The 132,352-nt window shown below is 41.4% G+C and overlaps 1 protein-coding gene and 1 pseudogene across 4 annotated transcripts; both read left to right on the top strand.

Annotated features, from left to right (window-relative positions):
* The first annotated feature begins 77,766 nt into the window (after nucleotides 1-77,766).
* On the top strand, nucleotides 77,767-129,097 carry CA5B (carbonic anhydrase 5B). Of its 4 annotated transcripts, XM_019417968.2 has the most exons (9): nucleotides 77,824-77,873; nucleotides 79,302-79,341; nucleotides 87,489-87,683; nucleotides 109,726-109,923; nucleotides 119,157-119,275; nucleotides 120,319-120,414; nucleotides 121,713-121,775; nucleotides 122,707-122,862; nucleotides 127,596-129,097. In XM_019417968.2, the coding sequence occupies exons 3-9, from the start codon at nucleotides 87,542-87,544 to the stop codon at nucleotides 127,773-127,775; spliced, it is 954 nt and encodes a 317-aa protein (XP_019273513.1). In that variant the 5' UTR covers nucleotides 77,824-77,873; nucleotides 79,302-79,341; nucleotides 87,489-87,541; the 3' UTR covers nucleotides 127,776-129,097. The 4 variants fall into 4 exon arrangements, with proteins under 4 accessions (XP_019273512.1, XP_019273513.1, XP_019273511.2 ...); XM_019417967.2 differs by lacking the exon at nucleotides 79,302-79,341 and having other exon boundaries at nucleotides 77,767-77,873; XM_019417966.2 differs by lacking the exons at nucleotides 77,824-77,873; nucleotides 79,302-79,341; nucleotides 87,489-87,683 and adding an exon at nucleotides 87,979-88,162.
* LOC128773856 (serine/arginine-rich splicing factor 11-like) lies at nucleotides 114,757-116,776 on the top strand (annotated as a pseudogene).
* Nucleotides 129,098-132,352: the final 3,255 nt, after the last annotated feature.

The raw sequence follows: 132,352 nt of genomic DNA, 5'->3' as shown, positions 1-132,352 counted from the left end.
AAATGCAGAGTTGGAGAAGTTGGGCCATACATATTTTGGGGGAAGAGTTCTTTCAAGATTTTCATTTCTTATATTGTCACACACTGCAGGTTTCATAATTCTAGTTCATTCTGGCTGTTTACAAATTCCAAGAAAACCTTTATTTCATCAAGATTTTCCAGTATTCTCACGGACTTTATACAGTATTTCCCATAAGGTATCTACATTCATTGCCCTATTTCCCTGTATTTTCCAGCATGCATATTAATGTTTTCTCATTTTCCATTCTTCTCGCCAGAGGTGTGTCTACTTTTGTTGTTGTTTAATCAAAGAACAAGATCTTGGATTTAATTTTCAAGTCTTTTCTTCCTGCTTTCTGAGTCATCCATCTTATGTATTTTCATTACGTCCTTACTCCTGTTGTCATTATACTGCTTTTCTTCATTATACTGCTTGTTCTTCTTATAAGTCTTGAGTTGATAAGTAGGCTGAGGTATTTTTAATCTTTCTCATTTAATAATGAAAATATTTGTGGCCATGAATTTTCCCTGGAGTACTGTTCTGGACAGATGACAAGAAATATATAGATATACAGTGATCTCATACTTATTTTCTGAAAAGTCTATAATTATAGTTCCAATTTTTCTATATCCCAATGTTTGCTTAGAAAAGTATTTGTAGCAAAATTAACAGCAGCCAAAAATAAAATGATGAAAAATATCAATTTTTTTATAGTCCTGTCAGGTGAACAGAAAAAGTATAATGATAAAATAAGACATTGTCAATAATTCAACTTAAAATACGAAAACTCTTACAAGGTCACTTAGAACATGCTAAAAATGACTTACTAAAGAGCTTGATAGCTTAATAAAATAGGTGGAATGTAGAACTAGATACTATTGTTCTTGCCTCTTAACATACTGGGTTTTTTTCTTCCACTTGTAAAAATCTTGCACAAACTTGCTCTTTATTTTCACACAGAATTTTAAGTATTAAAGCTCCAGAGAATTCATACCAAACTTGCTTCATACAATGCACATTTCTGCAATTTCACATATAGGAGCTTAATAATTTATCAGTAACAGTGGTAACGATGACAAATAAAGCAGTTTCAATCGTTCTGAATACGTTACTATTTACTTCTAATGTTCAGAGTTTAGAGAATGAAGATAAAATGTTGAGATTACTGTTGCCATGAGCAATACAGAAGGCACCAAGTCTCCTGAGACAGGATAAAGAAATTGATTTCTCCATGTTTTTTCATACTCCACAACACTATTGGAAAGCAGTTTCTCAGCACATAAATATTGATCTACTGTTCTGGAGGGTAAATTAAATATGACATCACACAAAAAGGAAACACGTGTGTCATTCTTTTGATTCACACAAGTTACCTTTTAAAGTTCATCAGGGGTGTAAACACATGGGCATATATACATCCATTTATCTGCAATTAAACAACATGTAGGTAGAACGAATGTCCCTTTGAAATGTTGACCCTGATTATTCCATTTCATGGTCACAAACATGCATTTTGTAAACCTGTAACACCTAAAACTAGTAAACTGTGAAATTATTTCAAATGTGATGTTACTCTGCATGTTTTTATTGGATTTTGGGAAATGTATTTAGCTGTGACATATTAAAAATATAAAAAACCTTTAACAGCTGAACACAGAAATTTTTTATAAGACAAAAGCTTGAACTTTTTAAATTAGTGGCTCCACTCAATTTTCCACAATAGAAGTTGTAGAAGTTTAAAAAATTTTTTTTAATGTTTATTTATTTTTGAGACAGAGAGAGACAGAGGGCAAGCATGGGAGGGGCAGAGAGAGAGGGAGAAACAGAATCCGAAACAGGCTCCAGGCTCTGAGCTGTCAGCACAGAGCCCGATGCGGGGCTCGAACCCACGAACCATGAGATCATGACCTGAGACGGTGTTGGTCACTTAACTGACTGAGCCACCCAGGTGGCCCTGTAGAATTCTGAATAAATGTGATCTTTTACCATTTAAATTGAAATAAAATTGATATACCATATGATAAACAATATCAAGATGTTTGTAGTAATTAGTCCAATATTTTCAGTATAATTAGGAGGTAAGAAAATGAGTTTATTCATTTTAAATTGTCAGTATTAAGATGCATGGGGAAATAAAGTATTTTTGTCTATAGTGAAAAATATTATATTTTAACTCTGGGGTTCTCAGCAGGGAGTGGTGGTGGATTTTTTTTTTCCTCCAGAAGACATTTTGGCAATGTCTGGACACATTTTTGGTTGTCACAAATTGGGGAGGAATGCTACTGACACTTAGTGAGTAGAGGCCAGAGATGCTATTAAACATCCTACAAACTTTAGAAATATCACTTAGGCCTTCATTTGGTAACTTTCTTTTCCTTGTATTTGGGTTAATGGAAGTTACTCACAAAAGGAAGAACAAGAAATATAAAGGAATCAAGTATGCACCTGTACGCTGTGTGTGTGTGTGTGTGTGTGTGTGTGTAAAATCAAGCATACTTCATACTTTTAAGATATTAACGTCATACCATATTCTGAAGTTACTATTAAAATAAACTCATTTATCTTGTTATTAAGATGGCTAATGAGAAAGAATAACTGCCTGGCTGCTGGAGCACTGGGCTCATTTTGGCTGTCAGTACAACAGCCCAAGGTTAGTAAGTGTAGGCACATTTAAAACTCATTGTCATTGAAATCTTGCCATTTGCAACAACATGGATGGAACTGGAGGGTATTATGCTAAGCAAAAAGTCAATCAGAGAAAGACATGATTTTACTCATATGTGGAGTCTGAGAAACTTAACAGATAAACATAGAGGAAGGGAAAGAAAAATATAAAAAACAGAGAGGGAGGCAAACCAGAAGAGACTCTTTTTTAAAAACTTGTTTATGTTTCTTTATTTTTGAGAAAGAGAGTAACAGAGCACAAGTGGGGGAGGGGTAGAGAGCGAGGGAGACACAGGATCCGAAGCAGGTTCCAGGCTCTGAGCTGTCAGCACAGATCCGGATGTGGGGCTCGAACCCACAAACCATGAGATCATGACCTGAGCCAAAGTAGGTCGCCCAAACGACTGAGCCACCCAGGTGCCCCAATAAGAGACTTAAATACAGAGAACAAACTCAGGGTTGCTGGAGGGGAGGTGGGTGGGAGATGGACTAAATGGGTGATTGGCAATAAGGAAGGTACTTTTCAGGATGAGTGCTGGGTGTCATGCATAAGAGATGAATCACTGGGTTCTACTCCTGAAGCCAAGACCACACTGTATGTTAACTAACTTGAGAATATAAAAACAAAACAAAACAAAACAAAACACAAACCCAAAAACAAAAACTAAAAAAATTCATTGTCAATGAATACTGTTTCTACCTTCCATTGTCTTTCTTCTCCTTGTCATTTCAATTGAAGCCACTCCCACTTGAAATCTTCACTAGCACCCCAGGGCCTAAGTCTGGGAATTGAAACTTCTTGGCCTCTAAGATCTGAATCTGACTTGGCTTTTCAGATGCATCTACACAGATGTCCCTTCTCCATCCTCCACTGAGCCATCCTACCTGCCAATCCCTGCACTGGGTCTCATCCCACCTCTGTCCTTTGTGCTTCTTTGCACACTGTTTTCTTTAGTTCAATACTTTGAGCTTTCACTTTTTACCTTTAAATTTTTTTAATGTTTATTTATTTTGAGAGAGTGAGAGACAGAGCATGAGCAGGGGAGGGCAGAGAGAGAGGCAGACAAAGAATCCGAAGCAGGCTCCAGGCTCTGAGCTGTCAGCACAGAGCCCGACGCAGGGCTCGAACCCACAAACTGTGAGATCATGACCTGAGCTGAAGTCAGACGCCTAACTGACTGAGCCACCCAGGCGCCCCTCATTTTTTACCTTTAAACATCTTAGTCATTGTTCCAGGTCTATCTCGATGAGCACTTCCTTGGAGAAAACTTTGTTTTGTTTTTGTTACAGGTTTTTTTTTTTTATTCGTTCTTATTTGTTTTACACTTGTCCAATCCATTTTTTATTCTCTTCTTCTCCTAGGTTCCCATGGCATTTTGTTCACATTCGTACATGTATGTATTGACAATATGATTTACTTTTGTGCCCTACAAATTTTAAAGTTCTGGAGAACAAGGACTATATTTGGTTCAGTTTTGCATTTCTCATGGCCCATGACTATTTGATAACTTAATAGAACTGAATTTACTTATTTGAATCATAAACTGACGTTTGAAGAAGCTCAACAATGCAAACATGAAGATTCATGAGGTACATTGCATTTTTTTTTCATTCCTAGTCAGAGAAAAATAACTTCTAGTATCAGATAAACAAGGAACACTGGGCTTTGGAATATTTTTGTCTCCACTTCCATACCTATGCCCCTTTTAAGATGAAAAGAAATTTGAAGCTACGGTATTTGGAAGGCTCATCAAATTTTGTAGGTTAATCAATAGCCATAACCATTTATGAACTTAATCTTTGTATTCACAGGGTAACATTTTTCTAGTTCACAAAAAGTTAATCACTACTGTTTAGAAATAAAGATTAATTTAGACAAGCTGAGGAAGTGTAATTCTGCCAACTTTATAATCTTAAGAATTTAAAGGACAGTTTCTGAAATGGAATGCACGTGTGCCTGTGTGCCTCCTCTTGTGCATGAAGACCAACGCATTAAAAAGAGTCTCGGGTAGTAAAAGCAAGACCTTACTGATATTTCTTCCCAGATCTAGACTAGATCTAACTAGATCTAACTCTTTCCTAGATCTAACTCTTTCCAATGTTGCTTGGTGTTAAGAGTTTTTTCATGGTTGGGGCGTCTGACTTCGGCTCAGGTCATGATCTCACAGCTTGTGAGTTCGAGCCCCACATTGGGCTCTGTGCTGACAGCTTGGAGCTCAGAGCCTGGAGCGTGCTTTGGATTCTGTGTCTCCCGCTCTCTCTCTGCCCCTCCCCCACTCACACTCTGTCTCTCTCTCTCTCTCTCTCTCTCTCTCAAAAAATAAATAAACATTAACAAAATTTTTTTTTGAAAAGAGTTTTTTCATGGTTTAGGCAAATTATAATTTTCTCCAACATTATTGCAGCCATGCTCTATGGAACAGTATTTTCCACCCTTAATCTTCTATTTGGCTGCCAGTTAGTGTCACCCAGTCATATTCAGCTCTGCCTCTAGGTACTCCCCTTGCCAACCTATATAAAAAGGTGGAGCGGCCACTGGGCCATGTACCTTTCAGGTTAGATATTCTCTTTTTCATAGAGAATCTTAAACTATCCTCATTTTAATTGATATATAAAGCATATGAATTCATCAACACATCAAAGTTTCTCCCCTTAAGTTTTGACCAGCAACAATGATCTTGACCCTTCTGTCTGAAAACTGTCAGTAGCCTACAGTAAGTAATGTTTATGAGGGCTGCCTAAAAGATGTGCATGCAATAATACCTCCATCACTACAAATCAGAGATGCCAGATAGATTGTCGTAGCCACTCATCCATCCTACACCCACAACAGAAACTGTTAATCTACTTCAGAACTTTTTCCTTCTGAGTGTGGACTCAGCCACAACACTTCCCAACAGTTATTCAGTCAGTTGACAAGTTGAAACTTACTGGCCACCATGGGCAATAATGATCTACGCACTGCCCTGAATAAAGCCATACCACTGGGGGCCTGTGATCTCAAATGAACAGAAAAGTTTGGGCGATTCATAGAATGGATTCAATACTTTGTGATTGTGGCAACAGTTTACATTGAGGGGATCTGGATGAAACTCCTTTTGGCACTTGTTTCCTACTTAGTTCCCAGTACCATCATTATGAGGTGCTCCATCGGGGCGTGAGAACATTCTGGAAGCAGACACCGGTGGGGGTTACAGCACCGTGAGTGAGCTTCCACTGGGACTAAAAATCAAGAAAACCTGCTTTCCAAAAACAACCAACCAATCAAACAAACAGATGAATCTGGAGGGCATTTTGCTAAGTGAAGTAAGTCAGACAGACAAAGACAAATACCATAAGATCTCACTTACATGTGAAATCTAAAAAACAAATAAGTGAAAAACTAAACTCATACAGATAATAGATTGTTGGATGCCCAAGACAGGGAGTAGGGGGAGGGCAAAATGGGTGAAGATGGTCAAAAGGTACAAACTTCCAGTTACAAAATAAGTTATGGGATGTAGTGCACAAAATGGTAACTGTATATTTGAAATTTCCTAAGAGTAAATCTTAAAAAGTTCTTATAAGAAAAATTGTAACTATGTATGACAAAGGATGTTTACTAGAGGTATTGTGGTGATCATTTCACAATATACACAAATACTGAATCAAGTTTTATACTTGAAACTAATATAATGTTATACGTCAATCAAAAAAAAAAAAAAAAAAAGAGGCCAGCACTTACCAAGTCCTTTTCCACCTATTCTGACCCCCTGGCCACACCTTAACTCTCTCTCATCAATTCTTGTCTCATCCAAACCCAAGTAGGAAAACTTCAGTCTGTAAGTTCCTTGAGGTTTGTCTTGTCACTGGAATTTACTACTCCGAAATACAATTTAAATGAATAGCTGAATGCCTAATGGTTAAGTGCCTTTCTCACATAAGTGCCCCATTCAGATTTGTGGACAGAAAAAAAAGGTAATAACCTCTTCACTTTTTTCTTGTGGAACCACAATTATAAACGGAGGGAGTAAAGAGGATTAATCTCAGAGCAGGGGGTCTGCAAACAGAGGCCTAAGTGTTGTGTTGTCTGGACAGGCCCTAGACAGCAGGAGGGCACTAGGAGCCTAGAAAAAGTCATCTGAAGGAGACGTCAGAAGTAGAGAAGTGTGTTTAATACTCTGTCCATCTGCCTAGCATTTAAGGTCGGCTGAAGGGCTGGTAAGAACACAGATCCACTCAGTGCCCAGTTATGTTTCCTATCCAGTGTCTGCTCGTGGAGCTGTGCCGTTTGGAGCTGGCAGAAATTCTACTTTCAGATGAGAATCAGCGATCCAAAGACTCGTTTCATTCTATAATTGCCAGTGACGTCTAGCTCTGAGGCGTGGGCGGTTTTCTCCGGAAACAAGGGGGCTCCTCCCGCTCTGAGCGCCTTCCCAAGATCCAGTCCCGCCACCAGAGGGAGAGCAGGAGGGCGTGGACTGGTCAGAGCGGACCCAAAAGAGGAGGCCTGAGAACTCAGGGAGTGGCCATGACGGAACGCCAGAATATGCGCGTGCGCGGCATCAGCCTGGCCAATATGGATCGTGGGGTGGTGCCATGTGGCGTGGGCGGAGAGCTGGGATTGGCCATGCGTGAGGGTGTGTAAAGCAGGGAAAAAGGATGTGACCCGGAGTGAGAGGCGGGCCTGGACACCGTGGGAAGGAGTGTCTGCGACGGCCCAGCCGGGAAGGGCGTGGCCTAGGCGTTGACCAGGGGCATAACCTGAAAAAGTAGGATTTAGCGCGTGAAGGGCTTGGCGTGGCCGCTCGTAAGGGGACGACAAAGTCTGTCCAGACTGCGGCAGGGCTGAGCTCAGGCAGAGAGCAGAGGAATTACCAGAGTGGAAAGCAGGGACGTAGGCATAAGAGAAGGACCTGGGGCTCAGAGAAATGAGCGTGACCGTGGGGACAAGCATGTGAAAAGACCTGTGGACGGGGGGGCACGGAGAAGCGTAAGGGACGCAAATTACGTAACAGGAAGAAGGGCCGTGATATAGGCGGAGCGCAAGGGCGTACCTTGAACGTGGGGCGTGACACGTTTGTGAGGGCGTGACAAAGACGGTCCCGCTCAAAGGAGGAGTGGGCCCAGACGTAGGACGGAGGCGGGGCCACGTTGGCGGGCAGGCACCTGACCGCGGCTGCAGACCCAGAGCGATGGCAGCGTAGGTGTAGCCAGGGCAGAGAACAGGTGCGGACCAAGGCTCTGGGTGGAGGGAGAGGTGGTTCAAGCCCTGAGGCAGTGAGCGACTCCAAGGCAGGACTTAAAGGGCTTTGTCGGAGACTTAGGCGGGGCGACGGGGACGTGACGTGTTACGCGCCATGACGTGTACGGCGTGAGGGGCGTGACGAGTCGCGACGGGACGTGGCTAAGATGGCCGCGCGCATGAGTCTCTCCCCGGCGCTGAGGGGAGGGGGTCCGCTCTCGGAAATATTCGGGTAAGGTCGGGCTGCGAATGGAGCCTGGTGGGTAGGAGGTACATGCTAGAGAGGACAGGGACCCTTTCTCTCAGGACCACGCTCTGCGATGGGCCGTGGAGCTGCGACAAGCTGTCGGTTCCGCGAGGATGGCCGCAGGGCCGGCGGGGCTTTTCTGTAGAATGTAGAGGAGGAGGCGGGAATCGCTGTTTTCCTTCTCTCTGTTCCTCCACTGTGAGGGTCACCATCTACATCCTGTTAGAGTTCTGTCCGTTTAACGGTAGAACTGTTGTCTCAGAGACTTTCAGAAATGGGGGGTTGCAGTTCCACAAATCGAGGCGCAGTAAGTTGGGACTCTCTCACACCTGTATCGTTGCTCTTTTCCCCGACATGCCAGACACTATGGACAGATTCACAACCACCCCCAGGGCAGGGGATCAGCAAGATAACTATGTCACGTGGGCATATCTGAGTCTTCTCTACTCCGTTGTCCCCTTTTTCTTTTGTGCCCTGCCCCCAAAATACAAACGTTAGTTGGTGTCTCTGATTCTTTGTGATATGAGTTGAAAGCTACTGTTTGAGGCTGCTGGAGACTTGTTGTTAGTGTAATTTCTTCTCAAGCTTGGGAAATGTGCGATATTGAAGATGTGTACATTTTAATTTGGATACAATTAATTCATTCTCAGCCACCGAAAGTCTTTTTACATTCTGCTACCACCTTCGTCCTTTACTGTGAATCTGGTCATCCCTACTCTGCTATTTAAAAGTCTTGCTGGAGTACAAGCAGAGTCCGGGATCTCTGGTGAGAGAAGCTACCCAACCCTACCGGTAACCTGCCCCTGCACGTCCTTGAGAACTGTCACTGTTCTCAGCCTGCCTTGGAGTCTACAATGAACTTAAAGTTTATTACACTCACCCTCCCTTCTGGGCCTTGGTAAAGAGCTGCATAGTTCTTGAATATTTTGGAAACGAAAACCTTTTAGGGTTCTAGGGCCTTCTCCTTTACTCACAAGTTGTGACCTCGATGTCAGAACTGAAAATCACTTACAGGTGAAAAGTAACACAGGCAGCATTCCTGTGCCTGTACACACCTGCCCTGTTCAGCCAAGCAAAAGATTGCCACCACTCATAGTTGGAACGCAATAAAAATTGGATGAATTTTGACAGAATATGAGTGTTTGGGAAATCTGATGGAAAAAGGGAAATACATTTTATCTCGTTGGCTACACTGGGGCAGTTAGTTGCATCATACAAACCAGATTAAGAAATGTATTTTGAAACCTTCAGCAGCCCCAGACTGGAATTATGCTTTCAGAGAAGTGGGTAAGAGGAGGAAATCACTTTGTCAAGCAAGACATGGAAACACAACCTCTAATTCACATTTCAGGGAATTGCAACAGTCTGGCTTGCTTTATAAATTAGGAGGTGAGAAAACGAAGGATAAATTTGATCAGAATCAAGGAATGTTTTTTATCAGTCTGACCTCTAGTGGGTAATTATATTTTGCTGTCTTTTGCATACATACAAATGGCTTAACGAGGTATTTAATAAATACGTGATTTATAAATGATTTTAAAGGCTTTTAGAATCTTTTCTAATTTTTTTTAAAGATTGTGTTATTTTTAAGTCATCTCTACACCTGATGCGGGACTTGAATTCACAACCCTAAGATCAAGAGTCGCATGCTCTGCTGACTGAACCAGCCAGGCCGCCCAGAATCTTTTCTAATTTTTAAAACATTTTTAAGTCTCCAAAAGAACAGATCAGAAACGTGTAAGTAAAATCCAAAGACATACATGAATAATCAGTGATAGCAAAGGACATGTTAGCACACAAAGCTTACCTTCCTTGGGACTCATCTGGCCAATGGTCCCATTTTTATGGACAGACATAAGGACAGACACATTGTCCATGAAGTCCAGTAATACATCTTAGTAGTTAATTGTTACATGCTGTGTGTGGGGATTAATTATTATCTGTGGCATCACGAGGTGGGATTTTATGAGATCTGTAAGTAAGTTTAAATAACCACCTCTCCAGAAATAATTATTTTTAATTAAGAACCGTGATTGGCTTAGTGCTGAGCATACATAGTACATACCTATTCTCTCAAGTGTCTTTATTTTCACATTTTGGTGTATAATTTTGTTCTTAAAGCTTTGAAGCCATGGCTGACTCATGATAACTGAATGTTTGGGTGAGCATTATATTGTTATTTGCAATCCCTATATTTTGAATATGTGTTTTTGAGAAAGAGAAGTATATTTGTTCTAGAACTGTATCTAGCGAACTATTTTTAACTCACTTTATAAAACAGTTGCAGTTTCTTTACATATTACCCATTTTTCTCCTGCTTGTACTACAAAATAAAACATGTTGCAAAAATACACTCTACATTTCTGTATTCCAGGATTCACCTGGAGCCTATTTAATAATGACTAATAGTGTATTTTCAATGCTGATGTTTACAATTTGTAGTGTAGGTACAAATTCATAAACATTCTGATAAGTATCTTTCCTCCTGAAGCAGATACCTGGACATAAATAACCTCACGTATTGCTACAGGTATTGTAGCCCAGCATTAGCTAAGTTGAGTTTCTGTTTATTTGGATTTTCCTGGAACCCTCCTCACCCCTGACCTTCCATGCTCTGTTCCTTCCTTGATCGCCTTTGACTCTTCCTTCTGTCTCTTGGCTTCCTCACTGCACTTTGTCAGTCTCCCTCTATACACCTGTTACTCCTGGGGGAGGGAAGGGAATTTTCTTCTCTCTCTGACCTCAGGACCTCTCCTGAGCACCAGAGCTGCACTGACTCTCTCCTAGACTTTTCCTCCCGCTGTCCCCTTGGACCTCAACTCCGTAAGATTCACGGGAAGAATGACCTCTTTCCCTTCCCACCTGCTCCTTGAGCCGGCTTATTTCTCTCTCCAGGGACTCATCCTCCTTCTACCGTCAGCGTCATCCCTCCATAAAATCATGGGGCCTTCTTCAACTTCTTCCCTCTTCTCTCTTCCGGTTGAGTGCCGGATCCTAGGTTTTTTTACCCAAATGGCAATCTCTTGCATACAGAGTACCTTGGTTCATCGCTACTGTCACTGTCCCGTCAGTGCTTCATATTCTGTCACTTGGATTCCTGGAATTTCATTTCAAACTCAAGTGCCCAAATCTGAGCTGCTCCTGTCCCACCCGAAACCTGTTCTGCACACTGTGGTGCTCATCTCGGTTCCTGGCAACTCCGTCCTTCTAGCTGATTAGGTGGAGAATCTTACGGGCTGTCTCTCCAGGATACAGCCAACACCCAACTGCTTCTCACCACCTCCACTACGACATCCTTCGTTCCAGCCCCTGGATTATTCTGAGTGATCTCCCTGCTTCTTTCCTGCCTCCCATCCCAGTTGATTTCCAGTAGGCACCCTGAATGATCTTTTAAAGATACAGATCAGGTTGTGTCCTTTCTCTGCTCCCAAAACTCCATTGTGTCCCCCATTTCACTTAGAGCGGGGGTTTCCACTCAGGGGTGATTCCCCTTCTCCAAGGAACATCAGCGGTGTCAGGACACATTTTTGGTGGTCGTAATGGAGGGAGTGTGTCATCGGCATCTAACGGGTAGAGGCCAGGGATGCTGCTAACCATCGTACAATGTATGGGACAGCCCCAAAACAGAGTTATCTGGTCAAATGTCAACAATGTCAAGGGTGAGAAATGCTGAATTAGAGACAGAACCTTTACAGTGGCCTAGAAATCTACTTGATCTGGCATTCATGGTCTCTCCACCTTATCTCCTACTACCGTCCTGCTAGTACACTCTGCTCCTGCCGTGTTGGGCTCCTTACTATCCCTTGTATGTGCCAGCCATGCTCCCGCCTCAGGATCTCTGCATAGGCAATTCCGTCTTCCTGGAATACCCTTCCCCCGATAGCCCCAGAACTAATTCCTTCATTTCCTTCAACTTTTTGCTCAAACTTCACCTCAGTAAGGCCTCCTTCAAGCGATTTATTTCAAAAGCAACACTCCTTTCCCAGTGGCACTCCAGAGTCACCTCATCCTGCTCTACTTTTCACTGAATTTATTTTAATTGTCCGTGCAACTGACTTACGTGTTATGTTGCTGTTTATCATCTGTCTCCCCGACCAGAATGTAATTTCCACCAGGATAGGGACTTTGTTTTATTTCCTTGGTGATCCGAGACCAGTGTCTGGCATTTGGTAGCTGCTTGATTGACGTCCTGATGAATGCAAGGATGAAAGAGTGGTGGATTGAAGGAAGGATGGTTGGAGGAATCTCCTTGTCACGGACCTTCCCGCGTCCGTTCTGCCCACTCCCATCCATCCTGCGCTGTGCGCACGGAGTCCTCAGAAACCATCCTGTATGTGTGGAATAATACCTGAGAGTCTTCCAGCCTCCTGGAAATTCATATTCTTCAAGTTAATCTCCAGTCCCATCCAGCTTCACCTTCAGCTGCATCACCTGGGTATCTGTTGGCCAGATTGACACATAGAGTTAATCATCCCAAGTAGAGAGGCCTGGAAGAGATTCTCCCTCACAGCAGTCACAGGGAACCAACCCTACCAACAACTTGATCTCAGATTTGTAGCCTCTAGAACTGTGAGAAAATGATTTCTGTTGTTTAAGCCGCCCAGGCTGTGGTTCTTTGTTACAAACTAATGCACTGGCCCTAAGACCCCATATAGGGAGTTAGACCTGGAGATGAGGCACCTATATGGAATTCATAAACTTACTATCTCTCCCCTTTAACATGATGGCTCCGTGTTACGGACTGAATGTTTCTGCCCCCCCCCCCCCCATTCCAAATGTTGAAGCCCTAACACCCAATGGAGTGGTATTAGGAGATGGAGCCTTTGTGAAGTGATTAGGGTTGGATTAGGCTATGTGGGTTGGTCCTCCATGATAGCATTAGAGTTCTTATCAGAAAAGAGAGTCCAGAGCTTGTTCTCTGTTCTGCTGTAAGGACATAGAAGATAGCTGTCTACAAGCTAGAAGCAGGTTCTCACCAGGAACTGATGAGCCAGAACCATGATCTTGGATTTCCAGCGCCTAGAACTATGGGAAATAAGTGTCTGTTGTGTAAACAACTCGGTCTCTGGTATTTTGGTATAGCAGTCCAAGCTGAGACACTATGCATTTTCGCTTCCTGACTTCAGTGTGTTCATTGGCAAAGTGATGCATGTAACACAATGCGTGGCACCAGGTTGCAAGGCTAGCTATTTTTCACACTTCACTTTACAATACTTGTCCTGGCACATGGCTTGTTTATGGTTATAAAGGGTACTGCCTGGAGTCCTCATTTGTTCCTTTCAGGGAAGTAACAGGAAGGAACTCTGCCTCCTGCTTTCAGTGGACACAGCTCAGGTGTGATTGTTTTCCTCTCCTTTCCTTTGGGTGTAGCCTTCTTTCCTCTAGCCCTGAGTGGCAGGTGAGTTTCAGGAAGAGGAGTGGATTAACTCTTGACTCATTCCCCCTCCACCCCTCCCCACCCCCGCCCCACCATGTGTGCTCAGAGTCCTAATGTTGTTGCCCTACTCAGAGCTTCCGCTCGATGGTCACCCTCGGTTGTTTACAGCTTCGCCTTCTCTGTCCTCCTCCCTCTAGGTTATTAGGTTCCTGCACGTTATTTCGGGCCTGATCAACATTTCAAGCTAAACATGGTGGTGATGAGTATGCTCAGGGCCATTCTGCAAGCCTCTCCATGCAGGTCACCGTGGAGAAGATTCCAGATCCCCAGCTCCGTGCCGGCGAGGCCCTGCAGCCTCTACACCTGCACGTACAAAACCCGGAACCGAGCCTGTGAGTACCCCCGCTGCCTTCGAGAGAGCGAAAGGCTGGTTTCGTAGCAATCACGTGTGTCCTGTTTATCCACGTGCTGTCAGTGGCATTCCAGAGTGGGATTCTGTGCCCTAAGAACCGTGGGAACAGCTACTTGTTTCTCTACTTGTCTTCTCAGATAAATGTGGAAAATTCTTCTCCCCCGGGTTCATTGAGATGTAGTTGCCACATAACATTGTGTAAGTCGAAGTTGTGCAGCGTGATGATTTGATACACGTGTATTGCAAAACCGTCATAAGGTTCAGAAAGTCCTTTCCTTGACCGATTCTAACATGTTCAAAGGATGTCGTGCCGAAATAGGACAAGGGAGATGTCCCAGTTTCCGGTACTCTGGAACCCGTTCTGTGCTGTTGTGGTTAGCAGTGGTCTTCTTACTAACATGGATCCACAGACGGCGAATTCTCCCCGTGAATCTTAACGTTCTGCAAGTTGCGTATTCACGTTTGCCAGCAGGTCAGTGGCTTCGCGCTCTGGAATGTTCTTTCCCGAGTCACAAACTGCAGAGTTAATTCCAGCCGAGCAGCTTGCCAGCGTGTGCTCTGCTGTCAGTGCGGCATCAAGGGAGGCGGCAGATGGTCTCTCCTGCCACCTCCCGCATCCCGTTCTTCTCCTGAGACACCAGCTACCTGGCACATCCCTGTGGTGCAGGGATTTTCCACCGAGGCACTACTGACTGGGGTATGGGCCACTCTGTGATGTTGCATGTGAAGCGTGCACAGTAGGTGTTGAGTGACCTTCTAGATATCCCCTAAGGGACAAAGTGACCCTGGAAAGAACCACTGAGATAATAGGAAGAGGCTAATGTATGTGTTGGTGGAGAAATGAGTTTAATGAAGTATTTTTTTATATATTTCCCACTGTTCTCCATGAATTAACACAGAGTTTCAAATGTTGGCTTGCTTCAAAATTTCAGGTGTCTTAACTTTTCCTCCACAGGCTTCCTCTCTTTGATCGTATATTGCACACAAGAAAAGGAATTCATTAGTAACGCTGATCTAGCTAAATGCATTGCCTTGAAACTGCTTCTTGGGTATATTTTTATTTTCAGTTTATTTTGTTTCCTCCAGCCTTGACTGTTCTCATTAGAATAAACTGTCTGGAATCATAAATTTCTGGTTGCTGGGTGTGGCCTCCCACCAGTAGACCTACATCCTACTCACATGGGTTGTTCTCAACATGTACATTTTGTGGTCTGAAGATTAAATTGGAAAAAAATACATAGTCATAATTTATCTAGTTAGTAAAGTTTTGTGTGAGTGTGGGGGTTTTCCTTGATTTTTGTTTCTGTTTACAGATAAAATTTAAAGGTATAAGATTTAATATACTAATGTTTTTAAGATAGTTCATTTCTTTTAGTATTGACAAACCCCAAAGGTAGTGGCTTGGTGATGTGAGGTGTTCCCGAGGTGTTCCCTTGATTAATTTCTCACATCACCTAAAGTGTTCTTGTTTTTCAGTTACTAAGAGAAACAGGCGACAGTCATGATTTGGTTTTACTTTTGGCATATTGCTCTGCCCCTCCTGTTTTCACTGGGGAGAATATTGTAATTTCTGCTGCTCTGAGCCACTGGCAGCTTAATACGACGGCAGAAGGCCCCGTTGTGTACTTGTGTGACCAAGAATGACCCAAGATCGTTGAGGGCTAGAAAAGATAACCTGCAAAGCCCGTAGCTAGTGGCCGCTGTACAGTGAAGACTGTGTTGGCAAGTACTCCTACTCCTGGTACTACGATTATCGTCATCACCGTCCTTATCGTCATAGGCTCAGTGCCCCCGTCAGATGTTTTTGTGACCATTTTTAAGATTGGGTTAAGCGGGCGGCGCCTGGGTGGCTCAGTTGGTTGAGCATCCGTCCGATTTCAGCTCAGGTCATGATCTCACAGTCTGAGTTCGAGCCCCGCGTCGGGCTCTGTGCTGATGGCTCAGAGCCTGGAACCTGCTTCTGATTCTGTGTCTCCCTCTCTCTCTGCCCCTTCCCTGCTCATGCTCTGTCTCTCTCTGTCTCAAAAATAAAATAAAAACATTAAGAAAAAAAAATTAAAAAGAAAAAAGATTGGGGTAAGCGGAAGGAGGAGTAAATGAAGTAGGAGGATATGGCAAATTCAGGAAGCAGTATTTCACTAGGGCCTTGTGCTCTGGGATTCACCTTCAGTCCCCGCTTCTCACCTCCCAGGGAATCATTGGCTGTCGACTCAGATCACTGTTCGCTGTTATCTCAAATAGCAGACAGTAAATGTTGACAATTCTAACTTTTGCCACTGGTATTCTGATAAAGATAAAAGCCTGCTCTGTTTCCCAAGATGTAAATAAAGTCAGTTTTGCTCAGGGTATCATGTAGTGAAATTTAGCCTAACTGTCACATAAAAAAATAGTAGGCATGAGATCTTTGACCATAGGAAAATAAATCTAATAATGTTAATTTTAAATTTAATGAAATATAAAGACTGTCCTCTAGCATGGAAATGGTACAGATTTGTTATTATTCCAATGATTCTTAATTTCCCTACTTTTAGAAGGAAAACATTTTTTTAGGACAGCATGGAATAGAATGGCACTGTATAAAATCTAGCCACTGTACCCATTTGTGTGTTTTTCTGTAAATATAAATTTATTGTAGCTTTATGGCCAGTGCTAGCACTTACCATATTGAAAATTTCCATCATCAGAGAAAGTTCTGTTTGATAGGACTGGTCTATATTATAACTGAACTGTGTTGGTAAATTGTTATTTCTCCTGTTAACTCTGATGAACACAAAGCCTGGACAACAATAGTATTAAAAAGCCTTTTTTGCAATGTCTTCACCAAGAATTCTATTCATCCCTAGATAATACAAGCTGGGATACCTAGACTATGTGGTCTTCCATTAACTTTTGAATAATCTTGAGTAACAGTGGACTGGTGAGGTGCCCCTTGAAATTATTTCAGTGGCCTCAGAGGTATCGGCAGCTGTAAGAAGCTAACAAATAGCCTTGAACTGACCCCCAGGAACTGTGGGCTTTAGTCTCCTGTGGTGATAATTGCATGTGTCTGCTGTGGTTACCTGGGCTCAGCATCAAAGTGCCTTTTACAGCCCTTGTGCTTGAGTAGACAATTTGTGATTCTGTGATCATCCATAACAATATCATATGGGAGGGGGCTGTCCCTGTGTATCCTGTCACTGTGTTATGCCCTCGGCCTACTAGGATGCTCTTCAGTCACATGAGAAAATCGCACAGCTCAAGAAAAAGGCCGGTAACAGGGCAAGGCACATGAGAAAAAACCAACGAGGGTGTAGAATAACGACGTCCAGTAGATAAATAACAAGAGCCACAAACATGAGCCATGTAATTCCAAGGAATTCTATGCTTTATAATAACCACATTTAAAGGAGAACAAATAGCATGTCAATTACATCTTAGTAAAACTGAAAGAAAAATAAATTTGTTCATTTGTGAAATTCTATACAGGAAATAGATGAAATATAGTATACAGATGAAATGGATTTTACTAAAATATTTAACCCACTATATCCAAAATATTATCATTCTAACCTGTAATCGATATAAAAATCATTGGGATAGTTTGCATTCTCTATTTTGTACTAAATCATCAAAGCTGAGTGGGTGTTTTACATTTATAGTGTATCTCCCTTTGAATGACCAAGGGGAGTAGCCTGGCAAGGTTCTGGAATAGCATGGCAAGACCAGAGTTTGGGAAGAATGAAGAGAAAGGAAATTAGGTGGCTGAGGTGGGTTCCTAATACGAAAACCTTGGCACTGGACACAGAAATGAGGACTTGACATACAGTCTTTAACACAGGAATGACATGTTGAAGGTGGAAATTTAGGGAAACTAGTAGATGGCAAAACATGGTAGAGGGTATTGAGACCAAGAGACATGTATGAAGTGCAGGGTGTAGAGGCCTGAATTCAGCTGTTGGTCACGGGCAAGGCAAGGAAAAGATACACCTGAAAGATCCTTAAAGGAAAAAAAATGTGATCAGTAGAGTAATAGGGATAAAGGTAAAAGAAGACTGGAACCTTCCCAACAGTACTCTTTATCTTGTGTGTTCAGTGAACAAGCAGTGATTAAATGCGACTTTAGTTCTTCTTGGAGTTTGTACAACACTGAAAGAGGCAGATAATTAAGCACATATGCATATAATGACCATTACATGTGTGTAATAAGTGTTTTGAAGGGAAAGATAAGAATGCTATGATTTAAAAAAAGGGGGGTCATATAATAGGATAGAGAGGTGAGGCGGTGACGGTTTTTTTTGGAGAGGTGACAAGCCAATAACAGGAGCTAGCCCTGAGCTGAATGAGGGGAAAGTGTTTTCTGAGGAGAGGGAGGAGCAGGAACTGAGGGGCCAAGGCAGGAACGTGCTTCCTGTGTTTCAGGAGTTGAAAGAGGGACATTCCTGAGGCTGGACACATAGGGTGGTACAGGCACAAAAGAAATCAAAGCCGGGACTAGTCCTATTAATAAGAACTAAAACCGAGCACATTTTCTCCATGGAATCTAAAGGGACTTTGTTGCTCGTCAGCGATATATTCGTGACACCTTCATGATGGCAATACAGTTGTCACCCAAAGAAATGACCAAAGTGGGCAGCATTTATACTATTTAGACAAAGAATAAGTCTGTGGAGAATTGGCAGGACCAAGAAAATGTTTTATTCAGGAACTTCAGTTAGGAATTCTACAGAGAATTTGGGCTGAAGTAGTAAATCAGTAAAAGTAACCAGGGTTGCTTACACAGCCTTCATGACTGAGTTTCTGTCTCTGGTGATAAGGGTGTCTCTTTATCTCCTGGTGCAGGAAGCGTACCTTTCCAATGGGAGATTTATTTCCAGTTTTCTGGAGGCAGTGGGGGTTCCAAGTGTTCTTGCCCTGGCTATTTCTTAGGTAACTTTAATTTGAAATAATATGCTAAAGTGGCACATTTTGGGTGACCTGCCCTTGGCCCCCACAGGAAGAAGTAATGTGAATTTACCTTTCACAACCATTTATCTTGCAAAACAAACCCTTGGGAAAAGCTGGCTTCACTAAAGCAACAGTAACCAAGGGCCCCTATTGGGGGGATGGTCTGGATTCCCAAAGGAGGAGGTTGTGGAGGACAGAACCTTCCAGAAGCTGAACTTGTGACCTGAAGGGCATCAATTGATAGGAACATCAAGGTCATAAAAGAGCAATGAAGGAATAGGCCTGGGATTGGGGGCTGGCTTTTGCATGGGTGAGAATAGATTCTGGTCATTTCCTGAATGGGGTGGGGGACGAGTCAGGGTGAAAGGAGGGATCGTCTTGGGGATCTGCTTGTTAGTCCCCTTCTTGCCTGGTCTTTACAGGAGACCCTCACGAATTGGTTTTGAAGAGTGAATTCTCAACTCCTTGGCCACAGTCTGAGTATCTCAGAGGGGAAGGTGCTGCAAAGTCTCTTGGTGCCAGGCATCCTATAACTGAATCAGGGCTGTTTAGTGGTGTTACCAGGTGGGGGAGGGATAGTAAAGTTTCCCCCAAACTGAGAAGGCACTTTGAGACCAGAAAATGAAGCAGGCCATTCTGTACAGTTTACAGAGTTCTGTTCAGAGTAACTTACTGCAGGGTATCAGGTGGATGACATTCCAGACAAGGCACAGCTATTCTCTGCAAAGTCTGGACCTTGGTCCACAGATTTTATAGAGTGAGGGAACTCTTGGGGGCCACTGTAGTGGTCAGAGGTCGGAGGGTTCACATGCATTTCAAAGCGTTTGCGTGCACCTAATTGGCAGCTGACATCTAACAGACCTGGTGGCACCATCTGTGAGTCAGGAAGAGAGGAGAGACTATGTTATCTCTAACAGTCTGGCATGTCTAAAGTATGAACATTAATCTCTAAGGGGCCCATAACACGTATCCCCAGGAGTGGTCAGCGAGCAAGATGGAGGGCCAAAGATGGAGTCAGTATTGTCAGCACTCCTACAAGTTGCTTTCTAATTCGCATTCTAATTAGATTATTATATGAAATATTTTACCAGGCAAATGCATTTTTCATTTTAGGTTTTTGAAACAAAATTCTTGTTCCTAATGGAACGATTTCTTTTATACTCAGAAAGTAAATGAGAACATTGGGTTTGGATCTCTCCAGAGATAAGATGGTGCTGTTTTATAGGAAGAAATAGTAAAAACAAGAATACCCTGAGTTTGCAGAGACCACGGTTTCTCAACTTGATTGACATTGGGGGTCATATAATTCTGTGCATTGTAAGCTGTTTCGCTGCATACCTGGCCTTTATCCACTAGATGTCAGTAGCACTCTTCCAATTGTGACAACCGAAACTGTCTCCAGACATTGCCAAGTGTCTTCTAGAGACAGCATCGTTCCCTCTGTGGACAACCACTGGTCTACTTTCAGGAGAGCTCTCTATATCTTTTTTGTGCCCCCTACCACCGCCAAAAAAACCTCGAAACCCCATAAGGCTAGGATTTTGAATTTATAGATTTTAACAGCTATCCACACAAAACAAATGTCTTCTTTGTAAACTAGGAGCAAGTTTCTGGTTTGTGTTTTGTTTTGTTTTGTTTTTTTAAATGAAGAAAGATATGTCTGTGAACCTGCTATACACACAGTGGGTTGACTGAGTAGCAGCTACCTGACCACTTTCTGAGATCCTTAGGCTCGTCCTTAGTGGTGGGGTGAGGCTCAGAGGTTCCTTGGTAATGATTTATCTTGATTGATATTTCTTCTGATTTTCCTATTAGTCTTGGTTCCACCCATCCATAGTGCTTCTAAAGGGCAGAGAACTGGAGCACCCCAAATTAGGCTTAGTTCTATCCATCATGCATGGATGTCTCAGCAGCTCTGTGTGACAGGAAGTCCACTGAGATTTATCAGAGACTTTACCAGAAAGACCTGGTACTTGACTCTTTGTAGAAAAATAATCGTCAGCGACGTGTTGTGTCTGTGTGGGACAAATTGTGCATGGACACCTTTATATAGAATGGGGTCAGGAGACTGGCAAGAGGAGCTCTCCTTACCAGTTGCAGACCCAACTGGAAGAGGTAAACCTTGTACATGGATACTACTTTAACTACTATTTTGCTATCCCAGCCTGAGGAAGGACGATTTCTCTTCTGCCCTAGCAACAGCCCAGCCATTGAGAAACACTCACAACTCAGCCAATGAGAAGCCACTATACTTCTAGCTCCCATTCTACTCCAGTGGACTTGTTTATAACAACCTTCCCAACTTACTTTCCACTATAAAAGAGGATCCCCCTCCTTTGTTGCTGGACTTGTTTATGGTTTTAGTCATAGCTTGCCCCAGATTGTAAGTCTCTGCTCTTCTCAAAAAAACAAACAAACAAACAAAAAAAAACACCATTTTTTTCGCTGGTAAAATGACCAGCAGTGTTATTCCTAAAGTTAGCATATCTCAAAGTAAGAAGAAATTATTCCTTTTCCACCCCAGTTTCATCAATGCCTTCTGTAGTCATCAGACTCATCAGTACCAAAACCCTAGACTCTTGCCCCCATCTCCGTTGGAAGCCTGTGATATTGCATTGTGTAAATCAATCATCCAGGGATCTTCAAAACTGCAAGCTAAGTTACAGGTGCATGCCACACAAGTCTATTTCTACCAGCCAAGTGGTTAAAAACTTAGAATGCTTGGTTCAACATTTGCTTTGCAAAAATTCTTCTTCTTCTTCCCACATTTCCTTTGTTGGAAATAATTCATTATTGGAAATTTCATTGATTTGTATTTGTATGTAAACTTGGTTTGGTAAGTGGGGCTCAGAAAATTATCAATAAAGAAAAACAGCTCATTTGAAGGTACCCTCCTTCCACACGGTGCTAATTTGCGCGCGTCTTACTGTTACCACAAGAGCGGGTGGCACTTGGTTCGGGTGAAATCAGAGGGTGGACTGAGCCGCTTGTGTCTGACAAAGCAGCAGACGTCTGTGCCCGTGCAAGGTGCTCTCTGAGCTGCCTTTGTCCTCTGCCTTAATCAGTCCGTTTAGCCCCCAGGTGGCTAATTCCTAAGAGGTAGACTCCATGGGCCTGGACATACTCCCCACAACTCGAATTGCCTCGTGTGTGATCCCACATAGCAGACGTCTTGATGATGGCCCCGCTGTGCTTTTTCTCCTAGTGCACCCGCTCTGGGAGAGCGTGGACCTGGTCCCGGCGGGCGAGCGCCAGTCGCCCATCAACATCCGGTGGAGGGACAGTGTCTATGATCCTGGCTTAAAACCGCTCACCATCTCTTACGACCCGACCACCTGCCTCCACGTCTGGAATAATGGGTACTCCTTCCTCGTGGAATTTGAAGATTCTACAGATAAATCCGGTGAGGGTCAGACTGGTGGTCTTGTCTGGAGTTAAAGGGACAGTTTGATGCGAGCACAGGCCACACCACACTGCCTCCTTGGGACCATGGACCTCTATGAGCGGTGGACTGGGACTCCTTGCACTTTTCTTTTTTTTTTTAATGTGGTAAAAAACATGTAATGTGAAATTTGTCATCTTAACCATTTTTAAGTGTACAGCTCACTAGTGTTAAGTGTACTCATAGTGTTGTGTCGCCAGTGCTACCATTCATCTCTAACTTTTCATTTTGCAAAACTGAAACTACACCACTTAAACAGTAGCTCCCCATTTTCCCCTTCAGCTCCTGGCTAGGACCATTTTACTTTGTCTCTATGCATTTGACTACTGGGTACCTCATATAAGTGGAATCATGCAGTTATTTGTCTTTTTTATGACTGGCTGATTTCAATTAGCATAGTGGTGTCAAGGTTTACTCATATTGCAGCATGTGTCAGAATTTCCTTCTTTTTAAGACTGAATAGTATTCCATCGTTTGTATAGACCACACTTTGTTTATCCATTCACCTGTCTGTGGACACTTGACTTGCAGCCACCTTTTGCCTGTTGTGAATAGTGCTGCCATGAACATGGGTGTGCAGATACCTTTTCAGATGTCCTTTTCAGTTCTTTTGGGTATAAACCCAAAAGTGGAATTGCTCGATCATCATTAGAGGTTTTTGAGTGTATGAACAGTGTCTATTTTCATTCTTATGCATGTTTCCTTCTACTGGTATGATAGGTAGATAGATAGATTTTATATTTGAAATTTTATTTAAAATGATATATTTGGGGGGCACCTGGGTGGCTCACTCAGTTAAGCGTCTGACTTTGGCTCAGGTCATGATCTCACAGTTCATGGGTTCAAGCCCCGTGTTGGGTTCTGTGCTGACAGCTCAGAGCCTACAGCCTGCTTCAGAATCTGTGACTCCCTCTCTGCCTTTACCATGCTCACACTCTGACTCACTCTCTCTCTCTCTTTCTCTCTCTCTCTCTCTCTCTCTCTCAAAAATAAACATAAAAAAATTAAAATTATATATTTGAATTTGTTTTTATTTGAAATTACATATGTTGTACATTTTTTATTTGAAATTTGCAATTTGTGTGTGTCGAATATATGCCAACCTACCTCCGCTTGCTGACTTTACAGATAGCTTCTGTATTAAATAGTAATAGTATTTAGCCAGGTTTCAAATAAGATTGTAGTGCAGAGCAAAAGGATAGGCAGGGAAAAGACATTTTATATTTTTAGTCTCCTAATAACGTGTGTATTTTGTCACCCACTGATTTATTTATTTGTGCCTTATTTACTGAGTGCCAATCGTGTGCCAGCCATGGCACCAAGTGCTGGGAATACTAACTAGATTCTTGACCTGGCAGCGTTCAAAGTCTAGTGAGAAAAGCACACATGAAATTAGAATTACAAAGCAAGTGTGATTTGAGAAAGGGTTTTTTAAAAGTGCTTTGGGACCACAGAAGAGGGTGTGATGGAGACTGCTCAGAGGAGGCTACAATGCTTTCACCAAGGAGGGGTGTCAGTGCAAAATGAACAAACCTTTTAGAATTTCTTTAAAAAAAAAGAAGAATTTTATTCGAGTCCAAGTGAGGAAAGCTGCCTGGGATACACAGTCTTCAAAAGAAGGGAGCGTTTCCAGTAAGGGATCATTTGGTGTAGACTTCTGTACATTTTATATTCATAAAAAGTTATAAATTTTTTTAAAAAGTTAGAGATTATTAGACAAAGAACTTTTCAGGAAGTTTCAGGCCTTATCTTAACTTCTAGTATACGCAGGGCTATATGACGTTAATCTCCTGGGACCCAGGGAGGTTTCTTACTTTTTCTTATCTTTTGTGTTCAGAATGTACCTCTTTGGTTATTTTCTTTAACAAAAGACGTTGTACAGTGTGTACTCAGGGCAGAAATAGAGCCCAGGCTTTGAGGTTTTGCTGAGTCATTTTGACCTTGGTAAATGTTACAGTATAGCTTTCCTGGGAGCCCAGGAGCAGGGCCCACAAATACTAAAAGTTGAAAATTTCCTTTATTGGGGGACATTTATCTTGGGTATTGAAGGATGAATTGGAGTTTGTCAAGAGTATTAGAAGGGCATTGGAGACTGAGGGAAAATCATGTGCAAAAGCGGATGTTCAGAAAATGGCCAAAAACAAAGTGGGCAGAATGCCGAATGTGCATTTTGAGGGGAGGCAAGAGAATGATGATCATTGAAGCTTAGGAGGGTAGATGGAAGACAGGTTCATCAGATACGAGTTATTTTTTTATTATTATTTTATTTTTAAAGCTTATTTATTTTGAGAGAGAGAGCAGGGGAGGGACAGAGAAAGAGGGAGAGAGAGCATGCCAAGCAGGCCCCACGCCGTCAGCATGGAGCCCAATGCGGGGCTCAAACCCACAAGCCATGAGATGATGATCTGAGCCAAAATCATGAGTCTGATGCTTAACCGACTGAGCCACCCAGGCGCCCCCAGATACTGGTTATTTTTACACAACAGAATGGCACAGCATCGTTTCATTTAATTAATTAGTCAATTGCTTTATTTTTTGAGACTAACCCAGTTAGTAGTGCAGGTCCACAAAGTCAGATTAATCCAAGTATGAGATGGTGGGAACTTAAATGAAGGCTGTAGCAGTTGAAGTAGAGAGAAAGAGCAAGTTTTGAAAAAGCACTTCTAAAAATTGTCACAAGGAGACTATGAAGGCACACACACGAGTTGGGTCTTTATGCAGCGCCAGCTGTGCTCAGTCCTAAAGCAAGGTGAACGTAATGAGAAAGCGGGTTCGGGATTCCAAACCCAGTGACATTGGAGCTGTGATTAACTTGGCCTCTTCCCCGCACACGGCGCAGGACCTAAGAGGAGGCACACGACGATCGAGATAACACAGGCGGTAGGAAGTGAACGAGGCCGCCGCCAAGTCCGTGTGCGGGCGCGCAGCTGAGAGGAGGCCCCGGGCCCGGTCCGCGCTCGGCCCTCCCGCTCCTTCTGTTCAAGCGGTGAAGGCTCTCCGTTCTCTTCGGCCCGGAGCCTTCGGCGGCAGCTGCCTTTTCAGGCGCTCAGACGCAGAGGGTCACGTCTGCAGGGCCCGACCGCTGCAAAAGCCCTCCCCCTTTTAAAGGGATTTGGTCAGTCCCGGGCACCTGCACCCCTCCCCTGCTTCTGCTGCTGATCGGTTCTGGGGTGTCGTCGGCCGGTGCCGGTCTCGGGGAGAGCTCATCGTTGTTAGTACCCTCAGCCGCTTATATCATTGCTCGACGCAGGCCCCTGCTGGACAGGAGTGATTCCATCTTGCTCTCTACAAAAGGCAATAGGACTTGGAGATGGACTCCTCTTCAAGTGAGGAAAAAGCAGAGTTAACCACATCGTTCAGTTGTCCCGCTTGGGAGGCTGGGGGATGGTGATGGCAGAAAGGTTATGAATGATGGATGAGGAATAATGTGTAGGGAAGTATAGGGAGCACATAAGGAAATAAACAACTTTCCCCCTAATTTGATTTTAAACGTTACGTTAAAAATAGAAGGAAACACATTTTGAGTGGTTATCCATCAAAGAAAAAAATGTCTTCAACTCCTGTTTAATTTCCATGGGGAGGATCTGTTTCTCTCAAGATAAGCATCTTTGCTGCCTTTGATGCAAATGGATTGTGGATTTTCGGGTTTCCTGCGGATCAAGATGGGAATGAACAAATGTTGATCCCTCACTGAAAGATTATCCACTTTGCTGTATAAATTTTTTTTCTCCTCAAATAAACCCTTTTATTTCAAAGTAACGTTAATTGCTGATCCTGCGTAAATTTCTTCCTCCTCTTTATTTCTGTCTCGTCTTGCATCAGATTGTCATATGCTTTTCCCAGTAGCTTTATTTTGGGTGAGGAAACATGTTTCAGTATTGTAGGTTGAATAAGACTGTTGATTTATTTTGGAGCAATCCTGGATGGTCCGGCATTAATCCTCCTTTTAATGGTGTTTCAGCTGCACTCGGAGCATCAGAATGCAGTCACATTTCAAAGCGTTGAGGAGGCAGCAACTGGAGGAAGGTGGTTTCATTACGATAGGAATATTTTTAAAGGTAAAAAAAATTCTTACCAACTTTAAATGATGTGTTGTATTCTAGAATGGAAAGATCAAATGTTACAGTATTGTTATTTAAGAGTATTGGCATCAGTTCATCGGTAAGATAAGCAATGCTTAAAATAAAAGACTGTTACAAATATATTCCAGATGGTATAAAATTGTGCTGTCCAATAAGGTATCCATAAGCCCATGTGTGGCTATTGAACACTTGAAATGAGGCTCGTGTAATTGAGGAAATGGATTTTTTATTTTATTTTAATAAGTTTGATTTAAATATAAGAAGTGATACTCAATTCAGTTATTGGAAAACTTTTAAGAATGTTTGGAGCAACGTGGGTATGTGTATCTACATTTTCAAGTAAAATCGGAATCAAGTATTTCTGATGAAAATTTTGCATCTAATTTGATATGTACTCTACGTGTAAAATACACAACAGATTTTTAAAGCTTAGTATGGAAAAAATGGAAACTCAATTGTTCATATTGATTACATGTTGAAATGACAGTCTTTTCAGTGTATTTGGCAAAAATATGTTATCAAAAGCAATTTCACCTTTAACTTTTTAAATGTGGCTCCTAGAAACTTTAAAATTACCTTTGTGGTTTGTATTACATTTCTACTTTTAGGCATTGGTGTAAAAGGATGAAGGTAAATAATGCTAAATAAATACTGGTTAAAATGTGAAATGAGTTAATATATTCTAAATGGCATAAAAAGATAAAGGCGAACAGCTATGGGAAATGATCTGGAAAGGAACTGATATTTATGAGTGCTCTGTGACTGTATGTTAGCTAAGTGCATCATTTATCTTCCCCAGAGGTCTCTGATGGCAACGCTGTCCTCTCCATTTTTCAGATGAAGTGAAGCTCGATGAAGTTAAGTGCTCTCCTGCCACGTCATGCAGTTATCCGCTGGAGAAGTCAACGGCAAAGCTGTGGACCACACTCTGTGTGGCGCCTGTCAGCTCCTGTAGCTTCAGCAGGTGCAGACCTTCCCTGGAGGCTGAGTGTTTTCAGGGTACCAGGATTTGTTTGAATCAGGTGTGGTTAAATGACTGTTGTGAAAGAAGAATTTTTTTAAAAGTTATGTATCTATTTTGAGAGAGAGAGAGAGAGAGCGAGCGAGCCAGGGAGGACCAGAAAGGTTGTGGGGGAGAGAGAATCCCAAGCAGGTTCTGCACTGTCAGTGCAGGACCCGACGCTGGCCTCGATCTTACCAACCATGAAATCATGACCTGAGCCAAAATCAAGAATCAGACAGATGTTTACCCAGGTGCCCCCCCCTCCCTTTTTTTTTAAGTTGATGTATTTATTTTGAGAGCTGGGGAGATGAAAAACTAATTTTATCCTACAGTTCTTGAAACAGGAAGGCAGGGCCACACAGGGAAGCACACAGGAATGGCCAGGAGGCAGAGGGAAGGAGGAGAAATCCTGGGCGATAGCCTATTGTGGTTTCTGGGGGAAGGAAGGCATAAGGTAGTATAAACAGAAAGATTGGCCTCTTCGAATAGTTTCAGTAGGCTCTACTGTATAGAGGCTGTCCCTAGTTGTCTGGTGCCTCGTCCTGGGGTGGTGAGGGCACAGGAATAGTGGCCAAGCATGTAAGAGCCCTATAAAGGAGGTGGTTGTTTCCTCATGAAAGGCACTGTCCCAGGGTGTTTGTTCTCTCTAGGAATTAGCTAACCCTGAGAGGGGCCGCCCCCTTAGCGTCAGCAAGTCCTCACATATCAAAGCATCAAATACAGAAACTGGAACACATAGTTATTACACTGAGGCTTGAGGACGTGGGCATGAGCTGAAAGCTGGGCCTTACTACACTCTCCCTGGCTGGAGAGCTTCAGCCACTGGCGCCCCTGTAGGCCAAGTATGAGTGAGGCTCCCGGGGGCTGAGGCTAATGGAGCAGGGGCACCTTTCCCTGCAGACTGTGGTTTTGAGCCTATCCGTGTGTTCCGTGTATGCTTTCATTCACTGGTATTTATAACATCCTAAATTGTCAGTTTCATTTCAATACTATAGATTCTTTTTCGATAATCACCAAGAGTCCTATTTAAATTCACATTCTATAACAATTCCAGAGTGAGATGTCAGTTTTTAAAAATATTTTCTCATTTATTGTTCTTCAGCTACACATCACAAAGAGCTGCAGAAATTGGTGGATACTTTGCCATCAATCAAGCATAAGGTAATTTCCCCCCCTAAATCACTTGAAATACATTTTATGTTTAATCTCCGAGTGGAGACGCTGACAAGGCGCCCTGGAACACAACTCGCCACTGCCTTGGTTCTGCCGCCATGCCACTGAGCGCTCGGCACTCGGGAACACGGTGCCGTCCCCTCCTCTGCTCCGACACCTGCACACCTGCGTCTTCGAAGTCCCCGTGGGAACACTCAGACCAGCCCTCTTGGCTAGACCTCCCATCCCGCAGGCGGGGAGCAGGGAAGAGTGGGACGGACACTTGGCTTGGCTAGCTGTGAAGAACAGTTACCCGTTTCTGTCCGGCCCGTCCGCATGGACGCCTCTGTCCAGGCCCCAGGATTAACTGTTGCCTCTTGAGGATCCCAAAGGGGCTGTTCCCTGGAAGTCCTCCTCTTCCCTGTCTCCCCCTCTTCTCCCCACCTCAGTCCCTCCCCACTGCCTCTTTCCCTCTCCCTCCCTCTCACTCTCCCTCTTTTTCCTTGCCTGTCTCTTTCTCCCCTTTTGATGCAGGAGCCTGGCTGCCTCTACTTTGCGTTGTGTTTTAGAAAGGAGAATTCTGTTCGTTTCTCTTGAGAAAGATAAGCTTCCTTGTTCATGCACCAGCTACCACCTGACGCCTCCCGCCTCCCGCCTCCCGCCTCCTGCCTCCCGAAGAGTTCAGAGGAGACTGGCACCTGCAGTAAACTCACGACAATGGAGGGGGAAAGTGCTTTTGGCTGTGTTCCCATGGAGGATGATCAGAAATACATAGTTAATTACAGGAGCAGTGTGCGGGTGTGATTCTGTCCAAAGGTGCCCAGAGATACTCTAGACCACTGCTGGTCCCCAGATTCCCCTCGAATCATTGCCTCATCATCCGATTTCTGAGTGGTTTTCATCACAAAATGATGACTCGGTGTCCCCTTCTCTTTGCCAGGACACCCTTGTGGAATTTGGGTCATTTGATCCTTCCTGCCTGATGCCCGCCTGCCCAGATTACTGGACCTACTCGGGGTCCCTGACTACCCCGCCCCTCTCCGAGTCTGTCACCTGGATCATTAAGAAGCAGCCCGTAGAGATTGATCACGATCAGGTATGTTCTTTCCACCTTTCTGTATGAGGACATGCTAGTCTGCCCCTTTAACACAAGGCTGGGCTCAAACTTTGGCATCGGTTTTGAACATCTTATAATGCTTCTACATTTTTATTAAAATTTGCTAACATCTTGTCTCAGTTTGGACATGAATTTGGAGATACTTCAAATTAACTGGAGAGAGGAGTTAAAACATAGAAGAGCATAAGCTTTTTGCTTTCATTTTGGACAATATCCTGTCTTTTACCATACATACATTGTGTAGAATCTCTGTAAAACTTAAGACTTTTAAATGGAAGGCAAATACCATATGATTTCACTCCTATGTGGAATTTACAAAACACAACAGATGAACATAGGGGAAGGGAAGGAAAAAATAAGATAAAAAGAGAGAGGGAGCAAACCATAAGAGACTTCTAAAGACAGAGAACAAACTGAGGATTGCTGGAGGGATGGTGGGTGGAGGGATGGGCCGAATGGGTGATGGGCATTAAGGAGGGCACTCGTTGGGATGAGCACTGGGTGTCATACGTAAGTGCTGGGTCACTTGGTTCTACTCCTGAAACCAATACTATACTGTATGTTAACTAACTTGAATTTAAAGAAATAAATTTTAAAAACTAAATGAATGGAAAAATGAAGGCTGGAAATGACTTGTGTTCAAAACCCTTTGATTTTCTTTTCTTTATTATCGTAGTGGACACGCAATGTTACATTAGTTTCAGGCGTACAGCATGGTGATTTGACAACTCCATATGTTATGCTGTGCTCACCACAAGTGTAGTCACCATCTGTCATCATACAACTCTATTACACTACCATTGACTGTTTTCCCTGTGTTTTTTTTTTTTTTTACCTTTCAATCCCCATGGCTTAACTAATTTCCTTAATTACTAATTTTCCCCATGACATTACTAGAATCCTATACCTCCCTCTCCCTTTGACCCATTTTTCCCATTCCCCCCAATACTCCCCTCCCCTCTGGCAACCTTCATACATAGTTTGTTCTCTGTATTTATGCAAAAACCCTTAATTTTCTTAAGAGAAGCTTGCTGTGGAATTTCAAGGTAAAGATAGAACCCGACAATGTCTATACAGAAATTTTACTCAGTCAAAAATTTTGACTTGGAAAAAAAAAAAAAAAAAAAAAAAAAAAAAAAAATTTGACTTGGTATTTGTTTTCGTTTAGAATCTAAGTTTAAGTGGTGGGTACTACATGAACACGCAAAATGTTGTTTAATTTATAAGTGAATTAAACAGTAATAATAATTGCTTTTATTTGTTTGTTTTGGAATTTAATTAATTAAAAACTTTTTACAAGGACAAAAGCTTCCAAGTTCTTTTTTGTGAAGCCAAGATAACAGTGAAACCAAAACCCACCAAAGATTGGATACCTCCCAAAAAGTAAATACTAGGCCAGTATCTCTCAAGAATATTTAGAAAAAAAGAAAGCTTAATTATTAGAAACAGAATCTACCAGTACATCAGAAGAAATATACACTTTGTCCACATAAGATTTTTTTCTGAAATGTCAGTATTAGGAATGATATATTATGATTAATAGACTTCATCCTGTCAGCAAAGCTAAAGGGAAGACTCATATTTCATTTTCATAAATTCCTAAAGCTCATTTGACAAAATTGATCATGTATTTTTTGTAAAAATTTTTATTGAAATGAGAATTCCCTAAGTTGATAAAGTAGATTAATGTCAGCTCAGAAGTAAATAGTATGCCTAGTATGGAAAGGATATCTACTAACTCCACTATAATTAGCATATGAAATTTTAAATTGGTTAAATTCTGGTAGCAGCCAATGTAGTTAGACCAAAAAAAGATAAAGGAAATGAGAAAAGCAATTAGCAGAGTATCATATTAATTTATAGACATCAATTCCTTGGATATATGTAAGTCACAGAAGATATAATGGAAGAAAGATCTGTACTTAAATGGAAACTCAAAAACTAAAATACCTTGGAATGAACTTAAAATGTTACCAAGAAAACTCAAGCGTTCCTAAAGTACACAAAAAACTCTTTCAAATAAAATTCATACCATGTTATTGAATAGAAAGATTTCATAAAGACACCCTTGATGTCAATTCTTAAGTTGCAATTTTCCATGAATATTCTCCATGCATTTGATGTCCCAAGAAAGATATCAATATTTACATTGTGGGGTGCTGTCCTGTGTATTTTAAGATGTTTAGCAGTATCCCTGGCCTCTACCCACAGGATGCCAGTAGTTCCCCAAGGAGTGACAACCAAAAATGTCTCCATACATTCTGTGTGTCTGTTGCAAACTCACCCCTGGTTGAGCACCACTCGTATGTGCTAACCTCTAATAACAACTAATAAGTGAAATCCTTTATTGCTTAGTGTGTAAAAAAAGGCTTAATTAATCAGTGCATTGGTTTACCAGTAAAGGCGTAGGAGTGATTCATTTATTACTGCCTGTAGCTCACCCAGAGAACTGGTTTGTTGGAGGATTCTTTAGCTACAAAACAGTCTTCGGGAACCTCCAGAAACTGAATTTCCCCCTCAGAGGCCCCGACCCCGCTGCACTGCGATCATGGGCAGCTACCTGGGCACACCCATGGCCACGCTGCCACGCCTGGCCCAGAAGCAAGGTTCCCTCTGGCCCAGGCCCACCCGCTGCCGCCCGGGCCCGGATGGGAGCCATAGCCTCTCCTGGGTCCGCAGCCAGCCCACCCCCACCATGCCACCCTGCTGGGACCATGCCAGAGTCTGGAGGGTGATGGTCCCCAAGGCCTGGAGAGCTTTCACTGCAAGCCACCCCTCCAAATCTTCATGGGGTTGGATTTTTCCAGTGATCACAAGAATTTGATGAAGTGGCTGTGAAGTGCTCAATACCCTGCACACACCTGGAGCCTGGTGACAATCGAACTCACTCCTGCAGAGCGCAGAGGGAAATGCTACAGGTGCCTGCCTATCCACGAGCCCCCGGGGCCCTATGCCAAGGAGGCCTCGCTGAGGGCCCCTAGCAGATGCAAGAAAGGAAAACAGAGAATCCTCAGACCTGTCTGCTTCAAACCTCCCAGGCCAAGAGAAAGAGGCAGAGCCCGGGCCAGGCCATCCTCCTTCAGGCCTGTATGGAGAGACAGAGTGGTCCCTTCCTTTGTGCCCGGGCCTGGGCCTCCGAGGTGAGGCCTCTGCTCCTGGTGACCTGGGCCTACCTGCCTCAAGGACACAGCGCCGTGGCCTAGGCTGCTGAGCAGATCAATACTCCCCAGGGCCTGGGCCTCCTGCGGCCTGATGTCTCCCCCGTATCCTGAGTCAGAGCCCTGCCACCTCCACCTCCTGAGACTCAAACCCACAGTTGTTTCACTCTGCCCTACCCCCACATGGGTCCCTGACACCCCCAGTCAGCCCTCTCCCCCGCAGCTGGCGGCTCCACCAAGCCCCCAGACCCACTCCCTTGACCCTGCAGAGCCCACACTGAAGAAGCTCTCCAGCTACCCAAACCTCTGCCTTCCTTGTGCCCACCCAGTCCTCCCACCTGTTCCCACACTCATCGGGAAGGCATGCTTCTCCCCTACTTCCCCACTTTGTGAAGTGAAAATGGCGTTCTTGTTTTAGATAAAAATAATAGACAACTTTATGATCACAGAGAATGTCATTGTCTTTCTTTCAGATGTACATATGTTAGGATTACGTCTACACTGTGAATTCACCCTGGCCTTGTAACATCTGGGACCAAATAATTCTTTGTTCTTTGTTTCATACACACATTGTGAAAATAAAAAACTGTCTCCAATCCTTGCCAAATACTCCAGGGCGGGGCAGGGGATGGGGGAATCACTCAGAAGCAAAAAAACAAAACCACTGGTGGAGAACATCTGAGGGACAGTGGCCACTCTGGCAGAAACAGCCAAGTTTGGTCTCCTAGTATGTGATATTTTAAAACACAGCAAAGAGCAAGATGGCAGAGGAGCATGGAAGGTTTTTTTTGCGTCTCATCGCTTAAAACAGCAAAGACAGAGACAACAGACTGAAGTGGTACATGCTTGGAACAGACGTCCCCCAGTTTCGTAGCATGCTGTGGTGTGAATGATTCAAAGACTGGGCCCGTGAATCATCAAAAATGCAAATTAAAAAAAATAAGCTACTCATTTAAGTACCTCAGGTTGGCAAAAATGAAAATGCTAAATAATACGAAATGCCGGTAAAGACGCAGAGAATCGGCATCCGAGGCAGTGCTGTGGGTGTGAACGCGTCCAGCCAGGCTGCGGTGGCACTTGAGAGTGTGTCCTGGAGCATAGTGTGCCTCCCAGAAACTCTCTTGCACACACAAACCACACACACACACACACACACACACACACACACACACACACACACAGATTGGCGAGGATGTTCTCCCCAGCACTCTTTGTCAGAGCAGACAACTGGATAACCTAAATGCCCACCAGTAGGGGATGATAAAGTAAATGCACTACATTCTGCCAAGGGAAGACTGTTCCACGAACTCAGGGAAAGAAACAACCCAAGGATTCTCCACTCCTGGGCTACCAGGCCACATAATTCTGTGCAGGGCAGGGTGTTTAGCAGCACACCCAGCCCCGATCGCCCACAGATCAACAGGCCCGCCTCCGCCTCCGGTGGTGACAATCAAAATCGCCTCCAGGCATTGCCAAATATCCCCCGAGGGACAAAAATCACCCCCAGTTGGAAATCACTGAACTAGAGCTACATGTCTTACAACACGTTGCATTGCAGAAATACACTGGTGAATGAAAAGATGGGGAGTGGGATATTCTGTGTAGCACATGCCATTGATATAATTTAAACAAATGCAAAGGAATATTGCTGGAAACATAGGGGAGGCCAAAAAGCGGATAAGAGGGCACCTGGACACTTTGCCTACATTTTTCTTTCCATCTAAAGCCTCTTTAATTACTGTTCAAACACGAATTTCATGGCATTCCCCCTTCAGAGAGTCAGAGAATGCGCTGTAAACAAGGCAAAGTCCCTTCTCCTGTGCTACCTAAATGGGGTCAGTACCCTACCCACATAGGAAGCACTTATAAAAATCCTCCAAAGTGTCACGGTCTTGAAAAGCAAGGCTGACCAAGGTCATGAAAACCAAAGGAAGGAAGATACAGAAACTGTCTTCATCACTACAGTGGTCACTACAGAGGCATAGATTTTGGAACATAAGAAGGACATTAGTCGAAAAGGGAAGAGGGTCTGAAAAGTTCCATACTTTAGTGACATTGAACCAATGATAGTTTCTTAATTTTGATATATCTATCACAGTTATTTAACATGATAGTATCAGGGAAACGGGGGAAGAGTCCAGAGCAGAGTTTCTCAAAGTCGGAACTATTAACATTTTAGGCTGGATGAGTCTTGCTTATGGGAGGCTGTGTGTTCTGGAGGATGTATAGCACATCCTCAGCCTCTACACGTTCAAGGCCAGTGTTGCTTGTGGGAGGCTGTCTATTCTTCTGGAGGACGTATGGCACATGCTTGGCCTCTACATGTTCGAGGCCAGTAGCATATCCAGTTGTGAAAAGCAAAATACCTCCAGGCACTTCTAAATATCCTTGGGCACAGTGGAGGGATGAAATCCCCCCAGGTTGAGGACCACTGATACATAGGATCTGTCTAGATTTTCTCTGCAAGTCTTTTGTAAATACATACATTTTTTCTATTTACGTACACAAATACAGGAACAAAGCCGTTATTTTAAAGTTGCCAGGGCACAGTAAAATGATCTATAAGAATAAGACAAGGCAGTGGATCAATAATAGTTTTTACTATTTTCATTGATGAAGAGATAATAGATGCAAATGTACTTTGAAAATGAAAAGAGTCACATTCAAATGCAAGACACTGGCATCCATCGGCATAAGGGTGGTCTTAATTATGTAAAATGTCTGGGCGTGAGTTCCGTTACGTGTTCACACGTATCAAGAATTTATCGGGGAGCCTCCAAGTGTGCTGGAGTCCTAAGAAGCACCGTTTCCATCACTTGTCCAATTTGGGTGTGAGCGCAAAGGGGAATCATTTTGGCTGCTGAGGGTCCTCAACTAAACATTAAGTATCCCACCCACATGGTGGTTCCTCCAGTGAAAGAAGTCTGGGGTTTTTAGCAAGCAAAAGTGACCCTGTGCTCAACAGATACCAACCACAGAAATATAATTGCTGAGAAGTGTTGATATTTTTGTTCAGATCCAGGCACTGAAGCGGGGAATGAGTAAGGGCACGCCCTAAAGTAGCAAGGTTGTGGGCAAAGGCCAGGGAAAAGCACGCCCTGCTTCTGGAGAAGGCTGTAGAAGAAGGCAGAGAAACACCCGTGGGCTGGGGTGGCCTCCTTATTTGGATGATGCTTGTAGAAATGAACTGTGATGTTCTGGTTCCCCCAAGAGTAAGAAAGTAAGGCCCAAGAAGAGAAAACCCAGGCAGTGCACAGCTACTGCCACTGTGGCCATTGACACCATGGCCATCAGGGGAGTCTCCACGAGGATGGAAGAAGAGCAGAAATGGGTGGCTGAGCACTGGCTTCCTGTGTCCACTGTACCCTAAGAGACAGGCCTGTGGCTTAGGCCTGGATGGTAAGCATGGTTCACTCACTCACAAATGTGTACCGAAAACAGGCGTACATTAGCCAATATGGTCAGGGACGGTGAGGAAAAGAGTTCCTGCTGCAAGGGCTCTTAGATTCCATGACCCTTCTCATAAGTGCCAGGTGCAGGAGCTTAGTGGCGAGACCCTTGAACACCAAGGTCATGGTGTCTTGAACCAGTGAGAAGATTAAAAACCAAAGTAGAGGCCAATACTTCCCGAGATGTCTGAGTTGACTCCGAAGATTCCATATCCCATCTAAGAATGGACCCAGGACGGCCGGGAGGGCAAAGGGCTTCTAGATTTCATGTGGTTTGTCCACAGTCTGTGTCAGGAGGTTCTCTAATCCCTGTCCTGATATGAACTTCATTGTGTCCAGTCAAAGAACACCCTCTTTAATTTTATCAGCTGCGGGGTCACCTGGGACACTATCTAAAATACTCAGTTTGTCTGCAGCACAAACCTTCTCTGGGCCCTGGGACAGGAGGGCAAGGCCCAAGTCTGTGCTGCGCTGCGAGCCCCTGTGTTCCTGCGGTGTGGCCCGAGTAGGCACTCAGTGAGTGAGTGAGAAATGGGTGGATGAATTAATGGAATGGAGAAATGAACTCCATTGTTTCTATGATATTCTGAGAGACAAACTGGGAAAGTAAATTGGGCCAAGACCAAATGGAAAGCGGGGAATGAAAGGAGGGAGGTTACTTCCCCAAAACTTTGTTTACACAACCACAGATACTCAGACGACACAATAGTAGCCGAGCTCTCTCGCATAAGAAGACTCCTGATACACGGTGTAGATAGGGGTAGCGGAGAGGAAGTGTAACTGTGAGGGAAGCTGGTAGTAAAATGGAAGTAACATGAAGACTGGTCCTACAGACTTTAGTAGTAATGTCCTTAGCGACCAAAGGATACAAATTCCTCCCATTCTGGCTTATGTACCACTGGTGTGGCTTCTCCCTGGCCTTTCTCCAAATGTGACCACATGGAACGTCCTCGAAGATTTACACAAAATGAAACCCTAATCAAACAACAAGCACCTAGTGAGCTAAGCACGTCTTTGTAAAGTTTATTTTGATGTATTAAGTAAACTGAAATGCCTACGTCTTAAGAGTTCTCGTCACAAGAAACAAATGCTGAAACTATGTATAATGATGGATGTTAACTAGATTTCTTGTGGCGTTCGTTTTGCGACATACACAAATATTGCATCGTTATGTTGTCTGCCAATAACTAATCCAATGTGGTAGGTCCATTATACTTCAATTTAAAAACTAATCACTAAACTCAAATGCCAGGAGCACAACTAAAGGGAAATGCTACATTTTTGAAATTGTAAATATAGATGGGTTTGCCGGAATTATTGGAATTTGCTTCAATAATCACTTTGCCCAACTCTCTTATGAAGTAATAACATTTACATATACCCTAATGGCTTCTCAAGCAAATCCTGAAAAGGTAAAAATGTGCACTCCCTTTCCTCAAGTGTGGAAAGCCTTGGTTTTATACTAATCCTCTACGGTTTGGCTCCACTGCCATTTCTCCTCAATGGCGCCAGACAGGGCCACCTGCATCCAAGGGGTGGTAAGAATCAGGCCTCTTGTTTCTGGAAACCAAAGGCCTAAATAGGAGCTGGGCTGCTGTTTTATAAGCACAAGACCATTAATCCCCTTACCGTGGACACAACAGCACGTTGTTCCTTTTGAGATCACAAGACTTGTCCTTGAATAACTAGGCAGAGGGAGAAATTCATTCCATGCTCTCCACCGTGAAAATCGGAAAGAAAACGGCATGCCTGAGGTAGACTTCTCCCTCTGTTGCTCAAAATGATACATTATCCTAAAAGCCAATAAATATTTAAGCAAACTGGGCAGGTAAATGTCCCAGCTGACTTGGGAATTAGACTAGAGTTTAACCTTAGATTATATTTCTCCAGAAAATGCCTTCAAACATTTAAGTTTTTCTGTGAAACTATTTTAGTAAATCTGGCCTAAACCTTACTGTAATCACTTGAAAACATCTAGCTGCCATCTTCTTCAAATTCACAAGAAATCTTCACACGGTCTGATCTAATGAACCCAGAACTTTCTATCTTTGAAATTTCTCCATACATCTTCTATTCTGCCTTGAAGAAAATCCAGGAAGTAGCAAGAAAAGCAAGATGTCAAGATTTAAGTAATGACTTTGAAGGAACTGTCTTGTTTTGGTCACATTCAGTCCACCTGCCTACCACTTCTCCCACGCCTGCTTCCTCAATGTGGGCGCTATGCTGCGTGGGACCTGGTTTTATCCATCAACTTAATGTCAGGGCCGAGCACCCAGTAGACTTGAGTAGAGCTTCCTCAACTCTACGGATTCCAGCACAGCCATGCAGTCCACAGGCTGGCCTCAGTAGACCTCGGGGCAGAAACAGGTCTCTGTTTCTCACCCCTCTGCCTTTCCCTGCCCTGTCAGCTCTGCCTCCTTCTTCCTTGACGGCATCTGAAGCAAATGGTGTAGCTTTCCAGTCACTTCTCCTTATTAAAAAGATCAGGGGAGGTGAATCAAAACTCGGATCAAAACGGTCTTCCTGCCTGACACACAGCTTCTCTCCGTCCAGCAGTGCTGACCTGAGTGGAGTGCACCACTGATGTAGTCTCTGTGCACACTTACCTCCCCACCCCACCCCCCGCACGTGTCCCTTCTGCCCCCCACCTGCTTCATCCCGCTCATTTAGGGATGGAAAGGGAGACGGGAGAGGGCTGCGGGCACGAGGGACGGAAACAGCAGAGTTCTCTGTCCTTAGGGCTCTCTATGGGTCCCTCTGGCTGTTCACCGTTCGGGGTCCTCCGTTGAGGTGGCTTCCTCGCGTTCTCCATTCAGAGCGCCTTGTGGGGCCCCTGGGGAGCCGTCCGGGGACCTGTCTGGAGACCTTTGCACCGCATCTTCCCCTGACGCGGGCGACGCACTCTGATCAACTTCCTCCATCCCCCCCTCTGCTCGGCCTCCACTGGTGCACTGCCAGCCTTGACCCCCTGCCTCCTCCTGCCCTGAGGTTGGTTCTCAGCCCCAAAGCCAGGGACTCCATCCAGCTCCCTCCCGCAGCCTCTGCTTGCTCCCGGGAATCCATTCAAGGGCAGACCCCTTGCAGAGCCGTCCTCTCCCACCCAATGACAGGAGCTCCAGCCCGCCTTCCACCTTGAGACTTCTCCAGCTACAAGGCAGGCCTCAGTGACTGGCTTCACCATCATGCACGTGGGGGAGCATCTGACAGGAAATCATATGCCAGTCTCTCCTCTACAGACAGCTCCACTCTCGGTGAGCAATTCTCTACCTGACTCGAGGCAGACAGGGACACAAGCAAGGGTGACACTCAAAGCACATACTCGCTAGTGTGGCATGGGCACCACCTCATCTGAATGGGTCCAGTTGTCAGCACCCCACGTGGCTGCATGGTGTGTACGTGCTGGAACTCACTCCTGCCTGTGCCTGTCCTATGGGGGAGGGAGTGGAAATGTCACAGCCTCTCTGCAGGCCCGCACCCCCTGCCTCTCTGACCCTCTAGCCTTCTCTCCCACTGCCTGCTGGGGTTGGGTGAGGGTGACTGGACCCGTTCAGTGTCCTACCAGTCCTGTGTGAACGCCGCCAGGACCTCTCTCTAGGAAAAACCTCCTCTTGCATAGTCAGTCAAGGTCATACTGGATCAAGGATATATCAATCGTAGGTTTCCAAATATGCAAAAGCATCCTCAGGACATACTGAGCTCTGTGTCACAGGAGGCGGTCAAGCTTGATACAAGAGATATCGTAGCCAGGACCGGATAACAGGTGGAATGAAAATGAGGGTATCCATTATTCTGATTATTATTTGATTATCTTTAGTGAGCTACTTTGTACATTTTCAATTCTGTACATCTCAGTATCTTCAAGTTTTCTGCAATATTCATAAAATAAGCAACGAGGAAAAATAAGTAAAGAAATAGTGAATGTCGCAGATCCGGATGCCTGAAGCCATCCCGGAAATGGGTATTTGCCGCTGGAGGGGTTTGCTAGGGCGGCTGTAACAAATACTATAGACTGTGTGGCTTAAGCCACAGAAATGTATTTTCTTACAATTCTGGACGCTAGAAGTCTCAGATCAGGGTGTGGTCAGGGTTGATTTCTTCTGGGGCTTCTTTCTTTGGCTTGTGGATGGCTACCCTCTCCCGTCTTACCTGGGCTTTCCTCTGTGCACACCTGTGTCCTAATCTCTTCTTCTTATAAGGACACCATTCGTAGTGGATTAAAGCCCACCTACAGGACCTCATCTTACGTTAATTACCTCTTTAAGGACCCTATCTCCAAATACAATCACATTCTGAGCTATGAGGGGTTAGGACTTGAACGCATGAATTTTTTTTTTGGGGGGGGGACACAATTCATCCCATAGCAGCTCCCCTGCAGAATTTATTTTGTCTCTCGCTGGCACCAAAAGGCCTCTCTAAGGCAGAAGAGTTAAAACCTGACCCGGTAGCCAGGCTACTGGTGTCTTCCATCCAGCCACCACACTCGCGAGAGGCAGCCTCTCTGCAAAGTTGTTTTCAATCCCGTCTTGCATTTTGTGCTGCCCTTTCCCACAGCGGCAGCCCGTTCACGGAAGGATGCAGCCTTCTTTACGGCAGTGCATGTAGAATGGGGCTCAGCTACTGAATTGCATCTTAAACACGTCCTGGTTCATTAAGCAGCCCTCATCACTCAGCCTCCTGACAGTATTGCTGGCATTCATACCTCCTGGCAGCAAGATTGGCCCTTCCCTCTACTGAAGGCATCCTGCCAAAAGCTGATTCCTCCTGCCTGGAACATTTTTGCCTTGAAGGCTCCTTTTTGCTAATCCAGCTTCAACTAAATGGCATTTCTTTAGAGAGGGCTTCCCTTGATTACTCAACATAAAGAAGTCTCCACCCCAGGCTATATAGTTTTCAAGGTAGTGGGTTCCTTTCCTTCTAACATATGTTTACCACCAATGTCTCCATTGGTCTGCAGACAGCATGAATAGCATTTCCTAAGGACATTCACCATAGTCAACCAGGTCGTCCATTTGCATGATAGGCCTTGCAACGGTGTCTTCTCTGTCAGTTGTGATGTACAGTTTATTGCTGCTTGTTCTTGCCACTTTACATAAGTATAGGTGTGAATATGTAGATGGTAGTAACCCCCTGGGATGATTTGAGGGTGGGAGGGTTTAGCCTGTAGCTATTTCCATCAGCACCTTTCTCACTCTATGCACTTGTGTGAACTGAATGAGAAGGGAGGTTGCTGTCAAAATGTAACTTCAACAGAAGTCCCTTATGGCCTCCCCACCCATCTGTAGACAAAATCTAAAGCCAACACTGAGACATTCTCATTGAAAATCAGAGGGAATGTCTCCTATGCCAGTAATGGCTATTTTGCTCCAGCATCTGCATGTTCATTAAAAAAAAAAATTGTCTAATATGACTGTGCTTTTTTTGGTAATGGAAATAATAAATATTAGAGCATAAGTTAGTGATATAGATGCAGAAACAGAAAATCAGTAGAACACATGAATGAAACCAGGAGGTAGCTGGTTCTTTGAAACAATTAATAAAATTGATAACCCCCTAGCCGGGCTTCTCAAAAAGAAAATAGAAATGATAAAAATAAATAAAACCACAAATAGGAGAAATATCAACCAACACCACAGAAATGCAAACAATTATAAGAGAATATTATGAAAAATTATATTCCAACAAATTGGATAATCTGGAAGAAATGGATAAATTCCTAGAAACATATAAACTACCACAACTAAAACAGGAAGAAAAAACTTGAACAGACCAATAACCAGCAACGAAATTCAATCAGTAATTAAAAATCCCCCAACAAACAAATTTGAGGGCCAGATGGCTTCCCAGGGGAAAAATATCAAAAATTTAAAGAAGAGTTAATACCTATCCTTCTCCCATGATTCCAAAAAATAAAAATAGAAGAAAAATTTCTAAACTCATTCCCTGAGGCCAGCATTACCCTGATTCCAAAACCAAAGATTCCACTAAAAAGGAGAAGTACAGGCCAATATCCATGATGAATATGGATGCAAAAATTCTCAGCAAAATACTAGCAAATCAAATCCAACAGTACATTAAAAGAATCATCCACCAAAATCAAGTAGTATTTATTCCTGGGTTGCAAGGGTGGTTCAATATTTGCAAATCAACATGATACACCACATTAATAAAAGCATAAGATCTATTTGATCCTCTCAATAGATGCAGAAAAAGCATTTGATAAAGTACAGTATCGATTCGTGATGAAAAACCCTCAACAAAGTAGGGATAGAAGAACAGACCTCAACATCATAAAGGCCATATATGAAAAACCCACAGCTAATATCATCCTCAATGGGGAAAAACTGAGAGCTTTTCCTTTACAATCAGGAACAAGACAGGGATGTCCACCATAACCACTGTCATTTAACATTGTATTAGAAGTCCTAGCCTCAACAGACAACAAAAAGAAATAAAAGGCATCCAAATTGGCAAGGAAGAAGTCAAACTTTCACTCTTTTCAGATGATATGATACTCTACATGGAAAACCTGAAAGACTCCACCAAAAAATTGCCAGAACTGATACATGAATTCAATAGTCAGTGGATACAAAAGCAATGTACAGAAATCTGTTGCATTTCTATACAGCAATAATGAAGCAGAAAAAAAAAAGAAATCAAGGAATCGATCCTATTTACAATTGCACTAAAAACCATAAGATAACTAGTAATAAACCTAACCAAAAAGGTAAAAAATCTGTAGTCAGAACTATAAAACACTTGCGGAAGAAACTGAAGATGACAGAAGGAAATGGAAAAAATATTCCATTCGCATTAGAAGAACAAATATTGTTAAAATGTCTATACTGCCCAAAGCAGTCTACACATTTAATGTAATCTCTATCATAATAACAACAGCATTTTTCACAGAGCTAGAACCAACAATCCTAAAATTTGTGTGGAATCACAAAAGACCCCAGATAGCCAAAGGAATCTCGAAAAAGCAAAACAAAGCAAGAGGCATCACAATTCCAGACTTCAAGTTATATTACAAAGCTGTTGTGGTCAAGACAAAAACAGACACACAGATCAGTGGAACAGAAGAGAAAACCCAGAAATGGATCCACAACTATATGGTCAACTAATCTTTGACAAAGCAGGAAAGAATATCCAATGGAAAAATGACAGTTCCTTCAACAAATGGTGTTGGGAAAACTAGACAGTAACATGCAGAAGAATGAAACTGGACCACTTTCTTAACACCATACACAAAAACACATTCAAAATGGATGAAAGACCTAAATGTGAGACAGGAAACCATCAAAATCCTGGAGGAGAACATAGGCAGTAACCTCTTTGACGTCAACCATAGCAACTTCTTAGTAGATATGTCTCCTGAGACAAGGGAAACAAAAGCAAACATGAAGTATTGGGACCTCATCAATATAAAAAGCTTCTGCACAGTGAAGGAAACAATCAATAAAACTAAAAGGCAACCTTTGGAATGGGAGAATTTATTTGCAAATGACATATTTGATAAAGGGCTACTATCCAAAATATATAAAGAGCTTATAAAACTCAACACCAAAAACAACAACAACAAATAATCCAGTTAAGAAATGGGCAGAAGATGTGAACAGACATTTTTCCAAAAACATCCAGATGGCTGACAGACACATGAAAAGATGCTCAAATACACATTAAATACACATTAAAAGTAGAACTACCCTACCATCCAGCAATTGCACTACTAGGTATTTACCCTAAGGATACAAAAATACGGATTCAAAGGGGTACGTGCACAGTGATGTTTATAGTAGCACTATCAACAATAGCCAAACTATGTAAAGAGCCCAAATGTCCATCAACTGATGAATGGATAAAGAAGATATGGTAGGTATATGGTGTATATATATATATATATATGTGTGTGTGTGTGTGTGTGTATACATGAACATATATGTACATACCCACAAACACAGAGATACATACAATGGAATATTAATTATAAAAAGGAATGAAATCTTGCCATTTGCAGTGATGTGGATGGAGCTAGAGAGTATTATGCTAAGTGAAATAAGTCAGTCAGAGAAAGACAAATACCATATGATTTCACTCATATGGAATTTAAGAAACAAAATCAGTGGAGGAAAAAAAAGAGGGGCAAACTAGAAAACAGACTCTTAACTATAGAAAACAAACTGAGGGTTGCTGGAGGAGAGGTGGATGGGTGGATGGGTTAAATGCGTGATGGGTATTAAGGAGGACATTTCTTGTGATGAGCACCAGGTGTTGTATGTAAGTGATGAATCACTAAATTCTGCACTTGAAACTAATATTACACTGTATGTTAACTAACTGGAATTTAAATAAAAACTTGGAAAAGAAAAAAAAATTATTCCAAAGACCTCAATCTGGTATTTTATTAAAGTAATAATGGATTCAAATGGAAATTGTTAATAAAAGGCCTTTGCTTAAAGTATTTAATCCATAGTATGGGCGAGAAATCCAAACTGATGAATATAAATGTATACAGCTAGTATGTGTCTCCTCGTCTGTGAAGCCACACATGAGATGTAAAGATTGAATCCAGTTTCACATTTACTGAGCACCTAGAATGTGTCGAGTGTCTGCGCGGCAGGCATCTAAGCTGCTACGAACATTCTTGTCCGTGTATTTACATATGCTTTCTTTTTCTTGCCTGTTTACCCAGGAGTGAAATTGCAGGTCATAGCGTATATGTATGTTTAGCCTTAGTAACTCCTTCCTTATCCTCTCTTATATTGTACATTTTGATTCCTTTTATGCACGGCACCAGCTTTCGAGCCTTTAACGTTTACCCAAGATAAGTGGTTCCATTAGCAGTATACGTAATCTAGAACCATGTCAATCCTGTTCTGATCTAAATAGCTTGAGGCTTTGTTCTGTGACCCAAATGCAGCTCCTACTCATCACCAGCCAGCTCACACTCTGGAATTTAAGAGGAAGCAATGAAAAGACAGGATATCAGGTCAAATTATCCCCAACATCTGAAAAACGACTTAAATTCACGCTCCAGGAGAGCTGGCTCCCATCTTCATTTTCATCTGCTGCGCTGAGTTTACCATTCTCATCTGCACGAGCGGGCCCCTCCCCATATCTGCACTGTTAACCGCCTTTCCTGTCTAAATAGTGTCTGTGTTTGATCCCTGATCAACAGTGGTCTTGTAACTTAAGTTTATAGACATGAAATCCTTCTACACTTCAGCTCCTTAAGCTGGTCTGATACCACACTCACTTTAAAAGCATTTTCTTGCATAGCGAATGGTTTTGCTCAGCCTTAATGTCTGGTAGTTTTATAAAATCAATGTTAATAATAAAGAGCAGTGCCATCTAATGGAACTTTCTACAATTATGGAAACCTTCTATATCTGTGCTGTTTAGGATGGCAGACACTAGACATAGGGGGCTATTGAGCACCTGAGAGAGCAGCATGTGATGATAAAATGTGCCAGGCAGTGCTGATTAGGTGCTAATACTTAATGCAACTTCAGTAACCAGAAAACAGAACTACAAATATTCAGTCCCAAATACTCTGGAAAGTTTAATGTCAATCATCATAGATGATTTAATAGTGGTTTTTTGAAACTCAGGAAACAGTCAGGGGCCCAACTTTGAAGCCATGACACTTCCGCAAATTTAGAAAGTTACCACGTTCTTCAAGTCCAAGGCTTGCCAATCAGACAACTGAAAATTTAATCTAATTTTAAGTTTCAGGGCTACATACCTGGTTGACAGAGTTCAGCATGAATAGCAGTCACCAGAAAAAAGAGCAGGCACAACATTCTTTCAGAGTGGAAAACACAAGGCAAACGCAGGGATAAATATCCACCCTCCACTTAAAGCTGCCTTAGCCATTCTGTGACCCGGATTAGAATATTAGAGAAACAATCAAGCCACCACCTACAAGATTTAATGATTAAACCGCATTATTTGGGTTAATACTTAGATAGAAGCAGCCCATCTCCTGTCAGTTATTTACGAAAATCTGTTTGGAAAACAGATTAGCTGTCTTTTCTGAACTCTGGGTTTCCTCTGCTGACTCAAAGTCAGAATCCTCCCCTGCCCTTTCTGTCGTTGTCTGGCTAAGTGCACGGTGGACATTTTCCTTGGCCTCAACTTTCTATCTTGTCAGGGCTGAAGTAGCTGGCTCATAGATAGGCTATCCTAATTTAGAAAACAAACAGCACTCCTTTCTATCTCTGGTGAACAAAGGACGCCCTTCCAAGAATGGTCTCACCTGACTCTCACCTCCACAGATAAACATCCCGAGAGAACTTCCACTTCAAAGGGAATCATTTTGGTCAGCCCTGAGTTCTGCTGGTTGTGTAAATTCCAAGTTAATGATAGAGAGCGGCGCTGTCCAATGGAACATTCTGTGATGATGGGAATGTTCTGTATCTGTACTATCCAATATGGTAGCCACCAGACATAGCTGGCTGTTGACCACTTGAAATGGAACTACTGCTGCTGAGAAACCAAATTTTCTCTTAATTTATGTAGAACGTGTGACTAGCCACTACATTGGTCAGTGCGTCTGTAGAACTGTCATTAAGAGCCCCCTGCCATGAACTGGGTGTGCTGGATTCTTTCTGTCACCCTCAGAGTAGCACCTCACAGTTGCTGTTGTTCGAATCATCTCACACGTGAGGGAACTGAGGAGCTGGTGTTTAAGGCACTGGTGGCAATGGGGGAAGAGGAATGGGTGTCACTGGAACCCTATCTCCACCACACTGAACTGCACTGTGTCTGCATTGGTCATCATCGGTCAAAACTGAAATTGCAGCAAAGCCGCAGAGATGCTCTGAGGATTGTCACAATGAGTGGAAGAGAGTCTCCCCTAGTGGGCATTCTACAGATGCCAACAGAAGTGCCCTAGCAGGTTGATGTCTGGGCTTTCCTCTCTACCATGCTGCCTCTTCATGAATTCAGCCCCCAAGTTCCACCTCGTTGCTTGAAAATCATGAGTGGGAAAATTGGATCGGGTGACCCTGATGAAAATGTGGACTTTCAAAGCAACAATGAGAAAAAGATCAACAGCCACACTTCTGCAACACTTTGAGAGTCCTACCACTTCCCCCTCCTGGATAGGGTGATATTGTATCATAGATGACCCATTTCTGTTTGGTGACGCCACCTGGAGGAGCCTCTCCTTACCTTGGTTGCAAGGGCACAGGGCCAGGAAAAGTTGTATTAGAGGGAGAGACAGCCAAAATTAGAGCCATTCTAGCAATTTCACTATTAAGTGAAATGGAAATTTCCTAGAAGGAAGAGCTCACGTAACTTACCCCTGAAAACAAAGTCAGACTAGATGAAGTTATCTTGGGAAATGTTAGACTGGATAAAATCATCAGGAGAATAGAAAAGCCAGTATGTGGAGATTTTAACAAAGCTAATTATTTGCATCAGGGAACAAAGCCATTTTGGAGACAAATATGATTCAGCTTCAGCCTTAAACTTCCTAAAAGTAGCAAATGTCTTTCTTTCGCTGTACTTAATCACTTACGTGACCAGAATTGAGGACAGTAAAATGCTGTATTGTAGTGGAAACCATTCATTTAAAAAGAAGAAAATCTCTTCCCCTTTGCATTATGATTTCCCATTGTTTGTTGTATCATTTTTTAAAAGTAGTGAAAAAAAGCAATGCAAGTTCTTTATAGAAAATAACAGAGAAGCCAAAAGAGAAAGGTAGAAATCACCTGTAATTTCACCAACATCAATGACCATCATTTATGTTTTCTAAATATTTGGAACATATTTTTCTTAGCCTTGGGTCTGTATGTGTGTGCGCACATATGCGTGCATGCACATATGTGTGTAAATACAGGCATGTATGTAGACACAGATTTCTTCTTAAAAAATAACTGGAAGTAGATTGGCAGCTAACGGGCTGGGGGATAGAATAATTGAGGGAATGGGGAGATATCGTTTAAAGGTACAAACATACAAGTAGAACATAAATAAGTTCTGGAGATCTAATGCACAGTGTAGTGATTATAGTCAACAATACTATATTGTAAACTTCAAAGTTGCTAAGAGACTAGATCTTAATTGTTTTCACCATAGAAAAGAAATGATAATTATGTGATGTGATAGAGGTTTTAGCTAATGCTATAGTGGTAACCATATTGCAATGCATCAGTGTATCAAATCAACACATTTTACACCTTAAATTTACACTCAGTTATATGTCGATTAACTCTCAGTAAAACATTGGGATTATATTATTATGAAACTTTGTCACCTTCTCCCTTGAACTTAACAGTGTGTTTTGAATGTATTTCCACATCATTAAATATTCCTCTATGATATAATTTTTAATGATTGTCTAATGTTGCATTCATTTTATGGCTGTATCATATGCTTTTATTTTTTTATTTTTATTTTTTATAATTTATTTTTTATTTTTTAAAATTTACATCCAAATTAGTATATAGTGAAGCGATGATTTCAGGAGTAGATTCCTTAATGCCCCTTACCCATTTAGCCCATCCCCCCCCCAACCCCTCCAGCAACCCTCAGTTTGTTCTCCATATTCATGAGTCTGTTTTGTTTTGTCCCCCTCCCTGTTTTTATATTATTTTTGTTTCCCTTCCCTTATGTTCATCTGTTTTGTCTCTTAAAGTCCTCATATGAGTGAAGTCATATGATTTTTGTCTTTCTCTGACTGACTCATTTCACTTAGCATAATACCCTCCAGTTCCATCCACATAGTTGCAAATGGAAAGATTTCATTCTTTTTGATTGCTGAGTAATACTCCATTGTATATATATACCACATCTTCTTTATCCATTCATCCATCGATGGACATTTGGGCTCTTTCCATACTTTGGCTATTGTGGATAGTGCTGCTATAAACATGGGGGTGCATGTGTCCCTTTGAAACAGCACACCTGTATCCCTTGTATAAATGCCCAGCAGTGCAATTGCTGGGTCATAGGGTAGTTCTATTAGTTTTTTGAGAAACCTCCATACTGTTTTCCAGAGTGGCTGCACCAGCTTGCATTCCCACCAACAATGCAAAAGAGATTCTCTTTCTCTGCATCCTTGCCAACATCTGTTGTTGCCTGAGTTGTTAATGTTAGCCATTCTGACAGGTGTAAGGTGGTATCTCATTGTGGTTTTCATTTGTATTTCCCTGATGATGAGTGATGTTGAGCATTTTTTCATGTGTCGGTTGGCCATCTGGATGTCTTTTTTGGAGAAGTGTCTATTCATGTCTTTTGCTCATTTCTTCACTGGATTATTTGTTTTTTGGGTGTTGAGTTTGATAAGTTCTTTGTAGATTTTGGATACTAACCCTTTATCTGATATGTCATTTGCAAATATTTTCTCCCATTCTGTCGGTTGCCTTTTAGTTTTGCTGATTGTTTCCTTCACTGTGCAGAAGCTTTTATTTTGATGAGGACCCAGTAGTTCATTTTTGCTTTTGTTTACCTTGCCTCCGGAGACGTGTTGAGTAAGAAGTTGCTGTGGGCAAGATCAAAGAGGTTTTTGCCTGCTTTCTCCTCGAGGATTTTGATGGCTTCCTGTCTTACATTGAGGTCTTTCATCCAGTTTGAGTTTATTTTTGTGTATGGGGTAAGAAAGTGGTTCAGGTTCATTCTTCTGCATGTCGCTGTCCAGTTTTCCCAGCACCACTTGCTGAAGAGACTGTCTTTATTCCATTGGATATTCTTTCCTGCTTTGTCAAAGATTAGTTGGCCATACGTTTGTGGGTCCATTTCTGGGTTCTCTATTCTATTCCATTGATCTGAGTGTCTGTTCTTGTTCCAGTACCATACTGTCTTGATGATTACAGCTTGAAGTCTGGGATTGTGATGCCTCCTGCTTTGGTTTTCTTTTTTAAGATCACTTTGGCTATTCGGGGGTCTTTCCTGGTTCCATACAAATTTTAGGATTATTTGTTCTAGCTCTGTGAAGAATGCTGGTGTTACTTTGATAGGGATCGCATTGAATATGTAGATTGCTTTGGGTAGTATCGACATTTTCACAATATTTGTTCTTCCTATCCAGGAGCATGGAATCTTTTTCCATTTATTTGTGTCTTCTTCAATTTCTTTCATAAGCTTTCTATAGTTTTCAGTGTATAGATTTTTCACGTCTTTGGTTAGATTTATTCCTAGGTTTTTGGTGCAACTGTAAATGGGATCAATTCCTTGATTTCTCTTTCTGTCGCTTCATTGTTGGTGTATAGGAATGCAACCGATTTCTGTGCATTGATTTTATATCCTGCAACTTTGCTGAATTCATGAATCAGTTCCAGCAGTTTTTTGGTGGAATCTTTTGGATTTTCCATATAGAGTATCATGTCATCTGCGAAGAGTGAAAGTTTGACCTCCTCCTGGCCGATTTGGATGCCTTTTATTTCTTTGTGTTGTCTGATTGCAGAGGCTAAGACTTCCAATACTATGTTGAATAACAGTGGTGAGAGTGGACATCCCTGTCTTGTTCCTGAGTTTAGGGGGAAAGCTCTCAGTTTTTCCCCATTGAGGATGATATTAGCGTTGGGTCGCTCATATATGGCTTTTATCATCTCGAGGTATGAGCCTTCTATCCCTACTTTCTTGAGGGTTTTTATCAAGAAATGATGCTGTATTTTGTCAAATGCTTTCTCTGCATCTATTGAGAGGATCATATGGTTCTTGTCCTTTCTTTTATTAATGTGATGAATCACATTGATTGTTTTGCGGATATTGAACAAGCCCTGCATCCCAGGTATAAATCCCACTTGGTCGTGGTGAATAATTTTTTTAATGTATTGTTGGATCCGGTTGGCTAATATCTTGTTGAGGATTTTTGCATCCATGTTCATCAGGGAAATTGGTCTATAGTTCTCCTTTTTAGTGGGATCTCTGTCTGGTTTTGGAATCAGGGTAATGCTGGCTTCATAGAAAGAGTTTGGAAGTTTTCCTTCCATTTCTATTTTTTGGAACAGTTTCAAGAGAATAGGTGTTAACTCTTCCTTAAATGTTTGGTAGAATTCCCCTGGAAAGCCATCTGGCCCTGGACTCTTGTGTTTTGGCAGATTTTTTATTACTAATTCGATTTCCTTACTGGTTATGGGTCTGTTCAAATTTTCTATTTCTTCCTGTGTCAGTTTTGGTAGTGTATATGTTTCTAGGAATTTGTCCATTTCTTCCAGATTGCCCATTTTATTGGCATATAATTGCTCATAGTATTCTCTTGTTATTGTTTTTATTTCTGTTGTGTTGGTTGTGATTTCTCCTCTTTCATTCTTGATTTTACTTATTTGGGTCCTTTCCTTTTTCTTCTTGATCAAACTGGCTAGTGGTTTATCAACTTTGTTAATTCTTTCAAAGAACCAGCTTCTGGTTTCATTGATCTGTTCTACTGTTTTTTTTTTTTTTTTTTTGGTTCCAATAGCATTAATTTCTGCTCTAATCTTTATTATTTCCTGTCTTCTGTTGGTTTGGGGTTTTATTTGCTGTTCTTTTTCCAGCTCCTTAAGGCATAAGGTTAGGTCGTGTATCTGAGATCTTTCTTCCTTCTTTAGGAAGGCCTGGATTCCTATATACTTTCCTCTTATGAGTGCCTTTGCTGTGTCACAGAGGTTTTGGATTGTGGTGCTATCATTTTCATTGACTTCCATATACTTTTTAATTTCTTCTTTAACTGCTTGGTTAGCCCATTCATTCTTTAGTAGGATGTTCTTCAGTCTCCAAGTATTTGTTACCTTTCCACATTTTTTCTTGTGGTTGATTTTGAGTTTCATAGGGTTGTAGTCTGAAAATATGCACGGTATGACCTCGATTTTTTGTACTTACTTAGGGCTGATTTGTGTCCCAGTATATGGTCTATTCTGGAGAATATTCCATGTGCACTGGAGAAGAATGTATATTCTGCTGCTTTAGGATGAAATGTTCTGAATATATCTGTTAAGTCCATCTGGTCCAATGTGTCATTCAAAGCCATTGTTTCCTTGTTGATTTTTTGATTAGATCATCTGTCCATTGCTGTGAGTGGGGTGTTGAAGTCTCCTACTATTATGGTATTACTATTGATGAGCTTCTTTGTGTTTGTGAGTAATTGATTTATATATTTGGGTGCATTCACATTTGGCGCATAAATGTTTACAACTGTTAGGTCTTCTTGGTCTGTAGACCCTTTGGTTATGATATAATGCCCTTCTGCATCTCTTGATACAGTCTTTATTTTATAGTCTAGATTGTCTGATATAAGTATGGCCACTCCGGCTTTCTTTTGTTGACCATTAGCATGATAGATGGTTCTCCATCCCCTTATTTTCAATATGTAGGTGTCTTTAGGTCTAAAGTGGGTCTCTTGTAAACAGCATATAGATGGGCCTTGTTTTCTTATCCATTCTGTTACCCTATGTCTTTTGATTGGAGCATTGAGTCCATTGACGTTTAGAGTGAGTACTGAAAGATGTGAAATTATTGCCATTATGATGCTTGTAGAGTTGGAGTTTCTGGTGGTGTTCTCTGGTCCTTTCTAATCTTTCGTTGCTTTGGTATTTATATATATATATACATATATATATATATATAAATATACATATATACATATGTACATATATATACATATACATACATATATACATATATATACATATATATACACACACATATACACATACACATATATATACATATATACATATATACACACAAACACACACACACACATATATATATATATATTTTCATCTTTTCTCCCCTCAGAGAGTCCCCCTTAAAATTTCTTGCAGGGCTGGTTTAGTGGTCACAAACTCCTTTAATTTTTGTTTGGGAAACATTTTATCTCTCCTTCTATTTTGAATGACAGCCTTGCTGGATAAAGAATTCTTGGCTGCATATTTTTCTGATTCAGCACATGGAATATATCCTTCCACTCCTTTCTGGCCTGCGAAGTTTCTGTGGATAGGTCTGCTGCAAACCTCATCTGTCTTCCCTTGTAGGTTAGGGACTTTTTTTCCCTTGCTGCTTTCATGATTCTCTCCTTGCCTGAGTATTTTGTGAATTTGACTATGATATGCCTTGTTGATGTTGTTGAATCTAATGGGGGTCCTCTGTGCTTCCTGGATTTTGATGTCTGTGTCTTTCCCCACGTTAGGAAAGTTTTCCGTTATGATTTGCTCACATACCCCTATTCTACCCCTATTTCTCTCTCTTCCTCTTCTGGGACCCCTGTGATTCTGATGTTGTTCCTTTTTAATGAGTCACTGATTTCTCTAATTCTTAAATCGTGCTCTTTTGCTTTAATCTCCCTCTTTTTTTCTGCTTCGTTATTCTCTATAAGTCTGTCCTCTATATCGCTGATTCTCTGTTCTGTCTCATCCATCCTTGCCACCGCTGCATCCATCCGTGATTACAGCTCAGTTATAGCATTTTTAATTTCATTCTGGCTATTTTTTACTTCTTTTATCTCTGCATAAAGGGATTCTAATCTGTTTTCAACTCCGGATAGTATTCTTATTATGGTGATTCTAAATTCTGGTTCAGACATCTTGCTTGTGTCTGTGTTGGTGAAATCCCTGGCTGTCGTTTCTTCGTGCTCTTTCTTTGGGGTGAATTCCTTCATTTTGTCATTTTGAAGGGAGAAAAGGAATTAATGAGGTAGAAGGATTGAAATTGAAAAAATTAAAATTAAAAAAAATTAAAATTAAAAATTAAACACACACACACAAAAATCAAATAGATGATGCTAGATCCTAGGTGTGTTTTGGTCTGGGTGTAGAAAGTGGTTTGACAGATTAGAGAAACAAAAAAAAAAAAGGGGGGGGAGAGAAAAAAAAGGAAATCATTTGAGAATTTGAAAAAATGAATACACTAAAGTAAACTAAAATACACAAAAGTAGAGAATATAGTAGAAAAAAGTTATAGAAAAATATTTTTAATAAAAATTAAAAAGAAATATGAATATTTTCATTTTCTGTATTTAAGAAAAAAGAAAAGAAATGAAAGAGAAAAAAGATAAAAAAAGAAAAAAGAAAAGACAAAAAAATCGTTTGAAAATTGGAAAAAGTGAATACACTGTAGTAGACTGAAATAAAATGATGGGAGTAAGATAGAATTTGAAAAAAATTACATAAAAGCAAAAAATATAGTAATAAAAATTAAATAAAAATATTTTTAAAAGAAATTGAAAGTAAAAATTAAGTTTTCCTCTTTCTGCATTTAAAAAAAAGAAAATAAATGAAATAGAGAAAAAAGAAAAAGAAAAAAAGGAAATTGTTTGAAAATTTGAAAATGTGAGTACACTGAAGTAGACTAAAATAAAATGATGGAAGTAAAGTAGAATTTGAAAAAATTTACACAAAAGTAAAAAATATAGTAATAAAAATTAAAGACAGATATTTTTAATAAAAATTAAAAATAAAAATGAGTTTTTTCTCTTTCTGTATTCAAGAAAAAGAATTGTAAAAGAGAAAAAGGAAAAGGAGAGAGAGAAAAAATTGAATAGATGAACCTGCTAACAGATTGAAGTAGGACTGAAATTGCTTTGTTTTCCCCTAGAGGTCAGTCCATGTAGCTCTTTATAGTCCATAAATTAAGCCGGTCGTGAGGTTTGTGTTCTTGAGGAGCGAAGTTGGCCCAGTTGGGCAGGGCTCGGTGTAACAGCTCCGCTCTCCCCTAGATGGCGCTGCTAGCCTACTGGGGTGGATTGTTGTGGTGCTTGTCGGTGTGCATGCGCGGGAGCGGCGAAAAATGGTGCCACCCAGCCACCCAGTCTGTTCTCCTGGATCAGCAATCGTGCACCGGTCCTCTGTCTTCAGCTTTCGTTCACTCCCCGCTTTTCCACTCTCTGTGACCAGGCCCCAGGCAGTACCTCTCTCCCAAGTTTTGTCTCAGATGCGGCTGTTTTCCCTGGCCCCTTCTGAAGGACTGCGGCTTTGACCCGTTCTGCCCCTCTGGGGGAGGGTCTCACTGAGCAATGGCCGAATGAGCAATGTCTGAATATCGGCTGCACCCAGGTACGCCTGCTGAACCCTGCTGTTGCTGGTGCCCCGAGACTGCAGTCAGGTTCCAGCCCGCCCCCAAAAAAGATCGCGAGACAGTATAGCCTCAGCGTTTCAGGGACCATGGAAAATTGCAACATACATCTGGCACCAGGCTTCATCGTCAACAACTTTGCCCCAGCACCAGCGAATGTGGCTGCCTTCCAGGGTCTGCTGGGACCAGGTGGCTTCAACAGTCTCTACCAAATGTCCTTCCAGCAGTGGAACCGCTTTTCCCCTTGTGGCCTGGGAACCTCCCGGACCCCACTCTGTTCCTGGGGATTCACCTTTCCCACCAGAGCACCGCCATGTATCGAGCTACGGAGTTGCAGCCTTTGCGTTCCCCTTGTTTACAGTCTTAATGGAATTTAAAGCCTCTCCTTTCTCCTTTCTCCCTTTTTAGTTTAGTCCCTGCGGCTGTTTCCAATTGTCCACTTTCTCTCCAGCTGCTTTTGGGGAGGGGTGCTTTTCCCATATGCTCCCCTCCTCCCCAGTCTCCATCCTCTCTCTGCCCGCAAAAGGGGTTCCCTACCTTTTGGGGTTTCTTGCTCCCTAAGTTCAGCTCTTTGTGTCATGTACCTGCTGAATTCTGTGGTTCAGGTTGTGCAGATTGTTGTGTTAATCTTCCAATCGGTTTTCTAGGTGTGTAGGATGGTTTAGTGTTGGTCTGGCTGTATTTCATGGACACAAGACACACAAAAAGCTTCCATGCTGTTCCGCCTATATCATATGCTTTTAAATCTAATTTACTTTCTTTTTTACTATAATAAAAAATGCTGTGATAAATATTCTGGAAGCTAACAATTTTTTGCTCATTTGTAATAATATCTTTGGTATAAATTCTTAACATTTAAATTTTGGGGTCAAAAGTTATGCAAAAATGTAAGATTTTGATATATGTTAATGTCCTTTCAAAAGTATTAAGTCAATGTACATATTTTCTGCAGCATAGGCATGTTCATTTTCCAGTATCCTGCATCATTGTCCTCAAAACCCTTTTGGCAGTACAAATGGAACAGCAGTATATAAATACTGCTTTGATTTGCAATGCTTCGTTTCACCTAAAGCTGAACATCTTACATGTTGAATGACCATTTGTATTTCTTTTTTGTAAATTGCTTATTTGATCCTTTGTCCTTTTGGGGGGCCAGAGTGTTTATTTTTCTGAAATTTTCTGTGTTGCACACTCTTTGTCAGATATCAGTTCCCCTTTCAATTTGATACGAGATTATCCCCTTGCATTTTCCTGGAAAGCAGTCCTATATTTCATGTTATCTGCACATGGTTTAAACTTTTTCTTTTACTCTTCAACAGTAATACCTATCTGATGATGATGTTGTTCCTCTTCTGTCTCATTTCAGTGGCACTATCAGAACTGGGTGTTGTAATGGTGGGAATGACATGGACCCTTGTCTTCTTCCTCACCTTAATGGGGATGCTGCTCTTCCACAGGATCTTGTGAGTCATTTTAGTATTTTTTTTACTTTTTAGAAAATTTGTTAATGTTTATTTATTTTTGAGAGAGAGAGTCAGAGCATGAGTAGGGAAGGGGCAGAGAGAGACAAGGGAGACACAGAAGCTGAAGCAGGGTCCAGGCTCTGAGCTGTCAACACAGAGCCCGACGCAGGGCTGGAACTCCCAAACTGTGAGATCATGACCTGAGCGGAAGTCAGATGCTTAACAGACTGAGCCACCCAGGTGCCCTCAAAATCAACGTTTCAATCTCAAAAAATGTTATAACGAATCAAGCTACTCTTTTCTTTCTCTTTCTTTCCTTCTTTCTTTCTTTCTTTCTCTCTCTTTCTTTCTTTCTTTCAAAAAAACTTTTTTAATGTTTATTTTTGAGAGCGATAGAGTGTGAGAAGGGGAGGGGCAGTGTAAGAGGAAGACACAGAATCCAAAGCAGGCTCCAGGCTCTGAGCTGTCAGCACAGAGCCCGTTGCGGGGCTCAAACCCATGGACTGTGAGATCATGACCTGAGCCAAATTTGGATGCTTAATCAACTGAGCCACCCAGGCGTCCCTGTAACTCTTGAATTGACTAATAAGCTCATTTATTTCTAGTCATAGTTGATAATGAAAACATCTGTGACTATGTATTTTCCTCTGACTACTGCTTTGGCCACATGACATAAGAGGTGTAGATGCACAGTGATCTCATTATCATTCATTTTCAAAATACACAGTTTTAATTTTTTCTATAACTCAGTAATTACTTAGAAAAGTGTTTTATAAATTTCTGAATCCCTTTCAAGTTTAACTAAACATACACAGTTAAACCTTGGATTGCAAGTAACTTGTTCTGCTAGTGTTCCGCAAGATTAGCATTCTTAGAATGCTATATTTATTAGAATATAAAATTCTAATAAATTTTAACTTGATAAATGAACAGTCTTGCAATACAAGTAGTGTTCGTGATGTCACATGTCCCATGATCACAACTGAGCCAATGGTTCTTGAAATTCGCTTTGATAAACAAGTGCTTTGGATTACAAGCATGTTTCCGGAATGAATTATGCTCACAAACCAAGGTTTTATTGTATATGTGTATATCTTATTTTAAATAGCATTCATATTAATCTGAAATACATTTTTATTAATCTAATGCATTTTTAATCTTAGAATTTATAAGAAGTATGTACAATTTACCCACTAATATACAAAGATATTTCATTCATAACTTCAAGTAAGTATCTAACAATATTCTTTTCAAAGGAATCATGAATGAATACTGTGCTGTTAGAGTAAATTTCCTTTTTTACAATAAAAGCATTATAGGTGACTGTTTATGTTGTTTTAAAGCAGATTTATCAGAATATTAAAGAGGTATGATATATATAATTTCTAAGGTAATAAGATCTTTATATCAGAATAAAGCAAATTCCTTACTATGGGTTGATGCACTCATATGCTTGGGTTTGTTTGACAACAGCAAAACAAATTGTCAGATGTGCAGCCCAGAATGTCATCATTCAAAATAGCAACTTTTATGTCCTGCCAGGGGGTTAGAAAGACAGAAGCTCAAGTGACAAATATGAGACACTGTTAATAATTTGACTTCAAACCCAAAGACACCACAAGTTACATATTACATAGAGAGCACTAAAAATAAATTAATTGTTAAATAGCTTTATGGAGATCTCAATAAAATAGATGGAAAAGTAAACTGGATCCTAGGGTTCTTATCTATCAATATACTGTCTTTATTTTCTTATACTTTTTAGTATCTTGCACAAATTTAGTATGTACAAGTTTTAAGTAGTGAACTTGCAGAGGATTCACCTGTATGTAACTTGCTTCATACAATGCTTATTTCAGCATTTCCACATATAGGAGCCCAATAACCAATCAGTAACAGTGGTAACGATGTCAAGTAAAGCAGTTTCACTCATCCTGAGTATGTTACTATTTACTTCCAAGCTTCAGAGTTTAGAGAATGAAGATAAAAAGTTCAGATTACTGTTGCCCTGTGCAATACAAAAGGCACCAAGTCTCCTGAGACAGGAAAGAGAAGTGGATTTCTCCATGTTTTTTTCATACTCCACAACCCTATTGAAAAGTAGTTACTCATACATAACTATTGATCTGCTGCCCTGGAGGATAAATTAAATATGAGATCACATGGAAAGAAGACACATGTGTCATTCCTTTAATTCATGCAAGATGCCTCTTAAAGTTCATAGTACTGTGGGACACCTGGGTGGCTCAGTCGGTTAAGTGTCTGACTTCAGCTCAGGTCATGATCTCACAGTACGTGAATTCAAGCCCTGCATCAGGCTCTGTGCTGATGGCTCAGAGCCTGGAGCCTGCTTCGGTTTCTGTGTCTCCCTCTCTCTGCCCCTCCCCCACTAGACTCTGTCTGTCTTTCTCTCAAAAATAAATAAATGTTAAAAAAAAATAAGGTTCATAGTGTTGTAAAAGCATGTGGGCATATGTATATCCATTTACTTGCAGTCAAACAAGAGATGGTAGAGGCCAATGTCCCTTTTGAATTTTGACCCTGATTATTCCATTTCATTATCACAAACAGAAATTTACTAAACCTGTAGCACCTAAATCTACTACAGTAAACTGTGAAACCGTTTAAAATATGATATTACCCTGTAAATTTTTATTGGCTTTGGAAAATGTATCTGACATTAAAAGAAATCAAATAAAACCTTTAATCATTGAATATAGACCTTTTATAAAATAAAAACCTGTACTTTTAAAACTAGCATCTCAATTAGCAGCACTCACTAATTTTCTTGAATAGAAGTTGTAGATGTTTTTTTAAGATTTTATTTTTAAGTAATCTCCACACCTAGAATAGGGCTCAAACTTACAACCCTGAAATCAAGAGTTGTATACTTTACCAACTGAGCCAGCCAGGCGCCTGAAGTTATAGATTTTTAATAAAATGTGATCCTTCATAGTTTAATTGGAATGCAATTAACATATCTATATAGTAAACAATTTCAAGAGGTTTATAATAATTGCCCTAATATTTTCAGAGTACTTAGAGAGGTAACAAAATGATTCTACCCTCTTTAAGCTATCATTAGGTTATGATAGGTTGCATCATATGGGGATACAAAAAACAAATAATCCAGTGAAGAAATGGGCTGAAGACATGAATAGACATTTTTCCAAAGAAGACATCCAGATGGCTAATGGACACATGAAAAGATGCTCCACATCACTCATTATCAGGGAAATAGGAATCAAACCCACGAGGAGATACCACTTCACACCTGTCAGAATGGCTAAAATTAACAACACAGGAAACAACAGGTGTTGGTGAGGATGCAGAGAAAGGGGAACCCTCTTGCACTGGTGGTGGGGATGCAAACTGGTGTAACCACTCTGGAAAACAGTGTGGAGTTTCCTCAAAAAGTTAAAAATAGAAATACCCTATGACCCAGAAATTGCACCCAAAGGCTACAAAAATCTGATTGGAAAGGGTACACACACCCTGATGTTTATAGCAGCATTATCAACAATAGCTAAACATTGGAAAGAGCCCAAACCTCAAATGTCCATCGACTGATGAATGGATAAAGATGTGGTACACAAACACACACACACACACACACACACACACACACACACACACACACAATGGAATATTATTTATGAAAAGGAATGAAATCTTGCCATTTACAATGATGTGAATGGAGCTAGAGAGTATTATGCTAAGCAAAATAAGTCAGAGAAAGACAAATACCATATGATTTCAATCAAATGTGGAGTTTAAGAAACAAAACATATGAACATAGGGGAAGGGGGGAAAAAGTAGCTTTGGGTGTATTGCGTGGTTCCAAAAGATCTAGGTGGAAAATAAGAATAATGGAGTGTGGGACTTAAAAAACCACTAATAGTATAAGAGTTGGGATATTCTTAATCACTTTTTTATCTTAAGCAAGATTTGCTTAAATTTATTAAAGGCTAGGTGACATATGATCTAAATATAATGGATGGATGGGGCGCCTGGGTGGTTCAGTCGGTTAAGCGTCCGACTTCAGCTCCAGGTCATGATCTTGCAGTTTGTGAGTTCGAGCCCTGTGTCAGGCTCTGTGCTAACAGCTCAGAGCCTGGAGCCTGCTTCCAATTCTGTGTCTCCCTCTCTCTCTGCCCCTCCCCTGTTCACACTCTGTCTCTCAATAATAAATAAACGTTAAAAAAATTTAAAAAAAAATATATAATGGATGGACTTGCCCTGCAAGAGTCACCATGATAAATAATCTCAAGGGTTAGTCGCATTTGAGCACATGACTCTTCATCTTGCCCTCATCCCAGTAAGCTGAAGACAAGCCCTTCTTGCAAATCTCACTTAGTGTTGCTTAACAGTAGCTACCACATAAGATTTTGTGAGTATCAAATGAGATCTGTATGCTTTATGCTTAAATAGTTCCTGGCATGTAGTATTCATCCAATAAATGCTAAATGCTATTAATAATAAATGATATAACATGTTCACAGATTGAGAAAAAATGGAGCAAAATGTTGGTGAGGAGTAGAAATCAAAGGCAAAGCAGTCGAGTGAAAATTTCCAGTCAATATCTAAAATGTCAAGGCAGAGTAATCTGGGCTAACCATTTGCATACATGTAAGGAAAGTAGCCCAGGGCATGACCCCCAAACAGCAGACGCCTGTTATTTCACCACAGGTAATGTGTTGCTGCTAGAACCCAAAGAAATGGGCAGCCTTCTTTTCTGAAATAGTAAACTTGGGACCAAGATGTGGGGAAGTTTTGGGTTGTCTTCTTTCTCCTTCTTTCCAGCTACTTCAACTTCGGTCTCTTCAGTAAAGGCAGGAGTGATTCATAATGCAAGAACTACTTTGCTACATGTGGGGGGAGAGCGAAGTCCAGAGTTATGAACCAAGGACAGCAAATATGTTGATGAAGCTTGACTTAGCATATCCTTAAGCGTCTACTACTTTAGGATTCACTACAAAGCAAATAGGTTCTCAGTGAGCTTCTGTTATTAGCTATCTGATGTGGTGTCTGGCCCTTACTGGGCACTTTACAAAAGTTCCCTGAATTTGGTCTTAAGCAAATAATCTTTGAGCATTTGTCAGCACCAGAGCACTCAGGGAGGGTGAATGTTGTTGAGAAGCAAAAGTATGACACTGACAAGTAAGGACGGTACTATTTTTTAGTTAACAAAAAATTTTTTTTAATGTTTATTTATTTTTGAGACAGAGAGAGACAGAGCATGAGCGGGGGAGGGGCAGAGAGAGAGGGAGACACAGAATCCGAAGCAGGCTCCAGGCCCTGAGCTGTCAGCACAGAGCCCGGTGCGGGGCTCGAACTCACGGACCGCGAGATCACGACCTGAGCGAAGTCGGCCGCTCAACTGACTGAGCCACCCAGGCGCCCCATTATTTTTTATTTTTTTAAAAAATCTGTCAACTGACAAAGGAACGTTAAGAAATGCAGTGACTAAATGGACTTTTGGAGCATTGGTGAAAGTTTCTGGGGGAGGTGAGATGTTCAGGCTGAGTCTTGCACAACAGACCAGCCCTGGGAGAGGACAAAGACAACCCCGCTTGTGTCGAGACACAGAGGAGGCCTGTATGTGGGTTGGAGATGGACATAGCATGGGATGGTGTGGAAGGGGTGTAGGAAGCTGGAGAGGCAGATCAGGACCAGGCGATAGGCGTTTTACAGACTACCACTTCGTTTGATGTCCAGTGAAAGGCCAGTTAGAGTTTTTAAATTAATAGAGGCACACTCAGATTTGCTCGTAGGAACAGCACAGCACACGGGTGTGCGAGAAACAGGTGCCAAGACACCAGCCATAAGCCAGTTCTAATGAATCAGGGAGGACATGGTAGGGCTTCCTTGATGATAATGCCAGTCGGTGAGGAGAAGGGACAGACTCAAGAGGCTTTTAAGAGACAGAATCGACAGGACTTCCCAGCCATTGATTATGGCAGGGGAGGAAGGCAAAGCAGTCAAGGACCACAGAGATTTCTAGCTGGGAAAACTGAGTGGAAGAAACACTCCTACTGTGTTCATGGGGTACAGAACAAGGGACGGGGGGGAAGGAATGTGATGAGGTCCGTTGGAGAGACCCTCAGGACAGCGAGGCTCGAGGCAGCTGGAACCCCCTCATCTGCTCCAAGCCAAACCTTGTTCCGGGGTCCCCCTGGCTGACCCCCATGGGTCTGATCTCCCAGCAGCTCCACCACCTGCCCCCACCCCACCACTGCTGTCCCAACAGTTTTCCCTCTCGGTGCTCCTGCAGTCACCACACCCGTGAAGTTTTATTTTTTTCTCCCAGCTCTGTTACGTCGGGACCTGCTTTTCAGATTAGCTAGCACCCACCTCAGCCCCCTTGCTTCTTTCCTCACGTCTGTTCACAATCTGAAACACAATGGAACAGTGCAGAATTAGTAAACCCGAATCCAATCTAATATATCCTTTAGTGCGGGTGTCACTTTCCAAGTGTAAACAATAGCTGAGGCCCAGAAAAAGTGGCATAAAGTCTACGTCACCTATTATTTCCAGACTCCACCTCTCCTGCTTCATTCACTTACTCTACAAACTCTTCTCCCCTTTCCTTCCTGCCTCCAGAGCCTCCCTGGCACTCCCCTCGTTGTCTCAAGCACTGTGGGCTGGAGAGAGAGAGAGAGAGAGAGAGAGAGAGAGAGAGAGAGAGAGAATATGAATGAATCCCAAGCAGGCTCCACGCTGCCAGCGCAGAGCCAGACATGGGCTCGAACTCACAAAGTGTGAGACCGTGACCTGAGCCGAAACCAAGAGTCGGACACTTAACTGACTGAGCACCCAGGCGCCCCTCAATCCCCTAACTTTTATTCTCTCCTTTTCTTGTGTTCTCATAGTATTTTTTTTTTTCACATTCGTACATGCAAGTGTTGCCAACATGATTTGCTCTTGTGTTCTACAAAATTGAAACTTCCTGGAGGGCAGGGGCCTGCTGTATTTGGTTCATTTTTGCATTTTTTATGGCTCATGAATATTTGTTGAATATAATTGAATTGACTAATTCTAATCATAAAGTTGATTTCTATGAAGCCCAATACATTTTTTTCTCATTCCTAGACAGAAAAAAAAAAACAAAACAACCAATTTCCAGGATCTATCATAAACAAGGCTTTGGAATATTTTTGTCTCCATGCTGATATTTTATGCCCTATTTTAGGACAAGAAAATCTTACAAAACTGTGATATTGAAAAGGCTCATCAAGTTTTGTAGGTTAATTTTACAGCCATAATCATGATGATCTTTGATGTATTTTCCACAGGCTAACATTGCCTTACTTCAATGAAAGTGAATCATTACTGCTTGGAAACAAAAACTAACTGTAGTTGTGCCAACATCGTATTCCTAAAGTGGGACTTTAAACAACAGTTTCTCTTTTCTTTTCTTTTCTTTTCTTTTCTTTTTTAAAGAACATATGTGCCTGTGTGTTCCATCCTGTGAATGAAGACCAATAAATCATGAGTTTTATGTAGTAAAAGTATGACTACGGAGTGTTCTGATATTTTCTCCTAGAGGTTTAATTATTTACACTGCTTCTTAGATGTTACGCTGAAAGTTTTTCATGGTCTTGGCATACAATGCTTGCTGCTTTTCCAGGCGAAAATTCTTGCAACCATACATGGAATAGCATTTTCTGTCTTTGATTGCCTATCAGGCCACCTGGTGGAGTTTAACCAGAGATATTTACCCTGCCCATATGTACTTCCTTTGCCAGCCTTTATAAAGAGGTAGGAGGGGCATCAGGGCATGTACCACTTGGGTTAGAAGCTCTCATTTTCATAACAGAACCTTAAACTGTCCTCCTCCTAGCTGATATAAAAGCATATGAATTAATTCCTCAAAGCTTCTGCCCTTAAGTTTTGGCCAGCGACAATGGCCTTGTACTCTCTTCTGCCTGAGAGTTAGCAGCAGCCCTTTAATGAGAAATGTGGTTTCTGAAAGACTGTAAGGACCTCTACTCCTACAACTCAGACATACTGGACAGGTTGTTGCTTGCAGTCGCTCCCTCATTCTGTAGTGTTGATCAATCACACAACTTTTTCCTTCCATTTTCCTTCCTTCAGCCCCCAAACTTCCCAGTATGGTTGCCCAGTCAGCTACTATGAATGGATCAGAGTTGAAATGCTAGTTGAAACCTACTTGCCATCCTGGGGAACAATAATCTAAATGCTACCCCGGGTTAGGTAAGACCATTCAGGACCTGTATACTTTAGTTAGACAGGAACGTTTGGACATGGCTTAACACACTGTGCTTTGTGCTTATGGCAATGATTTATATGACATTTATATTCCACTTAGCTCACGACACCGTCTTTGTGAGAAAGCAGGATTTCTCTTAGTACTAAAAATCGAGAAAGCTTTACTTCCCCAAATCAATCAGCTTTTGTGTTATGAACACTGGAAAACCTTAAAATGATTATCATTCTCTCTTTTGATGGGCATCCAGAGGTTTACAGTCAAATCTCTGGCCTGCCTTTCACAAGGACATTTTCCTCTGTGCTCACAAGGGGAAAGTTCAGGATCTAATGGCTTGTCTACTTGTCTATCTTATCATTGGCTACATTACTCTCTTTCTTTTAAGCTCTCCTTTCCTTGATTCTTTCAGCTATTTCATTTATCCAGCATTGTCTATATTTTCTTAAGTTGCCTCAAATCATTTGGGGAAGAAGTAAGCTATTGCTAACTACATAAAAGGTAACTCAGTAACTCAGTCTGTATTCGGTCTCATTTCCTGTTATTTTTAAGGCAAGAAATCAATGACACTTGAAACATTTTATGTAAATAAAGCAGAGTTCTCAAGGTCAGAGTTAGCTGAATAAAAGTGCTCCGTTGAGAATTGTTCTTTTCTCTATGTACCTTCTAGCTCAACATTGTGAATGTTCCCACCATCTTCAGGGCAGAAATGGAATGGAGGAGGATGGGAAGGAAAAGTAACTAATATGTTATCCTAAAATCATTATTGCTGGCATATGAAGAGTTACATGTAGCAAATCTAGCTACTATGGAGGGAAAAAGATAGCTCTCTCTACATGAGTTAAAGGGATGTACATTCAATGAAGATTTATTGAGAATTTATTGTGTAAGGGGCCATAGTAAGTACTATATTTTCTGCCCCCAATATTCCTACTAATCAGATCAAGAAGGCCTGTGGTTATTATCAGATGACAAAAATAATACAGTTTAGTGACAAATTTGATGTCCTTTATTCAAGGGAAAACAATGCATGGATTGTGGGGGACAGTGCCTCACAAGCAGGGCCGCACTGTTCCTGATGGATGTGGGGCAAGAGTGAGTTTCAGAGAGCATTAGAAGAGGCAGCCCAGGAACAGCGCATGATTGGGTAGGAAGCCAAGAACTTTCTTACGAGGCTAGGAGGTCCTATTTTCCACGGTAAGGTAGGCCAGCTAAAGCAAAGCTGGAGGTACCTGGTGTACCTGGTGTACGTTAGGTTTTCCTGACAAGCGTTTGCCGTAAGTGCTGGCTGACTTGGGTTTAGAACTGGGATGTGGGCAGGGCCACTGGAGCAGCCTCCAGTTTGTGGACCCCAGTGTACAAATTAACTTTATCATTACCAAATCCTTTTTCCACCGGTCAACCCCCTTGACACACCTTTCTTAACTCTCCAGTCATTTCTTGCTCTTCAGAACTGAAGTGGGGACAACTTCAGGCTGTAAGATCCTTGAGGCTCATTTGTCACTGGACTATGGTACTTAATAAATATGGTTTGAATGAATGAGTGAGACTGAATGGCTACTGCAGAGAGCCCTGGCCCCAGGAGTGCTCATTCTGAGATTTTTGGATGGGAAAGGAAGTTGGTTATATATAACCTCTTCATCGTTTTCCTTCGGGACCCAGAGTTGTAAATGGAGGAAGCAAGGATAGCGGAGTAATCTCAGAGTCCAGGGCTACAGCCAGAGTTTCATTCTAAGCGGGGGTGATGTCAGGTCTGGCCCTAGACAGCCAGAGCACAGTAGGTACCCAGGAAGGGTCCTTGGGAGGAGACATCAGGAAATACGGGGTTGCTGATTACTCCAAAGCATCTGTCTAGTACTTAAGGTCAGCTGAGGAGCTGGAAGGAGCGAGGTTTTCCAGGTCACGTTATAGGGCATGAAACTTGCCTAGAAGGAACATAGGTTTAATGGACATGGAAACTGGCCAGAAGGAACATGGTTCTGTGACCCATCTGCCGGTTGTGTTTACCCACTAAACGACTATGTTGCTTCCCCTCAAGTCGTGGCATTTGGAGCCAGGAGGAATCTGAGGAAAGTCACATTTTATTGATTTTCTTTTTTAAATTTATGTAAAAGTTTATTTATTTATTTTGAGAGAGAGCGTGCATATGCATGTGTGTGCACAAACAAGGGAGGGGCAGAGAGAGAGAGAATCCCAAGCAGGCTCCTCACTGTCAGAGCAGAGCCTGGCCCTGGGCTCAAACTCACAAACTGTGAGATCATGACCTGAGCCGAAATCAATAGTCACATGCTTAACTGACTGAGCCACCCAGGTGCCCTAGGAAAGTCATATTTTAGACATGGACCATGGGTCCACAGCTTCCTTTCATTATACACATGCCACTGGAACCAAGCTCTGGGGCCTGAGTAGGATTCTCAGAACCTGAGCGACCCCTACAGGCACTCCCTGAGGTGTCAGGGACCAGGACTCGCCAGTGGGGAAACAAAAAGGTTGCGGCACATACAATAGATTGAGGTTGAGACAGAGTGCACCTAGCTTTCCTGGTACTGGATGGGCGAGGCCATAGAAGGTTGCAAGGATGTGGCATGGGCAGAGAACAAAGAGATAGCCCAATTGGGAAGGGCATGGCTGAATAAGAGGGGCATGACCACTGGGTGTGAATGGGGTATAGCTGTGATGGGAGGGGAGTGAACATTGACTAGCACACAGGCCAGCCAGGGGAGTGGCCTCAGAGGGAGAGGAGTGTTGGATACAGAAGGGACTATAGTTAAGACTGAGCTCATTTGCCATGGCCCAGCCAGTAGTGGCATGGGGCAGGTGGACCGCAAGAGCATGGCCTTTAGTGAAGGTGTCTGGCAGATTGGGAGGGGGCTTATTTATGACAGATAATAGGGAGCAAGGCCCTACAGGTAGAGGTGTGCTCACAGCTGAACTTGGAGTACTTAGCTTCGCCAAAAGAAGTGTATTGGGAGGTAGGAAGTGGCTAGGAGTGAATGAAAGGAACTGCCAGTTGGTAGTGATAGGGGTGTGACCTGAACAGGAAGTACATGGCCAGGTGGAGCCCAGTGGCATGGCTTTGAAATGATGGGCATGGATGTAAAGAATTACAGAAGGGTGTTGGGGCAACAGCCAGAGACCAGAGAGACATGAAGGGGGCATGATGAAGGGTGGCCCAGATGGACCACAAGAACGTAGCCATAACGGGAGGGCTATTGCTCATGCAGAAAGGTCAGGAGAAGCGCAGGAGACCATTTATCTATACATCTCACAATACCTTGTCTTTCCCATAATTCCTTGTCTGTCCCCAAAGTCTCTACATCTCCCAGAATTCCTTGTTCTCACTCACAGTTCTCTACTGTAACCCACAATCTTCTCCCCTACAATGCTTTGTTCTTTGCCATGCTGCTTCTTTTTCCCTCTTAATACTTTTCTCCCACATTTCCGTTTACACACATAATTAATTCCATGTCTCTCCTGCAATTCTTTTTTTTAACCATCTTTTTTTTTTATTGAGGCATAATTGACATATAACATATTAGTTTCAGGTGCACAGCATAATGATTTAGTATTTATACATATTGCAAAATGATCATCACAATAAGTAGTTAACATTTGTCCCCATACATAGTTATACATTTTTTTCCCCTTAGGATAAGGACTTTTAAGATCTACTCTCAGCAACTTTCATGTATGCAATACAGTATTATTAACTATAGTCATGCTGTTCATTACATCCCCATGACTTGTTTTATAACTAGAAGCCTGTACCCTTTGACCACATTCCCTCCCCTCAAACAACAATCTGTTTTCTATATCTATGAGCTTATTTGTCTTTTTTTTAGATTCCACATATAAGTGGGGTCATAGAGTATTTATCTTTCTCTATATGACTTAGCATAATGCCCTCAAAGTCCATAAGTGCAAATGGCAGGATTTCATTTCTTTCTTCTTTTTTTTTTTAAGAGAAACCATCTTAGGGGTGCCTGGGTGGGTCAGTCGGTTAAGCGTCCGACTTCGGCTCAGGTCATGATCTCTTGCGGTCCATGAGTTCGAGCTCCACATCGGGCTCTGTGCTGACAGCTCAGAGCCTGGAGCCTGTTTCAGATTCTGTGTCTCCCTCTCTCTCTGACCCTCCCCCGTTCAAGCTCTGTCTCTCTCTGTCTCAAAAATAAATAAAAGTTAAAAAAAAGTTAAAAAAAACAGAAACCATCTTAATGTTTATTTCTTTTTGAGAGAGAGAGAAAGAGTGAGCATGAGCAGGGGAGGAGCAGAGAGAGAGGGAGACACAGAATCCAAAGCAGGCTCCAGGCTCTGGGCTGTCAGCACAGAACCCAACGTGGGGCTCAAACTCACAAACTGTGAGACCATGACCTGAGCTGAAGTCGGACGCTTAATCAACTGAGTCACCCAGGCACCCCAGGATTTCATTTTTTTTTTAATGGCTGAGTAGTATTCCACTGTGTGTGTTTGTATGTATGTATGTATGTATGTATTCCACAATTTCTTTATCCATTCATCCCATTAATAGACACATGGGTTGTTTCCATATCTTGGCTATTGTAAATAATGCTACAATGAACATAGGGGTACATTTATCTTTTTAAAAGGTAGTATTTTTATTTTCGTTGGATAAACACCCAGAAATGGAATTGCTGGATTGTATGGTGGTTCTATTTCTAATTTCGGGGGGAATTCTATACTGTTTTCCATAGTGGTTACACCAACTTACATTCCTACCAACAGTGCATGAGGGTTCCCTTTTCTCCACATCCTAGCCAATACTTGTTATTTCATATCTTTTTGAGAATTGCCATTCTGACAGGCATGAGGTGATAACTCATTGTGGTTTTCATTTACATTTACCTGATGATTAGTGATGTTGAGCATCTTTTCATGTACCTGTTGACCATCTGTATGTCTTATTTGGGAAAATATCTATTCAGATCCTCTGATTTTTAAATCACGTTGTTTTTTTTTTCTATTGAGTTGTAGTACTTCATATATTTTGGATATTAACTGCTTAACAGATATATGATTTGCAACTATTTTCTCCTATTCAGTTGGTTGCCTTTTCATTTTATTGATGGTTTCCTTTGCTGTGCAGAAGCTTTTTAGTTTAATATAGTCCCACTTGTTTATTTTTGCTTTTGTTGCCTTTGCTTTTGGAGTCAGATCAAAAAGGCATTGCCAAGACCAGTGTCAAGGAGCTTACCACCTATGTTTTCTTCTAGAACTTTTATGGTTTCAGGTCTTACATTCGAGCCTTTAAATCATTTTGAATGTTTCAGTATGGTGTAAGATAGTAGTCCCGTTTCATTCTTTTGCATGTAACTGTCAAGTTTTCCCAGCACCACTTATTAAAGAGACTGTCCTTTCCCCACTGTATATTCTTGGCTCCTTTGTCATAAATTAATTGGCCATATATGTGTGTTTATTTCTGGGCTATTTTGATCCATTGATCTATGTGTCTGTTTTTATGCCAGTACCATACTGTTTTAATTATTATAGCTTTGTAATATAGTTTGAAATCAGCAAGTGTGATGCCTTCAGCTTTGTTTTTCTTTCTCATGTTTGCATTGGCTATTTGGGTTTGTTTTTGTGATTTCATACAAATTTTAGGACTATTCCATTTCCGGGAAAAAAATGCCATTGGAATTTTGATAGGGATTGCATTAAATCTGTAGATTGCTTTGGGTAGTGTGGACATTTTAACAATATTAATTCTTCCAGTTCATGAACCTGGAATATCTTTCTATTTATTTATTTCTTCTTCAGTTGCTTTCATCGATGTCTTATAGTTTTCTGTGTATAGGTGTTTCATTTCTTGGGTTAAATTTATTCCTAGGTATTTTATTCTTTTCGATACAATTGTAAATTGGATTGTTTTTTAATTTCTCTTTCTGATAGCTCGTTATTAGTGTATAAAAATACAACAGATTTTTGTATACTGATTTTGTATCCTGCAACTTTACTGAATTCATTGATTAGTTCTAACAGTTTCTTAGTGGAGTCTGTATGGCTTTCTATATATAATATCATGTCTTCTGCAGACAGTGATAATTCTACTTCTTCCTTTCCAATTTGGATGCCTTTTATTTCTTTTTCTTGTCTAACAGTTCTGGCTAGGATCTCCAATAGTATGTTGAATAAAAGTGGTGGCAGTGGGCATCCTTGTCTTGTTCCTGATATTAGAGGAAAAGCCTTCAGCTTTCACCATTAAGTATGAAGTTAGCTATGGGCTTGTCAAATATGGTTCTTATTATGTTGAGGTATGTTCCTTTTATACACGCTTTGTTGAGAGGTTTTATCATAAATGGATGCTGAATTTTGTCAAATGCTTTTTCTGCCTCAATTGAGATGATTGTGTGATTTTAATTCTTCATTTTGTTAATGTGGTATATCACATTGTTGATTTGTGGATGTTGGATCATTTTTGCATCACTGGAATAGATTCCACTTGATCATGGTGTATATTTTTTAAATGTATCATTGAATTTAGTTTGATAAAGTTTGTTGAGAATTTTTACATCTATGTTCATCAGGAATATTGGCCTGTAATTTTCTTTTCTTGTGGTGTCCTTGTTTGGTTTTGGTATCAGGGTAATGCTGGCTTTGTAAAACGAGTTCAGAAGTGTTCCCTCCTCTTCAGTGTTTTAGAAGAGTTTAAGAAGGACAGATACTAATTCTTTTTTGATTATTTGGTAGTATTCATCAGTGAAGCCATCTGGTCTTGGACTTTTGTCTTTTAGGTGGTTTTGTTTACTGATTTAATCTCTTACTAGTAAGTAGTCCATCTATTCAGATTTTCTATTTATTCATCACTCTTGGAAGATTGGATGTTTCTGGGAATTCATCCATTTATTCTAAGTTGTCCCAATTTGTTGGCATGTATTTGTTCATAGTAGTTTCTTATGATCCTTTGATTTCTGTTGTATCAGTTGTAATCTCCTCTCTCATTTCTGATTTTATTTACTTGAGCCCTCTCTCTTCTTTTCTTGGTGAGTCTACCTCAGTTGTCAATTTGTTTATCATTTCAATGAACCAGCTCTTAGTTTTGATCTTTTCTGTTGTCTTGTTAGTGTCTACTTCATTTATTTCTGCTCTGATATTTGTATTCCTTCCTTCTATTAAATTTGGGCTTAATTTTTTTTCTTCTTCTTCTAGTTATTTGAGGTATAAAGTTGGGTTGTTTATTGGGTTATTTATCTTATTTTCTGATGTGGGCATTTATCACTATGAACTTCCCTCTTAGAACTGCTTTTGCTGCAGCCCGTAAATTTTGGTATGTTGTATTTCTATTCTCACTTGCCTCAAAGTATTTTTTATTTCTTTTTAAATTTCTTCACTGACCCATTCATTGGTTGTTCTCTCCTGCAATTCTTAGCAGCAGGCAGGTAAGAGGCATAGCTAGATGGCACAGGGGTGTGGTTATGGAGAACGAATGCATATGGCCCCAGCAAGAAAGGTATTGTGGTGCAGGAAATAGTGTGACCTCAGAGGGAGGGATATGACAGGGCATGGCCACAAGATGAAAGGATGGGCCCTGCAGGAAAGGTGGATAGAAGAACAAGGAATGAATTCTCTTTCCTCCATAGCCATAGTGGGAAAGGCGGGTTGGCAGCTGGGTGGGGAGGCATGGTGGTCGTGAAGTTGACAAAGCAGAAGAGGCAGGGCAAGCACAAAGGGTGAATTTTCAGTATCTCCCACAGGACCTTGTTTTTCCCACCATTCCTTTTCTCTCCCAGAATTCCTTGACTTTCACATATTTCTCTTCTCACCAACAAGTCTCTGTTTTATGTATTTTCTGTTTTAATTGTGTGTTTCCCAGGGTTCTCGGTGATGCCTTGGTAGTGGGCATTCTATTCAGATGTGCAGGCGGCATGGCTCTGGCAGTAGCTGTGTGGTCACCACATTGATCAGAGGGCTTAGCTTGTGGCAATAAGAAGGAAACGGACATGGCCTGATGGAATGTTAGGAGCTTGCCCAGGCTGTGGTGGCCAAGGTGGAGCACAAGGGTTGATTAGGAAAAGGAAGAGTGTGGCAAGGAGAAGGAATGGGTAGTGACTCAGATAAGAAAAGCTCGGTCAGCCAGAGTACAGGGGCATGACTCAAGAAAGATGAGAATGGCCATGAAGGAGCATAGGAGCATCCAAGGGAATATTCCAAGGACTAAGACTGAGCTCAGGTGCCAAGGCCAAGGTGAAGGGACCCATTTTTGGTCTCTTCTATAATACCTTGTGTATTAGGGTTCTGCAGAGGAAAAAAAAAAAAATATATATATATATATATATACACACATATATACATATACATATATATATACATATATACATATACATACACATATATACATACACATACATATATATGTATACATATACACATATATATTGAGAGAGAGAGAGAGATTGATTTTAAGGAATCAATGATTATGATTAAAGTATCAATGATACTCCAAATGATTATGGAGTTGTTAAGTCCAAAATCTGCAGGGTAGGCTTGCAGGCTGGGACTCAGGATAGAGTTAAGTTGAGTCCAAACAGTTGGCTGGCAGAATTCTTCTAGAGGAGGTCAGTCTTTGTTCTATGAAGGCTTTCAGTTGATTGGATGGGGCTCACTCACATTGTAGAGAATAATCTGCTTTACTCAAAGTCCACCAATTCAAATGTTAATCTCATCCAAAAGGACCTAAAAAAAAAACCTTCATAGAAACATCCAGAATAGTGTTGACAGAGTATCGAAACATTACGACCCAACCAAGTTGACACATAAAATTAACCATCACACCTTGTCTCACCAAACTCCTCTCCTCTCCCACAATTCTCTGTTATTGCCCCAAATCTTTCATTCTCCCCAGAGTTTCTTGTCCCAGAAGGAAAAACACCTCACTGCTTCTGTCATCAAGAAAGCCTTGCTATGAAAAAAAGTAATCCTAACTAAATACTGTGTTTCATGACATATCAGATTTACATTCCAGTTCAAGTTTCTTATCTCAGCTTGGACTAGTAACTAGCCACTCCTGAGCTAGTACTTGGGTAGCACTGCCATTTTTCATTTATAGCCTATTCCCTGGTATATAAATGAGCAGTTACTGAGGTATTCAGTCAGCAGGAACCGAAGAGATGAAGGAATCGATGAGTCTTGAACATGACTTATTCACTAATATTTATAGAGCACCTGCCGGTGTGTCAGGTGCTATGATAAGTGCTGGGAATACAAAGCTGAACAAACTAGTCAAAGTCCCTGCTCTTATGGAATTCACATTCTAGTAACCAACCAACCAACCAACAATCCAAAATACAAACGAGTAAATAATTTCAAGTTGTAAGACACAGCATGAGGAAAATGAAACAGATAATATGATAGAGATAGAGAAGTAGGGCTGCTACTCAAAGTGTCTTTTGTGGAACATCAGGTTTGCATCTCCTGAGACCTTGCTTGAAATGCAGAATCTTGGGTCACACTCCAAAATCACTAAGTCAGAGTATGCATTGTAACATGATCTCCAGGTGATCCCTATGCCCAGTGTAGATGGAGAGACTCTGGATGCAACTTCACATATGGTCATCAGGAAAGACAGCTCTAAAGAGACAACATTTGGGGCAGCTGGGTGGCTAAGTCCGTTAAGCAGTGATTCTTGATTTCAACTCGGGGCATGATCTCACGGTTTGTGAGTTCAAGCCCTGAGTTGGGCTCTGTGCTGATAGTGCGGAGCCTGCTTGGGATGCTCTCTCTCTCTCTCTCTCTCTCGCTCTCGCTCTCACTCTCGCTCTTGCTCTCTACTCCTCTCCCACTCTATCAAAATAAATAAATAGATAGATAGGTAAATAAATAAATAAAGAGACAACATTTAAACTGAGAACTAAATGATGAGAAAAACCCAGTCATGTAAATCTCGGCAAAGAGTGGTCCAAACAATAGGAACAGCAAAGGAAATGTTCTGAGATAGGAATGAACAGGGGAAGAGGCGCCTGGGTGGCTCAGTCAGTTAAGTATCTGACTTTGGCCCAGGTCATGATCTCACGGATTGGTTTGTGAGTTCGAGCCCTGTGTCAAGCTCTGAGCTAAGAACATAGAGCCTGCTTCAGATTCTCTGTCTTGCTCTCTGCCCCTCCCTGCTCACTCTCTGTCTCTAAGTAAATAAATAAATGAACATTTTTTAAAAAAGGAATGAAGAGGGGAAGACTAGTGTGGGTGGGACAGAATGAGAGAGGGAACTTGAACTCCGCTGTTAGATATTTAGAAAAAGCCCTATAAGGGCACCCAGGCGGCTCAGTCAGTTAAGCGTCCAGCTCTTGGTTTTGGCTCAGGTCATGATCTCATGGTTCATGAGTTCCAGCCTGGCATCAGGCTCTGTGGTGACAGCGTAGGGATTCTCTCTGTCTCCCTCTGTCTGTCTCTCTCTCAAAATAAAGAAAACTTTTTTAAAAAGCCCTATAATGAGAATTGTTGATTTGGAGCGACTACACAAAAACTCTGCATGCAAAGACCTCTATTTCTACAAATCAGAGCTACCAAATAGGTTTTTTGTATGTAGCCATTCACCCATCCTGGACCCAGGACAGACATTAATCAGTCACAGAACTTTTTCCTTCTGAGCCTAGACAAATACACAAAACTCAGCATAGTTATTCAGGTAGCCACTACAAACAGCTTTAAGTTGACAGATGAGTTGAAACCTATTTGCCATCCTAGGAAAGATTATGAAAATGCTACCCTGGAGGGCCTGTGTACTTGAATGAACAGAAAATTTTGATGGTTCACAGAATTGATTTAATGCACTGTGCTTTGTGATTGTGCCAATAGCTTACATTGAGGGAATCTGTGTTTAACTCCTCACGACTCCCATTTCCCACTTAGCTTACTACATCATCTATATGAGGAAACAGGATTTTTCTCAGGACTAAAATGCAAGAAAAACTGTGTTTCTAAAAAAAAAAAAAACACCAAAAGGTTGATTTTTATCTTAAGAAAACAGGAAAACCTTAAAATGATTGCTATTTCCTCTTTTCTATTGCTGTTCAAAAGCTTAGGGGCAAATCTTTGTCCCAAGTTAACAACTGTTCTGGATCTGGTGGCCTGCATACTTAAATGCTAATCTTATCATTGGCTGCTTTGTTCTCTTTACATCAAGTTCCCCTTTCCCTGGCTCCTTAAGCTATTTGTTTTATCCAGTAATGTCAATATTTTAGTAAGCCGCCTCAAATTGTCCATGGAAGAAGGTAAGGCAGAAGTCATTATAAAAATCAACTCAGTGATTTATACAGGCTGTATTTGGACCATATTCTGTGAGTTCATTTTCCAGGCAAAAATGACTGACAGTTGAAACATTTTATAAATGAGGCAGGGTTCTCAGGGTCAGGGTGAGCTTAATACAACTGTTCTGTTGAAACTTGTTCTTTTCTCTGTGTTCCTTGTAGCGCAACATTTTGTATAGTCCCACTATCTTCAAGCCAGAAATGATATGGAGGGTGGGAAGGAAAGAAAAACTAAATATGCTATCACAAAATTATATTGTTGGCATATGAAGAAATAAATGTAGCAAATCTTACTGCTAGGAAAGGAGGAATGTTATCTTTCTACACATGTGAAAAATATAAATATTCAATGAAGATTTATTGAGAATTTATTGTGTAAAGAAGTGTACTAAGGCCCATAAAAGTGGCTTCCTGTGTTTGCTGCCCAAAATATCCCTACTAATCAAATCAAGAAGACTTATGCTTACCAAATCCTTTTCCACCTATCAGCCCCTTGCCACATCTTCTCTTTCTCATCATTTCTTGTCACATTGAGACCCAAGTTGGGACAACTTCAGACTCTAAGCTCCTTGAAGCTCATCTCCTTTGTTACAGGAGCATGTACTCCAAAAATAGGATTTGAATTAATGAATCAGATTTCTGCACAAGAGTAGAAAAGCTGGTTATAACCTTCACATTTCTCTTGTGGACCCAGAGTTTTAAGTGGAGAGAGTAAGGCTAGCACAGTGATTTCAGAGCGCACACAGGGCTGCAACCAGAGTTTCAGTCTCATTGTGGTCGTGTCTCTCTACAGGCCGTAGACAGCCGAAGCTCACTGGGTGCCTAGCCAAGGTCATCTGGAGGAGGCATCAGGAAATACAGGAATTCTGTTTACTCCACTCGTCTGTCTAGCACTTAAGGTTGGCTGAGGGACTAGAAAAAACATTGGCCCATAGTTCTGGTTGAGGGGATGTGAAAACTGGCAGAAAGGGGCAGTTTCAAATTCTAGTTCAAATGTGAAAACTGGCCTGAACAAACTCGGGTAAAGTGGACATGAAAATAGCGGGAAAGGGACACGGCTGCGTGACTCGTCCAATGCTTGCGTTTCCCTACTGAGCCACGTGCTCTCAGTGCATTCAGTCTTCATGTTTGGAAATGGGAGAAACCTGAGAAAATCATTCTCTCTACACGAGGCTCGTAAGCCTGCAGTCTGATTGCACCCGACAAAATGTCGCCAGCGCTCAGTTCCCAGACCCGGGAGTGTTTCTCTAGAGACAAGGGGAGGCCGCCCACGCGACCTCAAATTCCTACGATCAAGTCCCGCCTGGTAGGAGGGAGCGCTAGGGGCTCAGGGCAAGCGGGGCAAGCGGGGCCAGAGCGGAGCGCAGGGGCGTAACCAAGGTGGAGGGCTGGGCCCAGGGGGAGCTCAGGGCTGTGGCCCGGGTGGGGAGGCGTGGCTGTGACCGGGCGGGAGAGGCCAGGCCGCGGACTACGGAGAGCACGGTCGGGGGGCGTGGTCAGGGCAGCACGTAAGGACGTGAAGGGGCGTGGTCCTGCCCTGTGGGGAGAGGCCTAAAGGAGAGAGGCGTGGCCTAGGCTGTGGGGCGTGACGATGGGGCGTGGCTATGATGGCCCCCCGCACTAGCGGCAGGTCCCGGGACTAGAGCTAGCCGCCAAGGTTCGCGCTCTGGAGAAACGCTAAGGTAAGGGCCGGTGGCCGACTGGAGTGGGGGCTACAGCGGAGACACGCCGACTCGGGGAGGGCTGAGACCCTCACACCCCCCGCCCCACCACGCCAGGTCTCAGACTCGGGACAGCTGTTGGTCCAGCGAGAATTGCCGGGGTCCCCGCGGGGCGTCGCTCTTTCACCCCCGCAGCCCTATTCTACCATGGAACTCATCAACTAGATGGCTGCACCTCCTTAGGGTTATTGCACTTGCGGGGAAACAGTTGTCTGAGGGAATTTGGCGGGGAGGCGTGAGGGCAGTTCCCTAGGAGAGAGCGCTGCCAGGGGTGGTTGGATGTGAATTAACTCAAGTCCAACCTGCTGTGAAATAGGTGTAGACAGGGGTAAGGGCTACAAAATCTCAGATTGCAGTTCCGGAAACCAAGGCGCGGCGAACTGGGACTAACTTGGGTCTGGATTGTATTCCCCCCACCCCCGACTACACCAAGGTCTGTGGACGGAGTCCCAGCCACCCCCAAGGCAGGGACTCAGCATCACAGCTGTGTCACGTGGACGAATCTGAGCCTTCTCCATTCCGCAGTTACTTCTGGCCTTTTTGTTTTGTGCCCCGCCCCAGAACTGAAGGAAAAACGCCTAAGTACATTTTTGATAGTTATGAGTCTTTGTGGCATTCACTGCTAAACGCTGCTACCTTAAGGCTGGTGGCAACTCTTTAATATTAATGTAAGCACCCTCCCGTCCCCTGTATTTTCCCTGGGAAAATTTGAGAAATACAAGAAGTTAATGTGTACACCTGAATTTGGTTCGAACTTGTTCTCTCCCAGCGTCTGAATACTACAGACTATATTGCTTTCTGCTTCTCCTTCTTAGTCCTTTACAGATAATGTGGCCACCTCCTCTCTGCTATTAAAAGCCTTGCTGGAATAAGGAAAGGAGTAGCCAGATTTTCGGGTGAGGGAAGCTCCTCAGCCCCTACCCCTTATCTGCCTGCACATCCCTCAGAATATGTTGGAATATGGAAAACCTTTCAGCTATCTAGGGCCTTTCTCAGATAATTTTTATGTCAGAACCAGGACTGAAATTCACCAGAAGGCCAAGATCATCAAGGGCATGGTTCTCTGTGCCTGTACACACCGGCCCTGTTCTCCCTGGAGCCAGGCGAAAGGTTGTGACCACTCACAGTTGGGACTCGATAAAGAATGTGAATTGTGAGTGAATGAGAGAACTTGAATATTTTGGAAATCTGATGGGAGGAAGAAAATTCCATCTCATCGGCACCACAGGGGAGCTTGGTTGTGGCACACAAAACAGTTACTAGAAATGTATTTTGAAACCTTTGGCCACCCCAGATTGGGATCACGATCTTGGGGAAGAAGTGGGTGAGAGGAAGAAGCTCCGTTTTCTCATCAAGACATGACAGCTTAACCTTTTATTTACATTTCAGGGCATATTGCAAAAGACTGGCTTCCTTTGGAACTCAGGAGGTGAGAAAATGGAGAGTCAGTCTGATGAAAATTAAGGAATTTTCTTCAATGTAATTGTAACCTTTAGTCAGTACTTTTTTTTTCTGTCTGTTTTGCATACATATAAATGGCTTAATCAGGCAGAGTTCAAACTACAGCTGACCCTTGAACAGCACAGGGATTAGGGGACACCAACCCCCTGCCCAGTCGAAAATCCATCTATAACTTTTGACTCCCCCTAAAACATAACTACTAATAGCCTAGTGTTGGTCAAAAACCTTACCAATAATATAGCCAATTAACACATATTTTGTGTATTATATGTATTATATACTATATTACAATAAAGGAAGCTAGGCAGTCAGTTGAGCCTCCGATTCTTGGTTTTGGCTCAGCTCATGATCTCACGGTTCATGAGTTCAAGCCCTATGTCAGGCTCTGTGCTGCCAACCCGGAGCCTACTTGGGATCCTCTTTCTCCCTTTCTCTGCCCCTCCCCTGCTCGCTCTCTCTCTCTCTCTCAAAATAAATAAATAAACTTTAAAGTAAGCTAGAGAAAAGAATATTAAGAGAATCATAGGGAAGAGAAAATACATTTACCCTACTGTACTGTATTTGTTGAAAAGAAACCCACAGGGGCGCCTCGGTGGCTCTAGTCGGTTGAGTGTCCGACTTCGGCTCAGGTCATGATCTCGTGGTTCACTAGTTCGGGCCCCGCGTTGGGCTCTGTGCTGACAGCTCGGAGCCTGGAGCCTGCTTCCGGTTCTGTGTCTCCCTCTCTCTCTGACCCTCCCCCCATTCATGCTCTCTCTCTGTCTCAAAAGTAAATAAATGTTAAAAAAATTAAAAAAAAAACCCACATACAAATGGAGCTGTGTTGTTCAAGGATCAACTCTCCCTATCATTTAATAAATACATAATTTATTAATGATTCTTTAAAAGCTTTTAGAATCTTTTTTTCATACATTTCTAAGTCTGCAAAACATCAGATAAAGGACATGTTAGTAAAAGTTAAGGACGTACATAAATAATTAGTGATAGTAAAGGCATATAGTGAAAAAAATGTAGCGCTCCTGGGGCCCATTCAAGCTACTGTCCCATCTTTAAGGACAAACTTAAGTAAGGATGGATTTTCTGTGAAATCTAGTAATGTATACTAGTAGTTCATTGTTATATATAATGTTTGATAAACATTATTTATGGTTTTTACAAGTTACGGTTTTATGAGATCAACAGGTAAATTTAACTATCAATAAATTATAATTTTAATATAACAGAGGGGATTATCTTTAGGCTTTGGCATAAATAACCTCACGTATTGCTACAGGTATTGTAGCCCAGCATTAGCTAAGTTGAGTTTCTGTTTATTTGAATTTTCCTGGAACCCTCCTCACCCCTGACCTTCCATGCTCTGTTCCTTCCTTGATCGCCTTTGACTCTTCCTTCTGTCTCTTGGCTTCCTCACTGCACTTTGTCAGTCTCCCTCTATACACCTGTTACTCCTGGGGGAGGGAAGGGAATTTTCTTCTCTCTCTGACCTCAGGACCTCTCCTGAGCACCAGAGCTGCACTGACTCTCTCCTAGACTTTTCCTCCCGCTGTCCCCTTGGACCTCAACTCCGTAAGATTCACGGGAAGAATGACCTCTTTCCCTTCCCACCTGCTCCTTGAGCCGGCTTATTTCTCTCTCCAGGGACTCATCCTCCTTCTACCGTCAGCGTCATCCCTCCATAAAATCATGGGGCCTTCTTCAACTTCTTCCCTCTTCTCTCTTCCAGTTGAGTGCCGGATCCTAGGTTTTTTTACCCAAATGGCAATCTCTTGCATACAGAGTACCTTGGTTCATCGCTACTGTCACTGTCCCGTCAGTGCTTCATATTCTGTCACTTGGATTCCTGGAATTTCATTTCAAACTCAAGTGCCCAAATCTGAGCTGCTCCTGTCCCACCCGAAACCTGTTCTGCACACTGTGGTGCTCATCTCGGTTCCTGGCAACTCCGTCCTTCTAGCTGATTAGGTGGAGAATCTTACGGGCTGTCTCTCCAGGATACAGCCAACACCCAACTGCTTCTCACCACCTCCACTACGACATCCTTCGTTCCAGCCCCTGGATTATTCTGAGTGATCTCCCTGCTTCTTTCCTGCCTCCCATCCCAGTTGATTTCCAGTAGGCACCCTGAATGATCTTTTAAAGATGCAGATCAGGTTGTGTCCTTTCTCTGCTCCCAAAACTCCATTGTGTCCCCCATTTCACTTAGAGCGGGGGTTTCCACTCAGGGGTGATTCCCCTTCTCCAAGGAACATCAGCGGTGTCAGGACACATTTTTGGTGGTCGTAATGGAGGGAGTGTGTCATCGGCATCTAACGGGTAGAGGCCAGGGATGCTGCTAACCATCGTACAATGTATGGGACAGCCCCAAAACAGAGTTATCTGGTCAAATGTCAACAATGTCAAGGGTGAGAAATGCTGAATTAGAGACAGAACCTTTACAGTGGCCTAGAAATCTACTTGATCTGGCATTCATGGTCTCTCCACCTTATCTCCTACTACCGTCCTGCTAGTACACTCTGCTCCTGCCGTGTTGGGCTCCTTACTATCCCTTGTATGTGCCAGCCATGCTCCCGCCTCAGGATCTCTGCATAGGCAATTCCGTCTTCCTGGAATACCCTTCCCCCGATAGCCCCAGAACTAATTTCTTCATTTCCTTCAACTTTTTGCTCAAACTTCACCTCAGTAAGGCCTCCTTCAAGCAATTTATTTCAAAAGCAACACTCCTTTCCCAGTGGCACTCCAGAGTCACCTCATCCTGCTCTACTTTTCACTGAATTTATTTTAATTGTCCATGCAACTGCCTTATGTGTTACGTTGCTGTTTATTATCTGTCTCCCCGACCAGAATGTAATTTCCACCAGGATAGGGACTTTGTTTTATTTCCTCGGTGATCCGAGACCAGTGTCTGGCATTTGGTAGCTGCTTGATTGACGTCCTGATGAATGAAAGGATGAAAGAGTGATGGATTGAAGGAAGGATGGTTGGAGGAATCTCCTTGTCACGGACCTTCCCGCGTCCGTTCTGCCCACTCCCATCCATCCTGCGCTGTGCGCATGGAGTCCTCAGAAACCATCCTGTATGTTTGGAATAATACCTGAAGGTCTTCCAGCCTCCTGGAAATTCATATTCTTCAAGTTAATCTCCAGTCCCATCCAGCTTCACCTTCAGCTGCGTCACCTGGGCATCTGCTTGGCCAGCACCTTAACAAATATTCATAACAGACTTGGGATAATGGGAAATTCAGATATACTTGGCTTTGTAACAAAACGGGATTTTTTGGTCTAAAAACACAAAAAAAATAATCCTCAGAGACTATGTTCACTGCAGTGAGGTCAGCAGCATTCTTAGAAGACAGAGAAATGGTTCAGGTTTCTAGACCCTGCGCACAGCCCACAGCTTGATGGGCTTTGTGAAAGAAGATGACCAAGAGCTGAGGGTACCAGCGGGCTCGCTGGAACTTTGTGTACTCCTTACCCCTAGAGAGCGAGTCCAGAAGCGGGCAGGAAATACTTCCTCTGGGCCGGGTGTCATCAGCCACCAGCCTCAGTGTCGTGCACAGACAGCATGACTGCAGAAAGCAGGGCAGTCGCCCAAGGAATGAACACAGCCCTGGCCATGCCATGGTACTTTCCTGATGGCTCTCTGTGGAGCTAGACCAAGGATCATTCACCCAGACTTCACTGGGCACCACGCTCACATGCTTCAGATCCCCACACAGCCTCTTATGCAGGGCCAAGTGAGTACCCACTTGTCTGTACAACTCCCCTAGCAGTCAGACACGCACTTGGCTATGTCTTATCACAACTTTCCCTTTGAAGGACAACCAGCATGTCCCTTCTTTTGAGTATATGTTGAACTTATCATTGGGTTCCTGGGAATTACTAAGTCTCCTTTTCCATTTAGATTGTTAAGCAAGAAAGGAGTCCTTTTCGATATGTTTGCCGACCTCTCTCTGACACTGGGATTGATTATTGAATAAGCCCAAGGTTCTGCCCATTTCAACCTCATTTGTCCTCTCCAGCCTTGACTACTAAACACTCCTGCCTCTCCAAATGTCCTCATCATCCCTGACATTACCCCTATCTCTCTAGCTTTGCCTCTCCTGTTCAAATTGTCTCTCTCCTGTGACACATGGTCCAGATGCTGCCCCCTGCTAAAATTTAGAGCCTCTGCCCTCTGTGTTCTCGTTGAATTAAGTCAGAGCTGCCATCACATCTGGCTTTGATTAGGAAGTATTTGTTTAATTATACTAAGTGAAATAAGACAGGCACAGAGGGAAAATGTTGTATGAGTCCACTTACATGAATTATCTGGAATAGGCAAATACATAGAGGCAGAAAGTAGACCAGGGGGTGCTGGGGGGGGGGGGGGGTGCTGGGGAGGATTGGGGAGTTATTGTTTAACAGGGATACAGTTTATGCCGGGAATGATGAAAGCTTGGGGTATAGATACTGGTGATGGTTACACAACGTTGTGAATGTGATATTTCATGCCACTGAATTGTACACTTAAAAAAGGTTAAAATGGTACATATTATGTACATTTTTCCATAATATAAAAAGGTAACTAAAAAAAACAGAAAAGTTACATGTTTAATATTTTTTTATAGATTGTAAGTTTGTGGGAATGGGGAGAAAACATGACTTTTTCGTCTTCACCCAGCCCGGTGCTTTGCATGAGATAATCACTCATTATTGCTTCAAGTCAGGAATGGAAATCAATGAAAAGAAGCACAGAATTCAGGCAAGATTTCCCCATACCTCTTAGCAATTTTTAAAATTTTATTTTATTGTTGGGGTGCCTGGGTGGCTCAGTCAGGTAAGCATCCAACTTTGGCTCAGGTCATGATCTCACGGTTCATGAGTCCGTGCCCCACTTTGGGCTCTGTGCTGACAGCTCAGAGCCTGGATCCTGCTTTGGATTCTGTGTCTCCCTCTCTCTCTGTCCCTCCCCTGCTCGTTCTCTCTCTCTCTCCCTCTCTCCCTGTCTCTCTATATATCAAAAATAAGTAAACATTGAAGAAAAAAGAAAAAAATGTTACTGTCAAATTGATTTTATCAGAAAGAACCTTCTGTAGTTGGAATTGTTTAATGGCATTGTCTCAAAAAGAAAACAAAAAACATGAAATTAAAAATTGTCCCAAACTGCTTTCTATTTTCTTAGTGTTTGCATTTATAGCATCAGTAGCATTTTAGCAAACTCGATTTGAATAATAAGAACTTTCATTTATACAACACTTACCAGCTTTTCTGAGAGCTTTTTCAGCCCTTAGACCATTTGAAGTCACAGAAAGAGTCAACGTCATGTATAGCATTACTGAACAAATGTTTCTCCTTCTTCTCTGGTTCTAGATTCTTTCTTGCATAAGATGAAGTGTGTACATTAAGCCTTATTCTTACATATTTCAGTTCATATAATCCTTTTACTCTGCTGATCTGCAGTTATAAATTATACAGTTTCGTGCTGCACATAGTCTTACAAGTTAGAAAAAAGCATAAAGGTCTTGATATGACTCTCATCCAAGATTAGGGTGGAGATATCAAGAGAGAGGTGAAATGTTTACATGAAGGGATAGGCAGGTACTGAGAAAATATCAGGTTACTGGGCTTTTTTGCAATGTTTTTAATTTTGGAAAATTGATTATTTTCATATTCTGTCCATAAACAACACCAGAGGGTATTTTCTACAGATGATTTTTGTGGAGAAGAAACTATAAATTTGGAGATATTTTCCTATGGAAAACAATCATGGATAAGTTTCTAAGATGTCAACCATTTGCTTCAAAGTAATACAGAGAGGGGAAGTAGAAGGGAGGGTAGAAATAAAACATGCTTGGCCACCAGCAGATGATTGTTGGAATAAAGTATTGGGTATAGAGGTGGTTTTATTATAGTATTTCCACTGTTTGTACGAATTTGAAGTTTGCCAATAGAAAAAATTAAGGACAAAAAAGAAATAGATTCTGAAAGGAGGTAGCCAATGGTCTATTATTTCATACACCTGATGAGTTAATTCAGTGAATGGAGGGATTTGAAAATGAGGTACTTTTATTTGGCACAAGGCACTATCAAGATAATATCTTGAGAAGCAGCCTGTGTGGCTCTGTCAGTTGAGCATCCGACTCCTAACTTTGGCTCAGGTCATGATCCCAGGGTCATGGGATCAAGCCCCGTGTTGGGCTCTGTGCTGAGCACGGAACCTACTTGGGATTTTTTCTCTCTCTCTCTCTGCCCCTCCCCTGCTCGTGTGTTTGTGCACGCATGCTCTCTCTCTCTTGAATAAATAAACATTAAAAAAACCTGATAATATCTTGAAAGTTTATTACCAATCTATATTTGAAATCTGCATAGCTTAAAGAAGGTACATATTGACATATCGCCCCAAAATGTGTATGCGTATGTATACGCGCACACACACATAAAACTAAACAAAAGTGATTTTATGTTGGTTTGAGAATTTCTGATACCTGTTGGCAATGCAAACATAGTTTAGTTGTTGCTGATCTAAAGACCGCAGGTAAGGAGTTAGGCCTGCAGGCGAGGAGCCTCCATGGGATTCACAACTTTCTACCAGTCCCCTTTAATGCAGCGACCATGCATCTTTGCTTCCTGTGTTCAGTGTGTTCACTGGCAAAGTGATGTATACAACAGGGTACATGGCACCAGGTTTCAAGGCTGGCTGCTTGCCACAGGTCACTTTACAGTACTTGGCCAGACACATGGCTCGTTGATGGTCATGAAGGGTTCTGCCTGGAGCCCTCACTGGTTCCTTTCAGGTAGTAACAGGAAGTAACTCTCCTTCCTGTTTTTACTGGACACACTTCAGGTGTGATTTTTTTTTCTCTCCTTTCCCTTAGATGTAGACCTCTCCTCTAGCTCAGATCTAGCAAGGTTAAGGGCAGCAGCACAGGGGAGAAGAGCTAGTTCACCGTCAGTTAAAACCAGTGTACTTCGTGAAGTACACAAAGAGAGGAAAGGGTGAAATGAGAACATTTGCCTCTTTGCTCAGCATTGCTAGGGATCATTATTTCTCTTTTTATACCTTTGGGCACCTCTCCTTCCCCCACCATTGCCGGACAATTGAGAGGCCTCTAATAGGCTGAAGGCAGAATCTGAGGAGTCATGGTTTCCCTTCCCGTATGATGTGCATTTCAAGAGGCCCTGAGCAGGAGAAATTAATGGCACACCTGGAAGGTAGAGTTCGTGCCTTGTTCAGCTTTGCATCCCGGCACCCAACATGGTGCCTGGAACAAAGGAAATGATGATAAATGTTGAAATACAAACGTTTACTGGCAGAACTTCCATCCCTGTGAGACCAGCTTAGACTCATATTTAGCTATGGTCCTCCTTCAGATCGTACAGAACTTTGGGGGTCCTTCAGATCTTACAGGTAGGGATTGGGGCCCTACCCTTAAATGGCAAGCATTCCAAAGTGTTTCAGAAGTATAAATAACCCCACAAATGGGTGACGGTGGCATCTAGGAAAAGGAAAAACCCTTCATACTGTCTTAGAACATTCTGGCATCACTTCACAGTTTGTGGTTCTTGAAATTAGTTAAGATCAACATCTTCTCTATCGCCAAGGAAGTGTGCCCAGGTCACTGAGTGGCCATCAGGTGCCAGACAGTAAGACATACAGCTACGGGAGAGACAGACACGGTCCCTACCACCATGGAGCTCGGCTTCCAGGAAGGTGGCGTCATAAAGTACATTCCTGATCAGGTGTTCAACTGCAAGGAGCACCGTGAGGGAGACGAGGGTGCTGGGCTCACCTGGTGAGTGCCGGTCAGGGGAGGCTTCTAGGAAGTGATGGAGCATCCGTACAAGCCCTGAGGCCGGAGGGAGCATGGGGAGTGGGAAGAACCGGAGTCCTTGTGGCTGGTGTGCAGGCAGAAGTGGGAAGGAGACTTGACAGCAAAGGATCTTTCCTGCTGGAGTGGCAGGTGAGTTTCAGGAAGAGGAGTGGATTAACTCTTGACTCATTCCCCCTCCACCCCTCCCCACCCCCGCCCCACCATGTGTGCTCAGAGTCCTAATGTTGTTGCCCTACTCAGAGCTTCCGCTCGATGGTCACCCTCGGTTGTTTACAGCTTCGCCTTCTCTGTCCTCCTCCCTCTAGGTTATTAGGTTCCTGCACGTTATTTCGGGCCTGATCAACATTTCAAGCTAAACATGGTGGTGATGAGTATGCTCAGGGCCATTCTGCAAGCCTCTCCATGCAGGTCACCGTGGAGAAGATTCCAGATCCCCAGCTCCGTGCCGGCGAGGCCCTGCAGCCTCTACACCTGCACGTACAAAACCCGGAACCGAGCCTGTGAGTACCCCGCTGCCTTCGAGAGAGCGAAAGGCTGGTTTCGTAGCAATCACGTGTGTCCTGTTTATCCACGTGCTGTCAGTGGCATTCCAGAGTGGGATTCTGTGCCCTAAGAACCGTGGGAACAGCTACTTGTTTCTCTACTTGTCTTCTCAGATAAATGTGGAAAATTCTTCTCCCCCGGGTTCATTGAGATGTAGTTGCCACATAACATTGTGTAAGTCGAAGTTGTGCAGCGTGATGATTTGATACACGTGTATTGCAAAACCGTCATAAGGTTCAGAAAGTCCTTTCCTTGACCGATTCTAACATGTTCAAAGGATGTCGTGCCGAAATAGGACAAGGGAGATGTCCCAGTTTCCGGTACTCTGTGCTGTTGTGGTTAGCAGTGGTCTTCTTACTAACGTGGATCCACAGACGGCGAATTCTCCCCGTGAATCTTAACGTTCTGCAAGTTGCGTATTCACGTTTGCCAGCAGGTCAGTGGCTTTGCGCTCTGGAATGTTCTTTCCCGAGTCACAAACTGCAGAGTTAATTCCAGCCGAGCAGCTTGCCAGCGTGTGCTCTGCTGTCAGTGCGGCATCAAGGGAGGCGGCAGATGGTCTCTCCTGCCACCTCCCGCATCCCGTTCTTCTCCTGAGACACCAGCTACTTGGCACATCCCTGTGGTGCAGGGATTGTCCACCGAGGCACTACTGACTGGGGGGATGGGCCACTCTGTGATGTTGCACGTGAAGCGTGCACTGTAGGGTGATTAGCTGCATCCCTGCCCTGTATCCACAGTGGTCATCCACAGAGATGACAGTTGCACCCTCACCCAGTTAGAACAACCACAAATGTCAGCAGAAGTTACTAAATGAGCTCCACGGGAGACAGAATTGCGCTGGTTAAAAATCAGTGGGACGAGAGGAGAGAATAAGAATGCATGTTTTTGTGGAGAGGTGAGTTTGAATTTGTGGAGAGGTAAAATGCCTAAGCATATTGTGAAAGAGGAATTTTTCATATTTTCTATTATCTTAAAGGAATTGACGCAGGGTTTTCAAATGTTCGTTTCCTTCTAGGTCTGGGTTTCTCTGCTTTTTCTCTCTGGGTTTTCTCTCTTTTGACATCATAAGCACATACTAAAAAAAGAAGGTAAGAAAGGAATGTTTTTATATCAGTAGTACTAATCTAGCTAAATCCAAGGACTTGAAACTTCTTCACAAATGCATTTTTATTATGAATTTACTTTGTTTCCTCTAACATTGACAATGTTCTCATTAAAATGAATTGGTCGGAGTCATAATAAATTTCTGGTTGCTGGGTGTGGCTTCCTACCAGCAGACCCACATCCTACTGGGACTGGCTTATTCTCAACACTGGCATTTTGTGGTCTGAGGCTTCAAATGGAAAAAAAGAGTCATATTTATGTAACTACCAAAGTTTTACTTTTTTTTTTTAAACAGAGAGTTGAAAGATAAAGGTCTAAAGTCCAACATACATATGTCTTGCTTCTTTTAGTGCCGACAAACAAAACGCGGTGGCTTGGGGAGGTGTGGGCTTTCCTTGATTAATTTTTCACATCAGATGTTCTTGTTTTTAACTTACTAAGAGAAACAGGCGACAGTCATGATTTGGTTTTGCTTTTGGCATATTGCTCTGCCCCTCCTGTTTTCACTGGGGAGAATATTGTAATTTCTGCTGCTCTGAGCCACTGGCAGCTTAATACGACGGCAGAAGGCCCCGTTGTGTACTTGTGTGACCAAGAATGACCCAAGATCGTTGAGGGCTAGAAAAGATAACCTGCAAAGCCCGTAGCTAGTGGCCGCTGTACAGTGAAGACTGTGTTGGCAAGTACTCCTACTCCTAGTACTACGATTATCATCATCACTGTCCTTATCGTCATAGGCACAGTGCCCCCGTCAGATGTTTTTGTGACCATTTTTAAGATTGGGTTAAGCGGGTGGCACCTGGGTGGCTCAGTCGGTTGAGCGTCCGACTTCGGCTCAGGTCATGATCTCACAGTCTGTGAGTTCAAGCCCGGCGTCGGGCTCTGTGCTGATGGCTCAGAGCCTGGAGCCTGCTTCCAATTCTGTGTCTCCCTCTCTCTCTGCCCCTTCCCTGCTCGTGCTCTGTCTCTCTCTGTCTCAAAAATAAAATAAAAACATTAAGAAAAAAAATTAAAAAAAAAAAGATTGGGGTAAGCGGAATGAGGAGTAAATGAAGTAGGAGGATATGGCAAATTCAGGAAGCAGCATTTCACTAGGGCCTTGTGCTCTGGGATTCACCTTCAGTCCCCGCTTCTCACCTCCCAGGGAATCATTGGCTGTCGACTCAGATCACTGTTCACTGTTATCTCAAGTAGCAGACAGTGTTGACAGTCCTAATTTGAGGACTTGTAGTCTGATAAAATAAAGCTAAAAGCCTGCCCCTGTTACCCAAGATGAAAATAAAATCAAATTCACTTAGTATATCTTCTACTGAAATTTATGTTAATTGTCACATAAAACATTCAGTGTTAGAGTAGATCAGAAAATGAAGCCCAACAGTCAACAATAAAGAAGTCTAACTAAAAACGGATCAAAGACCTTACTTAACAGACACCTCACCAAAGAAGATCTATAGATGGCAAATAAGAACATAAAAAGATGCCCCACTATGTGATCTGTGATCAGGGAAATACAAACTAACACAATAATGAGATATCACCAAACACCTATTACAGTGGCCAAATTCCAGAACACTGAGCATACCGAGTGGGTATGAGGGTGTGGGGCAACACAAACCCTTACTCATTGCTGGTGAAAATGGTACAGCCACCCTGCAAGATAATTTGGCAGTTTCTTTCAGAACGAAATATAGCCTTGCCATACAATTCAGCAATCATGTACCTTGGTATTTACCCAGCATTGTTTTAAACTCATGTCTACACAAAAACCTACACATGGATATTTACAGCAGCTTCATTCATAATTGCCAAAACTTGGAAGCAGCCAAGAGGTCCTGCAGTACTTGAATGGATGCCTTATCTATGGTGTATCCAGACAATGGAATTTTATATCCTCACTGAAAAGAAATGAGCTATGAAACCAGGAAGAGAAATGTAGGAACCTTAAATGCATATGACTAAGTGAAAGAAGCCAATCTGAAAAGGCTACAAACTGTGTGATTCCAACTGTATGGCATTCTAGAAAAGGCAAAACTATGCAGGCAGTAAAAAGATCAGTAGTTGCCATATGTTAGAGTATAGGGAGGGATGGATAGGTGGAGCAGAGGATTTTTTTAGGGTAGTGAAAATACTGTGTATATTTTGATGGATACAGATCAGTATACATTTGTCCAAACCCAAGGAATATGTAACATCGAGAGTGAACTACAATGTAACGTATGGGCTTTGGGTGTTATCATGTATCAGTGTAGGTTCATGAATTATAACAAATGTACCACTCTGGTGGGGGTTGGTCATAATGGGGGATGCTGCATGTGTGGGGGCAGGGGTAAATGGGAAATCACTGTACCTTAAATTAATGAATAAATAAAGTCCTAAAAAATTAAACATGTGATCTGAGACCAAAATGACATAAATTTAATAATTTTAATTCTTAATTAAATATAAAGAATATCATCTAGAATTGAAATAGTACATATTTTTATTATTATTTAATTGATTCTTATTTTTCATGATCTCTATGTTTAGATGGAAGAGAAATATTATTTTAGGACAACATGGAATAGAATGGCACTGTATAGGGGCACCTGAGTGGCTCAGTCAGTTAAGCGTCCAACTTTGGCTCAGGTCATGATCTCATGGTTCGTGAGTTCAAGCCCCACATCAGGCTCTCTGCTGTCAGCACAGAGCCCACTTTCTCTGTGCCCCACTCTCTGCCCTGTATAAAATCTAGCCACTAACCCTATGTGTGTATTTTCATGTAAATATAAATGTATTAAAATGTTATGGCCACATGTTGCTAGCACTTACCACAATGGAAATTTCCATCATCAGAGAAAGTTCTGTTGGACAGGACTGGTCTGTATTATAGTTGAACTGTGTTAGAAAGTTGTTCTGTTATTTCTCCAGTTAATTTTGAAGGATAAAAATCCTAGAGGACAATAGTAGCAAAAAGTTTGTTTTGCAATGTGTTCACAAAGAACTCTAATAATCCCTAAATAATACAGATTCAGGATGCCCCAGATAGAGTTTTTCATTAACATTCAAATAACCTTGAGAAACAATAGGCTGATTAAGAGCCCCTTGGAATTGTATTAATAGCTTCAGGGGTATCAGCAGCAACAAGGAGCTAACAAACAGCCCTGAACTGACCCCCAGGAACTGTGGCCTTTAGTCTTCTGTGTTGTTGACTGCATGTGTATGCTGCTGTTACCTGGGCTCAACATCAAAGTGCCTTTTACAGCCCTCATGCTCTGAGAAGACAATTTATGATTCTGTGATCATCCCTAACAATATCACATGGGAGGGGGCTGTCCCTGTGTATCCTATCACTGTGCTAAGCCCTCGGGCCTACTAGGATGGTCTTCAATCACATGAGAAAATTGTACAGCTCAAGAAAAAGGATGGTAACAGGGCAAGGCGAATGAGAAAAAAACAATGAGGGCCTAGAATAACAATGTCCAGTAGATGAATAATGTGAACCACCAATATGAGAGCCATATAGGCAATTCTGTATTTTCTAAAACTACATCTTTAAAAAGAACAAATAATGTCAATTACATCTCAATAAAATGGGAAAATTCATTCTAAAATAGCAAAAACATAGGCAAAATATAGTATATAAAGGGGCACCTGGGTGGCTCAGTTGGTTAAGTGTCTGACTCTTGATTTCAGCTCAGGTCATGATCTCACTTTCTTGAGATTGAGCCCCGCATTGGGATTCTCTCTTTCCCTTTCTCTCTACCCCTCCCCAACTTGTACTCTTTCTCCCTCTCTCTCTCTCTCTCTCTCAAAACAAATAAACAAATAAACTTAAAATATATATATAGTATATAGTTAAAAATATTTTTGCCAATATATTTGTTGGGGAGGAAGAATATTTAACCTAGCATATCCAAAATATTCTCATTTTAACATGAGATGAGTATAAAAATTCTAAATGAAATATTTTACATTGCTTTGTGCTAAGTCTTTAAGGTCCCTCGCTGTTTTACATTTATAGCACATCTCAATTTGAACAGTCACGCAAGGTGAGTGGTTACCTTATTACGTAGTGCAGGTACAGAGAATAGATATCAAGGGATGCTTAATGCAGTGTGGGGTTGTCTGGGAAGGGGCTCGAAGTGATCTTGAGAGCCTGTAGGATTTTAAGAAATGAGAAATGGGTAGATGTGATCATATGAACTGTTAAGGGGGAAGCATTTCTTTTACCCAGTTCCTGCTAGCCGGACTGAGAATCGAATTGACATTAGACAGATTAAAGGAAGATCAAATTTAATAGCATACATAAGGGAAATCCACAGACATGAAAATTCCAAGTATAGTGAGGCAACATGAGGCTTGTATGAGCTACAGAGAGGGGTAGGGGTCTGAGGACAAAGGGGAGGAAGACCATTAGCAGGAAGGTGTGAAGAGATGTTTGGAAAACAAAGGTTGCCCTATTAAGATCAGTCTCTTAAGTAAAGAGGACTCTTTATTAGTAGCTCTCTTCCTGGTATAAGCAAGCAGTTGAGGGAGAGGTACAGAGCTTTTCCTGAATCTGCTGGGGTTATTTGCTTTTAACACAAAATAGCATTCATGCCAAAGTGGCCTATCTTGGGGCAGCCTACACGTGGCCCCTACAGTTCGTTCCTCTGAAACTTGCCTGAAGTTTCTACACATTAAAAGTTGAGCTGGCAAATTGTTCCATCTCATTGAACCAGTCTTAGTCCTGACAGTACGTCGATTCAGCTAAGTTCATTTCATCTCTACCATGATGCAGATGTGTTTTCAAAATTAGGCCTTTGGTTCAAGTCATTGGGTATTAAACAACAGGCATTTCTGTGGAAACAAAAGAAAAACAATGGTTATTCATTAGGTCAAAATATACATCAGTTTTTTTTGTTCTGAGGATAGCTGGTGGAGAGGATTTCTAGATGTCAAGCTTGAAGCATCTTCAGATAGAGTGAGAGCAGGCAGTGGCAGTGTGACAGAACTTCCTGGTTTGTAGTTCTGAGTGTCTGTGGTGATTTTTGCGTGGCCAATAGAAGAGCAGGCATGAAGATTGCCTACACATGAGCTGTTGTGATTTCTCTGAACTTACATCAGGTGGTTTATATTTATTTTGCAGGGCTTCGGGGGAAAAAGGGCAGTTTTAGTTCTCAAATGAATCCAATTCAGAAAGGAGGAACAAAAATCAAAAGCATTAGTTTGGACAGTTGCAGCAAAGCATTGGAAGGGACTAGAAGAAATTAGGAGCTAGCCTTGTTTATAACAGACAGTATTAGAATCTAGTATTTACATAGGTGTGTTATTGAAACATACTTTTTCCTTTCTGTAATCACCCTGATTTCTACCAAAGATAGTCAAATTTAATATTTGTTTACAAAGTAAGTCTAGTTTTAAAAATTTGGCCTAATTATTTACAGAACCACCACAAGAACACTGATTGGCCATGTAGTTTCCTTTAAATCTCCTTTGCTGGAACTTTTCCTTGTTGTTACGAAATTATTGGAGTCTTTAAAAAAATAGGAAATATCTAGTTTCAAGATTTCAAGCTTAATTACCTTTTTTTACCATTAAAAATTTTTATTTTAATTCCAGTATAGTTAACATGCAGTGTTATATTAGTTTCAGGTGTAAAATACGGAGATTCAGCAATTCTATACATTACTCAGTGCTCATCATAATAAATGTACTCTTAATCCCCTTCACCTACTTTACCCATCCCCCCCCCCCCCCCCCCCGACACTGCCCCTCTGGTAACCACCAGTTTGTTCTCTACAGTTAAGAATCTGTTTCTTGGTTTGTCTCTTTTTATCTTTGTTCCTTCGTTTTGTTTCATAAATTCCACATATCAGTGAAATCATATGGTATTTGTCTTTCTCTGACTGACTTACTTTATTTAGCATCATACTCTCTAGCTCCATCTGTGTTGTTGCAAATGGCAAAGGATCTCGTTCTTTTTTATGGCTTAGCAACATTCCATTGTGTATACATGTACTTTTTCTTTATCCATTCACCTATAGGTGGACCATTGGACTGTTTCCGTAATTTGGCTATTGTAAATAATGCTGCAATAAATATAGGGGTGTATATATCTTTTCAATTAGTGTCTTTGTATTGTTTGGGTAAATACCTAGTAGTGCCATTACTGGATCGTATGGTAATTCTATTTGTAATTTTTTGAGGATCCTCCATACTGTCTTCCACAGTGGCTACACCAGTTTGCATTCCCACCAACAGTGCACAATACTTCCTTTTTCTCCACACCCTCACCAACACTTGTTTCCTGTATTTTTTTAAATTTTAGCTATCCTGTCAGGTGTGAGGTGATACAGCCATTGTGGTGTTGGTTTGCATTTTCCTGATGATGAATGATGTTGAGCATCTTTTCATGTGTCTGTTGGCCACCTGGATGTCTTTTTTGGTGAAATGTCTTCTGCCCATTTTTAAATCGGATTTTTTGGGTTTTGGGTGTTGAGTTGTAGAATTTCTTTATATATTTTAGATAATGACCCTTTATCAGATATATCATTTGCAGGGGCACCTGGGTGGCTCAGTCAGTTAAGTGGCCAACTCTTGGTTTTGGCTCAGGCATGATCCCAGAGTCATGGGATCAAACCCCGCATCAAGTTCTACACTGAGTGTGGAGCCTGCTTAAGATTCTCTCTCCCTCCCTCCCTCTCTCTCTCCCCTGTCCCTCCCCTCACTCACACATGCTCTCTCTCTCTCTCAAAAAAAGATATCATTTGCAAATATCTTCTCCCATTCTGTAGATTGCCATTTACTTCTGTTGATCATTTCCTTTGCTGTACAGAAATTTTTATTTTTACGTAGTCCCAATAGTTTATTTTGCTTTTGTTTCCCCTGCTTCATGGAGATATATCTAAAAAATGTTGCTACAGCTGATGTCAGAGACATTACTGCCTGTGCTGTCTTCTAGGATTTTTATGGTTTCAGGTCTCACATTTAGGTCCATAATCCATTTTGAGTTGATTTTTGTGTATGGTGAAATAAAGTGGTCCAGTTTCATTTTTTGCATGTAGCTGTCTAGTTTCCCTAGAACCATTTGTTGAAGAGACTATCTTTTTCCCCTTGCATATTCTTGCCTCCTTTGTCCTAGATTAATAGACCATATAATAGTGGGTTTACTTCTGGGCTCTTTTGGTTGCATTGATCTATGTGTCTGTTTTTATGCCAGTACCATACTGTTTTGACTACTACAGCTTTGTAGTATATCTTAAAATTTGGGACTGTGACAGTTACAGCTTTGTTGTTTCTTTTCAAGATTGCTTTGGCTATTCGGCGTCTTGTGTGGTTCCATGCTAATTTTCGGATTATTTGTTTTAGTTCTGTGTAAAATGCTGTTGGCATTTTAATAGGGATTGCATTAAATATGCAGATTGTTTTCAGTAGTATAGACATTTTGAGAATATTTGTTCTTCCTGCTGGAACTTTTCATAAGGAATTTCCAGTTGTATTTTTAGCAGCATCAAGGCCAGAAGCCAAGCCAAAACTTGCACCAAATACCTGCCAGACTTTGCCTGTAAGACCTATAGATTTGGGTGAATTTTTCTCTTCTTGAGGTTCTCCAAATATTCTGAGGTTCCCATATACCTGTCAGGAAGTAACCTTCTTTATCATCTGGTATGGCTGCTGGGAACTCTGTAAGCAAGGTTAATATTAAGGCCAATATTTCCAGGGGGCTTTATTGGCTCCATGAAGCCAATCTTAGTTCCTTAAAGCTGTCTGGTCATATCTAAATCTATATAGGTATCAAATATTACATTCCAGTCAAAGCCTTGGTAATATAACCTATGTTTCCAATTGTGTCCTGTTACAGGAGAACAGATTCTTATTGACCTTATGCAAATAAATGTATTGCCATAAAAATATAAGAATACTTGGGCTCCTGTGTGGCTCAGTCAGTTGGGCGTCCAACTTCGGCTCAGGTCATGATCTCACGGTTCGTGGGTTCGAGCCCTGCATTCAGGGTTTCCATTGTCAGTGTGGAGCCTGCTTTGGATCCTCTGTCTCTCTCTCTCTGCCCCTCCCCTGCTGGTTCTCTCTCTCTCTCATAATAAATAAATAAACTTAAAGTTTTTAAAAATATAAGAATACTCATTTTCTGAATTATGGAGGGTTCAGGTATGGAGAAAAGATAAATGTTTCAATTCTGTTTATAACAATATAATTTATCAAATTATTATAGGTCAGTTAGCTTAAGAGAAAATATTTCCTCAATCTTGAAAAACAAACCATTTCATGGGGCGCCTGGGTGGCCCAGTTGGTTAAGCGTCCGACTTCAGCTCAGGTCATGATCTCACAGTCTGTGAGTTTGAGCCCCGCGTCAGGCTCTGTGCTGACAGCTCAGAGCCTGGAGCCTGCTTCAGATTCTGTGTATCCCTCTCTCTCTGCCCCTTCCCCGCTCATGCTCTGTCTCTCTCTGTCTCAAAAATAAATAAAAACATTTAAAAAAAAAAAGAAAAGAAAAGAAAAACAAACCATTTCAAAAAGTCAGATATATTTTAAACAAAGAGTCACCAAAATTATAATTATCATCCTCAGTTCATTGAGTCCCATGTTTTTGTTTTGCTTGAATCCAGTTTTTCCACTAGTTTTAGAGATTCTTACCTAGTTCTGTTTTATGATTTTTTAAAATTATATTTAAAAAAAATTTTTTTATGTTTTTATTTATTTTTGAGACAGAGAGAGACAGAGCATGAGCAAGGGAAGGGCAGAGAGAGAGAGAGACACAGAATCTGAAGCAGGCTCCAGGCTCTGATCTGTCAGCACAGAGCCTGACACGGGGCTTGAACTCACCACGAGATCATGACCTGAGCTGAAGTTGGATGCTTAACCGACTGAGCCACCCAGGTGCCCCTCTGTTTTATGATTTTAAGGTTATCAGAAACCTGTGCTCAAGAGTTTTTTCAATGAGTTTTACTGAAGATGAAATACATTTGCAGTGACATCCCAGTGTAAAACAGTAACTGTCAATGACAAGAGTTAAAAATGGCCATGGCTGAAGATTTGATTAGAGTTCAGTATGATGCAGTTCACAAGGAAATTTGATTATTTCTCTAACACACAGCACTTCAAGATAACATACCACGACATCAGATTTCTAGGGGTGTTATAAATAGTTTTTAGGACACTTATTTTAATTGTATATCTTACACAAATATAATCTAACAGGGTTTAATGTCACTTATTTGACAATGCTTCTCATTTAATTTAATACATCAAATAAGCCTAATTAGTTTAATTTTTCACAAAATCTTTGAAATGTTCCAGGAGTTCTCTCAAACATCTCAGTTAGATTGTAGTCATTTTAGAATTTGATTTTGGGGTGTATGTAAAAAAATATCAAAAGGTTTGAACATTTCATTAAATAGGATCTCTGATCATTATGAAACAATATTTAATTATCCATGTAACCAAAGCGACGAAAAAGATACCAAAGGCAAATACAGAAGGTTACACAGCTGTGAGCAAATTTAGGTTTTTTTAAAAAATATTATGATTCAGGTTTTTTAAAAAAGTAAATCAAAGATCACATAAACATAGAAAATTTTGGCAAAATACAGAATCCTTGTTTTCTAGTCAGATAACTTTAAAGATAAAAGCATTTACAGTGTTTTATTAAGAGCAGATCAATAGTTTAAGAAAAAATTTTTTAACAACGAGAAAACAAGAATTTTACCTTTGCGTTAGTATATTTTTGTCATTGAAACCCATTTACTTACTTAAACTTATTCTAATCTTAGCTAGTACTGACCATACACAAAATTCCCTTCTAAAGATTCCCTCTTCATAAACCTTCTACAACTTTGCTGTTTACATTCAGAGTTTGTCCTAAGTTTTCCTTCTTTAAATAACCAGTCTTACTTTAGGAAGAAATTACTTTCTTGTCCCTCAACAAAAATGTATTCCCATTCCTCATATTTTTCCCCAAAACACAGATCTTACTTTTCTTGCATACAGAGTCATTTTTCTTATTATTTCTAGTAGATGTAACTACATTTATTAGAATTCTTAACCCTTAGGAACTTTAGCTTCTAGTGAAAACTAAGTACTAAGCAATTATGAACTTTTGTTATACCAACATTCTTTAGATTCGCAAATTTATGAATACATTCCATAATTTCTAGAAACATGCATTTTTTCATAGTACAATTTCTTAAAGAAATCACATAGCAAATTTACTAATAGAACCATATTTGTCTTTAGTTGCTCTGCAATAAAGCAAAAGTAGACAGATCTATGTTTACTACTTAATGTTTCATTATTTTATCTTATTTGGAAATGATGCAGATAATTCAATAAATCAACTCATCATGTAACTTAGCAAAATTCCAAATTTTCAGGCTACCAAACATTTTGGAAGCCACCCAAAAGTTTACCTATAAACCTTTTTTTTTTTAATTAAAAAAAATGTTTTTTTAATGTTTATTTATTTTTGAGACAGAGGGAGACAGAGCGTGAGCGGGGGCAGGGTGCAGAGAGAGAGGGAGACACAGAATCTGAAACAGGCTTCAGGCTCTGAGCTGTCAGCACAGAGCCCAATGTGGGGCTCAAACCCACGAACCATGAGATCATGACCTGAGCCAAAAGTTGGACGCTTAACCGACTGAGCCACACAGGCGCCCTGCTTACCTATAAACCTTTTAATCTTATTTATATCTATTTACTCTACTTGTTCTTAGAACAATTATGTTCAGGTTACCCACAAAACTTCATGAAGCATTAGACAAAGTTAACCATTACTCTAATGTTTTTGACACATTTGCAACAGAGACAACAAGAACCCATTCGACCTTCATTAAACACAGACAAAAGTCTTACATTAAAAATTTTTTTGTTAACATTTATTTATTTTTGAGACAGAGAGAGACAGAGCATGAATGGGGGAGGGTCAGAGAGAGGGAGACACAGAATCTGAAACAGGCTCCAGGCTCTGAGCTGTCAGCACAGAGCCCGACGCGGGGCTTGAACTCACGGACCGCGAGATCATGACCTGAGCCGAAGTCGGCCGCTTAACCGACTGAGCCACCCAGGCACCCCAAAAGTCTTATATTTAATGCACAATGCTAAAGACAATTTTATTTTAATTAAGCCAACAACCTTAAATTAGCTTTAGTACTGGATATTTCCCTGGATCACATATCCTTAACAGAGCATTTGGGTTTCTATCTTCCAGAGTTTTGGAATACTCAATTCTTATAAGCACTTGCCTACAAACCAATGAAATAGAACTCTTTTACAAGTTTATTTATTTATTTTTTTAATGTTTATTTTTGAGAGAGAGAGAGAGCAGGGGAGGGACAGAGAGAGGAAGACACAGAATCTGAAGCAGGCTCCAGGCTCCGAGCAAGCAGCAGATATCCCGATGCGGGGCTTGAACTCACAAACATGACCTGAGCTGAAGTTGGCCACTTAACCGACTGAGCCACCCAGGTGCCCCTAGAAGTTTGTATTTTTAAAAAACCTCTTTTTCCCTTTTATTTCTTCAGTCTCAGGCAATTGTGGGATGTGTTTACATTTTAAAGATGTAAGATGTATGATTTCAAGGGACAGGATGAATGCAAAAAAATGTGTTTTTTCCGAGTTTCAGGGTAATTGTGATTTAAAATTTACCTTTAAAAAAAAAAAGTACAGGACACTGTTTTAATATCCTGATCTTTCATGATATCCACAAATACTTTGAGAGGAATAGGTGAGGTTTGGGGATTGGTAAAGATAGGTGGGCTTTGACTGGCTTCTAGAGTTTCATTTCTGGGTTTGTAGAGACTTATAAGACCAAGAGTTGTTTTTAATTCCTCAAAGAACTAGATTACAGCCCGAATATCAAAAGACTGACCTGTCCTTTTAACTAAAGTAGGGAGGTTTTTAACTAAAATGGGAATGAAAAGATTTTTCTCTATATAAAGTCTGTATAAAGCATCTTAACATTCTCACATTTAAGAAAGCATTTTAACCCTTCTTTCTGGGTACATAATTCAACACAGGCTTCTATTAATCCCTGAATAATGCTTTTTACAGATCATTTGTAAGAGGGCCTAGGAGAAATTTTTGGTCCTGTTTCCTGTGAAGGGTGTTTGTGTAGTCATTCTTTTTATCGCTACATTTAGTTGGATCTTTTCAAAGTGGAGCTAAAAGGGCTTTATAATTTAAAACATCTTGCTGCTGTCCAGAAGACATGAATTCTTTTGTAGTAGGGGGTTAGGAAACACCTGCAAAGGACATTGCATTGGAATGCCTGAAGCTGACAGGGCCCGATTATCAATCCTTGGAAGGTAGAATCAAAGCCAGCCTTGTTGGTAGTTTCAGGTGCTTTTTTTAAATTCACTTCCTAGCTTTCAGGATTTACATGGCTACCTGCATACTTTAAGCCTGGAGATTAGGCCTTGAGTGCTCCCTATAAATCTTACATAGAAAGGAAAATTCTTAAGTCTAATTTCTGTGATTTTTACTAGTAAGACAAGTGAGAGCTCTCTATAAAGAATATTTTTCTTTTAAATATAGCTAACTTAAAGGTTCCATTGTCTGGCCATTGATGAGTGGGATCTATTAATAGCAACGGAAACCAATAAGCCTTAATGGTTAACCGAAAATGCAAGATGCGTCCAAAGAGGGCACAGGTGATCTGTCCCTGTGATCCAGAAGTTTACTCCCAAAATCAGTCTAAGAGAGCAAAGACCTTCATTTCACAGGCAGTAAGGGTCATATGGTGAAAATGGTGTTTCCAGTCTCCCACAACATCGTGAGACGCCTCCAGTAGGACAAAGGAGGTTTACTGGCGTAAACCTGCTTGCCTGGTTGGAGAGACTATTGGTGTGAGTGAGGTAAGGGTAGAGAGCCTTGGTATCAACTTGTTTGGTTTTCTCTATCAATAAAATAAGCATTAAGTGCCTCCTTTGTGCCTGGTACCAAGTTCAGCCTGGAGGCTGTAGAAGAAGTCTAGGACACAGGCCCTAACACTGAGGCCTTGACACGGGCCCCGTGAGCAGATAAAGCAAATGCACACTGCACGAGCAATGGTTGGATGTGAAAAGGGCTAGAGTCAACATGATGTGAGTTCAAAAGAAGGAAAGGTCAACCTGGTGGGAGCTAATGTCAAAACCAAAGTTTGGGAAGATGGAGTAAAGGGGAATGAGAGAGCAGGAAAAGAAATCAAGGAGCATGGTATGAAGTCTGGGGTGTAGGGGCCTGAACTGGGCTGCTGGTCATGGGCCAGGCACGGAAGAGATAAACCTGAAAGATCCTTAATGAAAAAGTAATGTGGTGATCAGTAGGGTACTAGGAATAAACAGAAAAGGGGACTGGAACCTTCTCAAGGATGCTCTTTATCTTGTACATTCAGTGCACAAGCAGTGATTGAAAGCCAGCTCAGCTGTAGACTGTGGAGCAGTGGGAGAGGCAGATAATTACGCGTATGTGTGTAGGGGAGAACAAATAATTTTCCTTCCACCTTTCTGAGTTCTTGGCCGAGACCACCCATAATAAAAGACAGGTTAACAAGAGAAAAACAAACACAAGTTTAGTAACCTGTACACCTCCTGGACACATGGGAGAGACCTAGGAAGACTGAGAAGCTCCCAGAGATGGCCACAGCCATCACCTTAAATACCATCTTCAGCTAAAGACAAAAGATGTTGAGGGGGGCAGTCATGGGAGGTTACCAAACAAAGCACAGTGAACAAGGGCATGGTTGTTAGGTGGATTTAAGTCTAGCCTTTTCCTGTTGATGAGAGCTCCTGGTGATGTATAGTCATCCTTCTCTCCTGGTACAGAGAGGGAGACACCCATGCACAGGGAGATTTCCCTTATAAATGGAGATTTCCCTTACACCAAGAGTAATTTCTACTCAGTTTTCAGAGCTTCTCCTGTGTTGGCTGTTGCCAGAAGAATCAGCTCAAAATAATCCTTGTGCCAAAGAGGCATATGGGATGGTATATCTTGCTACCCTTCACCACCTCAAAATATGCCTCTTTGGCATAAGGATTACTTTGAGCTGATTATTTTGAGAAACTGCAGATACAGGAGAAGCACTGAAAGGAGAGTAGAAGTTATCCTTTCATCAGGGAAATTTACATTAAAAGGGGGGGCTGGACCAGGAGGAGAGTTATTACCAGAGACAGCTTTTTCTTTAGAGAGACTTACCTGCTTGGAAGGGCAAACTTGGCTTCCCCTGCATTTTCTCTTCTCACCTTCCTGTGAATTGCCTTCCTCCGCTTTGAAGCCTTGGGCCTCTGCACCTTTCCTTATCTCCCCTGTTATTTAAGCCTCAATTGCCTGACTGCCATTGGAGTCTCATACCTCTGTGGGTCTCCAGTCAGGAAATAGATAATTAAAAATTTTTCTCCTACTAATCTATATTTTTATTACAGTGGGGGGAGGGTGTCTCAGCTAAGGACCTCGAAGGGTAGAGTAAAACTTATTTGTCCTTCCCTACAATGGCATATTCTGCTACCCTTCATATAAATACAATAATAATTATACCAGTGGAATAAATCTTTTGAAAGAAAAAAAATCAGAGTGTTATGATCAAAAAATAAGAAGATCATATTATAAGAGTAGCCAGAGAACATTTTACTGAGGAGTTGATGGTAAAGCCCAAGACTTACAGATGATGGGAGCTGAGTGAGGGGAAAGTGTTTTCTGAGGAGAGGGAGGAGCAGGAACTGAGGGGCCAAAGCAGGAACGTGCTTCCTGTGTTTCAGGAGTTGAAAGAGGGACACTCCTGAGGCTGGACACATAGGGTGGTACAGGCACAAAAGAAATCAAAGCCGGGACTAGTCCTATTAATAAGAACTAAAACCGAGCACATTTTCTCCATGGAATCTAAAGAGATGTTGATGCTTGTCAGCAATAGATTAGTGACTCCTTCATGATGACGGTGTACCTCTACTCACTGAAACCATGGTTGATAAAATCACGGTTTCTGTTTATTTCATTTTCTTCATACAAGAATAACCTGAAAATGAAGGCACTGTTAGAACACGTAATCGTCTTCCTATTTGGGGGGAAAGTATGAGCAACTACCAAGATATTGTTTCATTCTGTATTTTGTTAACATGGAGGAAGAGGATGGGAGAGGAGAACAAAATGTGAATTATTTTTAGCAGATCAAACCGTTGGCAAAAGTTGTCTTCCCTAAGGCCACAGTAGACAAGGGCCCCTGGTCGGGGGATGGTTTGGGTTCCAGAGGAGGAGGTTTGGGGTGGGAGTGGGGGTCAAAAATCTTCCAGAAGCTGACCTCGTGAATCGAAGGACATAAATTGACAGAAGCATCAAGGCCATAAAAGAGCAATGAAGGAATAGGTCTGGGATTTGGGGGCTGGTGTTTGCATGGGTGAGAATAGATTCTGGTCATTTCCTGAATGGGGTGGGGGACGAGTCAGGGTGAAAGGAGGGATCGTCTTGGGGATCTGCTTGTTAGTCCCCTTCTTGCCTGGTCTTTACAGGAGACCCTCACGAATTGGTTTTGAAGAATGTGAATTCTCAACTCCTGGGCCACAGTCTGAGATCTCAGAGGGGAAGGTCCTGCAGAGTCTCTTGGTGCCAGGCATCCTACAATTGAATCAGCTTGAACAGACCAATTACCAGCAAAGAGACTGGATCTGTAATCAAGACTTCCAGCAAACAAAAGTCCAGGACCAGATGGCTTCACAGGCAAAATTTAAAACATTTAAAGAGTAAATTAAAAAAAAAAATTAAAGAGTTAATACCTATTCTTCTCAAACTATTCCAAAAAATAGAAGGAAAACTTCCAAAATCATTCTATGAAGCCAGTAAACAGCCTGATACAAAGCAGATAAAGACACCACAAAAAAAGGAACTATGGGCCAATATCTCTGATGACCAAAGATGCAAAAATCCTCAACAAAATACTAGCAAATAGAATCCGTTTAAAAAAAACCATTCACCATGATGAAATGGGACTTATTCCCAGGATACAAGGGTGGTTCAATATTGAAGTATCAATCAACGTGATACATCACATCAATAACAGAAATAATAAGAACTATATGATCATTTCAATAGATGCAGAAAAAGCATTTGACAAAGTAAAATATTCATTCATGATCAAAGCCCTCAACAAAGTAGGTTTAGAGAGAACATACCTCAACATAATAAAGGCCATGTATGAATAACTCACAGTGAACATCATACTCAATGGGGCAAACCTGAGAGCTTTCCCCTAAAGGTCAGGAGCAAGACACAGATGTCTACTCTCACTACTTTTATTCAACATAGTACTGGAAGTCCAGGCCACACTAATGAGACAACAACAAAATAAATAAATGAAAAGGATCCAAATCTGGAAGGAAGAAGTAAAACTTTCACTATTTGTAGATGACATGGTACTACATACAGAAACTGGAAAGACTCCATCAAAAAAACTACTAGAACTGATAGATCAATTCAGTAAAGTCACAGGATACAAAATCAATGTACAGAACTCTGTTGCATTTCTATACACTAATATCAAAACAGAAGAAAGAGAAATCAAGGAATTGATCCTGTTTACAGTTGCACCAAAAATAAGATACCCAGGGATAAACCTAACCAAAGAGGTGAAAGACCTGTATTCTGAAAACTATAAAACATGGATGAAAGAAATTGAAGATGACACAAAGAAATGGAAAGACGTTCCATGCTCATGGATTGGGAGAATAAATATTTTTTAAATGTCTATACTACCCAAAGGAATCTACACATTTAATGCAATCCCTATCAAAATTCCAACAACATTTTCCACAGAACTAGAACAAAAAATCCTAAAATTTATATGGAACCACAAAAGACTCCAAATAGCCAAAGCAATTTTGAAAAAGAAGAACAAAACTGGAGGTATCACAATTCGAGACTTCAAATTATATTACAAAGCTGTAGAAATCAAAACAGTATGGTACTGGCACAAAAATAGACATATAGATCAATGTAACACAACAGAAAACCCAGAAATAAACCCATGATTATATGGTCAATTAATCTTTGACAAGGCAGGCAAGAATATGCAGTGGGAAAAAGTCTCTTCAACAAATGGTTCTGGGAAAACTGGACAACTACATACAAAAGAATCAAACTGGACCACAGTTCATACACAAAATAAAGTAAAAAATGGATTAAGGGCCTAAATGTGAGACCTGAAACCATAAAAATCCCAGAAGAGAGCACAGGCAGTAATGTCTCTGACATCAGCCATAGCAACATTTTTCTAGGTATGTCTCCTGAGGCAAGGGAAACAGAAGCAAAAATAAACTATTGGAACTATATCAAAATAAAAAGCATCTGCACAGCAAAGGGAATGATCAACAAAACTAAAAAGCAAACTACTGAATGAGAGAAGATATTTGCAAATTACATATCTGATAAAGGGTTAGTTTCCAAAATATATAAGGAACCTATACAACTCAAAACGAAACAAAAAACCCAAATTATCCAATTTAAAAATGGGCCAAAGACATGAACAGACATTTCTCCAAAGAAGACATACAGATGGCCAACAGATGCATGAAAAGATGCTCAGCATTACTAATCGTCAGGAAGATGAAAATCAACACCACAATGATATATCACTTCACGCCTTTCAGAATGGCTAAAATCACTAAAGAAACAAGAAAGAGACAAAAATCACTAAAGAGACAAGAAACAACAAGTGTTGGCGAGTATGTGGAGAAAAAAGAACCCTCTTCCACTGTTGGTAGCAATGCAAAACTGGTGCTGCCATTGTGGAAAACAATATGGAGATGCCTCAAAATGTTAAGGAACCTACCCCTTAGTTCCCAGCAACTGCACTACTGGGTATGTACCCCCAAAATACAAAAACACTAATTCAAAGGGATACATGCACCACTACGTTTATTGTAGCATTATTTGCAATAGCCAAATTACAGAAGCAGCCCAAGTGTCCATCGACAGATGACTGGGTAAGAAAAGGTATATATACACATACATATATACACACACATACACACATATACAATGCAGTATTATCCAGTCATAAAAATGAATGAAATCTTGACATTTACAAGGACATGGATGGAGCTAGAGAGTATAATGTTAAGTGAAGTAAGTCAGAGAAAGAGAAATACCATATGATTTTACTCATATGTGGAATTTAGAAACAAAGCAAACAAGCAAAGGGGAAAAAAAGGAGAGAGAGAGAGAGAGAGAAACCAAGAAACAGACTCTTAAACTATAGAGAACAAACTGATGGTTACCAGAGGGGAGTTGGGTGGGGGGTGATGGGTGCAACAGGTGATAGGGTTTAAGGATGAGCACAGGTTGATATATGGAATTGTTGAATCACTATATTGTATACCTGAAACTAATATAACACTGTATGTTAACTAAATTGGAATTAAAAGTTTTAAAATCAGAACAAAAAATAATCAAACCGAATCAGGGCTTTTCTAGGGGATTCTAGAAGTTTAAAAAATATTACACAGGTAATGAAATAGACCTTTTTATTCCAGAAATGGCAGATGGATAATCAATATGAAAATGAAAGGACATATATTCAATAAGGCACTATAGGGGAACAAACAGAGGAGGAAGATATGGCTCCTGTCTGCAAGGAATTTGCATTGTAATCAGATTGTGACTGTATTGTAACAATTCATATGTATTTTTCACTTAGGATTTATGAAACAGAAAGTTGTCATTCTTTTCTAAAATAAATTCTCGTTCTTCACCAGTTCTTTTACACTAAGGGAAAAAAACAAAAACCCTGGGTTCAGATTTCTCTAGGGATGGGAGTACTGAGCTATATGAAAAAAGAAAACGAAAAAGAGGATAGTTTGAGTTTGCCTCTATCTTTCAGCCCAAGACAAAGACTTGTCAAGTTTTGTATTATTGATAATTGGGGCCAGACGATTCTTTCTCGTGGGTGCCTGTCCTAGGAATTTTAGGATGTTTAGCTGCATGCCTGGCCTCTACCCACTAGATGTCAGTAGCACCTAACTCTAGTTGCGACAACCAAAAATATCTGCAGACATTACCAAATGTCCCCTGGGAGCAGAATTGCTCCCTTCACTGAGAATCGCTATTCTAGTAACTGCCTGAAGAGCTTTGTCTATACTGCTGGGGCTCTTTTTCCAAAAATAACAAGGCTAAGATCTTGAATTTCTAGCTTTGGGGCAGCTAGCTCAGAAAGAGATGCCTTCTCTGTAAGAGTAAACAGTGGTAGGGGCGCCTGTGTGGCTCAGTCGGTTAGGCATCCGACTTCGACTTCGGCTCAGGTCATGATCTCACGGTCTGTGAGTTTGAGCCCCACGTCGGGCTCTGTGCTGACAGCTCAGAGCCTGGGGCCTGCTTCGGATTCTGTGTCTCCCTCTCTCTCTGACCCTCCCCTGTTCATGCTGTGTCTCTCTCTGTCTCAAAAATAAATAAACATTAAAAATTTTTAAAGAGTAAACAGTGGTAAGTTTCTGTTTGGTTTTGTTTTATTTTATGGAAAGTGGAGTGTCAAGGGACCCCATCATACACACAGGAGATTGACTAAGTCACAGCTACCTCATCACTTTCTCAAATCCTTAGACTCTTTCTTAGAGGTGGAGTGAGGTACAGAGCATTGTTGGTAATGATTTATCTCAACTCATATTTCTTCTGGTTGTCCTGCTGCTCTTGGTTCTTCTGTGTCCGTGGTGCTACTAAAGGGCAGAGAACTGGAGCACGCCGTATCATGCACATGGGTTCTATCACATCATGCATGGATGTCTCAGCAGCTGCTCTGTCTATGTTACAGGAAGTCTGCTGAGATTTATCAGGAATTTAGCACAAAGACCTGGTGCTTGGCTCTTTGTAGAAAAATCATTGTCAGTGCTATATTGTGTCTGTGGGGAACAAACTGTGCATGGACACTTTAATATATAATGTCCATAGCTATGTATGTGACAGAACTCGAGGGACCTTAGCAGTACTAATATTCCACCCGGGTTTTGTAGGATGGTTGCCTAATCCTCACAGTTTGCTTATATAGGAGATGAACTCAGCATACACACTTATATAGGACCATATAATCCCACCAAAGGGATTCATCTCTCTGCTTCTCTTCCCTCTGACACACTTCTCTGCTGTGATTCAGGAAGTGTTCAAGTCTGTCCTTAAAGATGTAGGTGTCTCTGTGTCCCCTGTTTTTGTTTTTTCTTCTCCTTGGTATAATATGGCCCCCAAACCCTGAACATCTTACTCACATGTCTCAAATTTAGAAGAAAGTACTCTTCTTTTCCCCAGATTCTTTGGCATTTGTGTTAGTTTTTCTAAAACCCAAGACTGTCTCCCCCATCTCAGTTGGAAGACTGTAATATTGCATTGTGTAAATAATCCAGAGATCTTCAAAACTGCAAGTTAAGTTACAGGTGCATGCCACGAAAGTGTTTATTTCAACCAGCCAAGCGATCAAAAACTTACAGTGCTTGGTTCAACATTTGCTTTCCAAAAATTCTTCCTCTTCTTCCCACATTTCCTTTGTTGGAAATAATTCATTATTGGAAATTTCATTGATTTGTATTTGTATGTAAACTTGGTTTGGTAAGTGGGGCTCAGAAAATTATCAATAAAGAAAAACAGCTCATTTGAAGGTACCCTCCTTCCACACGGTGCTAATCTGCACGCGTCTTACTGTTACCACAAGAGCGGGTGGCACTTGGTTCGGGTGAAATCAGAGGGTGGACTGAGCCGCTTGTGTCTGACAAAGCAGCAGACGTCTGTGCCCGTGCAAGGTGCTCTCTGAGCTGCCTTTGTCCTCTGCCTTAATCAGTCCGTTTAGCCCCCAGGTGGCTAATTCCTAAGAGGTAGACTCCATGGGCCTGGACACACTCCCCACAACTCGAATTGCCTCGTGTGTGATCCCACATAGCAGACGTCTTGATGATGGCCCCGCTGTGCTTTTTCTCCTAGTGCACCCGCTCTGGGAGAGCGTGGACCTGGTCCCGGCGGGCGAGCGCCAGTCGCCCATCAACATCCGGTGGAGGGACAGTGTCTATGATCCTGGCTTAAAACCGCTCACCATCTCTTACGACCCGACCACCTGCCTCCACGTCTGGAATAACGGGTACTCCTTCCTCGTGGAATTTGAAGATTCTACAGATAAATCAGGTGAGGGTCAGACTGGTGGTCTTGTCTGGAGTTAAAGGGACAGTTTGATGTGAGCACAGGCCACACCACACTGCCTCCTTGGGACCATGGACCTGTATGAGTGGTGGCATGGGACTCCTTGCACTCAGCTTTTTCAATGTATGAAAAAAATCCCTTCGAGTTTTTATGAACATTTTCTTCTACTAGTATAGGTAGTACTTTTATTAATAAGTATGTGTATCTCTATGTATAGACAGAAGATAGGTTGTGAAATTAAAGCTTTGCCTGAAATTTATTTTGTGTGTATTGAATACGTACTGATTTTCTCTGCTTGCTGACTTTACAAGACACTTTTACCTTTAAGAGTAATACTATTTAATCAGATTTAACTGATCAGATTGCAGTACCTTTGAAATGGGGCAAAAAAGCATATTCATGTGTGCGTGAGGTTATAATCTTAACAACCAGTTCTATATTATAAAATGAAAACTCATATTCTGTTAATTTTGTTGATTTAGAAGAAACACAATTTAAAGGAGATTTTCAAAACCAGATATTATATTGCTTTTGAATCTTCTCTGGTTTTGAACCTACCCAGATATAAACTAATCTGAATGATTTCAAAGTTTACCTAAAACTTTTAGTATCTATTGAACACAGAATGTGATTAATTCCATGTAGGTTTCTTTTCTCTTTTTCTTTTCCTTTTCAAATCAAATTTGATGGTACCAAATAGTCTTCATCTGAAATAATTATTATTTGAAATAGTCTCTCTTTGTGGTTATCAACCAGTGGCAATTTTATCACCCCTTCCTCCCTAGGGGCTGGGGACACTTGGCAACATGCGTAGGCATTTTAAGTTGTCACACTTGGGAGGGTGGGGTGCACCTGTTGTCTTGTGGGTCAAGGCCAGGAAAACAGCTGAAGAGCCTACAGTATGCAGGACAACATTCGCAAAGAGTTATTCAGCCCCTAATATCAATAGAGCCGAGATTGAGAAACCCTTTAGGAAATTAGTTTTCTCTTATGAATATGAGGAAATAAGCCCATGAACGTGTTAATGAATCAAGTACAAAATGTAACCTAAAGCATAAATGGAAGCGTTTAGTCCTGTATCTATCCTCGCTCTAGAATTCCCAACTGTATCTTGGTTCTCTATGCATTTTCCTAGGGTTGCTCTGAAACTTAGACATGGCTCTCTGGCCCAACAGCAAACAGACTGCTCCTCCAATGGGAATTCTCTCTCTCTGGCTCTCTTCCCTTTGATGTACTTCTCTGCTGTGATCCACCAAGTGCTCAGGCCTGTCTTTAAGAGCTTAGGTGTTTCTATGTTCCCCATTTTTTTCCTTTCTCCTCTGTGGTATGACGTGGCCCCCCAAACCTGAGCATCTTGCTTACATTTCTCAAACTGAGAAGAAATTACTCCTTTTCCTCCCAGATTCATTAGTATCTTTCCTAACTGTTCCAAAACCCTATAGTGTGCTCCTGTCTCAACCGGAAGCTATATCACTGGAATACTGTAGTGTTACATTGTATATAAGGATTCCAGAAATCTTCAAAACAGCAACCTAAATTCCTATATTCCAGATAGCTATCTTGCATGACAATGAGCTTTACTTGTCTCAGGAGTTCTAGCATTACTCCTGCCGACTACACCAATGGGCAGACCCAGTCTGTAAATACCAACTCTCCTACATACACTCTGGATGCACAGCAACCCTCTCAAGTCTCAATTTTGTCTAGGTCCTTGGCAACCTTCTTTTTCTTCTGAGGATCCTAAATGTTGGTCAGCTTTCTAATGACCTTGACGGTCTAGAGACTGTTTCCAATATAGGTTTCCTTCACTGAGTTGGAAATTGTGGGAAGTTGTTTAATAGGTTTCTAACCAAGTGAGTTAATCTCAAGATCATTCGAGGCAAATAGCTTTCTGTTTCATTTTTTAGTCATTTTTCCCCCTTTTTAACAATAGATTCACGAATTCTTATCCACCCATTTGCTAGGGCAATCTCAGATGGAATACAAATGACCTGCATTTTCCTCATAATAACTCCTTAGATACCTCCAAGCACAACTCACTAAACTGATTATTCCTCGATGTTACCTTCCCTAGGTGTGTCAGTGTCGCACTATTTTTATAAAATATCCAGAAAAATTGTAGAGAGGTTGCTAATTTTCCACTTATTTTGTTAGGAAGGACCAAAATAGGTAACCCTTTTTAAAATTATGCTTTAATAATCATTCTCTTTAAAATACCATTAATCTTTGATAAGTATCTAACTTTCTCTCTCTCTCTCTTTTTCCACATTTCAGTGACTGCCTCCTATTTCCTGCTTATTCTTCATTGCTATTTCTCCATGCTGTTGCAAAATAATTAATAGCATTCAAAGAGGAGGAAAGAGTGAATGAACATAAAAAATAAAGAAAAAGTAAAAGACAGCAAAGACTTCCTAGAAATGAAGAAAGGCAAGAACCAATTCTAATTGTAGAAAGGAAAGGAGCTAATAAATATCAATGTCTATAAATTAAAAAAAAAAAACAACTAGGAAATGCTGCTACAGTGTGCTTTACAAAGAACTCGGGATAAGGTGTGCAAAGAAAGGGTTTGAGGAAGGTATGTGACAAAAAGAAACCATACCAAACCTTATGGGATGTAGCAAAAGTAGTGCTTAGAGGGAAATTAGAGATGAAAATGCCTTTATTGAAGAAGAAATTTCTCAAATCAATAATCTAGCTTCCCACCTTAAGGAGCTAGAAGGAGAAGAGCAAACTAAACCCAAAACAAACACAAAGAACAGAGCAGAAACCAATGAAGTCAAAAGTTGGTTCTCCAGAAAGATCAACAAAACTGATAAACCTTTAGCTAGGTGGAGCGAGAAAACAAATAAGAGAAGACTCAAATTACTGAAATCAGGAATGAAAGAGGGACATCACCACCAACCTTACAGAAATTAAAAGGATAATAAGAGAAGGTATGTGAGCATCTCATAGCACTGCCCTTTGCTGGGTACTGTTTTGTTGTTTGGCTCCCCTGAATAGGACACAGTGCATGTGAGGGATGCAAAATGCCATGGGGAGTGGCACTAAATTATGCCTGGGCTGAGGTCCATGGATGATCTCTAATTTCACCTCCCGTGAAAGTACTCTCATCAGCTAGGTCACTAGGCCTCAAAGAGAGGAAGAGATGGGTCCTGTTGCTCCCCAAAGGGTGCTTCCTGCCCCATCTTGTGTCACTTTACACTTTTCTGGGGTATCACTGGTAAACCCAGGAAGAATGTTTCCCAGACATTTGAAGAGTTCTCCTTCCTAATTTTGGTCTTACATTTGCTTTTTGGGAGAAAACAATGTAATGATTTGTAGCAAACCTACAGAGTGGTGTATCCGTTAGGACCATCCAATTTGAGAACATTTCCATCACCCCAGTTATTCCATATATCTTATGACCACTCTGCTTTCTAATTTGCAATCTTCTGTTTCCCTTCTGCCTGTTTCTTGCTGACTGTACTTCCCCCTGTCGTCCACACATCTGCCCCACCCGACCCCACCTTTTTCTTCGCTCTTGCTGAGGTTACCAGTGATGTTTCAATTAACAAACCCAACAGATACTTTGCAGTCTATTTCTTTAGTTCCTGGTTTCATTGAGAATCTTCTAAGTGCCACACACTGTGCCAGGTGCTCAGAATGGAAAGAGGAAGAAAGGATGGTCGCCACCTTTAAGGAGCTAATACTGTGGTGGGGAGACAGACCCATGAACAGACAGCGCTAATGCAGAGTGCCGAGCGCTGCGAGGGAAGTGTTCAGGTGGGGTCCGGTGGGAGAAGGCTTCCTGGAGGGGGTGACACCTGGGCCGTCTGCATGGAGGGGGAGGTTCAAGGCAGTGCAATGCTTGTGTTTGGTACTACTGTGTGTAAGTGCAAGAAGGAAATGGCAGCCAAGTGAGGCCTGAGGTAGGCAGGAGCTGATACACAGCCAGTTCTGCAGACCTTGCCCAGAGAGGGGTAATGTGGGTGCAGCTTACCTGCGTACTCTTGCTCTGGGTCTCGCGCTGGGCTGTGATGGAGGTGTCAGCTGTGGTTGGGGTTTCATCTCAAGACTCCTCTGGCGAAGAATCCTCATCCAAATTCACTCACGTGGCTGTTGGCAGAATTCAGTTTCTCTCAGGGCCTTGGTTTCTTTGCTGGCTGTTGGCGAGAGGCCACTCCCTTTTCCTTGCCCAGTGGGCCTCTCCGTAGGGCAGCTCACAACATGGCAGCTGGCTTCGTCAGAGAGAGCAAGCAAGGTGACAACCAGCATCTTTTTGTAACCTAATCTGAAAACTCGTATCGCATGACTTTTACCCTTAGAAGCAAGTCACAAGGTCTAGCTCACACTCAGGAGAGGGCATCACACAAGGGTGTGAATACCAAGAGATAGGGTTCATTGGGAGTCTTCTTAGAAACTGCCAGGATACATGGCCAATGGCACAAAGCCAATGAATTCAAACTGAGGTCCCTTTCCTGTAAAGTGCATGCCCTCAGCCCCATTATATAGGAGAATACCTCCTTGTCTCACTTCTCCCCTATGTACAATTTATGTGGATCTAGTACCCAGTGCATGTAGAGACTTCACGATTTTTCTAGTTAGAAGTGCCCAAATCAGATGCCTGGGCATCTCACTTCTCTCCCAGGGATCACAAATGTAGAGGTGCCTATAGTGCCATAGAAGTAATGAGCATGAGCCAGGCTGGGAGAATCTGAGACAAATGGTAGTGATGGCGACTGAGAAACTGGCAGGACCGTCGAAAGGTGGTGGCCGTTTCTCCCATCTAGCCTGTTGTTGCCTGGTGGGAGCATGTGCCCAACATGGGCAGGGCTTCTCATTCTCCAGTTTGAAATGTGGAGTTTTATGGGAAATTGTCTAGCTTTAAATGTCGGCAATGAACTTTAAGATGTATTTAGCATTGTGTGGGTGAATCAAAACACACCTGAAGACCAGTTCTGCCCCCTTCCCCCTGCAGCCACCCACTAGTAACAGCTCCTCTCTGCCTTGCTCATTATCTTTGGAGGAGACACACAGTAAGTTTCCAGAATATGTTGCCAGTGTTTTTCTGGAGATAGGAGAGAAAAGCTAGCCTTCCCTTCTGCCTTGGTCACTTAACATGGGACAAGAACTTCAATTTCATTCAACAGATTAGATTGAATTTTGCCAAAGTCAAGCTCACAATATGGAGCTGGCATAGAAAAGCAAGGTTTTGGAAAATATTTTATTTTTATTTCAGTATGCTTTAGTACCATCCTCCTGTTATTTTAGTGAATCAGGTGGTATTAGTCTCTGTACCTCCCCTGCCCCTTGAAGAAAAGTGGTCATTGGTGTCTTTGCTCACCTCTTTCAAAACATTTTTTTTAGAGGAAGAAATTATGTAAAGTATTTTCAAAAGGCAATAAGATACATAGCAGACCACTGCATGACATATCCGACGTATTTAGTCCTGGGATTGTTGTAATTGCACATAAAATTCAACTAATGATGCAGTAAACTCTAAAGATCACTAAGGTAGTTGAGATAGATGGGTTTTATGCTCTTATATTGGTTTAACCATGAACAGACATCTCCAGGGTTGGATTAGATGGAAGAAATGAGGAACTAATTAATATGTGTTAGGAAACTCAAGAAAAAAAATCAGTACAACCCAAAGTCTGACGAAAGATGATTTTAAAATCTTGTTTTATCTGGATATTTTGCATTTAAAGTATTATTTCACTAGTTCAGAAAACACTAGCCAAACAAAAGGCATTTATTATCCAACGTGGTAAGGACAGTGGTACAGTGTGGATGACTCACATCGTTCACTCTGTCCAAAGGGACATGGGTGATAAGTTTTCACTTGCAAATTTCCTATTTTATTTCAATGGAAGGGGAAGACAAACAGTAGTATCTTCCAAAATTGAAATGCAAGAGGCACCTGGCTGGCACATGATGGCACGTGGTACAGCACATGACTCTTGATCTCAGGGTCATGAGTTTGGGTCCCACGCTGGGTGTAGAGTTTACTTTAAAAAAAGTATCAGTGCATAAAAAAGAAAGAATATCTTTTGTCCCCATACTTCAGTTTTATGAGATTGGGTTGGATAAATATGCTAAGAGAAATTTACATTTTACTGCACATTTAAAAAGTAGGCGCAGTAACTCAAGGTCAAGAGCATGTTCTAGGAGGAGGCGAACGCCCTCATCTTCTAGGCACAGGCAGTTAGGAAGCAGATCGAGAAGGAGATCACATTCTAAGTCAAGGAGTAGGGGATGATCCAAACGTCCAAGACAGAGAAGATCTCATTTCAGAGAGAGAGGTAGAAGGTCAAGGAGTACATCAAAAACCAGGGCAAAAAGAAAGAAGACAAAGAAAAGGAGTGTTCCAAAACACCACCAAAAAGTTATAGCACAGCCATAGATTCCAGAAATGCAAGCAGAGACAGACAACCCCAATGAAGTAGGCGTGGCACAAGATCTCCTACAAAGCCTAGGTCACCTAAAAGAAAAAAGTCTAGTTATATCCTATAGGAGATATAAAAAGGAGAAGAAAAGTAAAGAAAGAAGCAGAGATGAAAGAGAATGACCAACAAGCAAGAAGAAGAAAAGTGAAGATAAGGAAAAGAATCAGAAAACGAAATCAGAGAGTGATAAAGATGTAAAATTAATAATGAAGAGGAACAAGGGAATGACAGTAAGAAAGAGAAAAAAGAGAAGAAACCAACAGAACCAAGTTCCCCTAAAACAAAAGGATGTTTTGTGGAAAAGGGAACTGGTGATTCACTAAAAGAATCCAAAGTGAATGGGAATGATCATCATGGAGAAGACATGTTTATGAGTGACTGAATATTGCCACCATGGGAATCCAGCTGCATACATGCATGAATGTCATTCCTTCCTGTGATTTCTTAATGCTGTTTTTGTTCCTACCAAACCTAGATGTTTACAGTTCTGAGTTATAAATGGATACAAAGCTTCTAATATTGATACTAGTTATTTACATCCAAAACCATTTAGAAAATGATACAGGAGTAACCAATTCTTTAAAAAATTTTTTTCAATGTTTATTTATTTTTGACAGAGAGAGAGAGAGAGAGAGAGTGTGTGTGTGTGTGTGTGTGTGTGTGTGTGTGTGTGTGTGTGCATGAGCGGGGGAGGGGCAGAGAGAGAAGGAGACACAGAATCCAAAGCAGGCTCCAGGCTCTGAGCTGTCAGCACAGAGCCCAACATGGGGCTCGAACTCACAGATTGTGAGATCATAACCTGAGCCGAAGTCGGACGCTCAACCGACTGAGCCACCCAGGCGCCCCCGGGAGTAACCAATCTTGACATGGTGAAATCTGTCAAGCAGTTTTAAAAGTATTCTGGTGCTGCTTTAAAACAAAAACGAAAAGCTGCATACATCACAGCACCCATGGATAGTTTATGTTGTATGATCTCCTTTATTAAGTAAGTTCACTTATAGTATTTCTAGAATTTGATTCATTGCTATAATGCAGCTATGTAGGGAATGCACTGATTGCATGTTAATTGTGGCAGGAATATCCTAAATGTCATTAAAACCCTCCAACATGATGGATCTACTTATGGTCTTATCTGTTGACATGACAAATTAACATTCTTTTTAAAAAATTTTTTGTTAATGTTTATTTATTTTTGAGAGAGAGTCACAGCATGAGCAGGGAAGGGGCCTGAAGCAGGCTCCAGGCTCCAAGCTGTCAGCACAGAGCCTGACACGGGGCTTGAACTTATGAACTGTGAGATCATGACCTGAGCTGAACTCAGACACTCGACTGACTGAGCCACCCAGGCGCCCCAACATTCTTATAATTACATCTGAAAATGAAAATTTGAAATAAATCACCCTTTAAGGCTTGTAGTTAAATTTTTTGTGGCTTTTGTTTAACTTTGAAAGGTTCTATCTGCACTAACCTTTTTTGATGACTGACTAGGCTTTAATTACAGAAACAAAATTTGAAATGAAATTGTCTTTGGTAGTAAGCAAATAACGTATTTTGAAGTAGAGTTGTATACTTTTTTCATAAGGTGTTTGGGAATTTTTTTCCCTGAAATAATTTATTCCACATCTACATCAGTGAAGGCTTCTGCCTATCCTGAGCCCATCTGTTAAAGAAAGTTCTCTCTTGTCCTGGTTTTCAATTTTCCACTCTTTTATTAGTTTGTTTTAATCTCAGTGTTGGGAAAAGGGGGTAGGGCATTTTAAATTGACTTTCATATACTTTAAAATAAGACAAATCTACTTTTAATGTTTATTTATTTTTGAGAGAGAGACAGGGTATGAGTGGGGGAGGAGCAGAGAGAGAGGGAAACACAGAATCTGAAGCAGGCTCCAGGCTCTGAGCTGTCAGCACAGAGCCCGACACAGGGCTCGAACTCACAAACCTGATCATGACCTGAGCTGAAGTCGGACGCTTACTGAGTGAGCTACCCAGGCGCCCCAAGACAAATCTACTTTTAAATAAATGTTTATTATTTTGAGAGAGAAGTGTGCATGCACATGAGCAGGGGAGGGGCAAAGAGAAAGGGAGAGAGAGGATCACAAGCAGGCTCCACACTGTCAGCACAGAGCCTGATGCAGGGCTCAATCCCAAGAAAGCCTGTGATCATGACCTGAGCCAAAGTGAAGAGTCAGACGCTTAACCGACTGAACCACCCAGGAGTCCCAAGACAAGTCTACTTGATAATGTACTTTTTATGTGACGTCCGGTATAAAACCTATCAATTTGTGTTACTGGTACTGCAGTAGTAATCTTATGCACACAGTGATTCCACGTTAAATGCAAAGTAGTTAGGCAACGGTTTTCTTAGTTACAGGAGTTTCAAGGTTCACTTTTGTGCAGAAAAAACTAAAGTAGGCTATAGTCTGTGTCATGTTGATGTACAGTTTCTGAAATTGTTTTATAAGACTTTGTTATAAAACCCTTATTTCATGTTCCTGTAAAAAAAGAAGTGGGCACAGTAAATATAGAATATAAAAATAAGTCAAGAATTGGCCTTTAATGGTTGTACAGAGCTTGGAGTGTGTTAATTCTCAGTGTCTTTCAGAGTGCAAGTCTTGCCCTTATACCTGTACTGACTGCGTGGAAATCAAGTTTATATACACGTGTATCTAATACAGTGTGCCCCATTTAAGACAGTTCACATAGAAGGTCCCCCCAAAGAGTCGGCCTTTCCCCTGCATTCCTCCATGGTATGAAAAACTGTCCCCTGAATTGTTGGATGTGCCATTTCAGTGATCGAGGGAGGACCCCTGGAACACAACTACCGACTGAAGCAATTCCATTTTCACTGGGGGGCCATTGATGCTTGGGGCTCCGAGCACACTGTGGACAGCAAATGTTACCCGGCAGAGGTATGTTGAGCAGCTTGGGAACAGCGACAGCCGTGAAGTGGGGATAATGCTGAATTTCTAAGAAATTATCAGGGAAAATCCAATGATTCCTATAAATGCTAAATAGCTCTCTCGGGCATATTTGATTATTCCCAGTTTATACATGTAAAAATGATATGTGCCCTCATCTCACATAATCGAGCAGAAATGAAACTTAAGATCCTAAAACGGAATCCTTCCAGAATTCCAAGCTAGGCTCAAATTATAGCCTGAAGTTATAAGCCAGGCAACAATGCAGGGCCACCAGATTAAATTAATCCAAGTGAGAATTGGGAGGAGCCTAAATAAAGCCTGTGACAATAGAAACAGAAAAAGAGCAAGATTTAACAAGCATTTCTGAAATAAAAGCAACAGGACTTGGAGGCATGGTCCACTTCAGGAGAGGAGAGGAGCAAGTTAACCGTGACCTTGAGGGTCTTACTTGGGAGACTGGGTGATGATGCATTGGCAAATGATGGACAAGAAATAATTTGTAGGGAAGTACAGGGACCGCATAAGGAAACACAATTTATTCTTACAATTTCTCCTTAATTTGGTTTTAAATGTTACCGTGAAAAGAAGCACATTTTAAGTGGTTATCCCTCAAAGAAATTTATCTTCAACTCTTGTCTAATTCCCATACAGAGAATCTATTTCTCTCAATATAAACATCTCTCCTTTAGATGCAAGTGGATTTTGGATATGACGGTTTCATATCCAAAACAGCGTGGGAATGGACAAAGTTTGCTTCCTCCCTGAAATGTTACCCACTTTGCTGTATTTGTTTTCTTTTATTTTTCTCCAAATAAATCCCTCTATTCAGAAGTAATGTTAATTGCTGTTCCTGCATACATTTCTTCCTGTTATTTATTTCTATCTCATTTTGCACCAGATTGGTGTATGCTTTTCTCAGTGGCTTTATTTTGGGCAAGGAAACATTAAAATATTATGTGTTGAATAAGGCTGTCTGTTTTGGAGCAATCCTATATGCTCATGTATCAAACCATCTTTTAATGCTGTTTTAGCTGCACTTGGTACATTGGAATGCAGTCAAATTTGAAAACTTTGAGGATGCAGCACTGGAAGAAAATGGTTTGGCTGTGATAGGAGTATTTTTAAAGGTAAAAAAGTCTTACCACTTTACATGATGTGTTGTATTGTGGGGTAAAAAGATATAACATTGTCATATTAAGATCTAAGTATATTGGGATAAAAAAAAAACATAATTGACTTGTGGAATCAATATGTTGTACACCCGAAACTAATGTAAAATTGTATGTCAACTCTACTTCAATTTCAGGGAAAAAAAAAGAAAATGAACAATGGTTAAAAGAAGAGATTGCTATGAATATATTTCAAATGATATTAAAATGCACAGTCCAGGGGCGCCTGGGCGGCTCAGTCAGTTAAGCGTCCAACTCTTTTTTTTTTTTTTTTTTTTTTATTTATTTTTGGGACAGAGAGAGACAGAGCATGAACGGGGGAGGGGCAGAGAGAGCGAGGGAGACACAGAATCGGAAACAGGCTCCAGGCTCCGAGCCATCAGCCCAGAGCCCGACGCGGGGCTCGAACTCACGGACCGCGAGATCGTGACCTGGCTGAAGTCGGACGCTTAACCGACTGCGCCACCCAGGCGCCCCAAGCGTCCAACTCTTGATTGTGGCTCAGGTCATGATCTCATGGTCATGAGATCAAGCCCCCCGTCGGGCTGTGTGCCAAGTAGCTGAGCATGGACCCTGCTTAAGATTCTCTCCCTCTCCCTCTCCCTCTCTCTCTCCCTCTGCCCCTGCCACACACACTCTCTCTGAAAACAAAAATGTCCAGTCCAATAGAGTAACAAGAGTAACAAGCCACATGTGGCAAATGAGCTCTTGAAATGTGGCTACTTTGACCATGGTATGGTTTTTCATTCTAATTAATTAAAATTTCAATGTAAGAACTGGTGTTTATTATTTATTTTCAAGAGAGAGAGAGAGAGAGAGAGAGAGAGCATGTAAGTAGGGGAGAGGGACAGAGGGAAAGAGAGAATCTTAAGCAATCTCCATGCTCCACATGGAACCTGACAAGGGGCTGGATCCCAGGACCCTGAGATCATGACCTCAGTGGAAATCAAGAGTTGGCTGCTTAACCAACTGAGGCACCCAGGCGCCCAACGAACTGATATTTAAATGGAGCTGGGGCACCTTTCCCCGCAGGCACACTGACCCTATCAGCACACAGCCTGCTCATTTGTTTTGTGTCTAATTTGATTCAGTGACGTTTATAGCAACCTAAATTGCCCGTTTAAGTGTAGTTTAAGTAGTGTGATTGGTTTGTTTATATGTGATCACCAGGTGGCTAATTTTAATTCATATTCTGTTCTGATTTCAAAAGTGAAGTGTCCATTGTTTTTAATATTTTCTCATTGCTTCTTCTTTAGCTAGGAAAACATCACAAAGAGCTGCAGAAATTGGTGGATACTTTGCCATCAATCAAGCATAAGGTAATTTCCCCCCCTAAATCACTTGAAATACATTTTATGTTTAATCTCCGAGTGGAGACGCTGACAAGGCGCCCCGGAACACAACTCGCCACTGCCTTGGTTCTGCCGCCATGCCACTGAGCGCTCGGCACTCGGGAACACGGTGCCGTCCCCTCCTCTGCTCCGACACCTGCACACCTGCGTCTTCGAAGTCCCCGTGGGAACACTCAGACCAGCCCTCTTGGCTAGACCTCCCATCCCGCAGGCGGGGAGCAGGGAAGAGTGGGACGGACACTTGGCTTGGCTAGCTGTGAAGAACAGTTACCCGTTTCCGTCCGGCCCGTCCGCATGGACGCCTCTGTCCAGGCCCCAGGATTAACTGGTGCTTCTTGAGGATCCCAAAGGGGCTGTTCCCTGGAAGTCCTCCTCTTCCCTGTCTCCCCCTCTTCTCCCCACCTCAGTCCCTCCCCACTGCCTCTTTCCCTCTCCCTCCCTCTCACTCTCCCTCTTTTTCCTTGCCTGTCTCTTTCTCCCCTTTTGATGCAGGAGCCTGGCTGCCTCTACTTTGCGTTGTGTTTTAGAAAGGAGAATTCTGTTCGTTTCTCTTGAGAAAGATAAGCTTCCTTGTTCATGCACCAGCTACCACCTGACGCCTCCCGCCTCCCGCCTCCCGCCTCCTGCCTCCCGAAGAGTTCAGAGGAGACTGGCACCTGCAGTAAACTCACGACAATGGAGGGGGAAAGTGCTTTTGGCGGTGTTCCCATGGAGGATGATCAGAAATACATAGTTAATTACAGGAGCAGTGTGCGGGTGTGATTCTGTCCAAAGGTGCCCAGAGATACTCTAGACCACTGCTGGTCCCCAGATTCCCCTCGAATCATTGCCTCATCATCCGATTTCTGAGTGGTTTTCATCACAAAATGATGACTCGGTGTCCCCTTCTCTTTGCCAGGACACCCTTGTGGAATTTGGGTCATTTGATCCTTCCTGCCTGATGCCCGCCTGCCCAGATTACTGGACCTACTCGGGGTCCCTGACTACCCCGCCCCTCTCCGAGTCTGTCACCTGGATCATTAAGAAGCAGCCTGTAGAGGTTGATCATGATCAGGTATGTTCTTTCCACCTTTCTGTATGAGGACATGCTAGTCTGCCCCTTTAACACAAGGCTGGGCTCAAACTTTGGCATCGGTTTTGAACATCTTGTAATGCTTCTACATTTTTATTAAAATGCGCTAACATCTTATCTCAAAATTTGGATATAAATTGGGGAATTCTTCAAACCAACTAGAGAGAACAGTTAAAATTTAGGACACATAAGCTTTTTACTTCCATATTTGGCAATGACATATGTCTTATGTATTGTGTATTTTATATATAAATATGACTCTCTATATAAACAAGGCCCTTTTAAAGGGAAGAATGAAGACTGGAGATGGGTGTGCTCACAACCCTTTAAAATCCTTAAGGAGGGGCGCCTGGGTGGCTCAGTCGATTGAGTGTCCAACTCTTAATTTTGGCTCAGGTGATGATCTCACTGTTCATGAGTTCAAGCCCCACATCTGGCTCTGCAGTAACAGTGCAGAGCCTGCTTGGGATTCTTTCTCTCTCCCTCTCTCTCTGTCCCTTCCCACTTACATGCACTTTCTCTCAAAATAAATAAATAAACTTAAAAAAAAATCCTTAAGGAAATTTTGCTCTGGAACCTCAGGATAAAGACAGAATCCAACAGTGTCTGTCCATTAATTTTAAGTCAGTTGTTTTGAACTTGGAGTTTATTTTCTTTTTAAAAAGTAAGTTTAAGTGGTAATTACTTGCCACTAATTACTAAATTCAATGCACAAAATCCTGTTTAATTCATAATTTAAACTATAATAGTACTTGTATATGCTTGCTTTATGGGATTTTTATTAATTACAAAGCATTTTTATAGGAGCAAAGGCTTCCAAAATCTTTTTTATGAAGCCAAGATAACTGATACCAACACCCATTAAATATTTTTAAAAATTAAAAGTAAACTAAAGATTGATCTCTCTGAAGAATATGTTTTAAAGGAAGCAAAAGTAATACATGAAAAACAGAAGCTAGCAGTACATTAGAAGAAACATACACATTTTGACCAAGTAGTATATATTCTAGTAAAGCAAGGATGGTTCGTTATTAGGAATGATATTAACATACTTCATCATGTCAGTGAATCTTAATAGAGAAATCATGTAATCATTTCCATATACTGTTAAAAGACATTAGCAAAATGTACTATTCAGTTTTTTAAATTTTTAAATAAAATAGAAATGAATGGAGATTTCCCTAACTTGCAAAAAAGACATGGCTCTCACTTCAAAAGTAAACAGTACGTTTACTACGGAAAGAATTGTTACCATATACACTTTGGAAGTTGTTCTGGAAGTAGCCAATACAATTAGACCAGAAAAGAGAAAATGAATTAGAGAAACAATAAAAACTACTTTAAAAATAAGGTAGTTTAGTAATTAGTGGAGTATAACATTAATTTGTAGAAATCAATACATTGATTTTTTAAGTTCTTTTAACTTATTTGAGAGACAACACGCGCACACAAGCTGGGGAGGGGCAGAGAGAAGGAGAGACAGAATCCAAATCAGGCTCCATGCCGTCAGCACAGAGCCCAGTGTAGAGCTCGAACTCACAAACTGTGAGATCATGACCTGAGCCGAGACCAAGAGTTGGATGTTTAACCAACTGTGCCACCCAGGTGCCCCTAGAAATCAATACATTTAAAGCACATATAAATATATATATCACTATATATAAATCACAATCAGTTAAAGGATGCAATGATATAAAGTTATAATGGAAGAATGAACCCTATTTATAATGAAAACAAAAGTATAAAATGCCTTGGAATAAGCTTAAGAAAATTTAACAAGTAAACTTAAAATATCCCTGAAGGACACAAAAGAAGAATTCATAAAATGTATACCATGTTATTGAATCAGAAGACACCATAAAGATATCTTTAGGTGTCAATTCTCCCTGACTCGTTATTATCCACTGTTTATTCTCCAGAAATTTGATGTGGTCCATTCACTATGCCAGTAGGATTTTTAGATAGATGTGCTACTTCTAAAATCATGTGGCAAAACGAACAAGCATAAATAGCCAGGGAAAATTCTGAGAGAGAAAATGAGAGATGATTAGATCTACATACTTATAAAGTCACAATAATTAAATAGTATGGTACTGGCACACAAATAAAGAGATCACTGGAGGGAAGAAAGCGGTAAGTTCAGAAATATGTCTAAGTACATATGAGAATTTAGTTTGTGATAAAGGTAGCATCTCATCTCAACGGGGAGAAAAGATAAGATTCTTCAGTAAATGCTAATGCGAGGACAACTGGGCAGGCATTTGGGGGAGAAAAATTAGATCCACCATGCAGACCTTATGCAAGAATATATTCCACATATATTAAATGTTAAAAACACTGCTAGGACAAGCGTAGGAAAATCTTTTTATACCTCCAAATGGAGGAAGCTTTTTTCACTATATATCAAAACCAGAAGTCCTAAAGAAACCAACTAGTAAATTAGACCACATAATTTTTTTAAATCTGTCTGATAAAAGCCACCAAAAACAAATGACAAAACATAGAGCTTACCTGTTCATAAGCCTGGGCTTGGTGACCTATATGTTTAGTCTGCGTTTATCCTTCACATTTAAAAATTGACCTAACACTGGGGCGCCTGGCTGGCTTCCCTGGTTCAGTGTCCAACTTCAGCTCAGGCCATGATCTCATGGTTCGTGGGTTCAAGCCCCGTGTCGCGCTCTGTGCTGACAGCTCAGAGCCTGGAACCTGCTTCTGATTCTGTGTCTCCCTCTCTCTCTGCCCCTCTGCCACTCATTCTCTCTCTCCTTCTCTCTCTCTCCCTCTCTCTCTCTCTCAAAAATAAATAAACGTCAAAAATCAACCTAACACTGAAAAATAAGTCAGTAAAATAAATAAATCAGAGAGTCAGTGGCCCATGTGAGGAGTTTTCAAATGAAATCTCTACACAGAAAATTCAGTAAGAAAAAAAACGTTAGCTGTCATCTATAATCCTAGTCACCTATAATCAGTGTTAGTCATTGTTTGGGTAAATCTTTCTGGTTGTATATCTATACACATACACATAAATCCTTTTAGTCTTTTATCTATATAAATATACATAATTTTCTTCACCAAATGGAATCATTCTGTACATACCATTTGGTTCCTCTTTTTACTCAGTGATATGTGAAACATTTTATCGGTAATAAACGTCTTCAATATCACTTTTAATGGCTATGTACTAGTCCATTTTATAGATCTAATGTAACTTAATGATACTTGAGCAATTTCTAATCTTTTGCAATTAGTTGAATAAAAATAAATCTTAAGTACTTGGACACATTCTTAATTTCTGAGGGTATATGCGTAATTTGCAAATACGGTCCCTATGTTTGCCACTCGCCCCTGGTCACAATCCTGCCTCCGCAGCTCTACTTGGCCTGAAGTCTTTGATCGAAACACATCTTCACATGCTTGCCTACTGTGCCCCAGGCTGTCCTCTCCATAGCTGCAGCGTGCCTGACTGACTGAGGAGAAATGTTGTGAAAAGATTTTACAGCGGGCTTGAAGTCCAGTGTTCCATAATAAGGTGGCTCGGAAAGCCAGGGGGGCGAATGATGCTATCGCCATATTAGAGAACAAGCTTTTGACTTGGGGTTGCTCCTCTTTGTACTGAGCTGCATTGTCCAGTCCATGAGCCACTAGCTGCACATGGCCATTTACATTGAAATATAAACACATTAAAATAAAAATTAAACATTCAGTTCCAAGGTACCCGGCTGGCTCAGTCATTAGAGTATGTGACTCTTGATCTTGGGATCATGAGTTTGAGCCCCACGTTGGGTGTAGAGATTCCTAAAAAATAAATGAATAAACTTTCAATAAATAAATAAGTAAGTAAATAATCCAGTTCCTTAGTTACACTAGCCACATTTCAAGCACTCGGTAGCCATATGTGGCTAGTGGTTATGATAATGAATCACGCAGAGGACATTTCCGTCATTACAGAAAGTTCTATTGGACAGTGCTGGCTGGGGGCATCCCACTGCCTGTTAAGAAGACATCCATACTACGGGCACCTGGGTGGCTCAGTCGGTTGAGCATACAACTCTTAGTTTCAGCTCAGGTCATGATCTCATGGTTCGTGAGTTCGAGCTCCACATCAGGCTCTGTGCTGATAGCACGGAGCCTGCTTGGGATTCTCTCTCTCCCTCTCTCTGCCCCTCCCCTGCTCGCTCTCTGTCTGTCTCTCAAAAATAAATAAACTTTAAAAAAATGTAAAAACAAGAAGACATCCATATGCATTGCCTTCCCCTGCAATGCCCAGGTACAGTGAGCAATGAAGAAGACATTGTTTACATTAATGATACAGTTACATTTTGAAAAAAATGAAACATTTTTGGCACTGTTACTGTATACATCAGGCCTTCCCTATAGTATTCTGTAGGCTAGTTATTTTGCCCATTTAAAGATGAGGTTCCTGGAATCAAAGATGAAAACTTGTCCTTGGCAAACGGCTAATGTGTGGGGGACAGGGCCTTTGACCCCCAGTCTTTGGATCCCAAGTACCCTGCTGGCTTCACCACCTCCTGTTACCCTCCTCCTCATACATTTTATTCCCTGTCTAGTAGTGAAGGTATTCCTAACCAGAAATAAGTTGTTCTGTATCTAGTTTTAGACGAATGTTTTGGAATTGTAAAAATAAAAGTAATTTATTCATGAAGTTAAACTGTTACGCCATTGAAATCATTTATGCTTCCTACTTCTATTTCTAGCTTGAGCAGTTTCGGACCCTGCTCTTCACTTCGGAGGGGGAGAAAGAGAAAAGAATGGTGGACAATTTCCGCCCCCTTCAGCCCCTAATGAATCGCACTGTCCGCTCTTCCTTCCGTCACGATTACGTACTGAATATACAAGCGAAACCCCAGCCTTCAACTAGCCAAGCAACTCCCTAAGACACTCATATCTAGGCACTACTTTGCTTTAACGAATACATACTAGCTTTTTAGAGATTGCTGATTGGAGTGTTCTAAACGCCTACATTTAATAATAATTGTAGATGCGCATTTCTTGGTGTGGCAGTGCTCCTTCAGTCTTTGAAGAAAGCTCTTTGGTAAAGAAGTTCTTAACTTTTATTGATAATGATGTTTAACACTGATGTGGCAGTAAGAGACACAAGTTTGTCCTTCAGCAACCTGTTGGTAATCGTAATGTCTTTTTATGTCCTATATTTCTGAGTTGTCTTATGTTTATTAGTTGTCTTTTTATGTTTATTAGTTAGTAACTCTATAGAGTTGTAAGTAGTGATGGTAATCAAAATATTTAACACCGGTAAGGTGCAGACACTGACCATCCAGAATGCAGGCCTTTCAGAAATGGCCCCAGTGCCCAAACTGGTACTTCCCGGCTAGCTGAACATTGGCCACGGTTTTAGGGATATTTTATTTCAAAATCTGAATGTATATTCTTTTCTAAAGCCTTCTCAACAAGTATATTTGCCTGATCTTTAGTTGTTATCCCTAGTACATGATATGCTTACTATCAATTTATGACATAGAAGAAAATATTTTGTAGTTCTAAGAAAATAAGAATTTACTTATAACGGGGAATCCTTTTGCACTTCTGAAGATCAAATATTTTACCTCAAGACCTGATCATATAGAAAGCATATACAGAGCATTTTAAAGAAAATGCTTGAAGTTCCTAGAATTTAAAATTCTATCATGCTTTATTTACAGGCATCGTTTTCAAAAGACTAGTAATATAATAGTCTATAGTTTATAGTGTTATTTTGCATTGTTTGTACATTGTTTCATAGAATATAATATTTTCCACAATGACAGAACTATCATGGCTTTCCTTGAGAACTGCCTGACCTTTATTTCATGAGTTGAGGTTCTGTGCAAGGCAGGTGCTCAACATAAATCTCCCAGTTAATATAATGGTTTAAATGACTTCTGCTACAGTAATAAGGAGAGAAAATTAACAGGCTAAAATCTAGAGAATTCTACGTATTTGGGGGAATCCATGCCATTGTTGCCTTTGCTTGTAAATATCTTGGAATGTTTCTAGTTGCCTATAAGCCTGTGTTCAAACTCAATACTGAATTTACTGGTGGTCTTTCTTTCATTAGTATGCTAGTCATCTGATCTGCAAGGTAGGGTTGGATGAGTAGACTTGACACTACTAAACTATACACTGAAAAAGTTTAAGATGGTAAATTTTATGTGTATCTTACCACAGTTAAAAATAAATAATACATTCAGTAGAAGAAAAAGAGGGATGGAGTTGTATATGTGAGTTTTGGGCGGGGGGGATGGATATCTGCTCTTAAAAAAGGGAGGGGGCACTCCTGGGTGGCCCAGTCCGTTAAGCATCAGACTCTTGATTTCAGCTCAGGTCATCATGACCTCACGGTTCGTGAGATGGAGCCCTGTGCCACGCTTAAGATCGTCTCTCTCCCTCTCTCTCTAAAAAATAAATAAACAAACAGATAAATAAATAATTTTTTTGTCACACGATATGCATTTTCTAGAGCACAGGGCTTCCCTCCTAGGCCTCTCACAAAGTGTTTGTGCAAAATTCTATTGCAGTGAGTCTTCTAAATTGGAGTGAGAACCAGTGCACCAATATCCGACTTGCCCTTACTTCTTAGAGCTACAGAGGATGTCTTTATTGGGTGTGTCCCAGCTTGCCACTCCTGATTCACCTGCACCTGGTGTTTTGGTGTGATTATTAACAGCACCCTCTCGCTCTCAACCATGTCCTGGTTCGCATGATCAATTCTTGCTCACCTTCTCTGCGGAGGTTACATGGAAACCGCCTTGGGGAGGTGTGTTTCTTTTCCTCGGTGCCTTAGTCATCTGAGCTCCGAAGGGGCTGGCAGATTCCGGGGCTACTGATACACCCTAACAAGAAATGTTGTGTCTTTTGTGCCTCCAAAAGTGTTTTACTTGTACCTTCCTAAACAGCAAGGGGCAAAATGTCCTTGAGAAGGAATTTTGTATTAACATTGCTGCTTATCTTCATTAAATACTATAATAAAACCCTTTCTTTACAATATTAATATTGAATGGCTTTTTCTTCCTATTAGTTTTTTTTTTCCAATATGTAAGATGTCTATAAAACTAGCGAGACATCCTTTACCCATGTAGTGACTTTACCTGAAAGTGACTGGAAAACTTGTAACGGATTTATTAGAAAAGCAGGAAACAAAAACCACCCACTCTTCAGCTCACCTCTTTCTGTCAAATTAGTGCACAATCTGCTGATATCACCAGTAGGGGAAACTGCCAACCCTTTTCTCCTCTGTGAGCCTACATGGATTAGGGTAAAATTGCCTGTTCTGAAGCAGGCATTCACCTCAAAAAAGTTTAGGAAGATACCTTTCCCTTGCTCACTGGGGGACACATTTCTTTTGGTGTGTTAGCAAAATTACAGTATTGTAATCATTTTAGGTATTTTTCTGTGTCACTAGAAGAACCAACACTATTTACTTGATACGTGTTGTCCTTAACATTTTACTGTCTTCTTGATTCAACTTTATTGGTTAAATTCTTTCCCATAAAATTTTACTTGGATATCATTGTTTTTTAAGCGAATAGGCTCTAATTTTACCATATAATGAGTGCATCTAAACAATACTGGCTTCTTTACATATAAATAGTAATGCATCCTTGTTAGGAACTGAATGTTTATGTCCCTCCTGCACCAAATTCATAGGTTGACACCTAACCCCCAACGTGATGGTGTTAGGAGGTGGGGCCTTAGGGAAGTGAGTAGGTCATAAGGGTGGTGCCTCATGATGGGATTAGTGCCCTTATAAAAGAGACCCCAGAGTGGTCCCTCACCCCTTCTGCCATGTGAGGATGGATACAGCAAGAAGATGGCCACCAATGAGCCAGTAAAGGAAGTTCTCACCAGACACTGAATCTGCTGGCACCTTGATCTTGGCCTTCCAGCCTCTAGAACTGTGAGGAATAAACAACCCAAAGAGACTAAGACCCTTTCTGTCCCTTCGTACATTTTGATTCTTGCTTTTTGAGTTCAACCACTCTTCAGAAATAGTACTTTGCTTTGGGTCCTGGGTGCCGATATGGACTCACCACCACATTTTCTCAAACCACCAGCAGTTTTTTGCTTAGAACCTACCACCAGAGGAAAGAATCGAGTAATAAGCGCTAGCACTGCATAGTTTGTTCCTCTTTCAGTCAGTTGTACAAATATAGATTTGCATGCACTTTTCATGTTAATATACATCAAGTATTTTATTTTGCTATCTTAGGTAACGTATATATACTCTGGAAAATATATAAAGCCCTTGGTATAGCAATGATGACGGTTAGAGAGGAGTTGAGATCCCATTCTATGTCCCTGAATAAATCTAGTGACTCATACTGAAATTAATAGTAGGTGAGAAATTAAATGTTCTTTCCTGAGAATTTCTGCATTGACCGTTCCATGAATCCTCGTACCACAGTCCTACGAGGGCAAGAAAAAACCAAATTAATTGAAAGAGTACCAGCCTGGCTTTCAGAGAGTAGATTCTTGCTTTTTCTTGCTCTCTCTTTATGCTTGCAATAAATGTGAGATACATTTATGGATCATTCTTTGGTCATGTTATAATAACTAAGATTCATATGTACTAATAACAGTATCTATGACATCATCTACATAAGTTAAAAAACTTTGACTTTTTGAAGATAATCATCTATTTTCTACTGACGATGTAAAATTAAAATTTAGGCATTTTCCCATAGAGGGGGGATAAACTGAAATGTACATACCTGAGAATAAGTAGATGTTGCATATCAGGAACCAAGAAAAATACATGTTATGTTGCAGAATAAAGATAACTTTGTTCTATTTATCAGGATATTATAGTAGAATGTACCTTTGCACTAAATTTTTACATACTTTATTTTTATCTTATGATTTATTGAATTCAAATGAGCGTAACTACAGTTTGAAATGAAATTGGCTTTTAGAATAACTTCTGTAATGAAGTTAATTTGAGCAATTCAAGCTTGTTCATGAAAATGAATTCAGTGGTTAATTGTTGAGGATAAATGTCTAACTCCTATAAAAGGAGATTTACATTCATTTGTAAATCATAATAAAATAAAATCTAGGGGCACCTGCCTGGCTCAGTCGGTTAAGCATCTGACTTCGGCTCAGGTCATGATCTTGCAGTTCACGAGTTTAAACCCCACGTCGGGCTCTGTGCTGACAACTCAGAGCCTGGAGTCTGCTTCTGATTCTGTGTCTCCTTCTCTCTGCCCCTCCCTCGTTCTCTCTCTCTCTCTCTCAAAAATAAACACTGAAAAAAAATTTTTTAATAAAATCGAAATCTGTATCCTTTTTAAAGTAGGAGCATGTTCACAGAAGACATTCTCACTTTATTGCTCTCACATGAAAGTCTGGTCTAACTCATAAGCAATGTTACAGCAGTCCAAACAACAATCCAAACAGTGACACTTTCAGAATGGCATCATAAGTCCTGGTCCCAGGAACCAGCAAAATTGGTCATTTG

Source organism: Panthera pardus, unplaced genomic scaffold (genome assembly GCF_024362965.1).
Source record: "Panthera pardus isolate Hobbes unplaced genomic scaffold, ASM2436296v1 HiC_scaffold_27, whole genome shotgun sequence".
In the NCBI taxonomy this organism is placed as follows: domain Eukaryota; kingdom Metazoa; phylum Chordata; class Mammalia; order Carnivora; family Felidae; genus Panthera; species Panthera pardus.
This window is presented reverse-complemented; position numbering and strand designations above follow the sequence as displayed.

Excerpts from the sequence above, each read along its gene's own strand:
- CA5B (XM_019417966.2), top strand. The coding sequence starts at position 87,994 with ATGTTCAAAGGATGTCGTGCCGAAATAGGACAAGGGAGATGTCCCAGT. Across the intron at positions 119,276-120,318 it reads GCAAATGTTACCCGGCAGAG|CTGCACTTGGTACATTGGAA; the intron begins GTATGTTGAGCA and ends ATGCTGTTTTAG. Across the intron at positions 122,863-127,595 it reads TAGAGGTTGATCATGATCAG|CTTGAGCAGTTTCGGACCCT; the intron begins GTATGTTCTTTC and ends TTCTATTTCTAG.